General features: G+C 37.8%; 5 protein-coding genes, 4 long non-coding RNA genes and 1 pseudogene across 9 annotated transcripts; 4 read left to right on the forward strand and 6 right to left on the reverse strand.

Annotated features, from left to right (window-relative positions):
• Positions 1 to 469: 469 nt before the first annotated feature.
• LOC131018716 (uncharacterized) lies at positions 470 to 2,402 on the reverse strand. The gene is made up of 2 exons (XM_057947425.1): positions 1,936 to 2,402; positions 470 to 1,649 (listed from the first exon to the last, which is right to left on the reverse strand). Exons 1-2 carry the CDS (start codon positions 2,400 to 2,402, stop codon positions 470 to 472), a joined length of 1,647 nt encoding a protein of 548 aa, XP_057803408.1.
• Positions 2,403 to 25,904: 23,502 nt separating this feature from the next.
• LOC131018717 (uncharacterized) lies at positions 25,905 to 34,842 on the forward strand. The gene is made up of 5 exons (XM_057947426.1): positions 25,905 to 26,002; positions 26,091 to 26,095; positions 32,671 to 32,867; positions 33,045 to 34,381; positions 34,480 to 34,842. The coding sequence occupies exons 1-5, from the start codon at positions 25,905 to 25,907 to the stop codon at positions 34,814 to 34,816; spliced, it is 1,974 nt and encodes a 657-aa protein (XP_057803409.1). The 3' UTR covers positions 34,817 to 34,842.
• A 44-nt stretch (positions 34,843 to 34,886) lies between these two features.
• LOC131016487 (uncharacterized) lies at positions 34,887 to 39,612 on the reverse strand. The gene is made up of 6 exons (XM_057945191.1): positions 39,234 to 39,612; positions 37,314 to 38,150; positions 35,952 to 37,232; positions 35,773 to 35,880; positions 35,494 to 35,697; positions 34,887 to 35,411 (listed from the first exon to the last, which is right to left on the reverse strand). Exons 1-6 carry the CDS (start codon positions 39,249 to 39,251, stop codon positions 34,956 to 34,958), a joined length of 2,904 nt encoding a protein of 967 aa, XP_057801174.1. The 5' UTR covers positions 39,252 to 39,612; the 3' UTR covers positions 34,887 to 34,955.
• Positions 39,613 to 47,620: 8,008 nt separating this feature from the next.
• LOC131016488 (uncharacterized) lies at positions 47,621 to 49,798 on the forward strand. Its single transcript, XR_009099020.1, has 4 exons — positions 47,621 to 48,097; positions 48,961 to 49,029; positions 49,123 to 49,185; positions 49,401 to 49,798. It is a non-coding gene; the product is annotated as an uncharacterized LOC131016488 (long non-coding RNA).
• A 6,095-nt stretch (positions 49,799 to 55,893) lies between these two features.
• LOC131016489 (uncharacterized) lies at positions 55,894 to 57,964 on the reverse strand. Its single transcript, XR_009099021.1, has 2 exons — positions 57,656 to 57,964; positions 55,894 to 56,616 (listed from the first exon to the last, which is right to left on the reverse strand). It is a non-coding gene; the product is annotated as an uncharacterized LOC131016489 (long non-coding RNA).
• A 6,219-nt stretch (positions 57,965 to 64,183) lies between these two features.
• LOC131016490 (uncharacterized) lies at positions 64,184 to 66,609 on the forward strand. Its single transcript, XR_009099022.1, has 3 exons — positions 64,184 to 64,449; positions 66,009 to 66,072; positions 66,317 to 66,609. It is a non-coding gene; the product is annotated as an uncharacterized LOC131016490 (long non-coding RNA).
• Positions 66,610 to 94,383: 27,774 nt separating this feature from the next.
• LOC131016491 (uncharacterized) lies at positions 94,384 to 95,774 on the reverse strand. The gene has a single exon (XM_057945192.1). The coding sequence runs from the start codon at positions 95,749 to 95,751 to the stop codon at positions 94,807 to 94,809; it is 945 nt and encodes a 314-aa protein (XP_057801175.1). The 5' UTR covers positions 95,752 to 95,774; the 3' UTR covers positions 94,384 to 94,806.
• Positions 95,775 to 96,115: 341 nt separating this feature from the next.
• Positions 96,116 to 96,583, forward strand: LOC131016492 (uncharacterized). The gene is made up of 2 exons (XR_009099023.1): positions 96,116 to 96,225; positions 96,295 to 96,583. It is a non-coding gene; the product is annotated as an uncharacterized LOC131016492 (long non-coding RNA).
• A 40-nt stretch (positions 96,584 to 96,623) lies between these two features.
• Positions 96,624 to 97,354, reverse strand: LOC131018718 (multiple C2 domain and transmembrane region protein 6-like; annotated as a pseudogene).
• Positions 97,355 to 109,730: 12,376 nt separating this feature from the next.
• On the reverse strand, positions 109,731 to 113,600 carry LOC131016493 (receptor-like protein 7). Its single transcript, XM_057945194.1, has one exon. The coding sequence runs from the start codon at positions 113,282 to 113,284 to the stop codon at positions 109,898 to 109,900; it is 3,387 nt and encodes a 1,128-aa protein (XP_057801177.1). The 5' UTR covers positions 113,285 to 113,600; the 3' UTR covers positions 109,731 to 109,897.
• Positions 113,601 to 128,322: the final 14,722 nt, after the last annotated feature.

Raw genomic sequence — 128,322 nt, forward strand, 5'->3', positions numbered from 1 at the left:
TGTGCCCAAGGTTCTGAAACATATCCATCTCTTTAAAAGTCACTTTAACCATCCTGAGCAAGCGAAATTTGGAAAAAGTATGATTCTCAAACACACAATCATTACGTATAACCCAAATCATCCAAATAAACGTGATAATTCCAGCCTTCCAAAAAGAATTCACTTGTGAGCTATGTTTGAGATTCCAGGCGATGGCCAAAAAATTATGAATACCCGGTATGTGATCACTCTGACCAAAATTAAACCAATCTAAGAACTCAATCCAAGTCTCACGAACCAACATGCAGCTCCAAAAAATGTGATCAATGGATTCATTATTGCGGAAGCAGAAGGGGCAGTGATTAGGCTTAATTAGGTCGTGCTTAATTAAGCTGTCATAAGTAGGCAGGCGATTGTGCAGGACCCGCCACACAACCATCGATCTACGCATGGGAATAAATCTTTCCCATATCCAAGTACCCCAAATGACTTATGGAAATCGGTGACAGTTATTCGCAAAGGCAAGAGCAGAGGTAACTTGACCATGAACCGAATTCTTCCAAAACCTAGTGTCCGAATCCGTCCCAATTGGCAGAAGAAGAATATCGCAGACGACTTCAGGAAATTTGTTGACGAAATTCTGGGTGAAGTGCCAGACACCGTCATAAAAATAATCAGCCACAGTGAAATTGAGCGATTCCAGGAGGAGAAAAGGAACGGCGCACCTGTTAGCAAGTTTATAGCCAATCCAATCATCTTTCCAAAAATTGGTGCTTTCCCCATTTCCAATAAAGCTGTACGAGTCCTCCACAAGGGATAAAATCTCATCGTGAATTCCAAGCCAAATAGAGGAGCTGACATTTGGTCGAGCGTGAGAGAAATTATCCAGGTAACGCGCCTTGAGTAACGAGTAACCAAAATCCTTGCCCCGTATGATGTTCCACGCCATTTTCATAAGATAGCACTTATTCATCAAAGCAAAAGACTTTAAACCAAGCCCGCCTTCCTCTTTGATGGAACAAACTCTTTCCCAGTTAACAGGACAGCTGCCCCGTTTATTAACATCACCTGACCAAAGGAAGTTCCTGCAAAGCTTATCAAGATTGTGAATAAGCGATCTTGGCCATCTGTAAACAAGCATATAATGAGTTGCCGAGCTCTGAATAACAGATTTGATGAGGCACAACCTTCCAGCCATAGAAAGTTGCAAACCTTTCCATCTTGAAAATTTGGCCGCAATGCGATCATGAATCGCTCTTAAGTACGAAGCTTTGGTTCTACCAACAAAGATAGGAACCCCAAGATAGGTGAAAGGCATCGTGCCAACAGCAAAACCAAGTTGACGATTAATTTTCCTCTGAAGCCTTATATCCACTTTATTCGCATAGAAAACATGAGATTTGGCCAACGAAACTTGTTGCCCAGATATGGAACTATAGAAATCCAGGATTTTCTTCAGTGTCTTAGCGTTCTGCACAGAAGCCTTGCAGAAAACTAAAATGTCATCAACATAGAGCAGATGAGTGGGGAAGCTCTGCCGTCGATTGTATCTCATGGGATGCAAATGATCAGAAGAAACACAGTTGTGGAATAAAGCGCTGAGAACATCCTCTGCAATCCCAAATAATATGGGGGAGAGGAGATCACCCTGTCTGACTCCTCTCGAGCAACTGAAATACCCACAAAGTTTCCCATTTACAAGGATAGATAACTTTGCCGAGTGTAGGATCACTTCAATCCATCTAATGAATTTACTATCATAACCACCGACTCTCAAAACATCCAACAAAAAGTCCCAACGAAGAGTATCAAAAGGCTTTGGAGATATCAATTTTGCAAGTCATATTCCTTCCGCCATTGGAACGATTCATACAATTGACACCCTCCGAGCCGAGCATAATACAGTCATGGATAGCCCGGCCACTAATGAAACCAAACTGGTTCGGAGAAACACACTTTTCAGCAACGATATTGAGTCTCCTGGCAAGAATTTTGGAAATGATCTTGAAGAAAAAATTCGACAATATAATTGGACGGAGATCAGTTACCGAGGTCACGTCCTCTTTCTTTGGAATCATGATGAGAGTGTTAGAATTACAACCATTCGGCAGGTAAGAACGCGTGAAGAAAGTGCGAGCAGCTTTCCAGATGTCGACCTTAATAGTTTGCCAGCAAACGTGAAAAAATTTGCCAGTAAAGCCGTCAGGCCCTGCAGCGCTATTTGTATCAACGTCAAAAACAGCCGCAGTAATTTCCTCCTCGTCAGGAATTCTAACAAGCATCAAATTTTGATCATCAGAGACCATATGATCTATAACCGCCTCTATCGCCGTGATATCTCCCACATCAGAATCAGGCGCATTAAAGAGATTAGAGAAGAAATCCACAATGTGATCTTCAATCATCTGATGATCATAACTCATAGTGCCGTTGACCTGCAAATGCAAGATCTCCTACCGTCTCTGCTTGTACCGAAGCATGTTATGAAAGAAAGCAGTATTACGGTCTCCATCATGCAGCCATTTGACGCGACTCTTTTGTTGCAGGAGAGAATTTTTTCGAGAAAGATGCACATTAACCGTAGCTTGAGCAGCCACTTCTCTATTAAACAACTCCTCCGTATAACCATCTTGAGCAATTTGCTCTTGAATAAGCAGGAGTTCCTGCTGCGTTTCCATCACCAATCTATCCACATTGCCAAAGACCGTTCTATTCCAAGCCGTAATGTCTTTCCGAAGGCGCTTAAGCTTAGACATGACAGTATAAATGGGGCACGAAGCAGCTGTCGTCCCCGTCCAGGAGCTAGTTACCAGATCGCTGAACTCCGGATGCTCGGTCCACATGTTCAGAAATTTGAAAAACCGCCTTTGATTAGTGTTAGTTTGTTGGCACATCAGAGCAATCAGAGAATGATCCGACGTGATCCTGGGGAAGACATGAGTATGAACACTTTGCCAATGATCCGCAAAAGAAGCCGTATAAAAGGCCCGATCAAGGATCGACTCAACGTGCGACGGCATAAAACGTCTTCCAGACCAAGTGAATCTAAGACCCGTAGTTGGCGATTCCACAAGACCAGAGTAGTCAATGAAATCACAGAAGTCTTTGCAAGCCGCAGCAGCAGGCATGCAGGTACTTATACGTTCATGCGCCCCTTTAACAGCATTGAAGTCTCCAATGATGACATAATACTCATTCAAGTAGCCGAGAAGATCAATCCACATTTGACGTCTCATCTGATGAGAATTAGATCCGTGAATGAAAGCCACCCTGTAATCAAAACCCTGCCAAATGCAGTCGATGATAACAGTTTGATCAGAGGAAAAAATGATTTGAAAAGTGAGATTAGGATTTGCAAAAATCCAGATGTTAGAGCACATATCTGTTCTTTGATTTTGATGAATCGGAACCAAGTTGATGGCCCTCCAATACGGAACCGAAGCACGATTGAAAGCAGACTTAGGCAACCATCACCGGATTAAAGGAACAGCAGTGTTCCTTTAGGACTCGTTTGGTTTCGTCCGTTAGGCCACGGACATTCCAAGCGAGTATATTCATGGGAGAATTATTTGTGTTGGGTGGTACGACGAGCATCTCTCGCCTCCACCTCTTTCGCCCTGCTGCCAGCAGCTACATTATCCATGAATCGCCCACTTGAAGAAGTGGTTTTATCAATGGTGTAATCTCTTGGTTTGTGACCAGCTTCCACCGCAGCAGTCATTCTTTTGTTAATAAATTCCTCAGCTTTGTCATCCGGCGCCGCGCGTATATAATCCGATTTCCGGAGGCGCGATTTGATGTTGTCGTCATGAATGATCAAGTTCTTTCGGGCAGCAGACCCAGGCGGCCTTCCCCTCCGTTTAGCAGGTGCATCTTTTTGAGTAATGACTTCAACTACGCGCTGAGCTTGCGCCTGTTCTGTCACCTGTGGCTGTGGCGCCGGAACTTGAGTCTCCACTTCTTCTTGCTCTCTGTCTTGTTCCGCAACAGCCTCTATAGCAGCGACTTCAGCCTCTGTAGCAGCAACTTCAGCCTCGTCCGACGTTTTAAGAACCTCTTCCGGAAGGTCAGGGCCATAGAACTCCTCCTCACTTTCCACATCTTCTGCCATCGATCCTTCTTTATCAGGAAAAACATTCTGTTCCGTGGAGAAACATTCTGCCACCAATCCATCTTTATCAGAAGAAACCTTCTGTTCCGTGGAAGCTAGGGCCTCAAAAGTATTAGCCATGGCGCCATTATTCGTTTTTTGTCCCAAGCCCGAGGCTTCACCTTCATATCTCGGTTTCCAAGACTTTTTGTTCTTAACTGTAGTGAACCCATCTCCCACTGTCTCAGCATTATCCACTTGTTTCCCTTTAGCTTCTTCCGCGATCTTATTTTCTTGACGTGCTAAAAGTTTCTTACATTTTTCAACAGTGTGACCTGTGAGCCTGCATTGAGAACAATAGAGAGGGAGACGTTCATACACAAACTCCACATAGAAAGAAGCAATACCACAATCGATGGTAACCGATTCCTGTAGCGGAATCGCAAGATCTAATTCAACAAGGATACGAGCGAAACTCTCTTTTTCCCCATGTGCTAAAAGACTATCAATTCTGATCGGCGATCCAAGAGTTCTACCGATGGCTGAAATCACCTCTGCATGCCAATATTCCACCGGTAAATTATAGATTCTCACCCAGACTTGACAAAGCGAAGAAACTTCTTTGTAAGGGTCGAAGTTTCTAATCCATTCACGAATGCGGATTGAACCACGAGATAGATCCCAAACAGCATGACGCTTTGCCGCGACCTTGTCTTCCGTTGTAGAGAACTTTAGCGTGAAAAAGCCTTTCCCCATGGGAATTAGAGTCCACTGCCCCTTCACATTCCAAAGTAGTTGAAGCTCCTGTTTAAGATCCTCCGTAGATCTTGGTTTGTCTCCCTTTCGCAAAAGGAGGCGACCAATGACAACATGTTTGAAATTTTGAACTTGTTGTTCGTAAAAATCCATCGGAATAGTGATAGTATAAGTATCCCCCGTACGTTCTGGCTGGAACCGATTATACCTGTGAGCAATAATATCCGGTTTCCTGACATATTTTGGTGCCGTGACCGCCGCAAAAGAGGGTTTTGCAGCCGTCTCTCCCACTTCTTTTAGAGAAGTTTCGTTGCTAGGGTTTGATAGCCTGTTACCAGGTGCCGGAGGGCCCATGTTTGCTGTGGAACTGTTGTTTGGGACGCCATCATTCTCGAAGATTTGAAGGTTGTTGAGGGTAGGGTTTACCATGTGTGTTGCTATCGAGGGAGTGGTCTGTTGCACTATAGACTTAGGCGGGGCACTCATAGAGGTTGTGATCCGACGGCTGTTACCAGCCGGAGAACGGGTGGACGGCGGCGCAGACATCAGAAAGCTAGGGTTCAGACGTAACCCTAGCGAGAGACATAATGCTTCCTTCATACAATCACATTTGCTAAAATATAGTAAACTGCATTTTTCTTATGTTATTTATATTATTAATTCTATAATCAACAGTGGCTTTACTACATTTGCTAAAATATAGTAAAGCCACTGTTGATTATAGAATTAATAATATAAATAACATAAGAAAAATGCAGTTTATTACGTCATTATTTCAATATATTGACTCACATTATTCAATAAATTTATTTATTGACCAAAGTAATATTAGATAAATTAAATTAATTTTTAATAAAAATATAACTATTTATTTGGCCAACTAAATGTTAATTGACCAAATTAAATTGACGCTGCAAATATATAAAGGATGACATACAACACACAAGTATTTATATAGGCTTTAGTCAAGATAGAGTTTGATTAGAAATCAATGTGAGATAAGAGACATGCCTTGTAAAAAAAATGAGAATAAAGGAGTATAGAGATGTTTGAAAATAATATATGGTGCCTTGCTTTTTGTTCCAATCATTAATTAAATTGCATTACATAAACATATGACTTTCTATGATAAATTTGAGGAAAATAGTTATTGATATTAAATGTATAAAAAGTAACGGTTTATAATTGTATTTTGTTTATATTTTATTTGGATTTAAGAGGCATGAAATGAAGGATTTAAAAAATTAGAAATTTAAGCATTTTAGAGTGCCACATAGAATAAAGAATGGCTGTAAGAAAAATTAATAGATAAAAAAATAACACAAACAATTTATTAAATAAGTTAAATTGTCCATCTCAATAAAACTCAATTTAAGTTTCTCTTCTGCCACTATTCCAATCTCGACAATTGGAAGTGAAATCAACATTGAATTCTTCTTTATGAAATTGATTGTCTAGAATGTCATTTGATTCGTAAATATTCTATAAAATCATACTACATATTATGGAAATATGTGTACGTGATTTTTTTAATATTCTATTTTGTTATTGAATTAATTATGCTTGAATAATATGCATTTGAAACAATTTTAATTTTATATATAGAATATTTTGTTTTGAATATTTGTGTAGATGATTGAACTTATTTTACTATTTCTAGTGAATTAATTATGTGTTGTAAACATGTTGAATTCATACAACAATTATTAAAAAATATGTAGTTAAAATGAGGACTTCAATTCTATTTCTTTGTTGTCGTCGCATCTTCTTTAGGGATGTCAATTCACCGGGTTCGGGCCAGCCCTATCGGGTTCCGAGTTAATCGGGTGCGGGCTAATCGGGTTGGGGATTTTTTCGGGTTATAAATCTCCAACCCTAACCCTAAACGTTCGGGTTTCAGGCTAGCCCATCGAGCTAATCGGCTTAAAGGCGTAAAAATAAAATAATCATTTGTATTTTGTTATTTTTAATGATCTTTTATATAATGTATAAAATATAAATACAAATCAAAGATATAAATTTGATGAGGAGTGATATGTGCAGAGTAGAGAAAGGATACAAACCAGAGGAATCATCTTCATCAGATGTCACAGCCCGCAACCCTTAATGACAAATTTAGCCGGGATTATGACTTGGGATGAGAATTAATGAGTGGGAACGGATATGGACAATTACTTAACATTAAAGTATATGGAAATGTCACTCATAGATAAAATGCTAGGATCATATATGATCATTTGGATACTTATAAAACATACACATAAAGGAGAACCGATTAAGGTGGGTTACCCAATAACACGTGTCACAACTTCATAACATAGAGTTATTCTAATTAAAGTGTTTTGCAGCGGAAAACGTGTGAGATATACATATGAAGATGTATACTCAAGGTTACATTTCTTGAAATGTCAAAGGAACACCCGCTCAACATCATTCCATTCCATCAGCTGCTCAACCTGCACATTTAGAATTACATGCAGGGCTGAGTATAAAAATACTCAGTGGGCACATATGCCTACTATGAAATATAACATGCTTCGTAAAGATTTAAATTGTCATGCCATCATAAGCAGTACAGCAAGGGTTTTTCGCTAAAAAGGCCCAAGCTTACTAAATTCAGTTGTGATTCTTAAAGTTTGACTGCAGTCTAAGTTCTCTTGTAATCTATCATATCTGGAACTGTGTGCCGGAGAGGTGGCCACCTCTCACGGTCACTTGACCGGCCAACCCGCTAGATGACTCACGGTCACTGGTGTACACTAGCCCTGGCAGGATAGCTATCAACTGCTCAAGACCCGAATTCGATTGCATCATTGGCAAAGCCAAAGCAGATAGATATCATACTAAAATTTAAACATTTTATGGCAAGACAATACTTGAAATAACTTTAACTCAAAGATTTTGTCATGAAATAACTTGCTCAAAGGTAGCATTAAACTCGTTTGATAGATATATAAAACTAAAATTAACAGTTAAATCATCTCACGCATTCATTCGTATAAGAGGCCTACGACACGCAGGGGATCTCTATATACGTAGTAAAAGTAATGCCCACCTGATTGCAGTGTTTTGCTACTTAAGACAATGATTCTCTTTCCTTAGCGCGATAGGTTACTCAGACGCTTTTGTTTATTTGAACCTTTGATAACACGAAAACATGTGTTCGAGTGAATAATAGAAAAGATAACAACAAATGCAGTGAATCACTATTCACTCATTTCTCTAACTACCCATATTTCCTTAAACGACTATATCTAACTCATATACAATCGTTCTTCCTTTATCAAAATACTTCATGTACCTTTGAGGATGTAGGAAATTCCATTTTATATTATTCATTTATTTATCTATTATAAATAAAGAATAATTCTATAAACATAAAACGTTTTCCTTTTCCCCATTTAATAATGCCAATCACCAATATATATATACACACATCAATAGCTCATTTATAAACTAAAAGTGATATTTTATCAACAATAAAACTTTAAAATCCTTAATAGGAATTATTTTGAATCATTTCTATCTCAACAAAACTGTATAGATTCAACTTCAACTAATAAACTGCTTTTACTCCGAACTCGTATGGAGTCGAATTTTATATCAATAGAAACCTCTTTGAGTCTAGTTTAATTGAAAAAAAAGTGTGTTGAAAAACTCCAAGTAGTTTAAGAGATATAGCGATTTTCCCATCGCCTACCAGATTCGGCAGTTTCTGCCAACTGAAAGTCCAGATTTTTGAAAAAAATAGCAAACGTTACCGGAATAACCTCAAATTTTATATGCAGATATCTAACACATATATCTTCATACAATAAAAATTTGAGAGTTAAATATCAACATATGGTTACTGAAATAATTAACCTAATCATCTGCCTCACGACAGTTTCAGCAGATACTGGCAGTAGACTTCTCAAATTTTAAAAGGGTAGTAAACGAAGTTCAAATGACATGAAACTTTGTACAAATATTCACCACACTCCCATCTATACCCCAGAAATTTCCCATAATAATATAGAAACGGGAATGCATCGAAATAAGGGCGTCAACTTACCCTTGTCCAAGTGAGCACTAATGGAAGTTGTTCGTCGGGGGTTTTCTGGTCATCGTTCCGCTATGGTGTTTAGCCGCGAAGATCTACGACTTAGTCTTCCTCGTGCGAGGTAGATCAGGCTACACAACGGTGGTTTCTCGATCCTTTTTCGTCGTAAGGATAGTGAGAAACGAAAGCCGTAAGTTGGCCGGTGGCTAAGTCGGGAATTCGACGTTGGCCGCCGAAGGATATTGCAGTCTTTGATCAGGGAAAAACAGAGAAGGCTTCGGCCTTTCGATTGTTGGATTTGGTAGCCTGAAGATGGAGGAACGAGTACACGTTCTCGGTTCAGAGCCTAGTGGCCGGTCGGCGAATAAACAGCCCGGCGAAGGGAGCTCACTTGAGCTTAAGAAGTATGCAAAGTTGTGATTTGAAGCTTGTTGGCTTCACTTTCTCTGCACGGGTGTGGTTCTTGCTAGAGTGGAGTGAGCTGTGTGTTAACTGATATGCTATGTATTTATAAGTGGATTCCGTAGACAATGGAAATTATGAAGGTTGAAATTTGTGTAGGGAGTTGGAGAGGATTACTGTAGAATCTTTGAAGATTTTGGATTGCAGACGATGGAAATCTGCAGCTTTTGAAAATTGTGGATATTGGCGTGATTTTCTTCTGCCACCTTTGAAAACTTTGCTCTCGGCGTGATCATCTGCTCCTGAAATTGGGGCTTTTTGGATTGCATGGAAGATATTGCAACTTTGAAAAAATTGTTGCAGTAATGATACGTTGAAGGGGAAGGTGGAATAGTGTAGGAATAGTGTAGGAATTGATGTGTTGGATGAAAAATCGAGACATACGTGTAGTGCCGTGATCTAGTTTCTTCTAGTTCCTGTAATAATTCTCCAATTCTCGTTTAATAAATACTCGTCGTATTTATATAAATTAAATCCTTCACTTGGGATTTAATACGTGAAAGTCGGAATTAATTCGCGACTTAATACCTTAACACATATAACGCGAAATAATAAAATTATTATGTATATGATCTCAAATTATAATTCTAGCAATTTGATTTAAATAACACGATTTATGAAATCGGTTATAAATCTAAAATTTCTAATGCTATTGATTCAATCAACTGGTAATGCAAAGTTTCAAATGTGTAGCTAAACCAATAATTTAATTATTGGTTTGATTCATGATTGAATATTAAATCGCAGCTCTGTATCTCTTATACAGACTTTTGCTGAAATAATATTATCTGAATAAAATAGTCACAATAAATAATTAAAAGAATTTTATAACTAATGCACATGTTTAATCTAATGTGTATTTAAAAGAGCGGGGCATCACATACTACCCCCCTTAAAATAAATTTCGTCCCGAAATTTGCATACATGGTATTCTAGCTTGTGATACTAGTCATTCGTTTCATTCATCTCTTTTGTAGCCTTTTCCATCATGTGATGGTTCCACTACATGACGAGAACAATATTATTGCCTCGTAACACTTGAACCTTGCAATCTAGTCACTAAACTGATTTCTCTTCATAACTTAAGCCCTGAGCTTGGACTATCTCATCTTTCTTAATCACATACTTTCTTAACTGCGAGACGTAATATTCAGTGTATACATCCACAATCCTCCACTAACCATTAGTGCACTATTCCTGACTTTCGTGAATCCTTTCGTTTTTCTTATTCTTGAGGCGAGACACATTTTCTCACCAATATCCATTTTCATTTCGTGCTTTCATAATCCTTTCTTGCAATTCACACTTAACTATTGATGCAACTACACAGCTTGATATTGTCTCCGGATGGTGAACAATTACTAAACCGAATAAGGCAATCACCAATCAGTACTTCATATTTAGTGGTGAAACATCTTATCTTAATTTCCAATTGATAGTACCATCATAATTCTTCACTAATTCGAATCGTCTCTGTTGTCTTACATTGAAATCTCTTTGCTCAAAAAAGCACTTCAAATTCTTGTCAGCTATAAGGACCTTACACTTAACTCCGTAGAGATAGTATCTCCAAATTTCCAACACGTGCACAACCACAACGAGTTCTAAGTCATAAGTCAAGTAATTCAACTTTGGGGCTAATGAGACATAGTGCTCAAGTTCTCTGAAGTTTAAAACAAATACTTGCTTCCTTTGAACATTCCTATTGATGGAGCTTTTGATACTATAGCCGAAACAATCACCCTTCTAGTGTGAGGTTGTTGGCTCTGAGGCTGGGTTAGATCTTAAGTCTTATTCTAAAGTTCTTTTTCTATTCTCGAATTTTCTGTTGTTTTCTTCATTCCATTTTCTTTCCTTCACCACATCTTGAGGTGGTGTATATCCAGATTGTGTCGGAGTCTTCCCATTCTCCCTTGGTAGCAGTGATTCGATGGTGAGAGTCTTGCTCGTTGGTTGTTCCTACGTAATATTTCTTTGGCTTGGTAGGGGAATTGAATATCTCATGACGCCATTCGTTTGCGAACTCCTTCACGCGTTTCTCATAAGTGTCCACCATATTTGGAGCACGTCCTGACATTTTGTTGAAAACTCTATCATACTAGTTATCTGCCCTGGTTCTCCACTTGGGATTCCAGAAGTTGCTTTGTTTCTACCGACTATCGGTCAAAAGATAGGTTGATGCTTAGTGTATCTTTCTAACTGTGAGAATATCACCTTCTAGTACTTCGAGAACTGACAGCAAACTAAGTCATTCTAGTCATTACTGTGCTTATCGTGGTAAAATAAGATCTTATTGTGACAACTACATAGTGTGAGTCTATACATTGGGATGACGCCCTACTCAAGGTCAAAATCCTAATTGACAATCACCGAGATCTTAGTTATATGGGCTGACCAGACCCAGCACGATGAATCACTCAGTCAAATGGGAGCTTCGCCCCCAATCATGTCAACTTCTTATCTCTTATAAAGCTCTAAGTCAACTTCTAACTTAAAGCACTTACTAATAAGTACTTCATCATAAGTTACTGATACCATGAAAGTCCATTCTATGTTGTTCTAGCCAAGCTATCACGACTAACATCATAATCATAAGCAACATAAGTTCTTATGTGAAAAACTTAATCTCACCGCTATTGAAATAGCTCAAGTGAATCCTTAGTCTTAAAGCATTGCCTCTATGTTGTAACATCTCTATGTTAAACATTTCTATCTTACCAGTCTTTACTTAAATCGATCAAGCGGTGCTATCACGATTAACATTCTCAAAGCATTCTTGGGTGGTACTCAAACGGTTTGTAAGAGGACCCATCATTCTAATCGTATAGGCAGCTAGCCTAAAACGACAACATAAAGCTTTCTCATTCTTTCATACATACATACTTCTGTTTCTTTTGAAACCTTAACATATATGGACATTTAATGTCCCTTTCATGAAAACTTTGCTTATGCCGGAAAGATTCAAGGAATTTAACTCGACCATACATACATACATACATTGATTCGTTAAGGGCTCGGGTTGTCCCAAACACGAAATACATTCATTGAGTCGTTATGGGTTCGGGTAGTCCCAAACACGACAAAAAGCATTCACATAGCATCGTAAACATAAGGCGCACATTTTCTTGAAAAACTTTCATAACGTCTGAAATACATATATGTATATTTTTGAAACTATTATCGTACCTTTGTTGCGGCAGTGTGACTGCGAGCTGAGGGTTACTGACATTCTTAGAAGTCTAGAGATACTATTCTAGACTCGACATCAAAAACTTATGGTTATCAGAGACATGAAAGGAAACTTATGCTCTAGCTCATATTCTATCTCCTTACTTAACTCTATATAAACTCTCCACTCATCTCAAATCCTTAAGTTCAAGGATAGGTTTCAAGAAAATCATGGTTCTATGTCTCGATTTGTCTCTCATATAAGGCTCGTCTAATCTCATTCAAACACATAGACAACACAATCACCTAAGGCCCATAAGAAAACACAATCAAACATTATCAAAACATGCTCTGTTTTTACACTGACTCAACTTCAAAATCTAACCTGTTCTGACTCCGACACCTCCTGGACTCGAGACTCATACCAAAAGAAAGGTCTTCGAGTCTAGTTTCATATAATAAAAAAAAATAGAGCCAAAAACTCCAAGTATTGTAGGAAATATGACTGTTTTTACTACAGTCTACCATATTCGGCAGTTTTGAGCAATCGAAAACTTGGATTTTTGAAAATTAGTAAACGTTGTCAAACTGGGCTCAACTTTGGTGGATACCTAGCTAACACAATAAGGTTAATACCATAAAAATGTTGAAATCTAGATCACACAGGAAGCTACTGAAATGAATGACTCTTTCTCCTGTTCTCTGAAATTCTCGGTAGTAATGTGCAGTTTAGGTTTTGTATTTTATAAAAATAGTAAACGAAGTCCAAATGACTTGAAATTTTACCGGTATGCTTAAGACTCATGTAGGGATTTTCTATAAAATTTTCAAATCTATTAGACATCGAAAAACCATCGATCACAGTAGGTCAGTAGGCCTACGAAATTCACCAAAATCTCATCTCAAACTCTTAAATGCTCAACTCAACATCCCTTCAAAGAAAACCAATCAAAGCTCATTTTAAACACATATAGCACTTGAAAACATTCAAGCACATTATAATACTCATCATACTCAATCTTGACTCTCTTCTTACATCATAACCTCAAATCTCAAGTAAAACGTTTCAACGAACGCATCATTAAAATTCTCTTCTCATTTTCATGCTCAAATTTACTCAAATACTCAAACATGATCTCATTCATCATATAAATCATTATACACATATAGATTCCCTTTTATCATGTAAACTAAACTCTAATGAAACTTCATGTATCATCATAAAACTCTTAATAAAACATGACAAACTTTCACATAATGGTCATAAAGCAATTAGACCTCATTTTATCAATCATCGACTTCTCAAAATATGAAAACTCAAAAACTCATACAAACTAAACTAAGTCAAAAATTTTCTTAGCCAACAAAAGACTTACTCAAACATAATTATACACTAATATCATGCTCAAATACATATATCTTTAGCCAAAATCACTTAAATAACACATAGGCAAAAAGTCCTAATTTTTATTAAAGTAAACTCTTTGAAATTTAATAAACACACATGATACCTTAATCCATTCATAGATCTATCAATCTTAGCCAATTAATCTCACATATAACCCATCAATTTACAAATTAGAGCATAGATACACATATCCCTAATTTTATTAAACTAACTCATATCAAAATCATCAATTGACATCATATACTTAATTTACTCCATCAATCATCATCATATACATCTCATGGACTCATCTTCATCATCTATTAATCATCTTAACCATTGACTCAAAAGTTCCCAATTTTGGGTAAACTAAACTCCATCGAACTTTCACATCTCAAGGCATATACTTCACATATAACATCATACAATCTAGATCTATAAAAATAAGAATCACTTACCCAAGATTAAACAAAGATCAAAGTTTTCCTTTCTCACTCTTCAAACAAAACCCCACGGTCCTCTTGAAATCTTCAAGAATTGAAAGGTGTTTATGTTGATTTGGTGGAGGATTTGATCTTGAGGTGAACTTGGAAGCTTTGGTGATTCATCTATGGTGATCTTTTGGAGCAAAATCGGAAGAGAGGGAGAGAAATTGAGAGTGGCCGAATGGTGAAGAAAATGAGGGAAATGAAGTGAATTTGTCTTGCTTAGGAAGGATGATTGGAGACCAAATACTATTCACCATTTAATACTTGTCCCCCCCTAAACCTACACACTAATTCCCTTCCCTTCATCTTCATACCACACGTCCACTTCAAGTAAGGCTAAGGAAATTAATCACAATGAGACACAATTATATGAAGCCATAGTTTGGGTAGTATACTATATCGGTAGACTAACACTTCTTGGTCTTTATCAAACAAGGGGATCTTATTATGACAACTCACGAGTTGCAAGGCTCAAACTCAACACAACATCAAAGCAAGGTGTTGTAGAAATTGTTCAAGAGAATCAAAAGAATGACCATAGGGTATGAAATGATTAACTACTAGGTCGAACGAAATGACCTCGAGTAAGAACCCATCTGGCTTTTTAACCGAAAGTTGCAACACATGGGTTTTCAACCCAAAAGACGTCTACTGAGATTTGGATCATGTGGACTGGCCAGGTCCAACATCATCACCTCCCAGTCACACGGGAAACATCGTCCCGAATTTGGAGAGCCATGAACATACTATACATAACAAAACATAAGCTCATCATGACAACTAAACTTATCTTAAGGTTCCCTATCCTATTGATATCAAACCCCAAACCTCTCTTAAGACATATACACACAGACATACGTACACAGGCGAAACACACTATTCTTAAAATCTATCGTATAGCAAAAGTCGATTCGATGTTCCGTCGCACTTGAACATTCGAACGTAGAGACTATGGTTCAACCTTTGATGCAACGTTTACCTTGAATTCGTCGCGTATCGTCATTCTGTGCTTTTCCTTTACCTCGTACATATCTTTTCATTCCTCTTTGTAGTTCAAAAGAATCATTGTTTTCTTGAGGGAGCTGAAATGCTCTAAGTTCTCTTTCATTCTTCTACATCATCACCTTAAGAATCTAGATTGTAGAGATATCCTACTAACCTAGTAGTCTATGTTCTTTTTGAAATTGTGATCATGCAACTTATAGCAATCTATGTTCTCTGGGAAAACATATGTCAATTTTTCTATTATTCGTCTGATCATAACATCATAGATTGCGAAAATATGCCATGAAAGGCAAAGCATTCAACATATCATCATAGCATGCTCTTTACATAAACATATTCATAAAACATCTTAGAACAATAACATCTTTAAGACGTTGAACTACAGTTACCTTCTTTCCTTGATTGAGCACGATGCAATGGAGTGTTGAGCGGTACCGTATAAACCCATGTAAGTCTAAAGAATCAAACTAGACTCGACTCTTTTAGAATAAGGTTTCTAGGGCCAGAGCGAACGAACCGCTCTGATACCATTCTGTCACAGCCCGCAACCCTTAATGACAAATTTAGCCGGGATTATGACTTGGGATGAGAATTAATGAGTGGGAACGGATATGGACAATTACTTAACATTAAAGTATATGGAAATGTCACTCATAGATAAAATGCTAGGATCATATATGATCATTTGGATACTTATAAAACATACACATAAAGGAGAACCGATTAAGGTGGGTTACCCAATAACACGTGTCACAACTTCATAACATAGAGTTATTCTAATTAAAGTGTTTTGCAGCGGAAAACGTGTGAGATATACATATGAAGATGTATACTCAAGGTTACATTTCTTGAAATGTCAAAGGAACACCCGCTCAACATCATTCCATTCCATCAGCTGCTCAACCTGCACATTTAGAATTACATGCAGGGCTGAGTATAAAAATACTCAGTGGGCACATATGCCTACTATGAAATATAACATGCTTCGTAAAGATTTAAATTGTCATGCCATCATAAGCAGTACAGCAAGGGTTTTTCGCTAAAAAGGCCCAAGCTTACTAAATTCAGTTGTGATTCTTAAAGTTTGACTGCAGTCTAAGTTCTCTTGTAATCTATCATATCTGGAACTGTGTGCCGGAGAGGTGGCCACCTCTCACGGTCACTTGACCGGCCAACCCGCTAGATGACTCACGGTCACTGGTGTACACTAGCCCTGGCAGGATAGCTATCAACTGCTCAAGACCCGAATTCGATTGCATCATTGGCAAAGCCAAAGCAGATAGATATCATACTAAAATTTAAACATTTTATGGCAAGACAATACTTGAAATAACTTTAACTCAAAGATTTTGTTATGAAATAACTTGCTCAAAGGTAGCATTAAACTCGTTTGATAGATATATAAAACTAAAATTAACAGTTAAATCATCTCACGCATTCATTCGTATAAGAGGCCTACGACACGCAGGGGATCTCTATATACGTAGTAAAAGTAATGCCCACCTGATTGCAGTGTTTTGCTACTTAAGACAATGATTCTCTTTCCTTAGCGCGATAGGTTACTCAGACGCTTTTGTTTATTTGAACCTTTGATAACACGAAAACATGTGTTCGAGTGAATAATAGAAAAGATAACAACAAATGCAGTGAATCACTATTCACTCATTTCTCTAACTACCCATATTTCCTTAAACGACTATATCTAACTCATATACAATCGTTCTTCCTTTATCAAAATACTTCATGTACCTTTGAGGATGTAGGAAATTCCATTTTATATTATTAATTTATTTATCTATTATAAATAAAGAATAATTCTATAAACATAAAACGTTTTCCTTTTCCCCATTTAATAATGCCAATCACCAATATATATATATACACATCAATAGCTCATTTATAAACTAAAAGTGATATTTTATCAACAATAAAACTTTAAAATCCTTAATAGGAATTATTTTGAATCATTTCTATCTCAACAAAACTGTATAGATTCAACTTCAACTAATAAACTGCTTTTACTCCGAACTCGTATGGAGTCGAATTTTATATCAATAGAAACCTCTTTGAGTCTAGTTTAATTGAAAAAAAAGTGTGTTGAAAAACTCCAAGTAGTTTAAGAGATATAGCGATTTTCCCATCGCCTACCAGATTCGGCAGTTTCTGCCAACTGAAAGTCCAGATTTTTGAAAAAAATAGCAAACGTTACCGGAATAACCTCAAATTTTATATGCAGATATCTAACACATATATCTTCATACAATAAAAATTTGAGAGTTAAATATCAACATATGGTTACTGAAATAATTAACCTAATCATCTGCCTCACGACAGTTTCAGCAGATACTGGCAGTAGACTTCTCAAATTTTAAAAGGGTAGTAAACGAAGTTCAAATGACATGAAACTTTGTACAAATATTCACCACACTCCCATCTATACCCCAGAAATTTCCCATAATAATATAGAAACGGGAATGCATCGAAATAAGGGCGTCAACTTACCCTTGTCCAAGTGAGCACTAATGGAAGTTGTTCGTCGGGGGTTTTCTGGTCATCGTTCCGCTATGGTGTTTAGCCGCGAAGGTCTACGACTTAGTCTTCCTCGTGCGAGGTAGATCAGGCTACACAACGGTGGTTTCTCGATCCTTTTTCGTCGTAAGGATAGTGAGAAACGAAAGCCGTAAGTTGGCCGGTGGCTAAGTCGGGAATTCGACGTTGGCCGCCGAAGGATATTGCAGTCTTTGATCAGGGAAAAACAGAGAAGGCTTCGGCCTTTCGATTGTTGGATTTGGTAGCCTGAAGATGGAGGAACGAGTACACGTTCTCGGTTCAGAGCCTAGTGGCCGGTCGGCGAATAAACAGCCCGGCGAAGGGAGCTCACTTGAGCTTAAGAAGTATGCAAAGTTGTGATTTGAAGCTTGTTGGCTTCACTTTCTCTGCACGGGTGTGGTTCTTGCTAGAGTGGAGTGAGCTGTGTGTTAACTGATATGCTATGTATTTATAAGTGGATTCCGTAGACAATGGAAATTATGAAGGTTGAAATTTGTGTAGGGAGTTGGAGAGGATTACTGTAGAATCTTTGAAGATTTTGGATTGCAGACGATGGAAATCTGCAGCTTTTGAAAATTGTGGATATTGGCGTGATTTTCTTCTGCCACCTTTGAAAACTTTGCTCTCGGCGTGATCATCTGCTCCTGAAATTGGGGCTTTTTGGATTGCATGGAAGATATTGCAACTTTGAAAAAATTGTTGCAGTAATGATACGTTGAAGGGGAAGGTGGAATAGTGTAGGAATAGTGTAGGAATTGATGTGTTGGATGAAAAATCGAGACATACGTGTAGTGCCGTGATCTAGTTTCTTCTAGTTCCTGTAATAATTCTCCAATTCTCGTTTAATAAATACTCGTCGTATTTATATAAATTAAATCCTTCACTTGGGATTTAATACGTGAAAGTCGGAATTAATTCGCGACTTAATACCTTAACACATATAACGCGAAATAATAAAATTATTATGCATATGATCTCAAATTATAATTCTAGCAATTTGATTTAAATAACACGATTTATGAAATCGGTTATAAATCTAAAATTTCTAATGCTATTGATTCAATCAACTGGTAATGCAAAGTTTCAAATGTGTAGCTAAACCAATAATTTAATTATTGGTTTGATTCATGATTGAATATTAAATCGCAGCTCTGTATCTCTTATACAGACATTTGCTGAAATAATATTATCTGAATAAAATAGTCACAATAAATAATTAAAAGAATTTTATAACTAATGCACATGTTTAATCTAATATGTATTTAAAAGAGCGGGGCATCACATCAGAGGAATCATACGGGTCAGAAGAATCATTCTTACCAGAGGGATTTCATTCATCAGAGACAACTCATCATCGCCAGAGAAGTCACGCTCGTCAGAGAAGTCATCTTCGGCAGAGAGATCATCATCGTCAGAGAAGTCATCTTCGACAGAGAGATCATCATCGTCAGAGAAGTCATCCACGCCAGAGAGATCACCTCCATCAGTGGGATCGCCAGAAACACGGGAGACTTCCCGCGTAAAAGCAAAATTACTGTTCTACCCTCCGACCACGCAAGGAGCATGCGTGGGCACTGATTTTACCTTTTTACCCTCAATTGTAATCTATAAATAGACCTCAGCTCGTGTATTACAATTACGCTATCATACATTTTTGAATACAACAGACATTTTTCTCTCTCGTGTGAAGTTCTCCGATCAGCTACTTTACTCTTTCCGATCATCTCTACTAGGTATAGTTTACACTTTTCGTCTCATAGTTTAGGTGTTGGTTTCGTTAAACACCAAAATTATATAGCAAGCATTAAATGCAAAAATATGAGATATTGTAAAAAACATCAAGATTACATAACATATAAAATAAGTTGGTAACAATAAAATGTTCAATTTTGTTAAAGAAAAAATAATAAAATATCCAACAATAATTTGAACTCACAGAACCAAAGCATCTTAAAAATAAAGAAAAATGAAATGATGAAACTTTATAATATTTTATCATTTTTTTATTTTTATATCTAAATATTCTAAGTTAAGTACTCGGATTTCGGGCTAGTCCATCGGGTTAGTCGGGTCGACCCTATTGGGTGGCGGGCTATTCGGTTACGGGCTAATCGGGTTGTAACTTTTATCGGGTTGAAAATATTCAATCCTAACCCTCTCGGATGACAGGTTAATCGGGCCAGCCCACGAGTTTCGGGCTAGATTGACATTAGTAATCTTCTTCTTTCTTTTGAATCCCAACGTGTGTGCAAGATATTTTGATCAACCATTCTTCATGATTTTTGCTTTGTCCAATAACCAATATTGGGTATATTTACGTGTAGCTTGAATTTAAGTAATGTTATCTCAACTTGTGCCTCTCAGCTCTATAAATTTATGGTGTCAAAGATGTAGTCAAGTGTGGAAGTTTTTTATTATAGAAATTTGAAATATATAGGCACAAAGCAATATAAAAATGAAATGATAAATTATTGTCAATTTGTCATTAACCGTGATTAATATTATTAATTATATTTAATATTTAATTTAATGTCTTCAATTGTGCTATGATAAAGTTATTGTGTTGGATTGTATTGATTGATTGGTAACCGTTAAAAATGGCATATTGAATAGAAGGAAAATAAAATAGAAACTTTGAAATTTATGATTAAAAGGTATAAATTGGAAGATTTAGAAAATTAAAAATTAAAAATTCCAATAATTTCATATATGATTGAGGATAAATGTGGTGTCTCTAATGTGTATTGTTATATAAAAATAATAGATAGATAGAATGGAAATTGTGGTAATTGCAAATGATTGTTAAGAATAACAATAATATTATTATGATTATAAATATAATATGGAATTAAAAATAAATAAATGCAAAATGTAAAATTTAGAAAAAAAAAGAATAAACGAAAATGTATAATAAAGATATAGAGATGATTTGATTGAAAATTTGTCATTAATTGTGTAGTAAATGAAAGGTGCTTGCATTAGGGTGAATATTATGGTAAGACTATAAGTATTAGAAATATAAAATAGAATTAACAATGAATAAAATATGAAATTTAGAAAAAAAAAAAGAATGGAAGAATATGAGGATGCCACCTAAGAGAGAGAATTGTTGTAATGGCTTCAATATGTAATGCTATATATAATAGATAGATAGATAGATAGATTTCATACGTCTATGAGAAATAAAATGATAGTTGTTTCTCAAAAAAGATTCAGCATATTTGTCATTTGCAATTAATATACGTCTGTGAGATATAAAATGATAGTTGTTTCTCAAAAAACATTCAGCATATTTGTCTTTTGCAATTATTAAATGAAATGTTATTGAAATTTTAAATTTGTAACACTTAATTTAATTAATTACACAATGCGTATTATAATTCTCAACGTTCTCATAATTAATAAGAACTAGCATTTGCCCACCGTGCGATGCACGGCCATTATATTATATTAAAAAATAATACAAAAAATTAAAATGTACAAATACATAAATGTAAAATTATGAATGGTAAAAAATAATGCAATTTTAAAAATTTATATTAAAACGTCTAAATACACATAGTGGTTTTAAGAAAGCATAATTTTATAACATTTATTATTATTTTCATTATTTAATTAAATAGGGGCTAAAGAAAAATGAATTATGTATCAAATTATACTCCTACAAAAATTAAATCATAGAAGTAGGTAGTCTTGTTCAAAAGATAAAATAGATAGGAATTTACGTAGCCCGCACTCGTCATATCTAACCATTCCTTGCAATTGTAGTAAATTAATCAATTTATCTCCCCTATTTAAATGGATGGCAGAATTAAACTGTAATAATATTAAAAAAAGTAGTCAAGTTAAAATATGAAATAATTAACTTATTTAAATCTTTTAATCATAATTCAAAGTTGAAAAACTAATATTTAAGTATTCATTTTAATTAAGTGAGAAAATATCATCTATATTTTGTAACTTGATGATCGCTACTTTATTTTAATATCATGTTGAGAGCACTTCTTAAAATAAGAAATAAGAACTAAGGAAAATGTATGAATTTTATGTAGTTTACGTATGAATTCGCTGTATAAAGGTATGAATTGCGAAAAATAAATTTTTGTTACCTTTGAGATTCAAACTCAAGACCATTAATTCATCCAACAGAATGATGAATCAACTGTAGATCTTGATGATCTAAAGGCTGAAAATGATTCTTATTTTATATCTTAAAAAATGTATTTTATGTTTGGCTATTTTTTTTCTTTTCACAATTGTGAAAAAAAAATCAATAATGAATTTATAATTTAGATGTTAATATTTGTGGGCTTATATAACTTATTTTCAACTTTATGAATTATTATATATATTCCTTACCTAAAAAGAAATAAATTTAAATTTTCAACATTGTTAATTTGAGAGGATTGAGTCGCATTTCTTTGTCTTTGAAAATATAGCATAACGTTGAGCAAAATAATTGTTCAGAAGAGAAAAAATAGCAAAACATAAAACAATACTATATTTTCGCTTTTTTTAAATGGAACACAAAGCTTATGATGAATATAAATTTAAAATTATCTATTCACAATTTTTAAGATTTGTTGTGAGATGATAAAAAAGTAGTGGGACACAAACGGCAGTTTTTTTTTTATGTTCACATTATTGCTAAAATTCTTGCTCTTAAATTAACTTTTAATTACAAAATCGCCATTGAAATTGATTACAAATCAATTTGAAATCAATTTCTAATTGAAAACTGCTGTTTTAATATAGTATAGATATTTTGATTTGAACCCTTTCTTATACATATATAGAAATAGTTCAATATTTTCCAACACTCGCATGTGTCTCTTGTACTTGTAAGGTTGAAATTTAGGTCCAATGCATGTTAGCGCTACATCAGGGTCGATGACTGTCTCGTAACACAAATATGTGCTATGGAAGTCAATCTCCATTCAAGATTGTAATACGAGAATTTGCATGCATTAATTGTCTAAAATAATTGTAGGAAATTGGTTTTGTATTGATCAATGTTTGATTAATTTTCGAGTACCGAAAACATATAATTTAGCAGAATTAAATGGCACAGAATCGATTTACATTTCGAGTAGATGATCGTAGTATATTTATTTACTCAAAATCGATTTCCGGTGAGTGAGAAATAATTAATTAAAGTTGGGTACTTGAAATATGGAGTTACAACGTAACTGCCATCATTACTGCCGTTATTATTGGAGGGGAGGGAGTTACAACGTAACTGCCGTCATTATTGGACGGGAGGGAGTTACTTGATAACTGTCGTCATTATTAGACGGGAGGGAGTTACCATAACTCCCCAGCAGCACTTAAACTCCATCAATAGGAACTAATGTTGCAGGCTCCCCCATAAAGTGGATTGTGCCTATAAATAGGACAACCACTCCATGCATCCAACACACTTAGAATTTCTGCATACAAGCTCACTATGCACTCTCTGCATTCATATAGTCTAGAGCTCTGTCCTCGCCTTGTTTCAGTTCGCCGGAGCTCATTGGTCTGCGGTGCTGCTACCCACGAGACGAAGTCGTTTTATCTTTGGAAACGACACGCCATACCGTGAGCACTACCGAGGCGTATCTCGTCTTGCGGATAGAGGATCCTCCTCGACTCGGCTACATCTTTCTACGGGTTTTTCATTCTTGTAATTTCAATATAGTTTTAGTTCATTGTAATTTTGATCTTATACCTTTCTGTCGCATTGTAATACGCCCGCAAGCATTCGTATTTTCAACAATCGCAAGACGAGATAGCTTGCTAGAGGAGATCAGTTTGGACACCTAATTGAACTGAAAACTTTCGTGACTTGATAACCTTTGCTGGAGATGTAGAATGGACCTGCCAACTCCACCGGGGCTGCCAATGTCGTTGCTGCTGCCAACGCCGCCGCTGCTACTTCTGCCGCATATGCCAATGCGACCAACTCAACCGTAGCTGCTGCCACCAATGTTGCTGCCTCCACATTTTTTGGTGGACCCCTTGATGTGAAAAATCCTATTTCACATGGTCCCACTCCAACGCCTTTCCGGTTTGGTTATACCCAAACGAGCTTTGGAGGAGATGGAAGTTTCAGACATGGAACGGGAAGTGTTGGTCCAATACCATTTGGATCAACGTTTGGTTCCACTTCAAGTGGTTCCATTGGGTCCATGTATGGACACACCGTTGGAGCCTTCGGGTCCAACATGGCAGGCTATGGCCACATACCCATGTCGGTACCAATGCAGCCTCCAATGGCAATGACCAATGTCGACAAGCCACCGAAGTTTTGTGGCACAGATTTTAAAAGTTGGCGTCAAAAGATGTTCTTCTACCTCATGACGTTGGGGTACGCGGGATATTTGACGGACAACGAGCCGCCAACACCGGCGGAGAATGAGACGAACTTTACCGTTCGAGCGGCTTATGACGCGTGGCACAATGCCGATTTTCTTTGTAAAAATTTTCTTCTAGGTGGTTTAGGAGATAATTTGTACAAAGTTTATGTCGATGTAAAGACCTCCAAAGTGTTGTGGGAGGCATTAGATAGAAAGTACAAGCTCAATGATGCTAGTACTAAGAATACATGTGTAACTAGGTACATGGAGTACAAGATGGTGGACTCAAGATCCGTCATCGAGCAAGTGCAAGAATTCCAAATCATCTTGCACGATGTCCTTGCTGAAGGACATGTGGTATCCGATTCTATCACCGTGGTGGCGGTGATTGACAAGCTGCCCCCAAGTTGGAGGGAGTTCAAGACATACCTCAAGCACAAGCGAAAGGGGATGACGTTCGAGGACTTGATCGTCAAGCTCCGTATTGAGTCAAAGAAGAGGAGGTTAAACGACAAGGGGAATGACCAAGTTGAGGCCAAAGCAAACTTGTTGGAGCGAGACGGACCATCCAACTCCAACAAACGAGGGCATCCTAACTCTAAGGACAAAGGAAAGGGCAAAGCACCGACCCGCAAGTTCGATGGTGATTGCTACAATTGTGGCAAACCGGGCCACTTGGCGAAGGATTGCCGCAAGCCCAAAAAGAAGAAGGCGAAACAAGACGCCAACATCATCGAGAAGGATGTCGATGAATGGGATCAAGACGACTTGGCGGCTTAGAATAGTGTTTGAGTCCAAGTTGTAACCATTGTTTGGATAGCACCTTGGTAGAGCATAACCATTGGCCTTATCAAACTTAATAATAAATAAGAATGAGTTCATTTTCTTATTTAATTGAGTTCTTATTTGGTTGATTGTTGTTATTTATAGCGTTGTAGAATACGAATCTAAACGCTATAAAAAGATTAGTAAATATGGATTTACTAAAAGATGAACGAGTTTAACACTCAAAACAAATGTCCAGTTTGTGTTGAAGCAAAATGATCAAGTCTCCATTTCATTATGTTGAAAGGAGCACCAAACTTTTAGAATAATTCACATAAACGTATGTGATCTAAAGTTTGTGCAAACTAGAGGTGATAAAAAGTATTTATCATTTTTGTTGACGATTGCACAAGGTACTGCTACCCATGTTGATCAGTTTTGCGTTACCTCATAACATGTGGGGAAAGCTGTTCTGACAGCAACTGGGGAAGTTGTTTTGTCAGCAAATTATATCCTCAATAAAATTCCACTTAAGGGAAGGGACGTCATTCCCTATGAGCTATGGAAAATAATAAAGCATTTCATACAAATATATTAAAGTGTGGGGTGTTTTCACCCAAACAAGTGTATCCTTTTTGGATATGCACTCAATTGCAAATTGCAATGACACTTGAAGTTTGACAATGTCTACATCAACGACACTTGAAGCAATAACACTTAAAATCAACGAATGTGACAAATGTGTCTACATCAAAAGCGCAGATAACAGGTACATTATGGTCTGCATTTATGTAGATGATATGTTGATCATGGTAAGCAATAATCATATTATAAATGATACGAAAACATGCTAAAAAGAAACTTTGGCATGACAGACATGGGGTTAGCTGATGCAATCCTTGGAATGAAAATTCTCAGGACAGCTGATGGAATAACATTGATACAATCTCACTACATCGAGAAAGTGCTCAAAAGGTTCAATGCTTTTGATAAAGCACCCATAAAACACCATTGGAACTCAATGTTCACTTGAAAAAAGAATATGGGTGATCCTGTTGCACAGGAAGAGTATGCAAGAATCATTGGGTGTCTTATATATTACAAATTGCACTCGACCTGACCTTGCATGCCCAGTGAACAAATTAAGTCACTATACAAGTAATCCAAGTAAAGAACACTGGAACGCACTTGTGACAGTTTTGAGATACTTAAAGTATATTATAAACTTTGGAATACACTACACGAGATACCCCCGGTACTTGAAGGGTACTGTGATGCTAATTAGATATCGGACGCGAAAGACTCGTTATCAACGAGTGGTTACGTGTTCACTATAGGGGGAGGAGCTATCTCGTGGAGATTTACAAAACAGACATATATTTCTAAATCCATCATGGAATTAGAATTCATCGCTTTGGACAAAACAGGTACAGAAGCCAAATGGCTGCGGAACTTCCCAGAAGATATTCCATGTTGGTCTAAACTCGTGTCGCCAGTTATGATAAACTGCGATAGCCAAGCAGCTATTGGTAGGACAAAAAGTAGGTTATACAATGCTAAGTCTCGACACATACGTCGACGACATAATACCGTAAGATATTTGATCAAAAATGGAGTTATCTCGATTGACTACATAAGGTTAACGGATAATCTGGCCGATTCGCTCACTAAAGCTTTAAGTCGAGATCAAATGTATAAATTGCTAGAGGTAATGGGTGTAAAATCCACAAAATAAGGACAATTATAGTGGTAACCCAACCATGATGACTAAAGATCCCAAGAACTTGGTTCAATGGAAAAACTAAGCTATAAGAGTCCGAGTAGAACACTCGGCTACTTGCATTCCCTAGAAGAGCAACTGAGTGTTGAAACCTGCTTAGTGGTAAGGTTAAGTCTTTGACTTTTAATAATTTCTAAACACCTCTAGGAAGTTGAGTATAGCAGGATACTCAATAAAGAATCACCTATATAAGTGAGATGTGGGGGCCGTATCGACCTCACACTTATGAAATCCAAAGAGCTGTCCAGCGCCCGCAAAGGACAAAAATGTGAGAACGAAATGAGGTTGAGACGTTAGTGTGTTAATACTGTTGTCTCGGTATATATAAAGGAGAAATGGTTCAAAGATATTGAGTTCTACTAATTCACTAGTATAATCGATAGTATTAACTAAGGATGGTTCAAGGCTGCAAACCTCTTATTCTAATGCACTAAGATCTCTCGAGAACAGAGCTTGTGTCTATATATGCATTTTTGGCTATTTCCACTCATGTGGGGGATTGTAGGAAATTAGTTTTGTATTGACCAATGTTTGACTAATTTTTGAGTACCGAAAATATTTAATTTAGCAGAATTAAATAGCACAGGATCGATCTACATTTCGAGTAGATGATCATAGTATATTTATTTACTCAAAACCGATTTCCGGTGAGTGAGAAATAATTAATTAAAGTTGAGTACTTAAAATATGGAGTTACAACGTAACAGCCGTCATTACTGCCGTCATTATTGGACGGGAGGGAGTTACAATGTAACTGCCATCATTATTGGACGGGAGGGAGTTACTTGGTCACTGCCGTCATTATTAGACAGGAGGGAGTTACCGTAACTCGCCAGCAGCACTTAAACTCCATCAATAGGAATTAATGCTGCAGGCTCCCCCATAAAGTGGATTATGCCTATAAATAGGACAGCCACTCCATGCATCCAACACACTTAGAATTTCTGCATACAAGCTCACTCTGCACTCTCTGCATTCATATAGTCCAGAGCTCTGTCCTTGCATCGTTCCAGTTCGTCGGAGCTCGTTGGTTTGCGGTGTTGCTACGCACGAGACGAATCCATTTTATCTTTGGAGACGACACCATACCGTGAGCACTACCGAGGCGTATCTCGTCTTGCGGATAGAGGATCCTCCTCGACTCAACTACATCTTTCTACGGGTTTTTCATTCTTGTAATTTCATTATAGTTTTAGTTCATTGTAATTCTGATCTTCTACCTTTCTGTCGCATTGTAATACGCCCGCAAGCATTCGTATTTCCAACAATAATTCAGCTCCAATTCGATTCTATATACTAAAATAAAAACAATATTGTAATATGATCAAAGTATGAAGTTCAACTTAATAAAGAGAAGTTGAACTGAATTAGCATGCAAGTAAACAATGTTTTCAAACATAACTCTAAATTTAGCAAGAATATTGTAACCAAGTATGCGTAAAAATCATGTTTCTCAATTACAAACTGAATCAATAGAAGTTAAAAACAAAAAGGTGGTCTTTGGTACACCCGAGTTGACCCGTATCCTGATTTAAATCCATATTCTGACTCAAATCATATAAATGACACTATTCGGTTATATAAATGACACTGTCTGTAATTGACACTATTATATACAAATGACACTATAACATTATAAATAACACTGTGTATAATTGACACTATAACATTGTAAATGACACTATAATATTTTAAATAACACTATAAGATTCAAAATGACACTATAATATTTTAAAATGTTACAATGTCATTTATATAATTGAATAGTGTCATTTGTATAACTGAATAGTGTCATTTACACGATTTGAGTCAGGTGCGCGTTTGGATTAGCATGCGGGTTAGGATTTGGGTACGGGTCAATCCAGGTGTACGGTACACCCGGGTGTACAGGAGATTTTGTGAAAAACAAATATGTCTAATCTATATAATACATAAAAGAGGAGTTTTGCCCCTCCATTTTTTTTGATAAATTTACAATATTAAATAAAGAAATTAAAAGGCCGCTCCACGGGGGACTCTCCCTCCATTTTTTCTCTCTTCTCTCGTCAACTTTTTTACTACTCTTCTCTCTCTCTCTCTCTCTCACAATAATTTTATTTTATTTTAAATATCGTCAAATTTAATATATGAAAAAATATTCAATATGCATCTTAAATTTAAATTCGTAACAAGATCTTTAATATGGTATAACAATCATTAAAAATAAATTTAAAACGAACAAGTTATTAAAATTTTAAAATATTTTACTCTCTTTCTCTTTGTTAAAATTTTACAACCTTTTTATTTATGTCTATGTATGAAAATATTTATTTATTATTAAGTGGAATACTCTATATTAATAATGTGTATATTTATTTTCATTATCAAATAATTTAAAATTGTTTAATAATTATAATTATGATTATATTTTATACATGGTTGAAAATAACGTTTTTAAATTTTAGATTTTATGAGTAATTGATATTTTATTTTTAAATCATATTTTGCATTTATTTATATTTTGATTCAGGTTGATATTTATATTTATACATTTAAAATATCATTTAATTTCAATTTCGCCGTGCATCGCACGAATGAGTGTACCAATACATTGAAAAAATTTAATGCCCCAAATTACCAAAAAGTAAACCTGTGTAAAACGTAGAGTAATGTTGATAGGAATGTTATCAACGGAATGTTAATAACATTGAAACCAACATGCAGCGGAAATAAACAACACACAGATTAACTTTTTCACGGATTATATCACTATAATCCGCGAGTGCCTCAAGGCTAAATTCACTATGATCATCAACAATACAAAGTACAAATTCAGATATCTCTGGTAATCTATCTTTACACATTGGCTGCCTAAGATAAATCTACCTATCTAGAATCTGCACTAAAGTGTTGAATCAACACAGAAAACCAAAACAGTCGAATAACAAATGTTACTCGAACAAAGCAGTCTGCTACGCTCCAATGTCCTCGATCTTCAACCCTTACCCTTGACCTCCCGTCAATACAGAGTAAGCCTTTACAGATTAGCTGCCTAAGACTCCCCCATCAAAGCAAAGGTTTGAAAAACTGGTGTCATGTTTGCAGCAAGGCAAAGTGACGAGTTGGTTGTGAGTGAATGTTAGGTCGGTGAAAACGCACTTCCAAAACGTAATGATGAATGAGGCTTCTTGCTGCTTTTATAGACCTTCATTTCGTGGTTAGTTTCCTCCACTTCCCACTTCCAGAAGCTTCATATAACCGCTGCAATCCACCTCCGAAAACTGCTAGTCGACCAGTCTGGAATGTTGGTTGAAAGATCATGGTTCCTTAAAAATAGGAACTAACACCCCACTACTTTGGATCATGAATAACCGTCTTTCCACTTATTGAAAACGTGGTCAACAAGCTTAAAACCTTTATTCCACAACCAAAGAATAATAACACGTAAAAGGAAGGTAAAGATTAAATATATACAATTACCAATGGAGAGCCAAAGTATGGAGTCAAGACAGACTCCGGAATATTGGTTGCAACCCAGAAATGTTGACACCATGAATGTTATCAACATCCCACCCAACATTAAAAACACGTATGTTATCAACATTGGTCCCAACATTGTCGGAGTCAACATTGACTCTAAAATACATTATTAATTTACAATTATATATTATATCCGATATATGTCAACACTTCTTTAGACAAACCTACATGTATTGTATTTTTTTTTTCTCATTATTTATTACTAATATATATTCCCCATTCCACAAAAGTATGTTTAATTTGTTCGATATGAGTTTTAATAAATGTTAGATGAACGTGTTGTGAGTGAAGAAAATAGTCCACTTTTGTAAATTAAATGGAAAAATAATATTGAACTATATTGGTAAAATTATAAATATATTTTAAAGTAATGAATTGGCAGTATGGTCGTGTCCAAAAATAGGTTGTGTATATTCTTATGCTATGAATAAAAAAGAAAAATAAGAATACTCTTATGTAACATAGATAATAGAGGCAAAATTTAAAGTGCCCTTTCTCTTATGAATAATTTGAAAAATGCCCACCCTTATCATGCAAAGCACTACATGCCCTAAATAAGTGAAGAACCGAAAATGCCCTTTGAATGTGATGGATGTGCATTGTTTTCCGCAAAAGTACTTACACATCTATGACAAAAGTTGTTAAAGTGTAAGAAAAACATCAATTCATCAATTTAAACATTGAAATCGGTCAAATATGTGTTGGAACATGTGAAATACTGACAGAGAAGTTAATATTTATTTATTTTTGAATTAAAATCGAAGGTTTTACAAGTAAATCGTAGGCTAATTAATCAATGGAAAATAAATACTAAAAATTAACACAATCGATATTAGCACTCAAAACACACATTGGAAAAAAAAAACAAGCGTCCGACCGGGAAAAACAAGTGTCCGATCGGACACAAGTTTTCACCGGGCGGACACATATATGTTCCGGTCGGATAGTTGTTTTTTTGGTTCCTATGTGTGTTTTGAGTGCTAATATGGATTGTGTTAATTTTTTGTATTTATATTCCATCGATTAATTAGCCTTCAATTAAGGGACATAATTTTTTTTTTTTTAAATTGATGATAAACGACAAATATGATGTGAAATAGCTTTGTCAGTAAAGTATTCATGTCAAACACTCTAATTTCATTGAAATTCACCTGAAATGAAGGAATCTTTGTTTATATATGAGTGAATTCTCTCATTCTCTCATCCTCTCATCCGAACACTCAAAGTGAAAAAACACTCAAACTCATTAGAAATTCTAATATTTTCCAAGTGGTGAAGCTATTATTTGTGAATTCTCTCATCCGAACGTTTAAAGGTATGTCATTTTACGTTTGAAATGTAATTTAAGTTGGTTATTGTTTATTTTCAATGTTTTGTTTGATCCTATATGCTTATGTGAATTATTAGCATATTATAGCATACTATGATTTAAAGCCACGTTTGAAGGAAATACATGTGAATTAGAGCAAATTCTATCATGTTTTAAAGTATTAATTAGTAATTATTAGTTTCATTTTAGTTCTATACATATATATTGCTACATAACTCATGTTATTATGCTCGAAAATTATGTATCCGCCCGGACAAGTGTCCTTGAAAATGTGTCCGGCCGTGTGTAATTGTATATCATGTAATACACGGCCGGACACATTTCCTCGGCTACTTCCCCGGGCGGATAGATGTTTTTCGAGTGTATTAACATGTTATATGTTGTATTTTAACATTGTATTCCATTTACATCATATATTTATTTATTTATTATTTTTTCTGTAGATGAATGAATATGGGAGATACTTTGTGGTTAATTATGGAGGTGCCTTCAATGGTTATGAGTACATCGGCGGCTCTTCTAAGAATTTGCATATTTTCGGAGACACAATGGCCAGTACGGTGTACATGATAAATTACCTGATGATGGAGAATTCATTGAGCACTAATTACAGCTTGTATTATTTGACGAAGAGATTAAATGGCAGGGTATACAGTAAAAATATTCTTGCCGATGACAATGATTTGCTTCAGTTGCTGGCGTCGCAGCCACATTTTCCTGAGATTTATGTTGTTGAAGACGATTACAGTGGAGGAGTGTATGTTCCTTCGTTCGATCTCCCTCAATCTTCCGGGTATGGAGGTGAATCCAGTGCAACATTCGAAGGTGGGGACGGATTGGAAGCAATCCAAAGATATGCTTATTTAGACCTATCAGCCGGAGATTCACCGGCGCAACAAAGTGTTGAACCGTCGGTCACTTGGGGTAATGATCAGTCAACGGGTTGGCCTTCATGGGATGAGCCAAATTCGTACCAGTACGATCGCCTAATAACTGATCGTTGTTGGGGTCCAGCTGATGATCAATATACGTACGAGCCTCAGTTCGTGGAGGATGCTGGTAATGTAGATGAAGATTATGTTCCATCGTCTGAAGCCGAGACTGATACAAGCGCCTCTGAAGACTTGTCGGAGCCAGAGAACGTGAGAAGGGCGGGGATTGAATATGCAGGTTGGCAGAATTTGCAGATCGACGAGGATGATGACGAACAGGTTCCTGGAGCAGATGAACTAACTAATTGGTTAGTTCCGGTTATCCCGTTGGACGCCGCAGCGGCAGTTGTGGATATTGAAGATTATCAGCTATTGCCTCGGGAGTTGTCAAAGAATATGTATTTCAATAGCAAAGATGATCTGATCGTTACAATCGGTCTGTGGAACATGAAGCAGGGCAAGGAATTTTCTATCAGCAAATCAGACAGCAGACGAGTCTACGTCAAATGCAAGCATTCAGATACGTGCCCCTTCAAGCTCCATGCATCGTCACAAGATGGAGTCATTTGGGGAGTGTATAAGTTCACCAATGAGCACTCATGCGACGGTGAGCTAGGGCGCGTAGCGCGAATAAAGGCCCCCGCAAAAGTCGTCGCAGCATATTTAGCACAGAAGATACACGACGATTGCGAGATCTTGAAGCCGAAGGCCATCCAGCTGGAGCTGCGACGTGAGTTTAGCGTACAGATCAAGTACGATGTTGCATTGCGAGCCCGTAATCGAGCCACTGAGATGGTTTATGGTCGACATGATCAGTCCTTCGAGATGCTGCCCAAGTACTTATACATGTTGAGACAATCCAATCCCGGTTCGAGGGTGGAGTGGGAAGTTGACGATGATGGCCGATTCAAACACTTATTTGTTGCTCTTGCAGCTTCGGCTACCCCTTTCATGTTCAGCTTACGGCCAGTGATTGTCGTCGATGGCACACACTTGAAGGGCAAGAATAGGGGTATTTTGTTTGTTGCAGTGACGAAGGACGGCAACGAGAGTTTGTTCCCACTCGCGTATGGTGTTGGCCCGAAAGAAAACGATGAATCGTGGAGTTATTTCATGTCACGCATTCGACGTGTTTATGGCCAAGCCGATCCACTTTTGATTGTCTCTGATCAGCATATCTCCATTGCCAATGCTATCAGGAATGAGTTACCAAATGCAACCCACGGCCTATGCTACTACCATTTGCAAAATAACCTGAAGCATTACGGTAAGGCAGTGGTCGAGGTGTATCGACAAGCTGCATTTGCGTACGAGAAGTCCGACTTCAATAGGGCTATGAACGCCCTGAAGGTTATGAAGAGAGCCGCGTACGATAAACTAATGGGGATTGGGCCGGAGAAGTGGGCTCGTTCGATGTGTCCTATGCCTGTGCGACGCTACAGTTTTATGACATCAAATGCTGCTGAAGCTTTTAATTCCAGATTGTTGTGGGCAAGAAGACTTCCTATATGCTCGATGTTAGAGGCAATCAGAATTGTTATTGAGAAATGGTTCAGCGAGCGACTAAGGAGTGCACAACAAATCGAGCAAGGCTTGACTGTTGAGGCTGGTAAAAGGGTAGCTATTGAAGTCCAAAAAAGTCGTCGATACACTGCACAAAGGTTGAGTGGCATGAAGTATAAGGTGCAAACTGCTGACAGAAGCTTCAAGGTGGATCTAGAGAAGAAAAAATGCGAATGTCGAGTATTTCAGCTAGACCAACTGCCCTGTTCTCATTCAATCGCTGCAATAAGGTACGATCATGAAATGATTACTGTCGGGTTCATTGAAATGTAAATATGTTCTAATGTTCGTTATATTGATTACTATCGGAGTTTGTTTGTTTTTATAGTGAAGCCGGTGATACGATCGCGGAGTATGTAGACTCGTACTACACGAATGACTTTCTTATCGATACTTACACTCGCGAAGTTAATAATCTCCCGCCGAGACGCCAGTGGTTGGTTCCCGAGCACATCGCTGAGCAGGTTGTATTACCTCTGATTGTAAAAGGTCAAGCGGGGCGCCCAAAAGAAGGTAGACATCGAGGCGGTGGTGAAGGCACCAGCACACAAGCCGATGAGTCTTCTAGTATCAGGCGTCGTAAACCAAAGAAGTGCAGCATCTGCCATGAAGAAGGACACAGCAAGAGAACGTGCGCTGGCAGGGCGACTGAGCCCAGGGAGTAGTGGGATCCATTTGTGTGCTGTAACAGTTAATGATATTGATTGAATTATCTTAATATTCGATAAGCTGGAATGATTTACAGGAAATAATGCTCGTTGAATAACCAAATAGAAGCACACATTAATGTAACAATATACAAAACTATGCAAAACCAAGTCTAGTGATACGATGTGTCCTAGTTTCACACAACGAAAATATAGATCTAGCAATCTTGGCCCTGTATGCCGCCACGTTGTGGTTACCCCACTCAATGGATGGAGAGCCAGATATCAGTCGTTCTGCATACATGCAGACGAAAGGCCCGCAGCTGACAGAGTCCTGCTGGTGAAACTGAACCTCCGCCGGAGCAAACACCGCCGTCATAAGTGGGTACTTCTCCTTTGCCACTGTCGAATCAATGGATGTGTCGTCTAGCCACCTCGCCAACTGAAGGACAATTGGCAACAATCTCAGTAAAGGCAGTAGTTCACCAACTCGACCATCCTGCTGTCGAGGTGATAGCTTGTGGAATACTGGGTCATAGACCTCGCAAACCAATTCTCCTAACCGGATCCGACATAGGACAAAATGGCGGCCAATTATGACTGGCATGAGAACCTATGACAAACCACAATGAATTGATAAGAAACAACATATAAAGCACAAATGACTAATGACAAATAATTGTTTAACTGATTACCTGTGTGGCATCCATCCATCCTATATGACCAGGAGGAAGTTCTTGGCCCTTAACGGCTTTTCCACGTATTTGGCAGAGCCAGTCTATCCGGGGCTGCCAACCATCAGCTATTGCTCCATGCGTCAATATATGATACTCCTCTGGAGTAAACTCACTGGCTGCCCACTTCTCCAATAGAGCGTCCCACTCGCCCTGGAGGTATATCTACAGATCAATAGAAGTAATTAATAATTTATATTCGCACCAATGAAAACATACAAATAATGAAAGTTTACTTACAAACCAATCCGTGTCTAATATGATTGTGTTATTCATATCTACGTCATCCAGTAAATCTGCTGAAGCTCGAAGTCTATTTCTCAAGCTTAAGAAATACAAGTCAATATCCTGCAACAAAGTTAAAATCAATAAGTTAGTAGAAAGTAATTTAACAATGTTAAAATCAATAGATTATTTACCCCAGTTGTGAATTCCTGGCTGACATTATCCACCCGCGCGAAGTCGTCGTACTCCCGCAAACCACCACTTGCCTTGACATAAATCTCACGACCCCTACCCTCTCGACACCTAGCCATCCACTTCTCATAATGGTCACTGCAGACTTGTGTCACTGGACGTGGCATTTGGCTATTAACCCAAGGCGATCGCTGATAGTTAGACGGACGCCTCACCCTCTGACTGCGACGCGGGGGCTCTGCTGGCGGCTGCTCTGCCGGCGGCTGCTCTGCCTGTGGCTCAGGCTCTAGGTGCTGCAGCAGCAGTACCTGTGGCTGCTCTGCCTGTGGCTCAGGCTCCTCCGTCTGAGCCTGTCCTGCCGAACTGGACTGTCCCCACTCATGTGGTGCAATAGAAGTGAGCGGTTCAGCAAAGAATATCGGGGTCTCTGTTCTATACTGCGGCTTCAGGAATGGGGAAGACCAATGAGGGTAGACTTGGGTCGACCAGTCAAAAGTCTGCTCCGCCGGTGTGTAGTCGCCCTGAACAGACTGATTCATGGCCCGCCACTGCTCGTCGTAATCCTGGGTCTCTGGATGGCGTGGTTCCTCACCGCGGGGGTCGTCGTCGCAGGAACGTGAAATGCTTGGCCCTGAAGCGTCGGGCCCTGAAGCACTGGGTGGAGGAGACCGTGGCTGTGGAGGAGACCGTGGCTGTGGAGGATCAGGGGACCGTCGCTGGTCATCATCATCAGGGGAGTCGGGCACTCGGAAATGTTTGCTCTTCTTGCACCTATCCTTTTTACCCTTGCTCTTCAGTTTCTCCACGAATTTGCCGAAGGCCTTCTTAATCTCCTGACGGATCGTCTTCTTCACCCACTTACGATCCATCTCACCCTCGCTGGGACTGGATACAGTCCGAGATCCGCTCGACGATGAAGAAGTATGCGGCGCTGGGCGCTTGCCCGGATCTACTGAATGACGAGCCGGCTCGTGGGGTCGAGCATCCCTCACAGGGCGCGAGCCCGGATCTACTGAATGACGAGCCGGCTCGTGCTGTCGAGCATCCCTCACAGGGCCCCGGACACTGTGACTGCGAGTCGTACGAGGCTGTCTAGGTACATCCTCCTCGTCCCCGCGCTCCTCCACAACACGGGCTCCGGTGCCCTGTGGAAATTGGACACCCCGAGCTAATGGGTTGTCGGGGGGCCTGAAGCTCACCGAGAGTTCGCCCGGTGTCAGCGCTGATATGAAGTAGTGACTCGACAGATCGTCATCATCGGGGTCCAGGGGCATGACACCACCCTAGAAAGCAACAAAGATAATATATTAGAACATAAGTAAAACCAGTAACGGTGTGGAGGATAATCTTAAATAACTGATTACCTGTCCCTCGAATAGATCGCGCAGACCGTGAAGCTTCGGCTTACCCCTGAAAGTCCATCTCAAACACCGAGGGTGCGCTGTCGGATCACCGCTAGATGCTGCGACCATGTGTCCGAAGCCCGGGACGCGCTCCAATGCCCAGACATATAAAGCCCACGAAGGACCGTAGAAGTGATACTTCTCGCCCTTTCCTGTCTCTCTCGTATAATGGCATAACATCTTATACGAATACGCGCCCCAGGGGAATCTATCAAATGCAGCCAGATCATCCACCAACACCCAAAGCCACGGCTGTACCCGCGCATCCAACCCAAGAACAAGGGTGTGAGCCACACACACGAGGACAGCACGAAGGTACAGGCTCCCATCCTCATCATCCACTCGACGATCCAAATCGCACACGCGTTTGATGAGCGACTGTATGGTCATGCTTCGCGCACCGCAGAATCCTCGGTATGCCTCCACGCGACTACAGTCGTGCTGTAATGTCGCATCGAACCTCGATCCCCCGAAATTGAGCCCAGTCACTAATGCGTAGTCCGCAGGGGAAAATCTGACTCGTGCTCCGCACAGAAAGAAGCACATCTCATTTTCTTCTGACACAATCTGCCTCGATACAATCTGGTGTAATGCTTTATTGCTCTTCGCGCCGGGCCTCCAATCAGTGAAATGCCCAAAACATGATGCTCTAAATCTTCCCAATAAATCTGAATTGCACTGTTCGCCGACCACATTTAAAGTTTCAACCAGCTCCGGAAAATGTGAATCCCTATAGTAGGTGCTGATAGCAACCTCCGTCTGGTCTATAGTGTCGCGACGAAGATATGGGACATTCGCCTATTCATTTACAAAATGAATACCATATTAAATTCAGTAAAAAAATTAAAAAATAATACAAATAGGCATAATTAAATAACTACAATTTAATCAATACCAACCAATTTAATTAAACTGCAATTTAATACTAAATTCAGTAAAATTCAGTAATATTAAACTGCAATTAAATTCCGCAAAATATTAAAATTCAATAATTCAGTAAAATACTAAAATTCGAGAAAAATAGTCAAATTCAGTAAAATATTAAAATAGTAATTCAGTAAATTCAGTAATATTAAACTGCAATTAAATTCAGTAAAATTCAGCAATTTAATATTAAATTCAGTAAAATTAGTAATTCAGCAATTTAATATTAAATTCAGTAAAAATTCAGTAAAATATTAAACTGCAATTAATACCAAGCAATTTAATTAAATAAAGTAAAATATTAAAAAACGGCAATTTAATTAATACCAAAAAATAACAGTTTCATTAATTAATAATTCAACAATTATAATTAAATTAAATTCAGTAAAATAGTAATAATTAACGTAAACATACAGATACATGGAAAAAAGTATTTTATACCTAAATAACAACTATCCGGCCGGCGAAGTGTCCGGTAAAATGAATCCGGCCGGGTACATTTCAGATTGAAACTGTCCCGGCCGGACTCATTATTCCGGGCATAGTGCCGGCCGGGTAGTTGTTCTATCGGCATAAAATACTTTAATTTATCAAATCGCACAAAGCCCACATACACAATGCAATTATAATTACTTAAACAAATATTTCAGATTGAAACAAATTCAGTAATACCCAGCAAAACTCGCAATACTAATTACTTAACCAAATATAATTAAATTAAATTCAGTAAATTACTAACTGATTAATATAAACATACAACTAATTAAAATGGCATAATTTATGCTAAAACACGATCGGTCCGGCTGGTGAAGTGGCCGGATAAATCGATCCGGCCGTATGTTTCATTTAAATAATGTTCTCGGCCGGATCGATTTATCCGGCCACTTCACCGGCCGGACCGATCGTGTTTTAGCATACATTATTCTATTCAATTTCATGAAAATTAAAAATAAATACCTGTGAAGAAGATGCCATGGATGAGTCCGAGTGTGCTTCAATCTTTTGAACTCTCTGTGCTTCAATCTTTTGAACTCTCTCTCTCTCGGTGGGTAAAAGTGAAGAAGCCGATAGAGGTGTGTGGTGGAGTAAAAAACCCTAGTATTTTAAAGTAAGTAGGTAAAAGTGAAGAAGCCGATTGTATCGGCTTTATGTCTATCAAAAGGGAATCAAATTTTGAAGAAAGATATTTTTACCTTTATGTATCGGTAACATGCATGATTTTTTTGGGTAACAAGCATGCATTTATTTGGGACGGATATTGAGTATATTTTAAATTTAAAGATATCAATTGATTTACACGATATATATAGTGTTATATAGTACTATATATCAACATTCAAGAATAACACAATATATATATATAAATATATATATATATACAAATAATTTCAAAGAATATATGTATTGAAATTAAGATATTAAAGGGAAAAAAATAAAAAATTTAAGATAGATACGCATGGATATATATTATTAGCGTCTTGATTTTTTTTTTTTTTATGAAATTGAATAAAATAGAATATTTTATGCCTAAATATCATCGATCCGGCCGGTAATTGTCAAGGAACAATGTATCCGGCCGGGTCATTTGTAAATTGAAATGTACCCGGTCGGATACATTTCTCTGGCCATTTTACCGGCCGGATCGATGATATATCGACATAAAAGTTTGTATTCTATCTATTTATATCTTTATATTAATTTTTACTATTTTGCTGAATTTAATTTAATATATTGTTTAAGTGTTAATTAGTGTCCGGTCGATATATTTACAATTTAAAGATATGAACACTATATATATATATACAGTGACTTACAAAATCATTGCATGCACAGATTGAAATCATTTCGGTCATTATTGTAAAGAAATGCATTGAAACTCAAAAATGTGTAAGATTGTGTAAGAGAACCGAAATCATTACATTTGATGTTGACCTACTTAAGGGTTAATTAGTAATTTAGGGCATGGGTAGCTTTGCATGATAAGGGTGGGCATTTTTCAAAATATGAATAAGGAATGGGGCACTTTTGCCTATTAACACTAGATAATATATATATTTAAGCATTAGCTAGCGTACATCCATATGTATAATTTAGTTAAATTTTATTGTAATAAATATTTTCTTATTGTATTATTGCATATTTTAGGTGTGTTGACCTTAAGTTTCGTCGCCTATATTTTATTTTTCTTATTTTAAAAGTATTGTTTTAACGCTTCATCAAGAGTTTGTTAGTGTGTGGCTCAAAAAAAAAAAAAAAAAGAGTTTGTTTGTGTGCATTTATAGCTCCCGGCATCAGCATCCGCAGATTGCTTCCTATTACACAGTTAATGTCTGATGTCCCCACTACATAGGAGTATTACACTTCTACAAACGTTATTTTATGTAAATAAGTCAATTTCTCTAATATTTATGCATTCTGGAACAAACTTTACTAAAATCTTCCTTTAAACTTTGTCCGTCACCCATTTCGATTCTAAATTAGTATTGCCCATAATGAAACCATAGTTTTAATTATTAAATTTAATTTTCCAATTTTTGAATTATCAAATTATACCAACCCCTAAAAATTAGTATTTAATAGTAATTTGTAAGTTCCACACACACACATTCTGATTATTATAAAAATCACAATTTAAAATGAAAACTAATGACACTGCATTGACGTGCAAAGTTATTGCATTCGCCTTGAAATTTACTGCATTAGGAAAAAAATGGGAAAATAAATAAATAAAGTTTCACTCCCTTCAGGATTTGAACTCAAGTTTGCATTCATTCATCAATATGATGCATCCACCGTAAATTTTCTTGATCGAAGGGCTAAAACAGTTCTCCGTTCTCATTTTATTTAAAGGTTTTCATTTGAACTTTTCTCCATAAAAATAGCTCATAGAGTATAGAATAGGAATAAATTCATACAATTTATTTACTCATAATCTAACGGTTGAGATTTAATCTTAGAGAAATTGTATATAAATATACGAATTATATATATGTAGAACACATATGATTTGCTTTATAAATGTCTGAATTACGAAAAATAAAATTTTTACACTCTACATATGAGATTCGAACTCAGGACCGTGAATTCATCCAACAAAGTGATGAATCAACAAAATGGTTCATATTTTAGGTTCTATTGAGAATTTGATTTGTTGTGAGAAAATGAGAATAATGAACATAATTAGTATAACTGATGAACCAACGTATTTATTTAATATGTTTAAAATCTCGCCACCTCCAGGATTCAAATTCAAGATCAAAATGTTTGTTCATAAAAATCATTGACTAGTTTATCCAAATGAAATGATTTGTTCGCAACAGATGTATTCTCATTTCTCACATTACTTGTGAATTCTCAATTGATCCTTTCTCTATATGCATGTATATGCAATGCACACATATGTGTAGTAGTATGTGATACTCGTAAGTTAAATTTATCTCGACTGAAATTAATTAACTAGGATTAATATGAATATTTACATACATGCATATATATATATATATATATATATATATATATATATATATATATATATATATATATACCAAAAAACTGTAGTAGTATGTGAAACTCGTAAGTTAAATTTATCTTACACTCGACTGAAATTAATTAACTAGGATTAATATAAATATGTACATACATGCATATATATACCAAAAAACTCGACCCCACGTCAATTAAAGCCTATTGTAGTAGCTTCATAGCCATGAGCTTCATCTGTTTTCAATTCTGAAAAGCTTGTGAATTGGTTGTCAACTTATTTTTGCTCTTACACAAATGAAATTGATTTATAAATTCGCAACATCATACTACATCAGAAACAGTAGAGGCTGCAGTTAAATAATGTACCATATTCTTTTATTTTAGAGGAAATTATTTAGTCAGTGTATATCTCTTTTTTAAAGTTCGATATCTTAGGCTGTCAAATCATATTTCAATAACACAATTTTGGTTGCTCGAACAAACTCTAGAAATCAAGTGCTAACTACAATTAGCAAATAGATGCATGCGTATTATGTATGATTATTCAATTTTTCATATGGAATTAAATACTATGGTTAGAGTTTTTCCAATTTTTTAATTCGTAAATATGTCGTTTAACACATTTTTCACAATCACTAAGAAAATATCCAAACCGACTATTCAGCCCCAAAGAATTAATTTGTGAAATGTGAATGGTGAGTCTAAGTCAAATTGCAGAGTATATATATATGTGTCCTTATCGTCTTAGTTCATATTTAAAATATAGAGCTAGCCCATAATGTATTCATGTTATTAATAGTCGCTTAAATATATACGATTGGAAAATAGAAGAATTAAATATAATCTCAGGAATTCTAACATATATATATATATAATCTCAGAATAAAAAAATGGTTAGAAGATGAAAAAAAGGCACATGATGAGTAGAGCCGGGTTTCTCGTGTAGAGGTTGGGCGAGTTGGTGAAACACTAATTATTATTACTTGTTCAAATGCAATTTTGTTACCTGCTTTTAACTGTCTTCTCAATCACCATTCCTAACTCAGAAAATTACCATCAAATCATTCTCACACTCTTTCAATGTTCTTTTCTTTTTCTGCTCATATATGATGCATAATGATGTTGAAAATACAAGAGAGACAACGTAGAAAAATAGTTTGAAAGCAGATAAAATCGAAAATTTTCGATGATAAGGCTGGTAATTAACATTTGTTTAGTTTTCTGGCGAATTAATAAATGTGAGCTTTGAAACATTAATTTTTGGTATAAATATCACCCCATAGTTTTAAAATATCTTATTTAATGGAGTATAGTGGGGACACAATAAAATCTTAAAATTATCAATATATTGTGTGAATTTTGGTATAAAAGCTCGTTTCACCAAACCAATTCGAATGAAATAATTTTTCAAAATTTTAAATTTTAAAATAAAGAAAACACAACTATATCCCAGATTTTTTTTTCCTACTTAGCCGATGGAGTATGTCAAATTATGTTTCGAAACGTTTATGAGTACCTCTCAAAACAACGTTTTATGTAGGAGTTTTATCTATTTTTTAGATCGAGTTATCGTTGTCCTCTCATTTTATCAACTGTACGTTATATGAAATTTATTATGGTGATAATTTTTTCTGTGTCAGAAAAACATGATGGATATTTAGCTATTAGGCCTCCATTAATTTGTTTGATTAGACAGTTTAACTAAACATATATCAAAAGAAGATAAAACCATGACAAACAAACAGTTGTTTTTACAGAAATGAGGACACTGAAGATCGTTCTAATAAATTATTTCAATTTGTGTTAGTTGGCATTTATTGACCTCCTTTTTTAGTTAGCTATAAAATTATCGACTATTGTTACATTCATCCGATCCAATTTAGTATTAAGAATAATTTTTTAAATAAAAAAGATACGAGTTTTAATACAAAGTTATTGAATATATTGAAAAAAATAATTAGCATTGAGAATGTAAAAATATGAAAAATAAGAATAAATCAAGTATTATTAATGGTGGGATAATATCTCAAAATGGATAGAAAATTAATCGGGAGACGATCCCAAAAAAAAAAGATATAAAGTTATTTCAGTGACGGAGAAAGTATTTTATTCCCATCAGTGACACCAAGCCAACCAACATATTTTTTTTATTTTTTTTAATTATTTAGTATCTATAATATTTTATTGCTGTATTTATAAAATAAATTAAAATTTATTTAAAATATACTATATTTTTAATTTATAATCACACTAAAAGTAAACATTGTCATGCATTATAATTCAAACTTCACTCAATAAAAATGTAAATTACAAGAATCAAACGTATAACTAAAATTAAATAAATCAAACTACAAATTGAGTTAAAATTAATAATAAATTCAATATAATTTTAATATTTTTTCATAAAGAAAAAGTTTAATTTAATTTTATCTAAAAAATATGAAATATCATTCCTCACTTGACACATGGAAGCTTTCGATTAAAAGAAGGGCGACGACATCTAAGACAGATCAGAGGCCGGGTCATTGGAATGGCATGACTTTTGCAATTTCTTTTATTTATAATTCATTTGTCGTTTTCTTGGTGACTATGTGATAACCTAAGGGTAACTCCAATAATAAATCACAATTACACCTTTTAAAGTGTCACTGCACTGCCACATTATCTTTGAAAAATCACTATTGGGTCCCGGAGGGTCATTGAAATGGTGTATGGGGGGGAGGGAATATACTAGTGGGCTATTTTTATAAATGATCTTTTGCAAAATTGAAGTGAGTATTGTTGTTTATGATTTCGTAAGCTTATAATCCAGTTTGTATACTCTGGTGTCGTAAAGTTTACTCTGGTGAAGTTGCCAGAGCAGAGAGATCGCGCCGCTGCCTTCGCCAGAGGAATCGGTCTTCTGCCAGAGCAGAGAGATCATGCTGCTGGCAGAGCAGAGAGATCGCGCTACTGGCAGAGCAGAGAGATCGCGCTGCTGCCAGAGTCAGAGCCGAGGCATATCAGAGTCAGAGTTGCCAAGGCAGAGTCAACACTCCAGAGACAGAGTCAAAGTTTCCTTTGCAGAGCTAACTGTTTTGCATAACAGTTTCTTTGATGGTTGTTTACAGCTCGTTATTTTCAAAGCTTGCTATATAATGAGCAATTGGGTGTCTAATGTAAAAGTAACACCAGTCAACACTTGTAACATTCTGTAAAATTCTCAGTTCGCGAATCAATAAAAGAAGCTCCCTTTCTTGGTCCCGTGGATGTAGGGTTTCAGCCCGAACCACGTAAATCTTTTGTGTTCATCGCAATTTCTTCGTCAATTTACTTTACAAGTGGCGCCGTCTGTGGGAATCTTGATCCACAACCGACGCAGGAATGTCGATGCCACGAATTGAGACCGAGAAGTTTACGGGGAAAAATGATTTTGGATTATGGCGCATCAAGATGCGTGCATTGTTGACCCAGCAAGGTTTGGCGACAGCTCTGAAAGGGGATGATGAATCTTCTTCATCGGCGGTTACAAGGGATTCCGCGGCAGCTGTGGAGGCATAACTCAAGAAAGCAGAAATGCGTGAGAGGGCCCATAGCCTTATCATCCTATGCCTAGGTGATAAGGTTTTGAGGGAGGTAGCCAGGGAGAAATCTGCAGCGGCAGTGTGGGCAAAGTTGGAGGCGATTTACATGACAAAATTGCTTGCGAATCGGTTGTTCTTGAAGCAAAGGTTGTACTCCTACAGAATCTTGGATGGAAAACCGATTAATGATCAATTGGAGGTATTCAATAAGATCATTGATGATCTTGAAAATGTTGATGTGCGAATAGGAGATGAGGATCAGGCAATTATCCTACTCAATGCTCTCCCGAGTTCATATGATCAACTCAAGGATGCTATGTTGTATGGGAGAGAAAGTGACATCTCTGTGGAGGAGGTTCAGTCTGCTCTGAAATCTAAGGAACTGCAGAAGGCATCATCAACATCATCTCACAAGAAAGAGGCTGTTGGTGAGGGCTTGACTGTAAAACAGAAAGGGGATAAATCCAAGAAATCCAAGAAGGAATTCAAGAAAGGTAAACATGAGAAGGGAAACAAGAACTCTGATGATGATGTTCAAACTTGCTATCACTGCAAGAAGCCGGGCCATTGGAAGAGGGACTGCCACATTTGGAAGAAAAGCCAAAAGCAGTCCAACACTACCAAGAAGCAAGAGCCCAAGGAGCAAGAGCAGTGTGACACTGCAGAGGCTTTGAATGTGATGCAAGGTGATTTGGATGACCAATGGATATTGGATTCAGGATGCTCCTTCCACATGTGTCCAGTTAAAAGTTGGTTTATTGATTTACATTTTCAATCGGAAGGAACAGTAGTTCTTGGAAATAACCAGACCTGTGAAATCAAAGGAAAGGGGAGTATAAAGTTCAGACTGCATGATGGCACCATCAGGACTTTGATGGAGGTGAGGTACATCCCTAGTCTGAAAAGGAATCTGATATCCCTTGGATCTCTTGAAACGAAGGGGTATGAATGGAGATCTGTAAAGGGTAGAGTTGTTGTCACCAAAGACAACAAAGTCATTTTGAAGGGGATGAGGAGGAATGGTTTGTATTACTTAGAAGCCACAGCCATCACAGGGCAGTCTGACTCCATGAAGAAGGATGATTCAATCTTGTGGCATAAAAGATTGGCTCATGTTGGAGAGAAATGGCTCAATCAGTTGCTGAAACAGAACAAGATCAGCAACCCTATTCCATTCAAGGTGGACATGTGTGAGCAGTGCATCTTAAGCAAAAGCAAGAGACTCCCATTTGATACAGGTAAACATACATCTAAAGCTCCTCTGGATTATGTTTACTCTGATTTGTGGGGACCAACACAAACTGAAAGTCTTGGAAAATAAAGATATTACATGTCTATAATGGACGATTACTCTAGGAAGTTGTGGATTTTCATCTTGAAGGATAAAACTGAGGTACTAGAGAAATTCAAAGTGTGGTGTAATGAGGTGGAGACTGAAAAGGCAACCAAGGTGAAGTGCTTGAGGACTGATAATGGTTTGGAATTTGTGTCCAAGGAGTTCAATGATTTCTGCTCTGGAAGGGGAATCCAGAGACACAAGACAGTCCCAGGAACTCCACAACAGAATGGGGTTGTTGAGAGGATGAATAGGACCATTCTGGAAAGGATAAGGTGTATGTTGTTTGACTCAGGGCTGCCAAAGAAATTCTGGGCAGAGGCTGCTGTCACTGCAGCCTATTTGATCAACAAATCTCATTCATCCGCTGTTGAATTCAGAATTCCAGATGAGCTCTGGTATGGTTCTACATCCAACTATTCACATTTGAAAACCTTTGGGTGCAGAGCATACATACATGTTAGACAAGAGAAGCTTGAACTAAGGGCCTTAAAATGTGTGATGTTGGGCTACCCCAAGGGTGTGGAGGGGTACAAGTTGTGGTGCACTGAACCAGGAATGGGGAGAGTATACATCAGCAGAGATGTAGTATTTGATGAAGCTCTCATGCCTTATAAAGTAGGATCTAATCCAGAGAAAGAAAATGCAGATGATAAAATTCTGTTGGATGAATTGCTTGATAGGAACCATACTGATAATGAATCAGGTGGAGCAACTGAAGTCCCTCAACAAGCTGCAGATGATGAAGATGTTGGGAGCAGCTCTGACAATCTAAGCTCATATCAACTAGCAAGGGATCGAGCAAGGAGGCAGCCCAAGCCACCTCAGAGATATAACCAAGCTGAGATGGTATACTTTGCTCTGAGCATTGCAGAGGAGCTGGAGTATCAGGAGCCCAAATCCTATGCAGAGGTTATGAAGGGACCAGAGAGAGAACAATGGCTCCACTACTACAAATTTAGGCTATCTCTACACCCCTATAACTACGGTTTTATAGAAAAAACGTAGTGTATTCGTATAGACTACGCTTTTTTTGGTGAACCGTAGTGTATGAGCGCCATTTTTAAATTTTAGACTACACTGGAGAACAAAACGTAGTCCGATGTGTAGTCTATAGTAGTCTATTACTACGATTTCCATAAAACGTAGTGTATGAGCGTGACTTTGATGTTTATCTCTACACGTTATGAATTACCGTAGTGTATGAGCGTGTCTCCTCTTCTCTACTTATGGTGCCCCACCCTCGCAAACCCTACCACTACCACCAAAGGAAGACACAATATTATCACTACCGTGCCTCTCTCTCTCAACCAAACCAAGACCGTGAGACACCGCCGACGAGCAGGAGCAACTAGTTTCCTCGCCGCCGTGCCTCAATTCTCGCCGTTGTGCCTCCGTTCTTGCTGCCGTGCCTCCGTTCTTGTCGCCAAGGTTTAGAGGTGGGTTTTTCTTCTATTGTGGATGAAATTTGGTGAATATATACTAGGATCATATTGTTAGATTCTGTAAAATTTTCATTACAGTTCGATGACAGGAGGCCCATGAAATCGTCCCTCGAACTGATTATGTCGGACGTTTTCACTTATCTGAGCAGTAAATTTGTAAAAATCTGTAGTCATGGTAAATGGTGTCCGATTGAATTGAAATTTGGTGGTTATATACCAGGAACATACATATAGGTACTGCAAAATTTTCACTATGTTTTGATTATGGGAGGCCTATGAAATCGTTCATCAAACTGTTTCTTCTGGATAGTTAGTGAATCTGAGCAGTAAATTTGTAAAAATCTGTAGACATAGTAAATGGAGTCCGATTGAGTTGAAATTTGGTGGATATATTCTAGGAAAATACAAATAGGTACTGTAAAATTTTCATTCTGTTTTGATTATGGGAGGCCTATTAAATCGTCCACCAAACTGTTTCTTCTGGATAGTTAGTGAATCTGAGCAGTACATTTGTGAAAATCTGTAGACATAGTAAATGGAGTCCGATTGAGTTGAAATTTGGTGGATATATTCTAGGAACATACAGATAGGTACTGTAAAATTTTCATTCTGTTTTGATTATGGGAGGCCTATTAAATCGTCCACCAAACTGTTCCTTCTGGATAGTTAGTGAATCTGAGCAGTAAATTTGTAAAAATCTGTAGTTAATATTTTGCATTGAACATGTAGATCGCCATATTAACATAGATTAGTTCTCCAAATAATATTTATTAGGACTGGTGGTCTAGATATGTTCATGACAGAGAGAGAGTATAGAGTCTTAATTCACAACTTGATTTCAAACATGGATTTTTCAGGATGTGTTACATGAAAGAAATTATTGAAGAGCTTATGAAGAATGGTCGCTTTTGCCTATACATTCACATGTAAGTAATTTGTCTTAATTCTCAATTATACGTTTTTCATATAAAACAATAGTTTATCTTTTATAGTTTAACAATCAGAGTTATTCTAAATAGGATATTGATGAAGTTCGTGTTGAGTGGGTGAATCTCATTCTTAGTCACATATAAAAAGTAGAGGTAATATTCTACAACTTTGGTTTACTAATATGGATTTGTGTTATAGATATACTAGTATATGTTTATTTGGTCTATTGATTTTAATGAAAGAAATATACTTTTGAAATAATATATGTTGCAATTAGCTGGAATTTTGTTTGAAATGTAAGAAATGCTTTGTTGACATGATTGTTTTATATGTTTTCATGGCAAATCTTGTTTTAATTTTGTGCCAGGATATGCGGGAAATGAAGCAAAAACATGAGACTTTCGCTGAATTTTCCATGAAGATTCTTCAACAATAGACTACTAGATATTGTTTTGAAAAAAAAATATTGTACTCTTTGTTTTGTATATTTAATCTCTTGTCGTTGTTAGCTTCATTTCAGTGTACATTAACAGAATATGAAATATTGTGAAATTATATATGACAATTATAATTTTTTAGTGTATCAATATTTGTATTTCATTTTTTGTTAATTTTAAATAAAATAACAATAATTTTTAGTTGACGATAGCCAACCACTACGACAATAGGCGTAGAGTAAGATCACTAAAAGTGTAGTCTTTAAATACTATAGACTACCATTTCTAGTTGACAAACCGTAGTCTATTCTTCCAATACACTACAATTTCGAACAGAATTAACTACGGTTTCCACATGTAGTATATGATTACACATAGACTACGGTTTCCACACGTAGTATATGTGCGTCTAAAAATGTAGTCTATTCCCATAACTATAGACTACGGTTATGAAACCGTAGTCTATATTGATGGGAATAGACTACACCATCTATCACTACGGTTATTAAATCACATAGACTACGGTGTTAAACTGTAGTCTATGAGCTTTTTTGTAGTAGTGCTCTTAGCCATGAAGGAGGAGATGAACTCTCTTGAAAGGAATGGTACCTGGATACTGGTGTCAAAGCCAATGAACAAGAAATTAGTAAGCTGCAAATGGATCTTCAAGAAGAAGATTGAGGTTATTGGGAAGGAGCAGACCAGGTACAAAGCAAGATTGGTGGCAAGAGGTTTCACTCAAAAGGAGGGAATTGATTATAATGAAGTATTCTCACCTGTGGTTAAGCATACTTCCATCAGAGTTATGCTGTCAGTTGTAGCTCAGTTTGATATGGAGCTTGAGCAGATGGATGTTAAAACCGCATTTCTACATGGAGAGTTGGAGGAGAAGATACATATGGCCCAGCCAGAAGGGTTTGTACATCAAGAGACAAGCAACAAGGTGTCTTTACTTCAGAAAAGCTTATATGGTCTCAAACAGAGTTCAAGGCAATGGTACAAAAGGTTTGATGAGCATATGGAGTTGATGGGATTCACAAAATCTGCATATGATAGCTGCGTTTATTTGAAGAAAATGAATGAAGTTACTGTTGCATATTTGCTGCTATATGTAGATGACATGTTAATAGCTAGCAAAGATAAGGCTGAAATCAAGGTAATCAAAGATGGTTTGAATCAAGAATTTGAAATGAAAGATCTTGGTGCAGCTAAAAGGATTCTTGGGATGGATATCGTGAGAGATAGGAAGGCTGGAAAGCTATGGTTATGTCAAAAAGATTACATATTGAAGATGTTAAGGAAATTCAATATGCATGAATCAAAGGCTGTTACAGTGCCCCTAGCTGTTCATCTGCAACTCTCAGATAAACAAAAGCCAAAGAATGACGCAGAGAGACACCAAATGATAAATATACCTTACTCAAATTTAGTGGGAAGCTTGATGTACACAATGGTCTGCACTAGGCCAGACATTGCACAAGCTATAAGTGTTATGAGCAGGTATATGGTGGATCCTGGTAGGAAGCTCTCAAGAAGGTGCTGAGGTATCTAAAGGGCAGTGCAGACAGAGCTATTTTGTTCCAGAGGAAGGAAGACATCAGCAAACCTTTCTTGATGGGATACACTGACTCTGACTATGCTGCTAACACAGACAACAGGAGATCTCAGTCAGGTTACATTTTCACACTCTTTGGATCAGCTGTTAGTTGGAAATCTTCACTACAATCTGTAGTTGCATTATCAACCACTGAAGCAGAGTACATGGCTGCAACCGAAGCTGTCAAGGAAGCTGTGTGGCTCAAAGGATTAGTGCACGATTTTGGTATTGAGGAAAGTTCTGTAATTTTGAAGTGTGACAGTCAGAGTGCTTTGTATCTTATGAAACATCAAACTTTTCATGAGAGATCTAAGCATATAGATGTCAGAATGCATTTCATAAGAGATATAGTTGATCAAGGATTGGTGAAGATGGAGAAAGTTGGGACAGAGGAGAATGCAGCTGATGCGCTGACTAAGGCTTTGCCTACTGCTAAGTTTGAGCATTGTCTTAAGTTGATAAATCTGCTGATTTGAAGTTTGATACAGAATTAAAATGTTTCGGAGGAAGAACTGGAGCCTTTGTTATTGTTGTCGATTATTAGCTTAATAAATCAGGTGGAGATTTGTTGTCTATGATTTCGTAAGCTTATAATCCAGTTTGTATACTCTGGTGTCATAAAGTTTACTCTGGTGAAGTTGCCAGAGCAGAGAGATCGCGCCGCTGCCTTCGCCAGAGGAATCGGTCTTCTGCCAGAGCAGAGAGATCGCGCCGCTGCCTTCGCCAGAGGAATCGGTCTTCTGCCAGAGCAGAGAGATCACGCTGCTGGCAGAGCAGAGAGATCGCGCTGCTGCCAGAGTCAGAGCCGAGGCATATCGGAGTCAGAGTTGCCAAGGCAGAGTCAACACTCCAGAGACAGAGTTAAAGTTTCCTTTGCAGAGCTAACTGTTTTGCATAACGGTTTCTTTGATGGTTGTTTACAGCTCGTTATTTTCAAAGCTTGCTATATAATGAGCAATTGGGTGTCTAATGTAGAAGTAACATCAGTCAACACTTGTAACATTCTGTAAAATTCTCAGTTCGCGAATCAATAAAAGAAGCTCCCTTTCTTGGTCCCGTGGATGTAAGGTTTCGGCCCAAACCACGTAAATCTTTTGTGTTAATCGCAATTTCTTCGTCAATTTACTTTACAAGTATATCAACTGATACTGAAGGAGTTTAGACTGAAGTCAACAGTCAAAGAGATTTCAGTTAAGAAAAGGGGTTAGACTGATACTGAAATTGTTCAGTATTTGATTTCAGTCTGGCACGATGCGATAACTGATAATCCACATAAGGTTTCAGCCTATATTTTGAAATCAGATTAGTGTTATAAATCTTACTGACTATCTAAGGATTTGTCAATTAGACTGATAACACCAGCAGCAGAAAATTAAACTTTAAGAAATAACATTTGATAAACACTTTGTCAGTTTTTAGGTTTCTCTTTTTCAGTTAAATAAATCGCTTGTGCACAAGTAAGGTGTAATAAAACTGAAAGCAGTAAACAACAAGAGATTTTTACGTGGTTCAGACACAAGTTCCTACGTCCACGGCCAACTGATCAAACTGATAATACTCTGGACTTGTGCTTACGGGTGCACAACAAACCTTAAACTAAAACAACTAGGTTTCAATGCCAATTAATACACTGGATTGGACTTCTCGTCTCCTTCTCAGCTCGCAGTTGCAAAGAGTACAAACGTATTTCTTGCGGGGGTTAAGAACTCTTGAGTTCAGACAACGGTCTAGAACTCTCTCTCTCTCTCTCTCTCAAACTCTCTTTTGGCTATTTTAAAAAGGGTTCGAATATTAACTAGATTACAGAGAACAGACTCTCAGTAATCGGGACTTAGGCTAAGGGTTTACAATAAGATTGCCTAAGATTGTAAGAGAATTTAAGTAATCAGTGCCTGATTTGGCTTTGGATATTCTTTTCTTCAATTCAAACTTTGGATAACAGTGAATAGGCCGAGTCGCAAATTTGGCAGAGCTTCAGCTTGAGTGTTTGAATCGGTGAATTTTGAAAGTGATCATCGAGCTCTATTTATAGGCGAAATCTTGAATAGATCCGTTGGTGAGATGGTCTTCAAGATTTCGGCCGTTATGAGACAGATTTAAATCTTCGGCTGAGGCTTCAATCTTCAAGTTTCCTGATTAGTTGAGGATTTGGCGTCTCTAGCAGTAGGAGCATGGTGCTTCTGAAAAGTTAGCACGAAATGGGAAACTCTGTTCAGGCGAGGACGATCTTCATATCTTTGCATTTAATGCAGCTGTACTTTGTGTGAATACGTAACTTATTTTGAACTTAAGTTCAGTCCCAGGAAGAATGTCTACTGATACTTGATTTATGTATCAGTCCATTATTTCCACGTGGCCAGCACAAATATTCAGTCAAAACTGAATCTTCAGTGACAATTTCGTCCTTCAAAATACTTTAGTATTTTGTCTTCAGCCCTTTCAGTTTCGATCTTCAGTCAAGAGTCTTCATTCCTTCGATCTTTAGTCCAGCGATCTTCAGTCTTTAAATCTTCAGTCTAGCTAGTAAACTGAACTCTAACACTTGAGTTCAAAAAGTTCTAGTCTAATGAAGGAAAATCTAAGGGTTTTTGTATCATCGAAACTAGGACAAGGATATTTCATAAATTTTTCAATAATTTTTCCCTTTTTGATGATGCCAAAACCATACAATCAGTCCTAAGACAAGCGACGACTGAAAGCAAGATATTAAACTGGGTGAATACTATTCCCCCTTAACAATATAACCTATTATCTTACGAATTGGAAGAAAACTAATCAGTTAAAGAATAAGGAAGACAACAAAACTGAAAAACATATGCAATTAATCAGAGCCTAGACAAAAAGATATTGTCTTCAGGTTGAGGTCAAGAATCCGGTATTTTCATTACATAAGAACTGACAAGTTATCAGTTCTTGAATTTTAACAGTTACATAGCCAAAGCAGTAAGCAAAATAAATACAACTGAAAACAAAGCTAAGGCTTCTGAAGATAAATACCGAAAACTGCATTCTTGACATTTGCAAAGTTGTTGGGGTTCTTCTTCTCATCGATTCCCCAAATCTTGCAGACAGCAACAACCTCCCTCTTGATGGTCTCCCTGTTGACATGCCCTTTGGTTCTAGGAGGGTTTACGTACTACTTTAGGGGATAAGGAATCATGCTGATTCTTGCTTCTCTTTGTGCTGCTATCAGTCTCTTGATCATCTTCTCTCATACCAGTTGTTGAGGAAATATTTCCAAGTTGTCTTTGAATGTTTGCATCTTTCTTGAAATCACGAAAGACTATCCACTTCGTGTATATTTCCTTCAAACTCTCCCACCACTCATTCATATCCTCTGGTACCCAAGTTTCGTGACGATCAAACATCTGCGCATGGGATACCAGAAGTCCTTCTTCGATGAAGTTCTTCAGAAGTTGACGGTCTTTCAGTTGAAGAGTGGGAGAAAGAGCAGTAGCATGAGCTTCAGTTCTGGCTTCAGTTGGGTCTGAAAGCTTGAGTTGCTTTCTGGCCCGAGGCTCGTTGTCTCTATCTTTAGGATGAGACCTTTTCTTGTACTCATTTGAATGGGACTGGGCAACTGATTTTCCTTTCCTGCTCCGATTGATCCAACAGAACCTTCAGCAGCAGGAGGAGCTTGGATTGGATGCTTATATTCTTCCTCCTTTTGGCATCATCACCGGGGATGTAGCCTAACTTGTCTTGAAGGTCCTGAAGATCATCAAACATCTTTTGGACCACAGTTGGGTTGCTCTAGTCACGAACATCATGAAGTTCGGACTCCAGTTTATCCATTCGCTCGGTAATAGGCACGAGGGCTTCTCCGATGATCATCTGTACATCAGTAGCAGATAGGATCTCTTCATGGAGTTTATCCACTTCGTTGATTGCATCTAGGTGAAGATTCTTGACTCTGAGGTCTGCAAGCTCGAGCTGAGTATTGATAACGCCAACATCATTCTTCAGCATTGGAAGAGCGGCGACTGCAGGCATAGCCAGTTTGGCATGATCAAAGAAAGCATTCGATAGCATCTTGAGACGTTCATGAAGGGTCGCAATGTAGATTGTGTGCTCATCTTGGACATCATTGAGCATAGATTCAACTTCCTTCAGTTTGTGTAACGCCCCCATCCCTTGCGAATAGGAGATGCTACCAAAAATATTCATTTATTTCATTTCTCTAATATTAATTGAAGTATAGGCTATAAAGAAAAATAGAAAAAAATTTCCTTTTTTTTGATTATATAGTAATCTAATAAATATTACTATTAAAAGTAATAATACTTAACCAATGAGTTATTAAAATATACTATATGTGTAATAGAAAAATTATCAAAATTTTATTTCTCTTTTCCAATATAAAAAAATATGCAACAGAAGCTGTAAAACTACAATAATAATCCTGCCAAAATACTATATATATATATATATATATATATATATATAGGGAGTGGTTCAATTGAGAAGCTCAAATGTGTTGAGAAGTTGAGAAGCAATCTAATAGATGAATATGTCAGTACATTTTATTGAACATGGCAATTAGACCCCAGATCAATATATTCTTTGAACATACCAAATATAGCTGACGAACATACGAATATATTTAATTTGTTAAAAAATACGCCACCGCCAAGGATCGAACCCCAGATCAAACCCGCGTTCATAAAAACTAATTGACATGTTCATCTATTGGATTGCTTCTCAACTTCTCAACACATTTGAGCTTCTCAATAAAACCTAACCCTATATATATATATATATATATATATATATATATATATATTTCAAAGGCAACGGAAGCTGTAAGTTATATAAACGACATTCAATAATAACTTTATTTAAGCATCATATTTATATATATAAAAAGGTGGAGTACATACAAAATATAACCATAAAGTTTAATACTATAATTAACGTGTTCGAGGCACAGCTCGTAACTACACATACGGTAAACAAAATATATATATTCGGTCACAGCCGTCATCAAAATGCATGATCATAAACCAATATATATAAAGTCTCGACCCACCAAAATTGGAAAAGGCTAAGTTGGTTAGTAGCAAGATATATTTACCAAAAACAGCAACATATAATACTTCATCATATAATAGAACGGGAGAATGTGGAGCTCCATGTCTGCTGTCTTGCCGTCAACTCCTTAACCTGAAAAGAATCATAAATAATAGGGTATGAGTGTGCAAGCACACTCAGTGGGGTAAACACTGCAAGCAGTTATAACCAATTGTGTAATGAATCATAACATGTTGAACTCTTATAATTTTTCACTTAGCTGACATCTTGTGAGACTAGTCTCGGTCCCTTGTGGACCTGACCCCTTGTGGGCCGTTCAGCTCTTTGATCCCTTGTGGATCCGACCCCTTGTGGGTCCCATTAGTTCATATGAATGACGCACAACACAACAATGATTATAACCATGTAACAACTACGCTTACAGATAAAAGTAAACCCCACCTTAAGTGATTGAATTCAAACCTCTTCAAGCTTGCTTCGGTTGTCCTCCTCGAGCCTTGGATGCGCCACTCCTAGCACTTGAAACACTTTAAACTTAGTTTCATTACAAACACTTATTCTTGAATAAGCTCTCATTTCTTTATAAAATATTTTTAATCTCTCTTGAATATATATATATATATATATATATATATATATATATATATATATTCTTGAAAATTCTACAATACACTTGAAGCTGAAGACCATAATTGAAAATTTTATGAATCTACAAATTATAAATTCATAGTTTCAATTACTAGTATAAATTATACTAATCTAACTTCATTATAATCATATAATTTAATTATATAATATACTAAGTTTAGATCACCATAATCCTTATAATTTATTTCAATTCTTGGCTAATAATATTAAAAGCAAATGTCTTGATTATCTATTTATGTGTTCAAGGTGAAACAATCATCAAAAATCTAATTCAAATTCCCAAATAAGAATTAAAATAAGCATAACATATTAAAACTCATATTCAACACATATGGAACTACATCTCGACCGATGAGACCTTAGATCTCAAGAAGAAAACCTATGATTAGAACGTCTACGACATGAGCTACAAAACCTCTAAATTTATTCTCCCTCACAGCATCGATTTGACGCCGGAAGGTCGACTCAAACTCGCGCGGAAACCTTCGCGCACAGACCCGACGCCCTGACTTGATTGGCTCATAACTCCGTCGTCCGGTGTCGGATTGACAATCCGAAGGTACTGTTGGAAAGCCAACGACGATAGCTTTCTAATGGTACCTATATTGATGGGGTTTGATGAAAGAAAACAGATGAAAAACGGTCTGCAAGGTACGATCCTGCTGCTGTCAAAAACAGGGGAAAAATAAAACACAGCAAAACACATGCCGGCAGCCACCACGCCGCCGGAACTACTGTTCCGGTAATCCCTCCTCCTCACTCACACACAACAGACTCCATCCCACCAATATCTACTCAAGACCTTTAGCCATCGATTAAGAAGAACAAGAATGGAAGAGAAGTGCAAAACCCTTTCAAATTCAACAATCAAAATTGAAAAAAAACAAGAAATGGATTAGAAGAAATTACCTTAATTAGCTGCTGGAAATTAAATGAGAGAATGAGTGAAGAGTGGTGATATGCAAGGAATGAGAGAGAATGAGAGATTGGAGAGATATGAGTGTAGGAAAAATAAGACTCCTCTCTATATATATATATATACAAAACTAGCACTAGAAACATCTAGATAATTACATCTTTATTAATACTTTATACAAAATATCTTAGATATTTCTTATCAATAGCAATTCTAGAATATTCAAGTTTATTCATTAATATTATATTATTTATTACAAAAATCCTTAATATTTTAATATTAAATCAATTCTAGAATATTCCATTTACTTATTCTTTAAGATTTATTCATACGTAAATTTAAATTTTGCTAGGGGCGAATCCTCGCTCTAAGTCGGACAACCTGTACAACATTTTAAAAAAATCAAATCCGTTAGTTTTAATAACGTCATAAAATATTTAATTTAAACATAAACATCTCTAATATATTGTAATTAAATTATAAATAAATTAAAAAAGGTTCGGGGTATTACAGTTTGCGTACATACTTTTAGGCATAAATATCTCTGCATTCGAGTTGATGCTTGAGCTTCTCGATCTCCGTTTGCTGATTGGCTACTAGTAGAATAAGCATCTCATTTTGTTCTTCAAGGGTGCCTGGTAGCTCCAGAGAAACATCACCTTGAGTCTTTTGCTTCCATACTCGGAGGCATACTATAAAGGAGAAAGATATATAAATATTAGCCTCGGAGCTAGTCCTTGTTCATCACAACACACGAGTTCTTTCTCTCAACTCAATCTTGCATCGCGTATATAATATCACAGTTCTTGTCCAAACTGCTATTCGTATATCGTCATGCATCAAAACAATCGATATCAAGGCTCTAATAAGATATAAAGACTCTCATGTCATCAACATCTATATAAACAGAAAAATTGCCTCTCTCGAGGTCTTATAAAAAAGGTGGGGTGTATATACAACAAAACAATCCCATAATACTACAATGATGCTCTACCTATACTGGCATCATAAGTACTAGGCATCTATAGATATGTACTATCTACTAATACACACACTATACTATGCTTCTCTATCCATACACATCAGCTATGCATCTGTAACACCCCGTACTTTTTCTTTATTATTAATAGTGTTGAGACATTATTAAGAGTACTGAGATATCGACATACTAGATTTTGCTTATACTGGATGAGACAGAGTTTCTTGATAGACGAAGATGTGAGTATTTTAGAAGCTGATGATAGAACTAGTGAATGAATCGCTTTGTTAGAATGAGTTGGGACAGAGTTGTTTATTGAGTTGAGAAGAGATTTTATTTTGTTTCCTATTAAGGAAACATAGCTATCCTTGAGACCAATTGTCTTAGTAAGTCTCATAAGGACTCCCGGCTAGAATTAGAGTCGAGGTAAGTGAGCGAGAGACCCTATAGAGGCGAGTCGAACTCGAGAGACGATTAGATTGGCGATGAATTTGATTACTTTGATGTGACGATGTGTGAGATTATTTGATTGACGGATTATGTGACTTATTTGATATGTGTGCTTTGATGATTGAATAATTATGATTTTTCTTGAGATTGATAGCACACAAGATTTATTTTGAAATCTTTAATGAACGAGATCGATTTTATTTTCAATCCGTGAATAGTGACCTTACTATTGATATTAAAATTCTCTTAACAAAATTTCTAGATTTTTGTTTCTTTGAGATAAGTATGGATTTAATTATGGAAGATGACGTGCTATAATTAATTTGGCCACATGAATACTTAGTTTTGATTTAATTTGTCACACCCCAATTCTTGAATGAATAAACTATATCGAGGTGTGACTAAATCATAGAAATAAACAAGGGAAAAACCTTGTTGAACCCAAATAATAGGATAAAAAGACCGGGCAAGGCCCTCTTGAACGAAGAAAGACAGATATCAAAAGATACTAATCATTCAACAACATACTAAACCTTAGGATCACAAGTTTGGTTTCATACTTCTGATAACCAACATTTAATAACATGATACTAGAAGTTAAAGAGTCTAAGCTCGATAAGAAATATCATTTAGGATCTAACAGAGAAGTCTTAGGTTGGAGAAACAAAAGACAAATAAAAGCTAGTGCAACAGCGAAAGACAAAATACGGAGTTGAACCCTAGCCTCAGCTCTGCCCCGTCAGCACCGACCAATCAACCTGAAAAACATTTGAAAATATTTGGGCTAAGTAGTAGTGTACTTAGTGGGCTAGCATTTTCATAAACATTTCATAATTCATAAGAGAAGTTTATCCAATTATACTTGATATAACTTGGAAGGTTTTAAAGTGAAATAACTTCTAAGCATGTTAAAACATTTCATATATTTTCGCGCAATTCTCACACTCCCTTTCCGTTACTCGCTGCGATCTCGGACCTTTTAGCCACCGATGGATCCATTACTCCTGCTTACCCGGAACACATCCCGTCAAGCACCCTTATAACGCCTCATACATGATTAGTGCCCGAATGGAGATCAATCCACCGAGTAAGCTAATAGGTGTACACAATTCTCAAATAACGTGTTATGTCAAGAGAGAACCTCGATCGATTAACTTATGCGAGCATTAAACAGAGCAGAGTGCACAAAAATATTTTATCGGATAAACAATTTTCATTTCATTGAAACATTTAAGCCCAATAGCTAAATCATACATTTGTAAAATAAGCCCAACTGTATAGGCAATGCCTGTCATTTAATCTTAACTCTGAATCGGAATAGCAGCGCTAGTCCTCACGATCCACAAAGCCTACAAGAAATCTATAATCTTAATAGGTCTCTTGAATCTAATCTTAAGTCATGGTCAAATAATATCTAATCTTGATTCATCACGCCGGGTTTTCAAAATTTAATTAGAAATAGTGAAAATTAAATTCTTGAGTTAAGGACACCAACAACATTCTTGCTCGATTTTCTTTGATAAATGGATTTAAAATAAAGCCAATTTAATCATAAATACCTTTGTTTGTAAAGTTCATAATGCAAATTCATTTAATGCTTTAAATCATATAATAAATAATTACACTCAATACATATGGACATAATAATATTATTATGTAATTCATTCTTTAGTAATTAATAAATCAAACTAAATATAAGTCTAATTAATAAATTAATTAAAAACATTTCTTTAATTAAATAAAATTTAGCCCAACTTATTCAAATAAAAAGGCCCGATATATGAAGTTAAAAACGGCCCAAAAGATTTAATTATGCAGTCCCAATTCAATTAATAAAAACAGCCCAGTTGAAACAAGAGAAATCGGCCCAATTAAAATAAATAAAACCTGGCCCAGCCCAAACTCTAAACACAAAACCCTCATCTCTCTCTCTTCTTCCTCACAACTGTTTTCCCCTCTGTTGGGAACTTAAGGAAATATCCTATCCCTAGTTTTGATGATACCAAAATTCATAGTTTTCTTTGTAATGGACTAGAATCTTTTGAACTCAACTGTTAGAGTTTGCTTTCTAGTTTTTCTAGTGTTCTGAAGACTGAAAACTGAAGATCGGAGGATTAAAGACTGAAGACTGAAGAACCCAACTGATGATGCAATTTAAAGCAGAAGTCAAATACCGATGTTCGACTTAACTGGAGAATCAGTTATGGCTGATTCATCAAATACTGGCTACGTGGAATTAGCAGACTGATACTAATGTCAAGTATCAGTTGACATTCTTCCTCGGATTGAAACTCCAACGTTAAAAAGGAAGCCACGCACCTCCAAGTTCAGCCGCATTAAATGTAGAGATATTGAGGATCGTCATTTTCTCTGCAGAGCCCTCCTTTTTGGTGATTACTTTTCAGAGGGAGTCTACCTCCTGCATCTGAGAAGACCTTTCTCACCAAATCAAGGAACCTCGAAGATTGAAGCCTCAGCCAAGATTTGAATATCTCACAACAGATGAATTCTTGAAGACCATCTCCGCCAACGGATCTATCAAGACATCTCATATAAATAGCGCTCGAGGATCACTTCAATCTTAACCGATTCAAAAGCTCAAGCTGAAACGCTGCCAAAATTGCACCTAAGCCATTCCAAGTAATTCCACAATTTGAATCGAAGAAGAGAATCAACCAAGCCAAAATCAGATTACTGATTACTCACATTCTCTTAGAGCAATTAGGCATATATCTTGTTCATTCTAAGCCTAAGTTCAGATTACTGAATAGCTTGTTCTTCGTAATCAAGTTGGTACTTCGAACCTCATTTTCAACTAACCGAAAAAAGTGTTTGAGTAGTGTGGAGTTCAGACCAGTGTTCTGACTCCAAGAGATCTTAGTGCCCAGTGCGCACAAAGTGTGTTTGAGAAATCCAACCCAGTGTGTTGGTGCTGAAACGTGTCGTTTCAGTTCAAGGTTTGCTGTGCACCCGCAAGCACAAGCCCAGAGTATTTGTCAGTGTGATCTACTGACCGTGGACGTAGGAACTTGTTCCAATCCACATAAAAATCTTTTTGCCGTTTATCGCTTTCAGTTTTACATTCTTACTTGTACTCAATTGTCTTTAACTGAAAACTGATTAATTGCAAAGTGAAACATTTAACCTGACAATGTGTGTATAAAAAGATTTTTTTCAAAAGACAAAGTTTATCACTGCATGTACTATTAGTCTAACTGATAAATCTTCGGATAATCAGTAAGATTCATAACACTTCTCTGTTCAATCCAAGACTGAAGCTCATTGAGTGTATCAGTTAAATTCTTAACTGATATCTTTACTGAAGTGTTTCAGTATCAGTCTTCAATCTCTCTTTAACTGATTCATCTTTCCTACATTCCAGTATCAGTTAACTGCTGAAAGGTTGTATTGTGTTTGAATTTGAAAAACTATCTTTAGGTGTAATTCTCCCTTCCCATACACATATACTAGACCTTCCAGGACCCAACACCCTCACCTCTGTCGTCTCTCTCTCTCTCTCTCAATCACTCTCACACACAATCGCCTTCCTCTCTCTCCCTCACTAAACTCCGGCCGCCACGACTTTTATTCCAGCTAGAAGCCGCCGGCCGGGTCAGCTCTCGACCTCTCTCTCATTTCTGCCTCCCTTTTCCTCCCTATGCACACTCCAGCCGGATAGCAGCTCGAAGCCACCGCCGCCTGCCTCTGAAATACATCGCGAAACCCCAACACCGAACCCCTCTTCTCCAATTCCAGTGAGCAGCAGCAGCGGCTGCCATTGCCGTCCCAGCCACCTGTTCTCCCTCTTCCCCTTCATTCTCTCTCCACCACCTCATATCCCACACTTCAGACCTCTCAGACACTACTCCAGCGACAACCGCGCCTCCAACGACCCAACAACCGGATACACACACACAAATCGGGCTCGATGCAACAAGTTCAAAAACAAAGGATACATAAAAGCTTCAAGATTCTATTTTTACTCATGGGTTTATGTTTTTTCTTATTCGTATGTACTGATTTGTATAAACATAAATATAACATTATAGGAGTTTATGAAGTTGTTGCAATATGTCTCAGTGAGTAGCTACGATTGGTGTTTCCGATGAGCACAAGCTGAAAAGCATATACAGTTGGGGAAAAGAACTAATAGTTCAAAGTGAAGGCATGGCTTAAAAGATTGCAAAAAAAATAAGTAGAGGTCTGCAGATTAGGAGTATTCACCTTCAAGAGGTGAATTGTGATGTGCTCTTGTTCTGTAGAAAATATTTGCAGAAAAACAAAATGGTTAAAAAGTTGTTCTTGATGCTTTAAGAGAATTGAAGAGAGAAATGAGATCTTTACCGAAACTTGGTTGAGATTTGTTGTTGGAGTGAGGAGTTAGGCATATGAGAAAGGCATTTTAAAGGTAAAAGGATGAACAATAAAAGGCATGGAGTGAATAGTTTGAAGGAATGGGGTAAATAGAGTAGCTGAGGGATTGGTTGAGCTGCTTGAGCATGGCGTGATGCTGTACTTGCAGCAGCTACGAAGGGAGTGGAGTTGGATTGGGCTCTGATAAAAAAAAGGAAAATGACTTTTGGGCTTTGGTTATTAACAAGTAAGATTTAATAAAATAAGACCCAATATAAATCATCAAAGTCCAAAATATATAATAATCAAAGTCTAGTATAGACCTTAATTTAAATCGTATATAATTTAAATGCTAACATATAGAATTAATCTATATATTCACATAATCACTTTAAATAATATGCAATGCATAAAGATTTGAATAATTGAATTTTACAAAAGATTTTGTAAATCATTTTGTTGGCATTAAAAATAAATTCATTTTCATTTCTCCAGCATAAATAATTTATTCCAAGCTTAAAATAAATTCTAAACTTAATATAAATGGGCGGGGTACGTATTACATAATTAGTGAGTGTTTATACATGAATACCATTTCCTACACTTTCCTACACTCACATTTATTATTTTTTTTATTAGTTTAGCATGTGAATTTTAGCCAAGTGGCCTAGTAGTGTAGAGAGCATTTAATGTGCTTTAATGTGCATTAATTAAACATGTGGCTTAGAGAGCAAGTTGTGCGTCAAACAAAAACCAAAAAAATTTCTTTCTCTCCCCCTCACTCCCTAACTCACGCCCCTCCCCCTCTCTCATCTCTCTCTCTTTTCTTCCATGGAACTCCATTGATGAGACTTTCAAAGCTTCATATTTCATCTCTACACAAAAATCATCCATAGAAATCAACCCTACACCTCTATATCCTTGAATTTAAGAGTTATTTGAAAGATTTTCCAAGCTAGAGTTAAGAGTGAAGGATTTTCTTTTTCTCTCTCTCTAAATCTTTGAGTAAGTGTTCTAATTTCTTGGATCTAGACTCCATGGTGTGATATATCTGTGTATATGCATGATTAAAACAAGGAAAACACCCCCTCCCCTTTTCTATAATTCTCGAAAATTTGGGGCCCTAGCCCCCCAAAAAATTTTCTCTTTCTTTTCTTAAATTGGAGTGAGATTTATGCTATTTGAAGTGTATTAAGATGATTCCTATGTGTGTTGCAAAGCTTTGAGAAGAGTTATGAAATTTTACTTAAGTTAGTTTGCCTAAAATTGGGAATTTTTGAGTTTGTGGATTGAATGATGAATTGAGTGTTCATATGAGCTATAGAGACTACTAATTTGATGTTTGAAGGATTGAATTGATGATTGTGATGGATTGATGAGTGAGGATGTAAGTTAGTTTAATGAGAATTAGATATATGTGTGTCTATGCCTTGATATGCTAATTGATGGTTTATTCATATGATTGAATAGCTCAATTTGATATATCTAAGGTTTGATTAAAGATTTATGCATGTTTGTGAATTTTCCAAAAGTTTAGTTTAATAAAAATTTGGGCTTTTTAATCTATTTGTTGGTTTTCAAATTTGGCTATGAATAAATGTTATTAAGCATGCTAGGAATGATTATTAATGGTCAATTTGATTAATTGTTGATTATGTGTGAAATTGCTTGAGTTTAGTTTACTAGGATTTGGGTATTTATGATTTATGAGGTCAACGTTTGGATTAATGATGTCTATGCTCTAATTGGACTTTATAAAGAATTATAGCATGATTAGTTTGTGAAATATTGTTGAAATGTGAAAGCCCTCGAGTATAGTTTGCGTGCATAAGAAGAGTCTCGCATATGTGATGAGTTATGAGTTAGATGTGAACATATATGACTATGTGATGATTATTTGAGCTTGTATATGCGTTTTGAGACAAAACAAACCAACCCCTACACCTTTGGATGTTGACCGAAAATGATGGTCAAAGGGGAAGCCAACTTTGAAATTTTCTTGAGTCATATGATTTTATATTTGTGTTCTTGTGAATTATGCGAGCTTGATTTGAATTTTAGAGAATTGTTCGACGAAGGAGTCTCGAGTTTAGTTTGTCAAGAATGCTATAATTTGAGATTAGTTGTTTATGTGAATTTTTCTTGAATGACTGGTTTAAGAATGTTTTATACTATGTTACTAACTTTCTAAATTCAATTTTTGGGAATTTTTCCCCAACTAAAACTATGTTTCAAAGTTTACAAAAAGTTTTTAAGTAGGATTGCTATGATGTCAATAAACTTGATTAACTTCTCTATGTGCTAATGTGAGATTGTGTGCCTTATGTGTGTGCATGTATATATGTTTGATTATTAATATAGTTTAGTCCTATATGAGTGTTAAGTCAAGAATATGATTTTCGATTTCTTAAGTAGTATATACTTAGGAGATTAAGATAGTTGGAGTGAATCAAAGATGAGTGATGGGATAGCACTAAGATAAGAATGGAGTCTTTAGTAAGTAAGTTTCTAACTGATGTTTATTTTATCTCATGAACCTTCTACGTTGATGACGATATCTGAAGAAACGAGCGGAGGACGGAAGTAAGTCGCCTCGACTATTTTACGAGCTTGAGCTAAAGCCTTCAGGTGGGCTGATGTTGAGTTGTAGATGTGGTACATACATGATGAGTACTTTAATTGTGCAATCATTTATTTATGATGTTTATGATTAAAACGGCTTGCACAGGTTCTTTTAAGATGAATATCCTTGTGTTTTGCTTATGGCGGGCAAGTTCAATTTATAGCTCTAAGAGCAAGCTTTCTTTGTTTTTTGGCACATGTCCACTGAGTTTTCTGTACTCATGCCCCGCATGTATTTCTAAACGTGCAGGATAAGCGAGGAGGGATGATGGACTGGTGCTGGTGGGGACGTGTTTCGAATAACATTTTCTTTTACCGTATTTCTATTTTCTATGGTATTGCCATAATGTGGAGTCTTTTTGGTTTGAATAAAGAAATTTACTCTCGATTATATGTCTTCATACATATAATTTGTTTACCTTTTGCTGCGATACTCTGCATAGTATGAACCTTTGCTAATATTTAGCTATGTCTGCTTTGTAAATGTTGACGAGAATCCCGATACTTTTGCTGTTATAAAGCTTTTGTCGATTACGCCTTGAAGTGTTATTATGTTGCTCGAGTTTGCATGACTTGTTATTTGCTTCCGCTTGATGTTGAGTTTAGTATTTCCCTGCCTCTATTCTTTTCTTTTATTTAGTCTTATCGATACTCGCTCTACGCTATCACTGGCTAGACGTCGGGCTGCGACAGAGTGGTATCAGAGCAGGTTATCTGCTCTGAGTCTATTTCTTGATTAAGTTGAACCTTAGGTTGCATCTATCTTTAAATTGAGTACTAGTCTAAACTTGAATTCTTAGGCTAGTTTGAGAGTCAGTTCGAAACAAAACCCCAACGCTCCATTTCCCCTGGCTTATCGAGGTAAGAGTTTGTTGTTGATTTTTCTTTATTGCTTTCATGATGAGTGTTGAGTTTGATTCACTACTGAGTTATGTATTGTTTTGATGGCGGAACTGTCTGAGGTGATGGAATATGATATGAGCCACTGGTTGTGGATTATGAGGAGAAATGTTGAGGCTAGTATAGCCGTTGCACCACCGTATCAAACGAGGATGAGTATATTGTTGATTGAAAGTAAGTTCTATATCCACTTTTTGATAGACATGATGTTCTCTATTACAGGATGCAACGACGTTTAGGAGAGGCGATGCGTCGATGGTTTAGAGACACTGGACCATGAGAGTGTGACACGCTTGGAGAGTTTTTAGCACTCAACCACAGACGCTGGTTAGAGGCTAGTTCACACGGGATTGATAAGGCAGAGGCTATCACGCATCTGATTCCACAGCTACGTCCTGAGTGGCAGGACCGAGTGGCTTCACTAGTGCCACAGTACATCTTGAGGATCGATTTTGGTCATTTTGTGCTCGCAGATTTCCGTGGTTTCATAGCGACGCTTAGTCACCAGTACTTTGCTTTTGGCGAGCCACATTCACAACCGTGTGGAGTACCAGATGGACCAGCTCAGGGAAGAGGAGTTGATGCACCCCCACTTCCAGATGAGCCTTATCCGATTGCACCCCCACCCCACCCCCAGCTGATCCTCCACCGATTTCATCTGAGCTTGTTATATCGGATCCAGCTGCTTTCGAGACATACTCACCAGTGGTGGAGCATGATCCATTCTCGTTTCTGTCACTTATTCCATTTCCCAGTGCGGATCTACCGCCGTGAGATTTGACCCCTGTGACAGCACCTTTGCCACTGCCACCCCCAGAGTCAGCACCACCTATCGTATCTACCGAGCCTCAGATTCAACATATACCATTTGATCCCTATCCGAGAGTTTTTCCACTGCTCGAGCCTGGCACGTTGGCTTTTCAGTTGCACATGCATCCGATCCTTTACCCACCATCTCGAGACGCCCAAGAGGGAGGATCTCGACCAGCACGGCTTGATAGCGACGAGGAGGACCCGGATGAGGAGACTCCCGAGATGACGGTTGGCTATGAACGGACCCGGCCACTGCAGTGTCGGACTACTGCCGACGGAGTCGAGACATGGGTACCTATTCCCGAGGTGCCTGTTTTTGGACCGATAACGGATACTGATGTGGAGGTTAAGTCAGATGAAGACAACATTTATCATTAGATTGATGAATACAAGAGTGAGGATACAGAGCCAAGCAAGGACATATATGTTGATGATGCAGAGAGCAGGGTATCTGGAGATGATGTTGACGGGACGGGAGATGACAGACGATGATCATGTTTATGTTATAGATTCTAGTATATATATATAGTGATGTTGTCATAGCCCGACGTCTAGCCAGTGATGCTATAATTTGAGATTATTTGTCATCTATAAACATAAACATCATTGTCCTTCATCTTCCATCCCGTCAACATCATCTCCAGATACCCTGCTCTCCGCTTTATCAGTAGGTATATCCTCGCTCGGCTCTGTCTACTCACTCTCGTACTCATCAATCTAATGATAAACGCTGTCGTCGTCTGACTCATCTTCCACATCAATATCCGCCATTGGTCCAAAAACAGGCACCTCGGGAACATGTACCTATGTCTCAACTCCGTCAGTAGTAGTCCAACGCTGCAGTAGCCGGGTCCGTCCATAGTCGACCGTCATCTCGGGAGTCTCCTACTCCGGGTCCTCCTCGTTGCTATCAAGCCGTGCTGGTCGAGATCCTCCCGCTTGGGCGTCTCAAGATGGTGGGTAAAGGATCGGATGCATGTACAACTGAAAAGCCAACGTGCCTAGCTTGGGCAATAGAGGAACTCTCGGATAGGGATAAAATGGTATGTGCTGAATCTGAGGCTCGGTAGATACGATAGGTGGTGCTGACTCTGGGGGTGGCAGTGGCAAAGGTGTTGTCACAGGGGTCAAATCCCACGGTGGCAGATCCGCGTTGGGAAATAGAATAAGTGACAAAAACGAGAATGGATCATGCTCCATCGTTGGTGAGTATGTCTAGAAAGCAGCTAGATCCAAAATAACAGGCTCGGACGAAATCAGTGTAGGATCAGCTGGGGGTGGGGGTACAATCGGATAAGGCTCATCTGGAAGTGGGGGTGCATCAACTCCTCCTCCCTGAGCTGGTCCATCTAGTACTCCATACGGTGGTGAAGGTGGCTCGCCAAAAGCAAAGTACTAGTGACTAAGCGTCGCTATGAAACCACTAAGATCTCCGTATCTAACACCTCCTAACCAAGTAGTATTGATGTGTGTGTTTTAGTTATTTAGATTAGCGTTATTTTCCATGGTTTATATTCGATATTACCCAGGTTATGGTGCTTTTGACGTAGGAATTGTATGAAGTGAGGAATAAGGTTCGTGGATGCCAGGAGATGATGAAAGTCGAGAATTTTGGATGAAGTTAGATGATTTTGAAGAGAAGATTAGAGATTGGGCTTAGAGTTAATTATTCTAGATTTAATTAAAGCAAAATACTCTAATTTTGATTAATTTTGGGCTTATATTTTGTAAGGGCCGATCAGCCCATTTATTTTGGAGCTATTGGACGGCACTTTAAGGGTTTTAATCCCTTAGTTTGGTTAAATAGGTCAGCTGCACATATATTAGGACTCGGTACCCTCTCATGGGCTTCAAGCACCTCACGTGCACGGTGAATGTTGTCAGGTAGAATGTCAAATTCCTGTTAAGACTTCAACTCCCTAGCAACACAACACTCAACAAAACAGATCAAACGCACATGTAGGAGAAAGAAAATAACCGAGCAAAAATAAAATAAAATAAACACAAAAATTAAAGTAGCACAACCAAACGCCTAAAGCCTTCCCCGGCAACGGCGCCAAAATTTGACTCAACCAAAAACACCTAAGGGATTGACTCGCAATCGAACAAGGGTATCCTAGCATGATAAGTTGACCCAAGTCGTCTCTCAAGGAAGGCTAAGCAGGGCTTCAATCGTGCTACTCACAGAAAACGATAAATCCTAAACACTCTAATTAATAGTTGGGTCTGACACTCTCTCACTCTCTTATTCACTAAAACATAATTGAAATGAAGCATATAACGTTAACTAGACAATAAATAAATAGTAGATAAAGAACGTAGTGATAAAGCATATAAACTAGAATTGTAATCTAACACCTCTAAAAAGCGAATATGAAATCTTAAACATCGATCAACAATTCTCTACGCATGAGAAAAAAGACAAGCATCTAACCAAAGGAATACTAAGCAACAATTATCTAGGCAAGGGAAATAACAAGTACTTAAACATATGGAAAGCATTAATCATCATTAATCCTAAAGAACATGTAAACGAAAAGCAACATAGATTCAACAGAGAATTACACTAACAAATCAACCAACGATCTAACTATACTAACTAGGCGATAAGATTAATAAAGCATAAATCAATACTAAATATCATTATCAAAACATGTTCAATTATCTAGGAAAAGATCAACCAAGAAAGCTTGTAGAATTTGGTAAATCAATAGATAGAACTTACAATTGAGTAAAGGAAACGACGATCTAGCGTAATCTGAGAGTTTCTAATGTGTTTCTCCCTACCAAAACTGTAAGAAAATACAGTAAAAATGCAGCTGGGGGCTGGCTGGGTCGAGAATAGGAACTAAAACCCTAAAAAATAGATTTTAAACCCTAAAAAATGTAACTGCCAGATCGCGCAGTCGGCTATGGTCGCCCGGGCGGCGGCCGCCGCCTATACCCTTCGCAGAATGGGCACGGCGAGCGCCGCCTCCCGACGGGCGCCGGCCACTGCAATGCGTAGCGTTTTTGTTTTGGTCGGTTCTCCGTCGTTCAAGTCGGATTTTAGATCCGTTTTCACCTACGAACTCGTATCAAGACGAACTTCGATTCTTCTTTAGACCATTCAACTAAATTCTGACTTTATTTTTGTTCACATATCAATCAATTTGAGCATAAAATCGCGAGACAACAAAATTAGCACAAAAGCTCAAATCAATCAACTCTTGAGTGAAAGAGACCAAAATAAAAGTCAATATAACACGTAAACACCCAGAAATTCATCAGAAAATAGGGCTAAATAACCCCTCACACTTGATCCTTTGCTTGTCCTCAAGCAAAGTCACGACACCAAATGATAGTTCACAAGAAAACTTCCTCACCATTCACATCTTCAACCAATCTAAGTTTCTTAGCCATTTACATTCCTCACGAGATGTTCATTGTTAAGATTTTAAGAAGCAACAACCACATGATACAATTCAATCTGATCAGACCTGATTCTCCACTAGAGGTGAATGTCCTAAAGTGATTGCTTTTATAATCAAATCCCATTTTCCTCGAAGCTGATAAACGATCAAACCAAATCTAATTTTATACAACTTTCTTTTTCAAGGTGATGTTATTTCATTCTCAATAAATGGGCCAAATTTCGTGAGATCAACACTTTTGGGGGTAATCCAAAATGTTCTCACGTGGTTTCCCATGCTCATAACACTACCGTCAGAGGAGCAGAGACCCATAGCTATTGAAAACTTCACAACAAACCAACATTCAAACTTAAGGGATAAGATCGTAGGCTATCACAATGAAAATACTCCCTCTAGCATCTACCGGACAAATCACGTCAAGAATAGCTCATGAGGGTGTTGCATCCAAAACATTAAACAACTTACATCAAGCTAGGAATATGCATAACATGAGAGACAAAGATAACAACCAAACCAACACAGTTCATGAAATTTACTTGTGAACAAATCATCAAAGTGTGCATCATTACTTGAAGCCAAGCAACAATCAAGATAAAGGGAACCATTTGCCCCACACAAGCAAGCCCAAAAATCACAATAAAAAGGCACCCACAGGATCCACAAATACCAACAAACACCCCCCCATCCACACTTAAAATCTAGCACTGTCCTCAGTGCTTACAAAAAGAGGGGTGAAAGAGGATAACTTTCCTGAATACCGATCCAAGTGGCGAGCCCGTAGCATCCCACGGTGTCTGCCTATCTCTCATCCAAAAAAAAAAAAAACAAAACAAACAATCCCCAACGCACCAACCTGCACCAAACAACAGAAACACAAACCTAAACAAAACGAAAGAAAAATGAAAACAAGAGAAAGCAAGAAAACATGGGTTGCCTCCCATGCAGCGCTAGTTTTTAAGTCACTAGCCCGACTAAGAGGACCCCTTAATCAAAGAACGATTGAAGCGTCAGCTACTTAAGTGCTTGTGTAAACACATCATCTTTAATTACAGCTGTGGGCCCTCCTAATGAGCATACAACGCTCATTGCATCCAATGATTTCCTTACAACTCTTCTTCGGGAGCCAGATTGAAAACTCCCATTTTTCTTCTCCTCTAAAGACAGTACACACTGCAACCCTTGCACTACATCATCCTTGCATTGCAGCATGTCCAGAAATTCTTCTTCAATGACTGTCTCCTCTTGCAGGTTAGCTAGGAATTCTTGCACTATATCATCTTCGTGTGGCAGCTTGTCCAACGGCTCTTCTTCAATGACCACCTCATCTTGCAAGCTATCAAGAAACTCCTGCACAATGTCGTCCTCCTCCTGCATGTTGTCAAGAAATTCTTGCACAATACGATCCTCATCCGCAGCCTCAATGATCTCAACATAAGAGCAATTTATCAATGAAGGATTAGGAGTAGTGGATTTTTTTTATCAAAAACTGAAAATGTTACCGATCTACATGACCCTGCCATACTTAAAGTTCCCGATCCCACGTCAATGCGAGTGTGGGTGGTAGCCATAGAAGGCCGGCCAAGTAGAACGAGATGACCATTCTCTCCTCTAATTCATTTATCTGCATCAAGCATCACAAAATCCACCAGCACTCTAATTCCTCTCACCGTGACTTCGACATCCTCCACAAGTCCTCGTGGACTGCTGATAGAACTGTCACCTAGCTCTATTCTCATATCAGTGCACTTCAGCTTGTCTTTCTTCCTGCCAAGCTTCTCAAAAATGTCGAGTGGCATCAAGTTGACTGCCGCACCCAAATCTAGCATGCCCGAGACCTCCCCAACTCTACCCAAACCAATACCAAAAATGAAACTGCCAGGATCTCCTTGCTTCGGTAGTGGTTGGGTTAGATTAACAGTGACTAGTAGCAGACGCGAACTGGACGTCGGATAGCTTTTATTGCTTCAACGGTTTTGCTCCTCCATTTTCCTATGGTCCTTTAGGCATTTTCCTTGACTACCGCCACGACATGAGCTTGATGCGGCTGCTGATCCTGATTTGGAAACTTCCCAGTTGGCTGTTGTTGTTGCAGCTGATTCAAGGCCCTCGTTAGTTGCCTAACTGTAGTCTCGAGGCACTTGAAGGTAGTACTCTGAGCCTCCATCGCCTATTTGCTAGCTTGCATGAAAGCTTGCATCTGATCCTTAAATTAGGGGCCTGTAGGTTGGTGCTGCTGAGGTGGGGAGAACTGTTGCTGGGTCTGATAACCCATAGGCTGCTGGAATTGATAGAATTGAGAACTCTGCACGTGTCCTTGCATGTAACCCTGGAGTTGCCCACTCGAATACCCTTGTGCAGAAAAGACTTCCACTCCTCCTTCATAAGTACGCTCGTCCATCCTATGACACCCGTTGGCACCATGGCCATATTCGCCACAAATGCCACAACTCACGGCATTTGGCTTGTGGGTAGGAGGGGTTTTCACTTCGCTCATCTTCAGCTGTTGCAACTCTCTTCTCATGTTGACCAGCTGCTTCTGGAGCTCATAACTCGGTGCCACTGCACTTTAGCTCGTCTGCAGTCTTTCTAGCAATGTTCCCTCCTGCAGTGCTGTCCACCATGAATTGGACAGTCTGCACCAGCCCGTCATAGAAAAATTACATCAACATCACAGTGGTCAGTTGGTGCTGCGAGCACTGGCGGAGGAGTTCTTGAAATCTCTCCCAAGCCTCATGAAAAGGTTCGTCCGCTCCTTGGATGAAGTTCATGATTTGAGCTCTGATCTCCTGTGTCTTGTGATTCAGGTAGTACTTCAGCATAAACTTCTCACACGCCTCCCCCCAAGTGGTTATGGAGTTGGGCGGCAGAGATAGCAGCCACGTCCTCGGCCGATCCTTAAGTACATATGGGAGGCACTTAAGCTTCAGCTGCTCCTCTATGAGGTCTAACAGTGGGAAGGTTTGCACTTGGGTGCAGAAGTCTCTGATAAACTACTGGGCATCTTCATTCGGCAGCCCATAAAAGAGGGGAAACAGACTTGAATCATTGGGCTTCAGGTTGTAATTCCTGACTGCAGTGGGGAGCACAATAGCTGAGTTCGTGGCCTCTATGACAGGCCGAGCAAAATCCCCCATGTACTGCAAATTTCTTCCTGCCATCTTCTCAACTCCAACACTAGACAAAAGAGACTCGGTACCCTCTCATGGGTTTCAAGCACCTCACGTGCACGGTGAATGTTGTCAAGTAGAATGTCAAATTTCTGTTAAGACTCCAACTCCCTAGCAACACAACACTCAACAAAATAGATCAAACGCACCTGTAGGAGAAAGAAAATAACCGAGCAAAACTAAAAATAAAATAAACACGAAAATCAAAGTAGCACAACCAAACACCTAAAGCCTTCCCCGACAACGGTGCCAAAATTTGACTCGACCCAAAACACCTAAGGGATTGACTCGCAATCAAACAAGGGCATCCTAGCATGATAAGTTGACCTAAGTCGTCTCTCAAGGAAGGCTAAGCAGGGCTTCAATCGTGCTACTCACAGAAAATGATAAATCCCAAATACTCTAATCAATAGTTGGGTCTGACACTCTCTCGCTCTCTTGTTCATTAAAACGTAATTGAAATGAAGCTTATAACGTTAACTAGGCAATAAATAAATAGCAGATAAATAACGTAGTGATAAAGCATAAAAACTAGAATTGTAATCTAACACCTCTAAAAAGCGAATATGAAATCCTAAACATCGATCAACAATTCTCTAGGCATGAGAAAAAGGACAAGCATTTAACCAAACGAATACTAAGCAACAATTATCTAGGCAAGGAAAATAACAAGCATTAAAACCTATGGAAAGCATTAACCATCATTAATCCTAAAGAACATGTAAACGAAAAGCAACACAGATTCAACGGAGAATTACACTAACAAATCAACCAACGATCTAACTATACTAACTAGGCGATAAGATTAACCAAGCATAAATCAATACTAAATATCATTATCAAAACGTGTTCAGTTATCTAGGAAAAGAACAACCAAGAAAGCTTGTAGAATTTGGTAAATCAATACATAGAACTTACAATTGATTAAAGGAAACAACGATCTATCGTAATCCGAGAGTTTCTAATGTGTTTTTCCCTACCAAAACTCTAAGAAAATACAGTAAAAATACAGCTGGGGGCTGGCTGGGTCGAGAATGGGCGCTGAATCCCTAAAAAATGAGTTTTAAACCGTAAAAAAACGTAACTTCCAGATCGCGCAGGCGGCGCCACCGCCTATTCCCTTCGCAGAATGGGCACGGCGAGCGCCGCCTCCCAGCGAGCACCGGCCACTACAATGCGCAGAGTTTTTGATTTGGTCGGTTCTCCCTAGTTTCAAGTCGGATTTTAGATCTGTTTTCGCCTACGAACTCGTATCGTGATGAACTTCGATTCTTTTTCAGACCATTCAACTATATTCTGACTTTATTTTTGTCCACATATCAATCAATTTAAGCATAAAATCCTGAGACAACAAAATTAGCACAAAAGCTCAAATCAATCAACTCTTGAGTGAAAGAGACCAAAATAAAAGTCAATATAACACGTAAGCACCCAAAAATTCATCACAAAATAGGGCTAAACAATAGACGACGACCACCAAATTGGAGCTGTTGCCAGGGAGCAGTGTTAATTGAATTCTTTTTTCTTTTGGTGTTTTTTTTTTCTTTTTTTTATGAGCAGATCTTCCAAGCCGAATCTCCTCTATGATTTGAGATCGAGAAAACTGCGAAGAGATTGAGATAAGAGGCTAAGGTGAGAAAGCTGTTAGGTTTGCTGGATTCGCAACTCGATCTGTCTGCCCAAACGTAATATTTCGTCACGGCTTAACCTAGTGCTGCCACTGCTGACGAGGCTCTGTTTGCCCAAACGGACTCAGAAGCAGAGACAGAAAGTGAAGAGGACGTTGAGTCGATTTTCGACGCGAGTTCTAAAGGCGAAATTGCTGCTAACGATCTCAGGTTGTGTGACCTCTCCACTCACAAAGCTGATGACCCTCCTACTCTCATCCGAATGCCAGTGGCTGCTACTTCCATCGAGATTAAGCTTGGGTTGCTTAATGTTCTCTCTAAGTTCTATGGCAAGAAGGGAGAAGATCTATATAATTTCCTAAGCGAGTTTATCAAAATTTGCAAGGTACAGAAACGTCCCACTGCAATGACAGAGGAGCATTTCAGGTTGACAGTTTTTCCTTTCACCATGACAACTGAGGCGAATTTTTGGTTCGCGAGCCTTCCACCGAACTCTATCACTACATGGGCCGCGATGAAGAACCTCTTTTTGGAGCATTTTTTTTCCTCCCACCAAGACGAATGCGCTAAAGAAGGAAATTAGTGGAGTGAAGCAGGAGTATGATGAATCATTGAGCACGTATTGGACCAGGTTCAGGAGATTGGTGGACAGCTGTCCCAACCACAAATTTTCTAAGGGGGACTTTCTGCAATACTTCTATCCGGGGATGACAATAGACACTAAAAATATGGTGAATTCTTTTAGTGGAGGCAGGTTTTCTCAAAACACTGTGAGTGAAGCCAAAAAGTTGATCCAACACTTAGTGGAGACAACGAGAGAGTATGAGAAGCCACATATGCAATTTCTCAAGAAGGCGACACAAGCAAACTCCTATAATTTTGAAGACAATATCGAAGAGAGAATGGGGAGAATAGAGAGACTGCAAAATACCGTGGTGGAAAAAGTAGCAAGTGCTGGACAACCGACCGAAAAACCATGCGGAGCGTGTGGCAATTTTGGCCATACAAGTTTGAAATGTACCGGGGCTGACGAAGATTTTCAAGCTCAAGTGAATTCTTCTCATAACTTTTACAGCTGCACTGAGCCACTGTCCCCTTTGCCCAAACGGGACCCCTACTCGAACAACCACAATGCACCATGGAGAAATCATCTTAACTTTTGATGGAGGGACCCAGAGCAGAAGCAACCTCAACAAGTGCCTCCACATAATCATCTCTTCTTTGTTTGTGTTCTGCTCTACTCGGTCAGAGCTAGCTTCCGAGTGCCCCTCAGAATCAGAGTCAGAGTATAACACGTCTGCTCTGGTATGTGTGCGAGTGTTATCCAGCGGGGAAGTTAGTTTTCTTTTCAGACTACGGCGTCCCTGCATACACAACACTTAAAACACGGATTAAACGCACCGGGTGGGAGGAAAAGAAAAGTAAAAATAAAAACGTAAAGTAAAGAAACAAGAAAAACAGAAAGAAAAGTGACACAATTAAACGCCTAAAACCTTCCCCGGCAACGGCGCCAAAATTTGACTCAACCTAGAAACACCTCTAGTTTGACTTGCAATAGAACAAGGACATCCTAGTGATGGTAAGTTAACCCAATGTCGTCTCTCAAGGAAGATCTTTAAGGGCAATTAATTATGTCACAAGAAAGCTATAAACTAAGGATTGAAAGCTGTAAAATTATCTAAAGCTGGGAAAATAAACTTAACTAGAAACTTAAACTAAAGAATTATCTAGGCATGAAAAAGAATTATTAACTGTTGGGAACCTTGTGGAATATCCTAACCCTTGTTTTGATGATACCAAAATTCATAGGACTTATATGTAATAGACTAACGAAGACTGAAGACTGAAGACTGCAGATACCAACTGAAGTATCAGTTGAAGAATCAGTTGAAGACTGATTATTTAATGCGCGCAAAGGACTGATACTAAAGTCAAGTATCAGTTGAACATTCCTCCTAGGACTGATCTTCCAACGTTCAGAGGAAGCCACGTACGCACAAGTACAGCCGCATTAAATGCAGAGATCTCAGAATATCTTATCTCTGCAGAGGTCATTCCTATCTGGTGGTTACTTTTCAGAGATGTCACATCTCCTGTCCATCAAAGAGAGCCGTTTCCACACAGACAAGGAACCTCGAAGATTGAATCCTCAGCCCAAATTCGAATTGCTCTCCAACGGAAGAAATCTTGAGGACGATTTACGCCAACAGATCTATTCAAGATTTCTCCTACAAATAGCGCTCGAGGATCACTTCAACCTTCACCGATTCAACGACATAAGCTGAAGCTCTGCCAAAATTGCTACTCAGCCTAAAGCTTAACCGCCCCAAAGCTTGAATCGAAGAAGAGAATTCCAAAGCCAAAATCAGTCACTGCTGATTACATACATTCTCTTAGACCCTAGGCATATATCTGTTTACCCAGAAGCCAAAGGTCAAACTTGCTTCAAAGAACTTGTTCTTTGTAAGTATAGTTGGCACTCGTTCAAACCTCCTCCCCATAAGAGTGTTTGAGTGGTTCGGAGTTCAGGAAGGTACTCTGAACTCTGAGTGAAAAGTCTGAGCACGAGGTGTGCTTAGCAGGGAAATCCTACGCGAGGTGTGTGGGTGCTGAAGAAGGGTTTTCTTCAGTTTACGGTTGTGTGCACCAGGCAAGCACACGTGTACAGTTTGCAGTGCACCAGTGAAGCACTTGCGGAGTGGATTGTTGGTCTGATCAACCAACCGTGGATGTAGGAAAGGGTTTTTCCGAACCACGTAAAAGTCTCTGTGTTATTTACAGCTTTCAGTTTTACATTCTTAGTTGTGCTATTTCAATTGATAAAACTGAACACTGAATAACAGCAAAGAGAAACCTTAATCCAACAACCTGCTCCACCGAGGCTATTACGAAACTAAGTTTAATTTCCGCTGCGTATGATATCAATCTAACTGAACTATCCTCTGATAGTAAGGAAGAGTGATATCATCTCTATCTTTGCAAACACGACTGAAGCCCTTACTTGGATCAGTTAAGTTCCAGTAACTTAACTGATAACTCATTACTGAAGAGCTTTCAGTATCAGTCGTCAACCCTGTTGGTCAAAACTGATTTCAGTAAAACAGGAGTCCTTGTTTGCGTGCAAAGTTTCGTTTTGATCTTTGACTGAGATCCCTCTGATTGAGGTCAGTAGATTAAGTCAAAAATAGCCTATAGGTGTATTCCCCCCCTCCCCCATACACCTATTCGAGACCCTCAGGACCTAACAATTGGTATCAGAGCGGGTTGTTCGCAAGAACTATCTGCATCTGACTAGGTTCTATTTGAACTAGATCCTTTTTCTTAAAGGTCTCGAAAAAGTTTTACTCTTTCTTTTTGTGTTTGCTATTTGCTCTATCTGCTGTTATCTGTTCTCTCTTTTTTGATGGAGACTAACCACAGCAGATTATCTTCTCTACCTATGTTTAGTATTGAAAAATACGACATATGGAAGTTTCGGCTTGAAAGCTTCCTCACCGCCCAACATTGCCGAATGTGGGAAGTCATCACCAGCGGACCGATCACCATCACCGAAACTGTCAAAAGGGTTCCTAATGATCTCCATCAGGATCCTTACGATGAGGTCCAACCCAAGTCAAAGGCAGACTTCACCACAGAAGAAAGGAAGCAAGATGAGTTAGACAACCTCGTCAAAAGCATCATCTCCGGCACTGTTCCCGACAAGCATGTCATGAAGATCATCAAGTGCGGAACTGCAAAGGAGATGTGGGACATTCTGGAAAGAATGTGCGTAGGTTCCGAGGAAATCAAGGAGAATAAGCTATCGATAGCTTGCCAGAAGTTCGACTCCTTCCTCATGCTCAAGAATGAATCTGTCGAGGAAATGGAACAAAGATTCAATCTTATCTTGAATGAAGTTCAATCCATTTCCAAAGACAAATACACTCAACGAGAAATCAACCTGAAGATTCTTCGAGCACTGCCACGTGGAGAATGGCAGATCTACTCAGTCGCTCATCAACATAAGCCAGGATTCAGTCAGCTCCCGACAAACAAGCTTTTCTCCGATCTCATGGCAAATGAGTTCGACCTTCTGAGAAATCTTGGTAACAAGAAGGCTGGAGGATCAGACGAAGATGGTCCATCAACCTCAAGAGGAGTGGCACTGAAGGCCTCAACCAGAGAAGGCAAGAAGCAGATCAAGGAACCAACGGAACTCAACCCAGAGAACATCTTCAGTCAATATGCTTTGTTGACTGAAAGATTCAACAAGATGGAGTCCAAGTTCCGGAAGTACAGAAGGTTCCACAAGCAGCACTACAAAGGAAAAGAAAGAGAAGGCAACTCCAGACATTCCACAGATCGAAGCGGAGAAAGGAAGTCAGCCGCTTACGACATCAAAGATATGGAATGCTTTGGATGTAGAAAGAAAGGGCACTTTCGACATGAATGCCCTGATCTGACTCCAGCTGAGCGCAGAAAACTGAAAGCTAAGAAAGATCGTAGCTTTTCGAAGAAGAAAGCGATGGTTGCTGACGATGCTGACTCTTCCAAGGATACATCAGAATCATCCGACTTTGACAGTTCCAGCTCAGATGATGAGAGCCGAGCCCTGATGGCTAACGAATCAGAAAGCGTGGCTGACAACAGCTACGACAATGGAATGAATGGCTCAGAGGTAAACTCTCACTCAAAAACTCCTTTTTCTGATAACTTCCTGATGCTTTCAGGAGACCACTCAGAATCTGGAGATAGCTCATCCGATGAAACTGACGAGTTTGATCAGCTCATGACTGATCACTGTCAGCTGAGGAAAATGTTCGAAGATCTCCTCAAGCAGAATCAGAAAATGGACAAGGAGATCAATGATGAACGAGCTAAGAATCAGACAATCGTCTACTTTCCGGATGAAACTTGTCTTGATCAGCTAATCATGGAGAACAGCCGACTGGAAGAAGAGCTCAGAATCTCCAACTCAGAATGTGAAATAGCATCTCATGAGATCAAGAGGCTAAATCACAAGTTGGAAGAAACAGTCAAGAACTGCATGATGCAGTCTCCCATGATGAGCAACTTTCCATCGAAAAGACTGGTCAACAACATCGGAGGAAAGGTTGCAGCTGACAAAGGAAAGGATATCATGATCATCTCAAAGGACGATCCTTCTAAAATAATAACCTCAGAAGAATCAAGAGATCATGATATGGATGAAGTTCGCAAGCGCAGACTGATGGCTAGATCAAATGTTCCACCTCCACGAAGCTTCAGACGAGCTAAGGAGGCCCCCAACCAGATCATTCTACTGAGAAGACTGGAAAGTAGATTTCAGTCAAAGATCAGAGAAGGAACATCAGGAGCCAAGAAGAATCTTCCTCATCAATCCAGGGGGAAGAAAGGCCACATCAGTCAGAAACTGACATCTTCAGTTCAGTTTCAGAAGGAACAACATCCATGGAGACCAAGCAATGCTGAGTCAAGACGAACCGAGAGCCATCCACGACAACTAGCTACTGGACATCAGCCAAGTCTCCAAAAGTCTGCAAAGACTCAAGTATCTCAGGGAAGATACTTCGCCGAGCAACGAAGACCTCAACCACTCATCAGACAGAACTGCTACAAGAGTGAGGCCTTCAAAAGGATTTCTCAACAGAAGAATGCTCATGTGCCACCTGAAGCGCCAACGACGTCAATCAGACATTCAACAAAGCGCAAGAGATCAGCCAGACCAACTCTGAAGCAGATATGGGTTCCAAAGGGAACTCGAGCTAACATCGAAGGACCCAAAGCTTGATTGGGTGCCTGAAGCAACTCTTCCTTGCAGGTCAATGTCAGGAAACACAAAAAGAAGGAAGAGGCCAAAGCTTCGATCAGAACGTGGTATCTGGACAGTGGCTGTTCTAAGCACATGACGGGCTACAAAGAATATCTATCTCAGTATGTTGAGAAAGCTGGATCCAAAGTTGCATTCGGAGACAACTCAATCGGAGAAACAAAAGGCTACGGTGTGCTCAACATGGGTAACGCCAGTATCAGTAATGTTAGCTTTGTTTCTGGTATTAAACATAATCTGTTGTCTGTGAGTCAATTTTGTGACAGTGGTTTCACAGTGAAGATCAAGAAGGATGAATTCACTGTTAGAAACAATCAAAAGAAGGTGGTTCTGAAAGGATTCAGACAAGGGAGTCTCTACGTCGTTTCTTGGGAAGACAGCCCACCGGAAACGTGCCTCATCAGCAAGAGCAGCTCGGAGCTCAATTGGCTATGGCACAAGAGACTCAACCATCTCAACTTCAAGACGATCAACAAACTTGCTAAACATCAACTGGTAGAAGGCCTTCCTTCTATTGTGTTCCAGAAGAAGCAAGAATGTGAAGCATGCCTCAGAGGAAAGCAGACGCGGACATCATTCAAGTCAAAGTCAGGACACTCCTCTGAAAGGATTCTGCATCTACTTCACATGGATCTGTTTGGCCCGATCACTCCAAGAAGCTACAACGGTAGGAAGTACACCTTAGTAGTTGTGGATGATTATTCACGATATACTTGGGTTATCTTTCTCTTCAAGAAGAAAGAGACACTGGAGGAACTGCCAAAGCTGCTGAGAAGACTGAGCGTTGAAAATGAAGTCAACATCATCAGCATCAGATCAGATCGTGGGACTGAGTTCCTCAATACTGTCATTCGTAAGTATTGTGATGAACAAGGAATCAGTCATCAAACTTCTGCAGCAAGAACTCCACAGCAGAACGGAGTTGCAGAAAGAAGAAACCGGTCTCTAAAGGAAGCAGCAAGGACGATGCTAGCCGAGTCAAAACTCCCCTTGAAGTTTTGGGCCGAAGCAGTCAACAACGCATGCTACACGCAGAATCGCTCCTTCCTCACTCAGAGACATGAAAGAACTCCATACGAGTTATGGAAGGACAGAAAGCCATCGATTGCCTACTTTCATGCTTTCGGTTCTAAGTGTTTCATACACAACAATGATAAGAAGAGGTTGAACACTTTCGATAGCAAGGCTGATCCAGGAGTCTTCCTTGGATACTCTGGAACAGAACGTTCAAGCAAAGCCTATCGAGTGTTTAATACTCAAACTCTTTGTGTTGAAGAAACACCTTATGTGATCTTTGATGAGTCTACAGATGGTTTCAGGGAACAAGAAGCTGAAAAGTGTGTTCAAAACAATGAAGGTTCCAGAGCTGAAATCCACAACACCGAGCCCTCTACTGTCTTGATATGGGGACCAGGCAAAGATGAAGATACTGAGATGCTTCAGTATCAGAAGATCAACCGAAGGTCTGAAGTTCAGACTGGAGCGAATGCAGACGGCATCAGTCAAGGGGGAACTCCAGTTGCTGAAGTTAGAGTTGAACGCGCAGAAGCCGCCCCAGCTCAACTCACCCCTGCTCCAGAAGGTGCTCAACACCCCAGAACCATTCTGACCGAAGAAGCCCCACCTTTACCTGAAGAGATCAAGAAGTATCGAAGATGGTTTGAACTCCACTCAAAGGAGAACATCATTGGAGAACCATCAGATGGCGTCAAGACTCGGAGATCAATGTGCAACCTCGTCTTCGACATCAATCAGAACTGCATCAACGAAGATAAGAATTTCAGCTGTTTCTTATCAACTACAGAGCCCAATGATATTGAAGAAGCTCTGAAGTCTACTCAGTGGGTCATCGCAATGCTAGAAGAACTCAATGAATTCAACCGGAATTCAGTTTGGGAGCTTGTGGATCGACCAGACGATGCAAAGGTGATTGGCTTGAAATGGATTTTCAAGAACAAGGAAGACGAAGAAGGAAACGTTGTGAGAAACAAAGCAAGGCTAGTGGCTAAAGGATACAGTCAAGAAGAATGAATCGACTACGACGAGACGTTCGCCCCAGTTGTCAGATTGGAAGCAGTCAGACTCTTCTTAGCCTTCGCAGCTCACAAAGGTTTCAAGGTACACCAAATGGATGTCAAGTGTGCATTTCTCAATGGAGTGCTCACAGATGAAGTCTATGTAGAACAACCTCCAGGGTTTGAGGTTGCTGGACCAGAAAAGGTGTGCAAGCTGAAGAAAGCGCTCTATGGGTTGAAGCAAGCACCAAGAGCGTGGTATGATACTCTCTCGGAGTATCTGGTTGAACAAGGCTTCAAAAAGGGATCTGTGGACAGAACTCTGTTCACTCTCAAAGAAGGAGAAGATCTCTTGCTTGTTCAGATTTATGTCGATGACATAATCTTCGGATCCAAATCCGAACGCATGTGCAAGAAGTTTGCTGACATCATGACCAACAAATTTCAAATGTCCATGATGGGAGAAATGAATTTCTTTCTCGGATTGCAAGTTAAGCAGACCAACGAAGGAATACTGATCAGCCAGTCCAAGTATGCCAAGGAACTGATAGCTAAGTTCGGTATTCAGCACATGAAGTCAGTCAAGATCCCAATGAACACAAACTGGAAAGTTGATCCAGGTTCAGAAGGAAACTCTGTCTCTTCGAAGAAGTACAGAGAAATCATTGGATCTTTGCTGTATTTGACTGCGAGCAGACCAGAAATCGCATTTGCAGTCGGGGTATGTGCAAGATATCAATCAGATCCTAAGGAAGCTCATTTGGATGCAGCAAAGCGGATTCTGAGATATCTAAAAGGCACGCCCAATTTAGGATTGTGGTATCCAGCAGACGACGACATCAAGCTCACCGGATATTCAGATTCAAACTTCAACCTTCACCGATTCAACGACATAAGCTGAAGCTCTGCCAAAATTGCTACTCAGCCTAAAGCTTAACCGCCCCAAAGCTTGAATCGAAGAAGAGAACTCCAAAGCCAAAATCAGTCACTGCTGATTACATACATTCTCTTAGACCCTAGGCATATATCTGTTTACCCAGAAGCCAAAGGTCAAACTTGCTTCAAAGAACTTGTTCTTTGTAAGTATAGTTGGCACTCGTTCAAACCTCCTCCCCATAAGAGTGTTTGAGTGGTTCGGAGTTCAGGAAGGTACTCTGAACTCTGAGTGAAAAGTCTGAGCACGAGGTGTGCTTAGCAGGGAAATCCTACGCGAGGTGTGTGGGTGCTGAAGAAGGGTTTTCTTCAGTTTACGGTTGTGTGCACCAGGCAAGCACACGTGTACGGTTTGCAGTGCACCAGTGAAGCACTTGCGGAGTGGATTGTTGGTCTGATCAACCAACCGTGGATGTAGGAAAGGGTTTTTCCGAACCATGTAAAAGTCTCTGTGTTATTTACAGCTTTCAGTTTTACATTCTTACTTGTGCTATTTCAATTGATAAAACTGAACACTGAATAACAGCAAAGAGAAACCTTAATCCAACAACCTGCTCCACCGAGGCTATTACGAAACTAAGTTTAATTTCCGCTGCGTATGATATCAATCTAACTGAACTATCCTCTGATAGTAAGGAAGAGTGATATCATCTCTATCTTTGCAAACACGACTGAAGCCCTTACTTGGATCAGTTAAGTTCCAGTAACTTAACTGATAACTCATTACTGAAGAGCTTTCAGTATCAGTCATCAACCCTGTTGGTCAAAACTGATTTCAGTAAAACAGGAGTCCTTGTTTGCGTGCAAAGTTTCGTTTTGATCTCTGACTGAGATCCCTCTGATTGAGGTCAGTAGATTAAGTCAAAAATAGCCTATAGGTGTATTCCCCCCCCCCATACACCTATTCGAGACCCTCAGGACCTAACATTAACTAATGCTTGTAATTTAAACTTAAATAAAACTTAATCTTAAAATTATCTAGGCGTGAAACTATTAAACCCTAGGCAAGAATTAAACCAACTAAAGGTAAAGAATTAACTAGACAAATTGAATTTAAATAACTTTAATTAAAACTTCTAATCTAATCTAACTAGGCAGAAACCAAAGTGCATAATTTAAAGAAAGTATCATAAATACGCATAAGTAAATTTGCAGAATTTAAAGAAAGCATAAGCAAAAGCAAATAAATAAACTTGATTAAAGAAATACCATAAGTCGTCTCGAGAAGTAATCTGTCACGTAATTACAACTCTAAACGGAAAACTAATCTAAAACATGAATTAAAAAAACTATAAACTAAACTAACTAGAACAGAAATCGAAACTGGAACTATGAAAAACAATAAACCTAAGCTTTAACTAACTTGGCGGAAACTAAAGATTAGGGCAAAGGGTTTTATCTAACTACACGCCTGGAGGCAGAATGATTGATTTTACAATGAATAACTAAGCCCTATTTATAGACTTCAAATCCCTCTTGATCACCATGAAAGTTGCCTTTCAAAGTAGAACTCTAAAGGCAATAAAATCGTGCAAGATAAGGCAACTCCAGCTGGATGCGCGCCATGGAAAACACTCCTTCTTTGGCCAACAATCGCAGCTCTGGCGGGAATAACTCTGCTCTGGAAAGGTCGGCTCTGGTCTGCTACAGCGCTATCTTCGCAGCTCTGCTCTGACGAGCGTCTCTGCTCTGGCGCGTTTCTCTGCTCTGGCATAGGACTTCTCTGCTCTGGCAGCGGACTTCTCTAGGGAAGTTCAGCTCTTGTTGATTTCGGTTTTGACTCTGCAATTCAGCTCTGCTCTGCTCTACAAAGTGTGCCTAAAAATGCCATTCTTAACCCCAAAATTGCACTCTTCCATCTATAAAACCTAAATCTCCTACAAAGCATAAAACAACACATAAAATGCACCAATTTCCAGAAGATTATCTTTAAAATAAGCTCATACAAACCCTTAAAATTAGAACAATTAAGCATAAATCAACCCCCCCACACTTAGCCTTTTGCTTGTCCTCAAGCAAAATGAATATGAATCCTAGGAAGAAATTGGTTTCAACGATACTTATTTCCATCCAAACATTCAACAAAGTCAATTCAAAATTTTTACAATCGACAAACATCTCTCGATCATGCAATTAACTCAAAGTTTAAGAAGTAACAAAACAGTAATGCAAGTAATTCGATCAGATCCAATTCTCCGCTAGAAGTGAATTCCCTAATGTGATCGCCTTTATAATCAATATTGCCATTTTCACATTTTGTGTGCTTAAGATTTCGACAGTTGAGCCATAATTCATGAAATAAAAACCATTTTGATGTAATCCAAAGTCTTTTCACGTGGTTTCCCATGCTCATAGTTAGACTAGAGGAGCAGAGACTCAGAGCTGTCACATTTTAGAACAGGCCAGATGTTTCAGAGCTGGCAATTTTAGAGCTGATTTTCAGCGTTTTTCACAGATAAGATACGATCGTAGGCAATCACAATGACAACACTCCTTCTAGCATCTACCGGACAAATCACGTTTTACTTACTTACAATTGTGTTGCAACAAAACTCATAATTCATGGCACAAACAAGAAACATATATCAAGAGTAAAACAATATTCTCTTCCACAAATTCATAAAAATTAGCAAGATTCGAGACCAAAAACTAAGCATAGAAAGATTAATCTCGCCCAATTGAAAATATAAGCACAATAAAACACCCCCTCCCACACTTAAAGCATGCCATGTCCTCAGGGCACAAAAGAAATAAGACGAGTTAGAAAAACGTCCCTGATTATCGGCATTGAAAAGCTGAGCATCGTGAGAGGCGGCGAAAAGTGAGGTTTGTGGTCGATGCAGAAATTGCAGCACTGAAAAAAAATCATTAGCACCCAAAAATCAAAGTATCCGCACAAGCAACCAAAACTTAGGAAAACACAAAACAAAAACGGAAAACAAAGAACAAGAAAAACAAAAACAAAAACCAAACCACGGTGGGTTGCCTCCCACCAAGCGCTAGTTTTAGAGTCGCCAGCCCGACGTAGAGGATCCCTTAACCAAAATCGATATGAAACGTCAGCTGAATTAGTCCTCGTGCAAGCATATCATCTTCCAGTTCAGCTGTGGGTCCTCTTAATGAGCAAGCAGAGCTCATCGCTTTCATCATTCTCTCGAACCAAGAGCTATGTTGAGATCTCTTCTCTTTCTTCTCTTCCAAAGGTGGTGCACTCTGCACTCTTAGCACGGTATCATCCTTGCATGGCAGCACATCAGCTCGTTCTTCCTCAACGGTTGCATCCTCTTTCACGGTAGTTAGCACCTCATAAACAGCATTAACGTCGAGTGGAAGCTTAGTCAAAAACTGATCTTCAATGGCCTCCTCATCCTGCAAATTGTGAAGAAAATCCTGTATAATTATGTCCTCTTCCGAGCTGGTGCACATCAGTTTCTCCTCAGCATAATTCTGGCGCGTGCTGTTCATAGTTAGCGTACTGCTCAGAGCTGAGCTCGTCAGCGCTGGCGGTAAAATTTTTGCTCTGTCTTCCAGCGACAGAGCTGAAGTAGTCAGTGCTGGCGGAACGGGCATAGCTGGAGTAGTCAGCGCTGGCGGAATAGGCATGGCTGGAGTAGTCAGCGCTGGCGGAATGGGCATAACTGGCGGAAGAGTCAGGGCTGGAGCGCTTGGCAGAGCTGGCGAAAGACAGTTAGCTCTGAAAATTTTTACTTCTTCCTCATGGTCAGCAATCTCAACAAGAGAACAGATATGCATTGAGAAGTTAGAAATAATAGGCTTTTGATTAAAAACGGAGAATGTTACCGATCTACCAGACCCGGCCATGCTCAAAGTTCCAGAACCCACATCAATGCGCGTCTGGGTAGTAGCCATAAAAGGCCGACCAAGTAGAACAAGTTGCACATTCTTTCCTATAATGCCTTGCCCTGCCTCGAGCACAACAAAATCGGCTAGCACCGTGATTCCTCTCACCATGACTTCAACATCTTTTAAAATACCACGAGTGCTACAATTTGCCCCATCAGCTAGTTGAAGTCTTGTTTTCGTGCTTTTAAGCTCCTCTTCCTTCCTGCCCAATTTCTGAAAAATAGCATACGACATCAAATTGACTGCAGCACCCAAGTCTAACATGCTCGTGAATTCTCCAGCTCGACCCAAACCAATACCAATAATGAAACTCCCTGGATCTTCTTTCTTTGGCAATGGTTGGGTTGGATCAACAATTGATGGTGGCAGAGGCAGGCTGGGCTTCGGTGGTTGATATGGCGTACTTGATTTGTGAAGTTTCTGCACTGGCCTTATCAACTCTGGTGCTCTCCTCTGCTCTGGCTGCCAAGCCAGAGCTGGCTCTCTCCTCTGCTCTGGCTGCCAAGCCAGAGCTGGCTCTCTCCTCTGCTCTGGCTGTCAAGTCAGAGCTGGCAGCCTAGTCTGCTCTGGCATCCTCGCCAGAGCTAGCACTTGATGAGTTTGGCTCTGCTGCTGCTGTAGCTGGTCCAGCGCGCCCGACAGTTGCCCTACGGTAGTCTCAAGGTGTTTAATAGTGGCAGCCTGAGACTCCATACTTTGCTTGGTCATCTCAAAGTTTTGCTTACTAACCTCCATAAAAGCCTGCATAGTCTCCTCCAGGGACTGTTTTTGCAGAGGCATTGGCTCTTGTGGAGCATTCTGGAATTGTTGAGCAGGCTGAAAATTCCTTTGGTGTTGACCTCTCCATCCACCATTGCTTTGATTATAATTTATGCTCTGCGCAGGGACAGGTGCAGCTTTCGTATGGCTCATCTTGAGCTGCTGTACTTCGCGCATGATTGAGGCCAATTGTTTCTGCATCTCAAACTGGTTCGTCACAGCGCTGGCCTCAACTCTCTTTCCACGGACCAACTTTTGTTGAGAGCTCTCCGCTAAGGTTTTGAATATCTCATTCAGCTTTGCTGCAGTCTTCCGAGCTATGTTACCTCTTGCAGTGCTGTCCACCATGAATTGGGCAGTTTGCACTAACCCATCATAAAAGTATTGCATTAACATCACGTTCGTCAGTTGATGTTGCGGGCATTGACGGAGTAGTTCTTGAAATCTTTCCCAATCTTCGTGTAAAGGCTCGTCTGGTCCTTGGATGAAATCTACGATCTGCGCTCTGAGCTCCTGTGTCTTGTGGCTGGGATAGTACTTTAGCATGAATTTCTCACAAGCTTCTCCCCAAGTGGTGATAGAGTTGGGTGGCAGAGTTAGCATCCATGTTCTCGCCCGATCTTTAAGTGCATAGGGGAAGCACTTGAGCTTAAGTTGGTCCTCCGTGAGATTCAGCAATGGAATGGTTTGAACTTGTGTGCAAAAATCACGGATGAATTGTAGGGCATCTTCACTCGGCATCCCATGGAACAGAGGTAAAAGACTTGAATCATTCGGCTTTAGATTGTAATTTCTGACGGCGGTGGGAAGCACAATAGCCGATGTGTTGGTGTCTCCGATGACGGGCCGGGTGAAATCTCCCATATACTCCATGTTCTGAGCCATCTCTTCTTTGTTTGTGTTATGCTCTACTCGGTCAGAGCTGGCTTCCGAGTGCCCCTCAGAATCAGAGTCAGAGTATAACACGTCTGCTCTGGTATGTGTGCGAGTGTTATCCAGCGGGGAAGTTAGTTTTCTTTTCAGACTACGGCGTCCCTTCATACACAACACTTAACACACGGATTAAACGCACCGGGTGAGAGGAAAAGAAAAGTAAAAATAAAAACGTAAAGTAAAGAAACAAGAAAAACGGAAAGAAAAGTGACACAATTAAATGCATAAAACCTTCCCCGGCAACGGCGCCAAAATTTGACTCAACCTAGAAACACCTCTAGTTTGACTTGCAATAGAACAATGACATCCTAGTGATGGTAAGTTAACCCAATGTCGTCTCTCAAGGAAGATCTTTAAGGGCAATTAATTATGTCACAAGAAAGCTATAAACTAAGGATTGAAAGCTATAAAATTATCTAAAGCTGGGAAAATAAACTTAACTAGAAACTTAAACTAAAGAATTATCTAGGCATGAAAAAGAATTATTAACTAATGTTTGTAATTTAAACTTAAATAAAACTTAATCTTAAAATTATCTAGGCGTGAAACTATTAAACCCTAGGCAAGAATTAAACCAACTTAAGGTAAAGAATTAACTAGACAAATTGAATTTAAATAACTTTAATTAAAACTTCTAATCTAATCTAACTAGGCAGAAACCAAAGTGCATAATTTAAAGAAAGCATCATAAAAATGCATAAGTAAATTTGCAGAATTTAAAGAAAGCATAAGTAAAAGCAAATAAATAAACTTGATTAAAGAAATACCATAAGTCGTCTCGAGAAGTAATCTGTCACGTAATTACAACTCTAAACGGAAAACTAATCTAAAACATGAATTAAAAGAACTATAAACTAAACTAACTAGAACAGAAATCGAAACTAGAACTATGAAAAACAATAAACCTAAGCTTTAGCTAACTTGGCGGAAACTACAGATTAGGGCAAAGGATTTTATCTAACTACACGCCTGGAGGCAGACGGATTGATTTTACAATGAATAACTAGGCCCTATTTATAGACTTCAAATCCCTCTTGATCACCATGGAAGTTGCCTTTCAAAGTAGAACTCTAAAGGCAATAAAATCGTGCAAGATAAGGCAACTCCAGCTGGATGCGCGCCATGGAAAACACTCCTTCTTTGGCCAACAATCGCAGCTCTGGAGGGAATAACTCTGCTCTGGAAAGGTCGGCTCTGGTCCGCTACAGCGCTATCTTCGCAGCTCTGCTCTGACGAGCGTCTCTGCTCTGGCATAGGACTTCTCTGCTCTGGCAGCGGACTTCTCTAGGGAAGTTCAGCTCTTGTTGATTTCGGTTTTGACTCTGCAATTCAGCTCTGCTCTGCTCTACAAAGTGTGCCTAAAAACGTCATTCTTAACCCCAAAATCTCCAAAATTGCACTCTTCCATCTATAAAACCTAAATCTCCTGCACAACATAAAACAACACATAAAATGCACCAATTTCTAGAAGATTATCTTTAAAATAAGCTTATACAAACCCCTAAAATTAGAACAATTAAGCATAAATCAGTGAGCAGTCTAAGGTTCATAAACCTTTGAGTCTACATGATCCCGAGATCGGGATATCTGTTCCATTTCCTAGGAGGTTAGCAAAGAAGAAGTCGGAGGAAGAGCTCATTGATTTCATGAAGATATTTGGGAAGTTGGAGATTAATCTTCCATTCCTCCAAGCACTCAAACTCCCTCAGCTGAGCAAGTTTCTGAAGGACTTCATTGCTGGTAAGTTTAAGAAATCTGAAAAAATTGTGATAGGCGAGAACGTGTCAGCAGTGATACAAAAGAAGTTACCGCCCAAATGCAAAGATCCAGGTAAGTTTTCTCTGTCGTGTTTCATAGGTGACACGAAGATTGAGCATGCTATGTGTGATCTAGGAGCTTCTATTAATGTCATGCCTTTAGCTATTTATAATAGCCTAATTGGTGTGAAGTTGGTAGATACTAAGGTGGTGATTCAGTTGACTGATGGGTCATGTGTTCGTCCTGAGGGTCTTTTAGAGAGTGTTCTTGTGAAGGTGCATGATTTTGTTTATCCTGCTGACTTTTATGTGGTGAAAATGAGTGGTATGCAGTCGAAAGAGTCAGCCGGTGTTCTGTTAGGTCGTCCTTTCTTAAAGACCACTAGGGCAATTATTGATGTTTATAGTGGTACTATTTGTTTGGATTATCATGGAGAGAAGTTTACTTTCAACATTGATGATACCATGAAAAGTCCCCATGCTGTTAAAACTGCTTGTGCCACTAATGTTACTGACCCTTTTGTCCAAGAACATCTTGAGACTAAATTTGTGCAGGACAAGTTGGAACTAACCTTGACAAAAAGGGCAACTGGTTTTGATGCTCGTGGGATGAACAATGAAGAAGTCAAAGAATCTACCAAGTCTCTTCATGCTCACTCGAAATTAGCAGATTCTGAAAATACGTTTTGTTTGCCCAAACATGACACATCTCTTCATGCTCAATCGGAATTGACATGTTCTGGACATACAGTTTGTTTGCCCAGACGGAAGCCATGCGACAGAACTTTGCATTTTGATGTGGAACCACCCGACTTAGAAGATAAGTGCGAGGATGAGCTTCGTCTTGAAGCTGATAATGTTGCGATGTGGTACAAGGATCGAACAAAGATGTGGCATGACAAGAATCTCCGAGGAAAGTCATTTACAATCGGCCAAAAGGTGCTTTTGTTCCAATCGAAGCTGCGTTTAATGCCTGGGAAGTTGAAGAAGAAGTGGATTGGCCCCTTCGTGATACAATCTGTTCGCCCAAACGGAGCGTTTGAAATTCACAGTTTGGACACGGCGAAGAAGTTTATCGTCAACAGACATCAATTGAAGCCGTATTATGATGCATCTTCCTTAGTTCCAGCGGAAACTATTTCGCTGCTGCTTCCAACAAGTTTCTGACACTACAAGAATTAAGACCATAGACAACCCGAGATAGACAACACACATCGAAAAATGTCGTCTATATGTCAATAGACGACGTTTTGTATCTTGCGCGTTGTCTATAACTGAGAAAAAGACGACACGCGCACTAACCGCGTCATCTAATATTGACATAGACAACACGCATCGTAAACTCGTTGTCTATTAAAGGGCGCTCATAGACAACATGCGCAAGGAGCGTCGTCTATTTCTCAGCAGCAACAGGTTTTTTTTAGTTTTTGTTTTAGTTTAATTTCAAATTGTGAAGTAGTTTCAAGCTCTCATTGGACCATACTAATTCGCTGGAGATGTCTGAATTAAGACATCTCATCATATTAACTGCATATCTGGTAGCTGCTAAAATAGTAGAAAACAGGACAAATACACCAGATTTTTCTTTCTTTCTGGTTGTAAACATACAATTCTTTTCTTAGCTGTTTGTGAGTCTTGGTTTTGGGTGCCTGTGTTTGTGCAGATTTCCAATGAAATAATGAAGTTACTGGCAATCAACCATAGGGACTGAATGTCTGCTGAATTGAAGTTAACTTTGAATTTTCTTGATTGATATCTGGATCTATATTTTGAGTAATGCATTTATGTGGGCTGAGTTGAAGTTAACTTGATGTTTCTTGATTGATATCTGGATCTATATTGTGACTAATGCATTTTTTATTTAGTAAAGTTTATATTCATCTGATCAAGCAGGATGCTTCTGACTCACAATGGAGAAATTTCAGGCAGAACTTACCAAGATTTTGTAAACGTAATTAATAAGCACGTTAATGAAAATTTTCTCATTAATATTTATGTTAGGAGAAATACCTGTTTTCCAAGTTGAATCAGTTTCCATGTGACATTTAGAGAAAAAAAGAATTTTCCACAAATAGAGAAGATGGCTCTCGTAGAATTCACCGTAAATTTGATGAAAGGTTGATGAAAAAATATTGGATGACTCTGTTTACAGATTAGATTTTGTATAAAATAACTAAAGTGATATCAGCTCCTTGATAGGGATCTAGAGTAATTTCATTTTTACCTTGACGTGTTCCACTATTTTATTATTGCTTCACTTTGATCTATCTCACATATCATGCTAATTACAGTAATTCTTGTTCAGATCGCATGTGTCCTTTTCCCTCCCTTAGACTACCCACAGTCGTGACACTCACCCAACCCAACCTTACTCCACTTTTTAATAAAATATTCATTTCTCTCTCATCCACCTACACAACCCACAACCTAACACAATTTTTACTCCCAATGGTGACACCAACCCAACCTACATATTTTTTCTTTTCACTTTATTTTTAAATTATCTTAATATCTAAAATAAAATATAAATATAAATTAAATATTTATTTATTATATTTAATAAATAAAATAAATATTTTTTAAACAAAATTGTAATTATATTATAATTAAACATTGTCATATATTATAATTGATATTTAACTCAATCACAAAGGAAGATTACAAGAATTAAACATACAACTGAAATTAAATATAGCAAAGTACAATACGTGAAATTTAAAAATACAATTAGAAAATGCAAATTACATATTTAATTGCCAGTGCCAAATTTTTCCCATACATGCTCAATCAAATCACATTGAAGAGTCCTATGAGCTTCTCTATTGCGAAGTTGATCTCTATTAGTCATATAAGTAGACAAGCTCGCAATACGTTCAGTAGAATAGCGAAAATGTTCGCCATCTTCTGTTTGTACTCTTGTAGGTGTATCCATAAAAAATTCTGTTGGATCATAATAATTTTGGTAGGTATCTCGTTCATCCTCGACTATCATATTATGCATGATGATACAAGCCATCATAATTTTTCCCATCAAAACTTTATCCCAAACAAGACATGGGCGTCGTAAAAATGCAAATCGAGCTTGTAGGACTCCAAATGCTCGCTCAACATCTTTTCGGACAGACTCTTGGTGTTGAGCGAACAACTTGTGTTTGCGGATCTGTGGGGAAGTAATTGACTTGACAAATACAGCCCATGAAGGGTATATACCATCAGTTAAATAATATGCCATATCATAATGACGACCATTCACTACGTAATTAACCTTTGGTGCTCGACCTTCTAAGACATCATTAAAAACAGGAGATCGATGGAGTACATTAATATCATTACACGAACCTGGTGTTCCAAAGAACGCATGCCATATCCACAAGTCGTATGAGGCAACAGCTTCCAAAATGATCGTTGGTTTTCCACTTCTCCCAGTATATTGGCCGGCCCACGCATTAGGACAATTTTTCCACTCCCAATGCATGCAATCAATACTGCCAATCATGCCTGGAAAACCACGTTGTTCTCCAACATAGAGCAGCCTTGCCAAATCTTGTTCATTAGGCCTTCTGAGATACGTACCACCGAAGCAAGATATAACACCTTCCACAAAATGGACTAAAGCATCTCTTGTAGAAGATGAACTCATTCGCAGATACTCATCGACAACATCGGATGATGTCCCATACGCCAACACCCTCATGGCTCCAGTACATTTCTGCAATGATGAAAGATTGAGATGTATTTGTGTTTTATTGAGATGTGTTTAGGTGTAAAAATATAGTGAAGTTAGGCTCTATTTATAGAGCAAAAAATAAGAAAAATTTTAATATAATTTTAATATATTTTTTATAAAAAAAAACATTATAAAATTTTATTTATTCAAATATTTAATCAACCACTTAAAAATTGACAAGTGGCATAAAAAGGAGAAAAGTGGGAGGCGTGACACTGGGGCGGCAGATCCCCCAGGTCACCCATTTTGGATGACTTTTGATTTAATTTAATTACCCCATCTTTTTGTCGTTTCTGGTGACCCCCTCCTCGGGGTCACCGTTGGGGGTAGTCTTAGTGAAGCTTCGGAAAGAAGGCTTAGATGCTAATGAGAAGATCAAGAGATATATGTGTGTCTAGTTATTCATCTCAAGCAGTGAGACAAGCCCTTGTGAAATATCTTGTTGGTTTCAGAACATCTTTTAATTGCAACAAAAAGCTATTGTGTTTACTTGTTTCTGATTGATTTCAGATGGTGGATCTCGCTTGGCTTTGCAATCACCCAGGCTCTTATTCTCTCTTGTTATTCACTTCCCTATTCTATATATGCAGCTAGCCACAGGTAATCATGAGAGGAGACATCCGTTTCATGTTCTTAGTCTTAAGAGTTCTTCTTTTAGGAATTCTATTGAGTTTTTTAACTATAGTTTCTGTAATGTTGTATCTAGGATATAGAGATGTGAGATATCAGTTCTAGAAACTCAGGCATTGTAATTGTTTTCTAATTGGGAGATTTGAAGCGCAAATTTTGTTATTGATGATGTGTGCTGATTTGAGTAATGCTGCTTGCACCTTTCTCAATTTCTTTAAATAATATAGTATTGAATAACATTGAAAGGGAAAATTGTTACAGAATACACAAATTGGATATTGAAGAAATGCTGCTCTAGAAGGTGAGTTACTAAACTTAGCTTTTAGCTAGCTGCAGCTGATGATGAAGACTTTATTGAAACTTATTTACTCAATAAATTCTCTGCTTTAATCTGAATGCTTGATCTTGATCTCATAGAAGAGAGTCTGACCTTGCTGGTAATCTCTTGAAGAAATTGACAGGTACCGATGGCAGCTTGCTTCGAAACCGCGGGTGTCGAAGAATGTAAAGGCCAATGAGCACTGCCACAACTTGAAATGGAGTGACATACAGAAACACAGCCCAGATCAACGAGAAGATGATGAAGATGGCCGTCGCCCTCGGATCTCTCCACCCCAGTCGCCAGGTCTCCAATCACAGTCTGCACCCTTCCTGCCACGCTCTTTAACCTATCATATCTCATCCTCACAATATCAGATGGCCGGGATGTTGGGAATGTGTCGATCCAGCTCGTCTGGATGTGTGTTCTCGGCGAGCATCCATGTGTGGCGGAACCCTTGATCTCAGCCGGTAGTTCCACAGCCCGATCACGAATGGTTGGGAGGATCAGCTCCGGGTAGCAGACTAGTATCAGAAACAGCACGTGCACCAAGATGGTCGTCAATGGATTCTTCCAATAGCAGATGCCATCAAACCACCTGTAGACATATGAAATCCCAGAAAGGAGCGGAATGAATGATTACCTGTACATCAAACCACAGCTAGCTTTATATATTTGAAATTAATGAATGACATTTTTATTATTCGTGTCTATATTTTAAATTATTTATTATGAATTTTTAGATTTTAATAAAATATTTATTTGAAAAAATAGAAAATTTAAGTATAACTGCAGAATTAAAATAAAAAATTGAAAAATTCAATGAATAGACGCGCATGCGCATGTTGTCTATTAGCTGATAGACGACGGACGCAAGCGCGTTGTCTATGCGCTAATAGACAACGCGCATGTGGATGTCGTCTATTAGCTAATAGACGACGCGCATGCGCATGTTGTCTATTAGCTCCCCCAATAGACTACACCCACATAGATGACATGCGATTTTCAAATAGATGACACGCTTTGCATGTTGTCTATTAGCATTTTTCTTGTAGTGTGAGCATATTGGAGAGTCGAGCCGATGACATTAAAGAACGGCGCTTATCGGGAGGCAACCCGAATTTCTTTCCCTTCTCTCTCTTTTATCTTTTGGTTATTTAGTCTTATTTTGCTTTCATTTTAATTTTTGTCATATTTCTGTTTTTCTAAAAAAAAAATTAAAAAAATTAAGTCAAAATGGTGTTGGGCGATTTTTTAATTTTTTTTTTCTAAGTGTTGGAGTTGTTTTTCATAATTTCCTCATAGGGGCTAATTCGCAATTATTAACTTTTCGTATGGGGTTATTTTTGCAGGACTTGAAAAGAATGGGGGTCAAATTACAAATTCTCACACTAGGGTTTATTTTGACTTAAGTCCACTTATTCAGGAGTTGCGAAGGCGGCAAACACGGTGACTTCTCCCCTTTTGTGTTTTGTTTAGTGGTTTTCTTTGCTTAGTTTTGTGTTTTGTAGTTTGTCTTGTGTGATCCTTCTTTATGCTTTTCTGTGTTTGCTTGAGGGCAAGCAAAATTTAAGTGTGAGGGGGGAGATGTGTTTTTGCATGTTTTTGTTGAGTCTGATGTGAGTCTCGTTGTGTCGTTTTGTGTGTTTTTGGCCAAGTAATTGTTGAGTGCTAGTTGCTAAGCATACTGCCAAAGTGAGTTGTGTAATGAACTTGATAATTTGATGCTTGAGAATTGGGAGTTTGTGATTGAAGGAGCGTGTCTTTATTAGATGATATTTGGGATGACAAATAATGGCGACAAGTGAGTCAAAAACCACACATAAGTGAGAACTTGAGCCTAACAGAGTAGAGCACTCTCTACTATTTTCTTCTTGAGTGATTTGATATTCATGAGGTCGTGATATTTTGTGAGTCATATGTGATGCATGATAGAAGGCACTAGGGTAGCCCATTTGGCCTGCTTTTGATTTCCTACCTAATGAACCCCTTTGAAGCTTTGACCATATTTGTTATTATTTAGTCACTAAATAATTAGCCAAGGCCTGTTTTGGACTTTCTTTTAACCCAGTGATGCATATCTAATCTTGAACCTCATTCCATCAATTGTTCAATTGTGGTTTTGCCATTTACCATTTGCTAATCTGCTGTCTTGTGTAAAATGATAAGGATCTGTGATCTGTTTGGCCAAACAATGGCATTGATCATATCAGTCGTTGGGATGTGAGCAGTTTTGGGAGATGATATTATGGGGAATGTTTTGTAGATGGTTATCATATGTTGAGGAGTGAAATTGAACAAAAGGTTGCTGCTGTAAAAAACAAAAAAAAAAAACAAAAAACAAAAAAAATAGAGGTGCAACACTGAATTTGAGCATGATTAGTGTTATTGATGGAGTTTTTCCGCTAGTTTTGTGGTTGCTTTTCTTTATCTATGATCTTGAGAGTATGGATGACGGTTTAGATTAGATGTGCACACTTTGATTTTCATTGAATAAACCTAGGAACTCTTTTAGATCCTTCCAATCTTATGAATGGTCCCTAGCCCCATTACAACCAAATAACAAAGTCCTTTTTGAGTCACTACTTGACCACGACATATCAAGACCGAGTGGGTCCTCTTTCTTTTGTGTGAATTTCCAAAATCAAATTTGAGAGAATGAGTGATGCCGTGAGATGTGCTCGTTGTTGCTTAATTTGGACTGAATTGATAATGAAGACACATTTTTGACATTCCATTTTCTTGGTTCGAGAGTTGAGAGTTGATTGAGTTGCACGGTTCGATTTGGCAGTTTGTTGTGCTTCCTAATACTTTGATGATTGCTTGGCTAGTGTGTGAGTTTGTTCGTGTCTCATTTCTTATCTTCCATTTTCCGTTTCTCTTCCGTGTGTTTGATGCGTCCGTTTTCCTTTGGTTTTTCTTTTGAGTCTTTAGTGTCATGTCAGGGGGAGGTCATATCTAGATAGCTGTTTCCACTATTGAGTCTTTTCTTCACTTCATACTTGAGGGCAACTATGATTCAAGTGTGAGGGGATTTGATGTGTGTGTTTTAGTTATTTAGATTATAGTGTTATTTGCCATGGTTTATATTCGATATTACCCATGTTATGGTGCTTTTGACGTAGGAATTGTATGAAGTGAGGAATAAGATTCGTGGATGCCGGGAGATGATGAAAGTCGAGAATTTTGGATGAAGTTAGATGATTTTGAAGAGAAGATTAGAGATTGAGCTTAGAGTTAATTATTCTAGATTTAATAAAGCCTAATACTCTTATTTTGATTAATTTTGGGCTTATATTTTGTAAGGGCCGATCAGCCCATTTATTTTGGAGCTATTGGACGGCACTTTAAGGGTTTTAATCCCTTAGTTTGGTTAAATAGGTCAGCTGCACATATATTAGGAGATAAGTTAGGTTTTTTTTTTTTTTTAATTCTTAATCACCAAGTTACACACGTTTTCATTAGCTTAGAATTACTTTGGTTAATTGACTTTTGCAATACACAATTCCTTTAGCTTAGAAGTAATTAGTTTGCTTTTTGCTTTGGATTTTTGGGAGATCGGCGGCTGGAGCTTATTTGTGGCAAAAGACAATTGTTCAATTGTGGTTTTGTTTTACTATAATTCTCGTTATTTTCTTTACGTGCAAATTATTCGTTTATTTTGTGTTTGATTATTTCATGTTTGATTTAATTTATTTGATTGTTCTTAGTTTAATTATGAGTAGCTAATTTATTAATTCGACGAGAATAATGAAATACTGATTTAATATCTGTGAGACCTAATTGAGCACATAATTGATTCCTATTGATTCCGATTTATTCCTTGTGTTTAAAGACAATTCTGATTTTATTTAAGCCAGATCAACTTAGATTTAATTAGATTATAGTCAATTAGCACCTTCAATTCATAATTGTTGGAATATGTCTGATTAGTGATAAAACTACCGTGTTCGTAGTAGGAATAAATTAGTAGATTGATTATTACTAGTGTATCTAGGATAATAGGTCTAAATTGGGTTCCTTTCTCTTAATACTATTGGACTATTAAATTTAGGTCTGGCGTCTACAGCTAGGTTATATTTTAATAAGGGAAATAGGCAGGTCAGTGCGCATCACAGCTATCTATTGACATAGTAAGTAGGAATTGGGGTATGTCAGTGCGTATCACGGTGTCCTATAACTGGTTGGTTGATAGGGATTAATTAATTTTTGCGTCGATGATCAGAGATTGAATTGGTGTAGATTTATTCGAGCCGAGTTACCTTTTATTGATTATTTTCTAGAGTTATTTTAATTGATTTAATTTTCTTTCTTAGGTTAATTAATATTTTCTCAAATTTAAGGCGTGGTGGCTACACCAAATTAGGTCTTTAATTAGGGAATTGGATGATTTTACCTGCTCTCTGTGATTCGACCCTGCTTATCATTATACTCATTTAATTCTTGATAGTATTGCAGGAATTATTTGGTGGTATACGACGACCACCAAGTATCCATATACTGGAGCACTAGAGACGTCGCTCAATCTCGCCACTCGGGTGGTAGCTGTGGAATCAGATGTGTGATAGCCTATGCACCATCAATCCCGTATGAAGTAGTCTCTAGCCAACGTCTGTGGTAGAGTGCTAAAAACTCTCCAAGCATGTCACCCTCTCGTTGTCCAGTGTCTCTAAACCATCGACGCATCGCCTCTCCTAAACGTCGCTGCATCCTGTAATAGAGAACATCATGTCTATCAAAAAGTGGATATAAAACTTACTTGGTACATCTCAATCAACAACATACTCATCCTCATTTGATACGGTGGTGCAACGACTATACTAGCCACAACATCTCTCCTCATAATCCACAACCACTGGCTCATATCATATTCCATCACCTCAGACAGTTCCGCCATCAAAACAATACATAACTCATTAGTGAATCAAACTCAACACTCATCATGAAAGCAATAAAGAAACATCAACAAACTCTTACCTCGATAAGCCGGGGCAGATGGAGCGCCGGGGTTTTATTTCGAACTGACTCTCAAACTAGCCTAAGAATTCAAGTTTAGACTAGTACTCTATTTAAAGATAGATGCAACCAAAGGTTCAACTCAATCAAGAAATAGAATCAGAGCAGATAACCTGCTCTGATACCACTCTGTCGCAGCCCGACGTCTAGCCAGTGATAGCGTAGACCGGGTACCGATACGACTAAATAAAAGAAAGGAATAGAGGCAGGGAAATACTAAACTCAACATCAAGCGGAAGCAAATAACAAGTCATGTAAACTCGAGCAACATAATAACACTTCAAGGTGTAATCGACAAAAGCTTTATAACAGCAAAAGTATCGGGATTCTCGTCAACATTTACAAAGCAGGCATAGCTAAATATTCGCAAAGGTTCATACTATGCAGAGTATCGCAGCAAAATGTAAACAAATTATATGTATGAAGATATATAACCGAGAGTAAATTTCTTGATTCAAAACCAAAAAGACTCCACCTCATAGCAATACCATAGAAAATAGAAATACAGTAAAAGAAAACGTTATTCGAAACACGTCCCCACCAGCACAAGTCCATCCTCACTCCTCGCTTATCCTGCACGTTTAGAAATACATGCAGGGCATGAGTACAGAATACTCAGTGGACATGTGCCGAAAAACAAAGAAAGCTTGCTCTTAGAGCTATAAATTGAACTTGCCCGCCATAAGCAAAATACAGGGATTTTCATCTTAAAAGAACATGTGCAAGCATTTTTAATCATAAACATCATAAATAAACGATTGTGCAACCAAAATACTTATCACGTATGTACCACATCTACAACTCATCATCATCAAAGGTACTGAGAAGTAAGCCTCCCTCTCAAGTACCGTGATCGGCCTACCCGATAGACGGCTCACAATCACCTCTGTGCACAAAATCCCGCTTGTGGCAGGACCAAATTCGTCTCATCAGTAGAGGGTAACATACAAGCTCATCATCAAAATATGGCGAGTCAATTAGTTTCAAACATCATTTCATCTCAAAGCATTTATTAAACTCATAAACACCATCATCATTTCAATTTAGAAAACTCGTATAATAGGGATATTCAAAATAATGCCCACCTGAAGACTTTAACTCAAGCTCGTAAAACCTTCGAGGTGACTTACTTCCGTCCTCCGCTCGTGTCTTCAGATATCGTCATCAACGTAGACGGTACATGAGATAAAATAAACACCAGTTAGAAATATACTTACTAAAGACTCTATTCCTATCTTAGTGTTATCCCATCACTCATCTTCGATTCACTCCAACTATCTTAATCTCCTAAGTATATACTACTTAAGAAATCGAAAATCCTATTCTTGACTTAACACTCATATAGGACTAAACTATATTAACAATCAAATATATATACATGCACACACATAAGGCATACAATCTCACATTAGCACATAGAGAAGTTAATCAAGTTTATTGACATCATAGCAATCTTACTTAAAACTTTTTGTAAACTTTGAAACATAGTTTTAGTTGAGGAAAAATTCCCAAAAATTGAATTTAGAAAGCTAGTAACATAGTATAAAACATTCTTAAACCAATCATTCAAGAATAATTCACATAAACAAATAATCTCAAATTATAGCATTCTTGACAAACTAAACTCGAGACTCCTTCGTCGAACAATTCTAAAAAATTCAAATCAAGCTCACATAATTCACAAGAACACAAATATATAATCATATGACTCAAGAAAATTTTAAAAATTGGCTTCCCCTTTGGCCATCATTTTCGGTCAACATCTAAAGATGTATGGGTTGGTTTGTTTTGTCTCAAAACGCATATACAAGCTCAAATAATCATCACATAGTCATATATGTTCACATCTAAGGTGGTAACTGTAGCTTATCTCTTCCTTGGACCTCAAAGCGAACACACCTTAATGTATAACTTATTTACCTATTTTATCACATATGATACATTAAGGTGTGTCCATTTCTCCAATCACAATACAATGAATTATTCATTATATCTAAGATGCGATATTTTCTCCATTCATAATAAACTCAACCATTCTTATTAAAATCAGTGATATTTTCTCCCGTAACTATTTTTATGAGACGAAGGGAGTAATGAAAAAATAATTTTGCTATTGTTTATATAAAAAATACTCTATACGTCTCACTTATAATGACACAATAGAAATAAGCATGTAGATTAAGAATAATGTGTTAAGAGTGTAAAGTGAGTATGAACCACTTAATTATTTTATGTGTATAAAGTAGGTAGAGATGACATACTGATTCAAAGAAAATGACAATATAAATGAGACAAACGAAAAATGAAAATGTGTCATTATAAGTAAAATGGATGGAGTAGTTATTTTTACAATTTTATCCTTATTATTCTATTAATTTATAATTATGAAACTCCTTAATTATAAATTAACCATTTCTACATTTCACAATCATTAAATTTCTTAAGGGTTAATTGCCTCTAAATTCATAAACTATAGTCAATTTCCATTTTCCCCCCAATCTTTGAACTTTCTATTAAAATCCATCAACTACCGATTTTTCTCAATATTCCCATGATGACAATTTTCGACCAAATCCGATATCGGAATTATCCTATGTGGCGATATTCACTTAAAACGAGGCAAAACATGGCGTTGACGTGTGCAGTGTATGCCACATAACCCTATATGACATCATTTTGTCTTTGGAGTTTTAAAAGGCGGGGAGGAATCTAAAACCGTTTTTTTCAGTGTTTAGGCAATAGAGAATATGCAGCAGAGGAGATTCAAGCGTCATTTCTCTTCTATTTCTCTGGATGATCGGAGACGAAGGAAAAAGGTTGTGCAACGGTAGAACTTAGCGAATTAACCTAATAAGGATGCTCAAGTATAACCAAGTAACCTAATAAGGATGCTCAAGTACAACCATTATTATGAACCCTAACAAGAAAATTAATCTAATAACGCACAAGTACAACCAAAAGCAAATGATGCTCACGAAATCAAGCTAATAACTCACCTTGTGATGGTATCCACAACAATGGAAACGTCATAACAGATTGGTCGGCGTCTTCGACGTCAAAATCACGGCAGGCAATGAGCATTTACACATCTTTCTTGATTTATGTCCAAATCGTGTTTTGTGGCGGAGCTGCCGAACGAGCAATTTAAGTAAATGCCTAAGAAATTTTGTACAATTCTTGCAAGATTTCGCAGATTTCGTGGAGATTCATTAATTGAGGGTTTGAGCGAGAACCCTAATTTTATTTCAACGAGAATGCGCAAGAAACGACATCGTTTAGGTACAATACACAACTACGTCGTTTTATTAAGTATTGGTGTGTCCACGTCGGATAATTCCGATTCCACGTGTATACGGATTTGGCTAGAAATTTCCGTGATGAGAAAATTGGGAAAAAAACGATAGTTGGTGGATTTTAATAGGAAGTTCAAATATCGGGGAAAAAAATGGAAATTGACTATAGTTTATGAATTTAGAGGCAATTAACCCATTTCGTAATAGTAAATTAACCTTATTTTGCATATATTTCATTTGTCCACGAAAGATTTGCCACTTTTATTTATAGTAATAAGATCCACACAACTCCACTCATATTGAAAATGTGATGTTTATTTTACTAACAACTTCATTTATATTTTATTAAAATTTATATAGTCCATAATGTAACAAATTGTTTGTGAGTAGAGGCAATAATTTACAACTAAAATAATTCTTACTAGTCGGTAACCCGTCAAAAATCGACGGGAATAACTGAAAATATATAAATATTTGTAATTATTCAATACATTTTTTATTTGATGATTTTTTTTTCACTAAAATAAAGCATTAAATAAATTTGTTTTAAAGTAAAAGTTGTTAACTAAATATATTTTTACTAATATTTAGTCAAACAACTAGTACACTCGTCCGTGCGTTGCACGGTGGGCATTATTTTGAAAAAATATTTTAAGTAAAATAAACATAAATCTAATTTAATACCATGGGCGTTATTTTGAAAGAACATTTTAAGTAAAAGAAGCATAAATTCATCATAAGCATAAAATCTAATTTAGTATGCTCGTTTGTACGATGCATAACCAATATCAAAATTGAACGACATTTAATTTTAAATAAATAAATATACACATTAAAATATAATTTAGAAATAAGTAAATGCAAACATGAATCTCAATAAAAAAAATTAAAATTATCCACAATATAATCTCAATGAAAAACATGAATTTAAAAATATTTGAATTTTCAAATTAAAAAAATAATTAATTGATTTTAATTAATAATCTGAATTTCCTAGACTCCAACATTCTGCTCATAAACCTCAGCTTTAGCCTTTGCATAGGATCATCAGCAGCAGCATCTTTCTCGCCTTCTCGCTCGTCAGCCATCTTCTTTCTATGCAAATCTTAAGTTGTTCGTTGCTCTGCTTGAAGCCGCAACATTTCATGCTCTCTTGCTGCTACCTCTCGAACCAGGTGTCAACATCCCCCCAAATAGGTTTGGTCGCCAACCCTACTCTCCATCGTTGATTTTCTTGGGAAGCGCATAATTGACGGTGGGTATGCGGCTGTAGAATTAGACGTCGTCCATGTTGTCCATGGCGAAAGTGGCGTCTTCTCTCTCTAGAAAAGTGACGAAGCCAAAGGAGCGGTGCTTCTGCGTGGCCTGGTCCACGTCCAACGGCGACTTCACATCATTAATGTCTCCGAAAGAGATGAAGGCAGCGTGGAGTATTTGCTCGTTCACCTTGGCTAAACCGCTAACGTAGAGAGTATTCTTCTGCACTCCTTCGTTCATGGCAATTTTTTCATTTCTCCACGAATCGGATTAGTATGAATTGGCTAAATTGCCTTCGTTCATGGCAATTTGCTCGAATTATGTTTATAAGTTGCCAATTTTTTTGAAGTGGGTTAGTGGGACTGTTATGCATAAGTGAGAATACATGTATAATTATTGGTATCAATTTACATGGGTTAGTGGAAGTAAAAAGTTTTAAATTATTTTTTAATTATCTTTAATTTAAATTTGAATGTAGATAAAAAGTTAAACTCTATTTGGATTGAGGTATCCGAAAATATGGCATTAGTGTAGTTGAAAACAAAACTAATTTTTAAATTTTGGCGGTAAAAAGTAGCCGTTAAACTGCCTTTTTATATATTATATAGATATAGATTCTCTCAACTCAGAAACTAATTTTAGACACTTCCAGCAATCCAATCTGATTATGATGATTTTAGAAATTTTCGATGCTTAAAAGTCAACTTCTGTCTCCCCCTCCAAAAAAAAAAAAGCAAATTCCGAAGTCCCAAGCCGAAACATGATATTGTAAAAGATGAAATATATCCATCCTCATATAACATATTATTGTAATGCGATTATATATAAAAGAAAAGAAAAACCTAAGAAACCCTTGAAAGCACAAAAGAAGCAGACTAAGGGCCGAGCCTCATTAAAACCCTTTTACGGAAAACCTGGTAGGAAAAACTGTAGAAAGAAAAAAGAGTACTTGTCTAAAACGAAAACAAAAAGAAAAGGAAAGAGGAGCGGGAAGGTCAGTTCCAAGAACTCCGGCCTAACCATCGTCCCCAAACCGACCTGGCTTAACCATCCTTATATAACATATTTTACATATGAACATGAAAAAATATGATGGGATTTATTGCACCTTTCTTCCCTCCAAGCACAAGCAGCACACACATATCAAATCAACCTAACAAACGTGTGGCCGAGCATAAGGTGTTCCAAATATATGTCTATCCTGTACCACCATATCCATATAGAAAGAAAAATCCTCCCTTGCCTTTATCAACCGCCGTCATTATTGTTTCATAAACCATTCTTTGCTCATCTGTCAAAGAGGGATATAGCTTAGCGTGCTCTTCTTTCATTTCTTCTATGTTGTAAGACATTTCTTCCAATATCAGTAGATTTTCTGAATTAGATATGACAGTTTCGTTTGGTAACGGCATGCCAGGAAAATTGACTAAACTGGTGGAATTAGCTATAAGCAACCAATGCTAGATTTTTTAATTGGTCATCTGTAACTGCAAATCTATTTAATAAAAGTCATTAGAACAATATAATATATAAATCAAAATTATAAACCATAGATCATAGATACATTGGCACCACTTTCATGTCAAGTAAATATATGGGTCCAATAGTTAGTATTTAATGATATACAACCAAATATTAATAAGATCATATTATGTTTACTGTGAAATATTAATATTTTTCTCTATTAAAAAATAATTTTTTGTGATTATTCAATTTATTTTTTATTTCATAAATTTCTTTTCACTAAAGAGAGCATCTAATAAAATTGTGTTAAAGTAAAAGGATGTAATATTTATTTGAAATAGGCCTAAAATAAATATTTTATGAAATATATATATATATATATATATATATATATATATATTTACATGTAAATAACGATTTTGTTTAACAAAAGATTGATGTTAGCTGCAAAAATAATAAAAAATTATTATAATTATTTTTTGTTTGAATATAATATTTTACCTTTAATGAAATTATAATAATAAATAAAATTTAAAAATATATAATTATAAGGAACTGGAAGAAAAAAAATATAACAATAAATAAATTAAAAATTAAAAGATTCTAAACGTATGTTTAATTGGTATTACTAACTGAATTAATAGATTCTGTATTCATAATGTGTATAATTTGACTTTACGGTTGGGATATAATTAATGCATAAGAAATTATAGGTTCGAAATTAGATATATAAAAATTTGTTAATTAAAAATTTAGAAAAAATAAGAATGAATGAGAATTGCGGAAAATTAGAATAGAGTGATTCTATTACGCCACATAGGATAGAGTTTATTTTACTTTTATATAATATATATATATATATATATATATATATATATATATATATAGGGGCGCGCTCCAGTGAGACCCCCTATTTTTCGTATAACATGAGTACAATGAATAAGACATATAATACTAATGAACAAAACGCATATCTAATGAACAAGATATATATACTGATGAAAAATAAAATTTTAAAAATTCGTAATGAATAAGACATATATACTGATGAACAGGATCGTATATACTGATGAACAATGCAGTATATACTGATGAATAACAAAATTTAAAATATTCTGCTCCCTCCAGGATTCGAACCCTGCGAAAAAAAAAATCACCATCCAGATACAATATCAGCCATAGGATTGATAAAATAAACGCACCAGATCGTGCCCTAGATCTCATTAAAATTAGGGGGTCTCATTGGAGCGGCCCCCTATATATATATACAGGAGAGGGCTACTGTAAAAACACTTCTTAAAATATAAATATAAACGTTTTTTAATGTACGAATTTTATCCAACAGGGTTACGAATTCATCCAACATGGTTACGAATTGTGAAAAATAAATTTTTGCTACCTTTGAGATTCGAACCCAGGACCACGAATTCATCCAAAAGGGTTACGAATCAACCGTAGATCTTGATGATCTAAGGGCTGAAAATCATTTATATTTTATACACTTAAGAGTGTTTTTATTCTAGCCCTCCCCTATATATATATATATATATAGATTAGTACTTCATTACCCATCTAAACTGTTTACTTGCAAATTTTAAAGTGTGGTTAAATAAAAACGGGCATGTAATGTCTAATTTATCCAATGTATACCTATATCACACACACACACACACACACAGCAAAATCGAACAAAGGAAGAAAAACAGAAAAAATGAATAGTACGAAATTCCCTGCATATATGGAGTCCGACAACAAAATTCGACCTCGTGCTCTATTCAATCAGTTCTATCTGCTGGATAATGTCTCCGAGGTACAGTTCTGGACTTCCTTCTTCCAAATTTATGTTTATGTTCCTTTTTTATGCTATTTTGTGGCTGAACTTCAAATTCTTAATCATTTTCTCTTGTTTGGGTCATTTTGGAATTGAGCATACTATGTTCGATGAAATTACTCATTTGAGATAAAAATTAACAAAAGGTTTCTTTGTTCTGTATGACAAAGTAAGTAACAATTGCTTCTTACACAAATTCTCCAAAAAATCTTGTATCGTCAATTCCTTTGCCGGAAAATGCATGTAACCTATCTATGTATCTTTACAAAATGAAGAAACAAAAGAAGAGACGATTCAAAAGTTTCAGCGATATATGACTAGTAAACTAGATGATGATGACGATGTGGGCGTGGAAGAGATTCTGGGAGGCGAGAAATGGCATGTACATTTCGGATTATGCATGACTGTTTTGATTTGAATGTCTAGTTTCGTGCAAAAAATGCAGTACCTTCCGCTTTGTATTATTGTTCCTGTATCTTCATCATCATCGTCATCTTCATCATCCTCTGTCATCTCATCTTCATACTCCTTTATCGTCTCAACCTTGTCATCATACCTGACGTAACTGAATCCATATCTCGGATAGATAAGCTTCAGAAATTGATCAACTTGCTCTTCACACTTTTCCCTCCACTCCTTGCAGAATGCAAGAGGTGCGAGAATCAATGATACTCCAACTCCATATCCCAAGCCGGTGAAGATGAATTGCCAATTGAAATCCACACTATTCCATCTTCGTCTCAGCTTTTCCTTTGGATCGTCAGAGGAACAGTTTGTGTTCGAAGGGAATCCACATAACCCTGGGTTTCCAGCAAATGAATCCGCGGAGAAAGTTTGAAATTGGCTACCTCTTGGGATCATTCCATATAGCTGATTGTAGGATAAGTTCAAGAATGAAAGGAAGGTGAGACTTGTGAGCTCTTGTGGTATTATCCCTGTCAGCTGGTTCATTGAAAGGTCCAATGAACCAAGCTGTGTCAGCTTTCCAATTGTTCTTGGAATCACACCTGAGAAAGAATTGTGTGATAAGTTGAGGACATAAAGTGTACTCAGATCTCCAACTGTTCCAGGTATAGCTCCACTGAAATTGTTGCAAGAGAAATCAATAGCAGTGAAGACTGTCAAAATCTTGACCAGCTCCAGCTCTAGGCCTTTGATAGTGACTGTCACTGCATCCTGGTAGTATAAGCCTCTCAGAAACTCAAAGTGGATGTGGTCTTCCCTCGACTGTGTGCCATTGTCTAGCATCATTCCTCTCCAAGTTGCAATGCAACCTGGATGTATTTCTCCACTTAAGTTATTGAAAGCTAGGTCGATGATTTGAAGATTTGACCAGCTCCCATGGACCTCAGAACAACTGATGTCCCCATAAAACTTATTGCTGCGCAGAACAAGAACGCGCAAGCTGGAAGAATTTTTTAGCCTGCATGGGAATGTATCGTCAATCCCATTGTTTCCCACATTCAAGACTTCTAAAGATTTGCAGTTGGCCATGGACAGTGGGATTTTTCCTCCTAGGTTATTTTGACTGAGGTCCAAAGTTTTTAAACCACAGCTGGAAGAAAACAAATCTGGTATATCACCAACGAATTTATTTTTCCCCAGATTCAACACTGCAAGACTATAACTGTTTATGAGGCAATTTGGTATACTACCAGTCAAGTTGTTGTGAGAGAGATCAAGAACTTGAAGGTAGGTTGCATTGCAAAGAGATTGAGGAATTGGTCCACCAAGGTTATTGTTTGCTATAGAGAAGAACAGTGTGAACGAAACAGAGTAACCTATGTTAACTGGAATGGGTTGTTGAAAGTGATTGCTGGAGTAATCTACATAGACAGCTGACTGGGGGGGCATTGGAAACTCGCCTTGGAGACGGTTTGAATGCAAGTCTAGTACGCTAAGAAAAACAGACATGTTGAAGGGCTTTTGGAGACCAACAAGGAGATTAGAAGAAAGATTCAAATGGAGGAGTGATCCACCTCCAATAGTCCAAACCCAGCTAGGTATTTCTCCTGCAATATGGTTGTTTGAGAGGTCCAAAAATGTCAGTCTGGATTGGTTTCTCAGATCGGGAAAACTGTGCATGTTGCAGGAAGCTAGATTTAACCGGCTTAACTGGGGTAGCCTCGACAAACTTGAATTGCTTGTATCAACAGACAAGTTGTTGTGTCCAAGCTCCAGTCTTGTGAGGTTGGGAAACTTTTGAACCTTTTCCAGCTTTAAGGAGCCACTGAAGTTGTTTGAAGAAAGTGATAGAACACTCAAACCCTCAAGTTTGAAGAAAGACTCTGGAACAGACCCATTAAGCTGATTACTGCTCACATCTAGTGTATCCAAATTAGAGGGATTGGGAATGGGAAATTCATCAATCTGGCCACTAAATGTGTTGCTGGAAAGAAGAAGTCCCTGCAGTGAAGGGAGACCAAAAAGGGAAGGAGGAATGCTCCCATTCAATGAATTGAACCCTAAATTTAGGTATTCAAGATTGGAAAGCCCTTCAAAATGCTTGGAAGAAAGTGAACCTGTTAGAGAATTGCGACTGAGGTCTACATAGGTGAGTTTACTGGACATACTAAAAGGGGGTATTGAACCTTTGAAAGAGTTCAATGAGAAATCCATATAGACTAGCTCTGTTAGATTTGAGATGGTGGTTGGAATCATTCCGGTGAAGTTGCAACTAGAAAGGTCTATCCTAGACAACATTCTTAGATTGCCAATGGAATCGGGCAACCGACCTGAGAAAGCAGTGTAGCTAAGCACCATAGTCCTTATAGAACTGCCCAGGGGAAGCTGTGGAATGGAGCCACTGAGATGCTTATTGGCGGACAAATCAAGAATCTTTAGAGTGGAAACCTGAAAGATGGCATCTGGAAAGGTACCTTGCAGAAAGCAATTGCCCAAAGTCAAGGTTGTCAAATTTGAAAATTTTGCCATGAATTCCGGCACCATCGTCGACAGATTGTTCCCACCAAGATGGAGAATCGAGAGAGAATGAAGCCCTGCAAGCGAAGAATCCAGAGGGCCTGATAGACCACAGCTGCGCAAGCTCAACGTCGTTAAGTTGGGCAGAGAAGAAGACAATGCTTGGCTCCAGTCACTTCTTTGAGCAGAAATGTTGACATTATCAAGATAGAGTTGCCTCAGCCTTGGAAGATTCTCAACAAGCCTCTGCAGATTTGGATTCTCAAGTTTTAGAGACTTAGCTCCTCCAAACAAGGTGGAGAGATCAAGAATAACCAGACTTCTCAACGTTGAAATTTCGATCGGAACCTGTCCGCCAAAACCAGCATTTGACAAATTCAGGTTTGCCAAATTGGTCAAATTTTGAAGTCCCCTTGGAATCTGCGCGCTGTTGAAGAAGTTGAAAGCCAAATTTAGCTCCTCAAGATATTGAAGTCTGAAAAGAGCAGTCGAGTTGTCGATCCCTCCTGAAATCGTCTCGTTCTCGAGGTTCAAACTGATCACACGTCCTGCTCCATCACAACCGACTCCTTCCCATCTGCAGCAGTCATCACTTTGGTTCCATTTTACCAGCTTGGTAGAAGAAGTGGAATCAAACACAAGGGTGCTCTTCAGTTGCAGCAACGAAGATCTTTGGTCGTCGGTGCATTGGCCAGAAGCAAGAAGAGCAATCAAGATTTGGATCAGGGATAAGAAAAGAAGGCATGGAAGAAAGAGTTGAATTCTCATTGGTTTGAGTTGCAAGAAGCTCCCATAAACATGTCTAGTGATGAAGTTGTGTGGATATAATCCATGGACAACCCCTTTCGACAAATATCGAAGCAAAGAATTTTCGGTTATGGCGTCGCCGAGACTTGTTTGAGAGAGAAGCAAAGGAGAAAAGGAAGGGATGACAGGAAGGTATGAGGAAGAGATAGGATGGTCAGCGTGGGAGTTTCTTTGTTCTTTTCTAAAGGTAAAAAATGGTTAACTACGTGTTTTGTGTGTATTATATGTGTGATCGTATAGCTATTACTCAACGCGCTTAATGTCGGCCCCTCCATTAGTTAATTGGTTTGGTTTGACTTTAGAGTTTTCTTCCTATGTGATGTAGTACCAGAACCAAGACTTGGCCAACTTGGTTTGAATTGATGACTTTAACCAGTGGAATATAATATACGAGGAATGTTGTCATATATATTTCTAGCGTTGAATTATAATCCCTCCCTCTCAATTTAATACACCATAAGATTTGAGCATGAATGTTAAAAACAAACAATTTATAATTAAATAGGAGATATAAAGTAATTTTTTTTATTTATTTATTCAAAAAGTAAGAGAGAAAAATGAAAATATTTTTAAAAATGAAATAAGAGATAAATTACAATACCATTTAGTATAAATAATGAGTTGTGTTAAGATGTTTGTTATGTATTGATTTTTCAATTTAGGGAGTGACATATTAAAATAGGACGTGTAAATAAGAAAACATGACATATTGAATTAGGACTGATGAAGTATTAATTTTGTGAGGGGGCGTTTATATCAAGTGATATGATAAAATAATGAGTCATGCTGAGGTGTTTCTTATGTATTGATTTTTCATTTTAGAAAGTAACGTATTAAAGGTGGACGTCCAAATAAGAAAACATGATATAAGTGCTATGATAATATAATGAGTTACGTTGAGATGTATGTCATGTATTGACTATTCATTTTAAAAAGAAACGAATTGAAATAGGACGTCCAAATAAAAAAACATGACATATTGAATTAGGACTTATGGAGTATTAATATTGTGAGGGGTTTATATATATCAAGTGATATGATTTTTTTTAAAGATGAATAATGGCCTCGTCATTTTCCCTCTTGGTGAGTCGAACTCCCAACCTATTGATTGGAGGGGAAGCGTTTTACGGACTGAATTATGTTTTATTATCATTAAATGATATGATTGCGTATTTAAAAGTTAAAATGGTCAAATAAGTTTAAATTTAATTAATACATCAAAGTAATAAATGATAGATTAATTTGAATTATTTTTATCTATTCATTTTATCACTCAAAAGAAATGCCTCAAAAAATATTCAATTGTGCGTGAACACACTAATCCTTATAATAGTATGTCCGGAAATCATTGAAGAGGTGACCCTCTTTCATCATGTAAAAGAGGTATGGGGTTCAATTTCTAACGTCCACTTTTTTAGGAGGGGTTAAAAGAAATATGCTCTTAAAATATAAAATATGAATTATTTTCAGTTTTAAATCATTAAAATAATTTTTTCATCATTTTATTAGATGAATTTATGGACCGGAGTTCGAATTTCATAAGTAGCTAAAATTTTAATTTTTACAATTCAGATATTTATATAGTGAATTCATACGTCTTTTATAAAAAATTCATACATTTACATATGATTATTATATTATTAAATCTTAATCATTAGATTATTAGTATATCAATTATGTAAATATATTTCTATTTTATACGCTCATTTGATACATGGTATGGGATATGGTGTGATATATTTGAGTGAGATATCTTATATTATATGTCATATTAATATCATGTTTGATAAAAATGTATTAAAATATCTATAAAATATAATATGTTGTTTAGTACAATGTATTAAAATTATATAAAATTAATTAAGATTTGTATTACATATTCTACCTTTGTAGGCGGTATACAGAATCTCTGATCAAATCAGTATAATATTTTCGGATTTTTAATTTATAAAGGATCGTGTGTTTTGTATTACATTTTATCAAATAAATATTAAAATATATGAAACAATGTAGTCAAATGAGTATAATGAAGATTGAAAATCAATTTTTGGCCCATAATCTTAAAACATCAAAATATGGTTATTAATTAGGTGGTATGCCTAATTTGCCCTTTTTACTCGGCCGCTAGGGTGATTGCGCGACCGCTGGATGATTGCGCGGCCGGTGGAAGCTTATGGGTGAGTTGCGCGCTCGCAGGGAAAAGCCAGCGTCCGCTGCGCGTAGGGGTGTAATCGAACCGAGCCGAACCGAATAGTGGTGTGCTCAAGTTTGGTTTGTTTAGTATCGAATCGAATCTCGAACTTTACTTACCGAATACTTTGAGGCTCGCGAGCGGCTCACGAGCCTAATCGAGCCTATACGAACTTTCTAAATTTATATTTATATTCAAAATATTGATTATTTTATTTTACAAATAAATTATTTTATTTAAAATAATAAATATATTAATTATTTTCTTATGACAAATAAAATTAATTAGAGATTTAATACAATTATTATTAATTTAATTTAGTGGATAAATATAAGTTGTATATACTAATAATTTATATTTTTCAAGCTGAATCACTTGACGAACATGTACACGAGCTAACGAGCCGAATACTACTAAGCTCAAGTTTGGTTTGTTTATTTATCGAGCTTCTCTAAATGAACTTGAACGAGCTTTTTTCAAGCCGAGCTCCGAATAGTTCGCGAGCGGCTTGGTTTGTTTACACCCCTAGCTGCGCGTATGTCACTTATAGTACTATTAGTGCCATAAGTGCTAAAATGACCATTTTAAACACTTCCTCGTAGGGTTTAGATGTTCCATTTAAGGTTTAGATTATCTATTTAGGGTTTAGATGTTCGATTTAGGGTTTAAATTATCCATTTAGGGTTTATGATTTCTTGATTCTATTGATGTTGTTTCTGTTGCACGTATGACACTTATGGCACTATTAGTGTCATAAGTGCCAAAAGACTATTTTACTTGGTTTTATTTTGGATTTTCGATGGCACTTTTGGCATTATTAGTGCCATAAGTGCCAACGGAAATCCAAAATAAAACCAAAGTAAAATCTTGGCACTATTAGTGCCATAAGTGTCTAACCCGACCCGACACGCGACCTGCGTGCCTGATCCTACCTGGTCCGCCTCATTAAGGGTAAAAACGTCCAAATCAATAAAAATGATCAAATTTTATATTTTTTAATGTGTGACTATAAATTGTATTTTATGTTTCATTTTGGCTACTTCAAATTTTTACTCTAAATATATTATACACTATAATCATCCGTATTAAACGAGTCTCTACGAATTAATTTGTGTGTGTTTTGTGCGTGTGAAAGGGTGGCAACTGGCAATGGGTGAGTGGGGTTGGCTCATTTCCTTACGCTCTCACCCGTCAACCTCATTGACCAATCAATTTCTTGTTTTTCTTGTTTTTAGTTGTTTTTCTTTAATTCATTTATTTTTCTTATGAAAACTACGTAAATTTGTAGTTGTGAAACTTTTCACGGAGATATTAATTAAATCAAGAGAACACTTTTTGATTAATGAATTGATAAAAATATAGAAAATCTGACGATGACAGGCTTCGCGTTATGTTGGATGCTTACCATAAATTTGATGAATTACTTAACATAGAAGTTGACCTCATTATATAATATAATAATATATAAATCATAGTTCAGAGAGCAATTACATGTGCAGTCTTCACGTTTGGGAGCATGAGGAAACTTCATCGATCGACTTTTAATAAATAGTAGTATAAATTATTGCCTCAATTTATAACAATTTTTATTCGCGATTCATGTGTCTAATATTATGCTTTCTATAGTAATATCGTGTTTTGTTTTATTAGATTTAGACTAAATACATATTGATGACAACATATAGGCTATAACAAGTTTTAATTCATAATCTTCTTATATACACTAATTAACATTAAAAATAATTTGCGCTAAGCAATTCTTGTGCAATTAATTTGATCTCAATTTTGCTGGTGAGATTTTGAATTTATAATCTTTAAGCGAATAAGAAAATAATAGAGATAAATAGGAAAGAAAGAGTAAACAGAAAATGATAAAGAGTCAAAAATGGTGTTGGTAGCTCAACATTTTGGACTTTTAAGACCGTCTTTAGTGATTGTGAATTACTGCATCAAAAAAAGTGATAGTGATAGTGAATTACACCCACTCGTCTTTCCTACTCAACCTTCCCTACAAAAAGACGCATGATTACCGACAGTATTTTGCCGTCGGTAGTAAGGCACGGTCGCCAGTGAAAGTATTTACTGGCCGGCTAGTTAGCGACGGCGCTGTTGCCGTCGGTAATATTTTTTATTTTTTGTTGAATCAATTCGTAAAATCAAAGTAAAACAATGACACAGATTCTTTACGTGGTTCAGCCACGAAGGCCTACATCCACGGACAAGGAGATGAACACTTTCACTATCAAGAATCGGAAGAGTACAGAGAAGAAGCTTCAAGCTTCAATTTACAGCAGCTATACTTAGCACCTCTCCAAATCTTTCCACTCAACTCAATATCGTAAAAGTAAATCAGAAGAAGAAAATACACACTGCAAACTAAGGAATACAATAAGAGAATGCCTTTATACATCAATCTGATCTTCTGCAAATCCTCTCGCAAAACGGCCGCTGCTTCAGTTAGCTGAGAAATAACTAACTGTTATGCCTATTTGCTAGAGAGTCCTTCAACTTAATGAATATTGCAGAATAACCCCTGAAGCTTATAAAAGCACAAACCTACAAACTCCACCTTGCTGCATATAAGCTCATCTCCTCATCAAAACCAAAACAATTAACAAACTTTAACAAGATCCAGACAATACTTAAACTTAACTCTTGGCAAAGCCTTAGTAAGAGCATCTGCAGCATTGTCTTCGGTTCCCACCTTAGTAAACCTTATCAGACCTTTGTTAATAAGATCACGAACAAAATAGTACTTCACATCTATATGCTTTGACCTCTCATGAAATACTTGGTGTTTGGCTAGGTGAAGAGCACTTTGGTTGTCACCAAAAATCTCAACACTCTTTTGAAAAACTCCAAACTCTTCAAGAATACCTCTAAGCCAAACTGCTTCCTTCACAGCCTCTGTCATGGCCATAAATTCAGCCTCTGTAGTAGATATGGCTACTACGGATTGAAGTACTGATTTCCAGCTGATTGCAGTCCCATACAGAGTAAATATATATCCTATTTGGGATCTCCTGCAATCAATATTAGCAGCATAATCTGCATCAACATAACCTCTTAGAGGATCACCTTTAAAAATACCATTCTTCTCAAATAACAAACCACAATCAGCTGACCCTTTAATGTATCTGAGAACTCCTTTTAATCCTTCCCAATGCTCTCTTCCTGGATTGGACATGTATCTACTGAGGATACTTATAGCATAAGCAAGATCTGGTCTAGTACATATCATCATGTACATGACTGATCCAACTGCATTGGAGTATGGCACTGAAAACATCTGCTTCATTTCTTCATCAGTCTTAAGACATTGAGTAACAGAAAACTTGGCTTGTTGAGACAGTGGAATCACCAGACTTTTAGCTTCATGCATCATAAATTTTCTGATCACTTTAGTAGCATAATCACTCTGCAATAAGCAAAGTTTTCCCCTTTGTTGATCTCTGATAATATCCATACCAAGTATCCTTCTTGCTGCTCCCAATTCCTTCATTTCAAACACAGATTTCATCTGCTCCTTAAGCAATTGAATCTTAGCTTTACTCTTGCTAGCTATCAACATGTCATCCACATACAAAAGAAGATAAACTGATGGATATTTTCCTTCCTTTAGCATGTAAACACAATTATCATGTTGAGATCTCTTATAACCAGAACCAAGCATAAACTCATCAAATCTAATATACCATTGCCTTGAGCTTTGTTTGAGTCCATACAAAGATCTTTTGAGAAGGCAAACCTTTCCTTCCTGTCCTGGTGAAATAAAACCCTCAGGCTGCTCCATATATATAGTTTCTTCTAGATTTCCATTCAAGAAGGCAGTTTTCACATCGAGCTGCTCTAATATCATATCATCTTGAGTCACCAGAGATAGTAAAATCCTTATGGAGCAATGTTTCACTACTGGAGAGAATATTTCATTAAAGTCTATTCCCTCATTTTGAGCGAATCCTTTGGCTACTAATCTAGCCTTGAACCTGACTTGTTCCATTCCATTCACCATCTCTATCTTCTTTTTGAAGATCCACTTACATCCAACTGCCTTTTGATGAGATGGTCTGTCAACAAGTATCCATGTCTGGTTTTTCTTTAATGGATCCATTTCTTCTTGCATTGCTCTTAACCAATTGCTCCTGTCTTTACTTCTCATGGCTTCCTTATAGTTCTTGGGCTCCTGATACTCCAAATCTTCTGCTATGTTGAAAGCATATCCTATCATATCAGCATTTCCATAACGACTTGGAGGTTTTATTTCCCTTCTGACTCTATCCCTGGCCAACATGTAGTCTGAAAGTTCATCATGCTCCTCTATCAGTTGTTGATTCTCACTGTTTCCCTTTCAGATTCTTGGTCTGAAACTTCTTGCTCACTAGTTTGTTGATCTAGGGGCTCGACCTTGACCTGTATATCTCTTAAACTTTGAGCAGTAGAGATGTCTCTTTCATTGAGTATGGAAACCTTTTCTTTCTTAAAAGGCATAATGTCTTCTTTGAATATTACATCTATGCTCAATATAACCTTATTTTCTCCCTTCTCTGTGCACCATAATCTGTATCCCTTCACTCCAGTAGGGTATCCAAGCATGACACACCTTAAAGCTCTTGGTGCTAGTTTGTTCTGCTTTATGTGCACAAAAGCCTGACAACCAAATGGCTTTAAGCTTGAGTAGTCACTGACATGCCCTGTCCACAATTCCTCTGGGGTTTTGAACTTCAAAACTGAAGAAGGTGACCTATTGATCAGGTGGGCTGCTGTTAATGCAGCTTCTCCCCAGAATCTTTCTGGTAATCCTGAGCTTATCATCATACACCTCATCCTTTCCAATAAGGTCCTGTTCATCCTTTCCACCACTCCATTTTGTTGTGGATTGGCTGGAACGCTTTTATGCCTTTTGATTCCTTTCTTCTTACAGTACTTGTCAAACTCCTTTGATAAGAATTCTAGACCATTGTCTGTCCTCAAATATTTGAGAGAGACTCTCTTTTGATTCTCCACCTCAACGCACCATTCTTTGAAGCAATTGAAAGCGTCGGACTTTTGTTTCAAAAGATATATCCAGACCTTCCTGCTAAAGTCATCAACAATAGAGAGAAAATATCTTGCTCCTCCAAGAGTAGCAGTGTTAGCTGGACCCCATAAATCGGCATGAGCATAATCAAGAGGTGATTTACTTACATGCATACCCTTAGGATAAGGTAATTTAGTGCTTTTTCCTAGCATGCAAGGTTCACAGTGTTGCATTTTATCACAACTCGAACTAGGGATTATTTTCTGTTTTATAAGTTCCTTTAAGCCTTTTTCTCCAACATGGCCTAGTCTAGTATGCCATTTCATAAAATCATCAGCAATATTGGACTCACTCTCACCAATAACAACCTTAGCATCAAGATAGTACAAATTATGTTTTCTATATGCTTTCATAATCAGCTTTCCATCCTTTTTCACATGTAATTCTCCATTATTAGATTCCCAACTACATGCCTTCTTTTCTAACAAACCCAAAGAAATCAGATTTCTTTTAATATCAGGTATGAATCTTACTTCAGTAATCAGTTTAAAGGAACCATCATGCATCTTAAATCCAACTGATCCCATACCTTTCACATGGCAAATTTGGTTGTTGCCTAGCAGGACTGATCCTTGCTCATTTAGTTCCAGTTTGTTGAGCATGTGTTTGTTGGGACACATGTGGAATGTGCAAGTTGAGTCCATGATCCATTTGAATTGAGGGTCATCTTGAGAAACGTTCAAGGCTTCAGCATCTACTGTTTCTTGAACATTATCAGCATTGTTTTGAATTGCTCCTTTCTGTTCCTGTTGTTTCCTTTTCCAGATATAGCAGTTCTTCTTCAAGTGACCTGTTTTCTGACATTCAAAACATTTCTTTGCTTCTTTCCCAGATTCCTTTTTCCCTTCCTTTTTCTTCTTTGAATCATCAGTTGACTTCTTGCCTTTCCCTTTGTACTTCTTGATGTTTAAGCTTTCTGAATAAGCTTCTTGTTTCCCATCGTTTTGTTTTTGGAGTTCTTTAGCACGCAGAGCAGTTTGAACCTCTTCAAGAGAGATTGATCCTTCTCTCCCAAAGACTATGGCATCCTTCAAATGTTCATAGCTTCTAGGGAGTGCATTTAGCAAAAGGATTGCCTTATCTTCATCTGCCAGTTGTGCATCTATACTTTCCAGATCATCTATGGACTTTGTGAATTCTTCCATTTGATCTTCTATCGATTTTTCTTCAGAAAACTTGAGAGAGTACAGCTTCTGCTTCAGATATAGCCTGTTTGCGAGGGACTTGGTCATATATAATGACTCCAATTTTGACCAAAGTTGTGCAGTTGTTTTCTCCTTCGCTACTTCGCGAAGAACCTTATCTCCAAGACTGAGAATTATCAAGCTACGCGCCCTTTGATCTATCTCGCCCTTGCTCATCTTTGAGGCAGATGCATCATCATCTTTCTCCTTTTTCTGATCTCCATCAATAGCTTGTGCAAGTCCCTGCTGCACCAACATCGCGTGCATCTTAATCTTCCACAGCGAGAAATCGTTTTTCCCGGTAAATTTATCCATCTCAATCTTGGATGGATTCATCTCCTTCAAACAATCGAATCGGTTAGATCTATTTACCGATTGAAAAAATCTGACCAACTCAGCTTCAAGCGATGATCGTCGTGGGTTCGATTCCGACGGACGACGCCAATTGTTGAATCAATTCGTAAAATCAAAGTAAAACAATGACACAGATTCTTTACGTGGTTCAGCCACGAAGGCCTACATCCACGGACAAGGAGATGAACACTTTCACTATCAAGAATCGGAAGAGTACAGAGAAGAAGCTTCAAGCTTCAATTTACAGCAGCTATACTTAGCACCTCTCCAAATCTTTCCACTCAACTCAATATCGTAGAAGTAAATCAGAAGAAGAAAATACACACTGCAAACTAAGGAATACAATAAGAGAATGCCTTTATACATCAATCTGATCTTCTGCAAATCCTCTCGCAAAACGGCCGCTGCTTCAGTTAGCTGAGAAATAACTAACTATTATGCCTATTTGCTAGAGAGTCCTTCAACTTAATGAATATTGCAGAATAACCCCTGAAGCTTATAAAAGCACAAACCTATTAATTTATTTTATTTATTCTAGTTATTTATTTATATTTGTTTATTGTATTTCTATAATTTTTTTCCGTATTTATACTGTATTGCATAAGTTAGCCGAACTTCCGAGTCGATCACCCAACTTCCCAGTGGGTCACCCATCTTGCTTGTGCTCTGTGTCAAGCACGCTTAACTTTGAAATTCTTTTCGAGTAGTCACCAATACAGAACACTCGTATTATTGATATATCTATACCTATTAATTCATTTAAAGGCTATATACCCACTCATATATATATATTCATAATCTTAGAATATGTGGAGATAATACCTGAAAGATGTTGTTAATTACTGATCGAGTTCATTTTCGTCCTTATTTTTATCGTCGGTAAAATATTTAATTATTAATTAATTTTTTTTAAACATTAATACACCAAAAGTGTTTTAATTTGGTTATTGTAATGTGATTTGAATTTATTTATTTACGTTAAATGCAATCATCATCATCATTGCCATAAATATATAAAACATATATAGTTTTACTAAAACACTTTAAATATATAGTTCAATAAAACATAAATTTGAAAATAAAGTGCAAATGTAATTTTGTTTGAAAACATAAATATGAAAGTCTAGCATCATCATCATCAGGGAGAGACCTAAGCAGCATCATCATCATCAGGGGATGGAGCTCGCTGACCACCATACATCCTCATTAACTGCTCCATTTGGGCAAAGCGCTCCATGAGGGCTTGCCGTTCTGCTTGCTCTGCAGCCAATCGTGCCTCTATTACAACCTTTTCTGCAACCCGCTCTTGTTCTTGCTGCTGCAGGCGCTCCTCCAGCGTGGAGATCCGTGTCTCATAAAGCTGCTAATTCACTGCAGAAGTGCCTGTGCTGCAGATAGACCCCCTACTAGCCTGGCTCTACCCGGCACTCCCGACGCCATAGATCCGTGATCTGTCTGGCTGTACCACTTCCAAATACACATCATCTAGCCGGTGCTCTCATCCTGTGGCAGCAGCAAGTCGATGAACCTCGTGCTAATTCATACATAACAATGCATAATTGTTAGAAAATAAATACATTCACTAAATATTTGAATAAACTTAAACACTTACATCAATTCTTTCATCTCTCTCCGACGTATAACTTCCGTCGATGTACACGTGGAGGCGGAGGAAGGTGGCATAGTTCGGCGCATCCTGGGGGAAATCAGGCTTCAAGCTCTGTTCATGCATTTATATAAGATAAATAAGTTATATTAGTCAAGATATTATATATATATATACTTATATTTATATATATATATACATATACTTATGAACTTAATTATTTGTTAATTACTAACCATATGCTGCTGCAGGATACGTGTCGACTGAGACCCACCCACGTGCCTACTGATCCTTGTACCCTCCCCATCGGGCTCGGACATCCGGTTGGCACGTGCTCGTGTAGAAACAAGCCTGAACCTCGGGACTCTGCCAGTATAGCTGGAGTCCAGTCCAGAAATCGGGAGTCATCCAGGCGGGTCTAGACATCTCTCTCCCTGGCTGGGTACACACCCTGAGCTCTTTCTTGTAGTCGCTCATCATGTCGGAGTACATTTTGCGGGCGTTTCGCTCCCATATGGCCCTCACGTCATGCTCATCCCCGGTCTGTCAAGAAAACTCTTTCTGTTGAAAGAAAGAGAATTAATTTAATATCAAACATTTTAACATTTGTGTGGGTAGACATAATAGTAACCACTTCTTCTTGAAATGGTTGATCTAACGTTGATGTAGATGCTGCAATAGATACTTCAACATTTGATCTTGCGTTGACTTTGCATGCTGACCACCAATTTTTCTTTGATTGGTTCGTATTGGGATAGGGGCAGTAAAACATATGAACTGCCTGACTCGCCAAAATAAAGGGATCATACTTCTTATATCTTCTTGTGTGGTTCACTGAAACCAACTTGAAGTCTGTATCAATAGAAGTTCCTTGAGCCGACAAGTCAAATCATTCACATTTGAACAAGACTGTCTTCTTAATTAGATACCCTGGATACTCCAGCACGCAAACCTCTTGCAGACGCCCATAAAAGTCTAGCACATCTCTATCACTACCGTAGATCGAGCCTTTTATGCAAACGCCACTGTTCATAGTCGCACTCTCTCTATCATGATCAGTCGTGTGAAATCTATAGCCATTCACGAAATAGTCGGTGTATGTTTCAATCTCCCTTAATGGTCCAGCTGCAAGCGACTTAATACATATGTTCAACTCGTCGTTACAAGGACGACAAACCTGTTACACACAATAATTTAAGTTTGCAAGCCAATTTTAGAGTAAGTAAACGTATGTTTAACATAAATATATCGTCTCTTACGTAATGGTTAAACCACACAATAAACTCATTGTCAAACGCGACCTCGAACTCTGCATCGGTCATGTAAGGATTTGCATATCGCTTTTCCTCCTCGAAGATACTTGGATACAAAGAAAAAATTATATGTTACTATCTATGTATGATGAATACTTCTTATACATAAATTGAACGAGAATACTCACTTGCTATATGTCTCTGCAACCTCTGCACAATTGCTCAAAATATACAAGTGTGCAGCAATGTATTCGCGCTCATCCATGTATCTCTTTGTCCGTCGGCCAATTGAACGCCCAATTGGTTTGAATATGGCGAGACAAAGAGGATCATCATTTTCAGCAACATGCATACCAATATTGCGAGGCAAAGTTGTCCACTTTGTAGATATTTGATCTTCAAAGTAAAAAGAAGATAAGGTTGATACTTTTGCAAGTAAATATGCATTGGAGATGGACCCCTCAACCTTGGCTTTGTTTTTTATATGGTTTTTCAATGTCCTCAAATATCGTTCAAAATGATACATCCACCGATATTGCACTGGACCAGCCAATCGTCCCTCATCTGTCAAATGAACTGGTAGGTGCTCCATTGAATCAAATAAACTAGGAGGGAAGATACGCTCAAGTTTGCAAAGAGTAACAACTATCTTCTCACTAAGTATTCCCATATCATATATGGACACGTTGCGGGATGTTAATTCTCTGAAGAAGAAACTTAACTCTGTAATTGCCTCCCAAACACGTTATCAAACACATATTTCTCAATGTGCATGACATCCAGATTATGTCGAATCAAAAGATGTCTCCAATAGGATAGATCCCAAAATATGTTTTTCTTCTTCCACCCCACATGTTGATATTTTGCGAGTTGAGCGTTCCTGCCATCGAAGTCTTCGGTAACCTTCAAGAAGCCCAACCCTTCAATTTGATTCAAAATTTCTATTCCTAATCTTTGTTCTAGTGGGCCCACATTGCAGGTCTTATTCTTCAAGAATGAAGTTTTGTTTCTCCTAAACACATGGTTAGGAGGTAAGAACTTCCGATGATTATCAAACCACGATTGTTTTCCATTCCTCGGTAAAGTGAATGCTTCTGTATTCTCCATGCAGTGTGGACATGCCAATTTCCCAGCTGTACTCCACCCAGACAACATAGCGTAGGCTGAAAAATCACTGATAGTCCATATAAGAGCTGCCCGCATCTGAAAATTTTGCTTCAACGATATGTCGTAAGTGTTCACACCAACCTCCCACAGAGATTTCAACGCTTGTATCAGTGGCTGTAAGAAAACGTCCAACATCATCTTTGGGTTAGATGGCCCAGGCACGAGGACTGTGAGGAACATGAATTGTTCTTTCATGCACAACCACGGAGGCAAGTTATACGGCGTGACAATAACTGGTCAAGAAGAATATTGACGCCCTGATTGTGCAAATGGGGCACAACCATCTATAGAGAGTTCCAATCTCACATTTCTGATCTCCTCGGCGAATCCAGAAAAGACTGAATTCAAGTGTTTCCATGTCGGAGAGTCGGCTGGGTGGCGCATGATCCATCGTCTGTTGAGGTCGCATGCCAACGCATAATTTCAGCAGTTACGGGAGATGCAAACAATCTCTGCAATCGGGCGGCGTCAAGGGAAAATAGTGCATCTGTTTGGCGGGCACCTGTTTCTTTCGGCGGCTTCCATATGCACGCAAGTTTTCCTTATATCGTGATTGGTCACAGAACATACAACTATGTAGCTCACTAGTTTTCCCCCAATACAACATGCAGTTATTAACACAATAATCAATCTTCTCTACTGGTAAACCCAAACCGCGCATATTTCTTTTCGTACTATAGAAGTCTTCTGGACAGTTGTTACCCTGTGGTAAAGCAACTTTCATCATCGAAGACATCTGATTGTAAGTCCTCTCTGACATGTGGGTCCATCATGAATTGAGTCATCCAGCTTAATTGTGTGTACGTGTCACATCCTACGTACAATGGAGTATCCGCTGCATCCAACATGTTATAAATCTGCTGAGCGTCATTATTGGGCGGCTGCTCTAGATTTGGAGGATCTTGGTAATTACTAGGTCCAGCATGGTCATGCACCATCCTTTCGTAGTTATTGTATGATCCATCATCCTCATCCATTATAGCATGTTCTGTCGGCATATACAGCGGTGCTTCCCCGTGAGAAACCCAATTGTGTAATTCAGGACAAATCCACGCCTACTAAATGTTTTCTGACCGTAGGTACATCTAAATACGCTTGATTCTTGCACTTCTTACACGGGCACCTAATGTTACTAGGGCTGTAAATGAACAGAGCTACTCGCAAGCTATTCGAGATTTGGCTAAAAAAAAGCTCGTTTGGAGCTCGATTCGATAATAAACGAGCCGAGCTCAAGCCTAATTTCGAGCTCAAAATTTTTATCGAGCTGAGCTCGAGCCTGACAGTGCTCGGCTAGTTGAGCTCGCTGAACATGTTCGAATTCGATTGTTCGCGAACATGTTCGCGAGCCTGTTCACGAACCTTCAGTCGAGCCTTCCATCGAAGTTAGTACACGAGCCTTAAACGAGTCGAACTCGAGCTCGAACTCGTGTAACATATTAATTAAAAAGATTTTCTTAAATTTATAACAAATTCGAGCTTAAACACCATATATACGAATATCTAACGAGCGAACTCGAACCGAGCCCGAGCTTAGTAAGTGGATGACAAGCCGAGCTCGATCATCAAGATAAAAGTTCGAATCGATCTCGAGCCGAGCTCGAACACCCAAGATTTAAACGAGTCGAGCTCGAGCCTACTAGTATTCGGCTCGGCTCGGCTCGTTTACAGCCCTAAATGTTACCTTCTCCATCTGTGTACGCCGTTTGATTTCTCGTGAACTCAAGGAAAGTCTCAAGTCCCGTTTCAAATGCAGTACGATCATTGTATCTCGCATACATCCACAACGATACATCATCTTCTTGCAAATTCTAATTGAAAAAAAAAAAAAAAATATAAAATTACTTGAAATCTAACAAAATTTCGACAGCATAACCCCACTATCCTAACTACCAATTGCTCGACTCTACCAGCAGCTATAGTTAGGGGTGAGCATTCGGTTATATGGTTCGGTTTTTGCTAAAACCAAACCAAACCATATTTTAGTTCGGTTTTAAAAAAAACGAACCGAACTGAATTAATGAACAAACCGAACCGAATTAACCAAATTTTTTTTATAATTAAAACCAAACCGAACCGAAAAACCGAATTATCCGAAAGAAAGAAAAACCGAAAAACAAAAAAAAAAAGAAAAAAAAAAAAAACAGAAATTTCGGGAAAAAAAAAAAAA

Source organism: Salvia miltiorrhiza, chromosome 3 (genome assembly GCF_028751815.1).
Source record: "Salvia miltiorrhiza cultivar Shanhuang (shh) chromosome 3, IMPLAD_Smil_shh, whole genome shotgun sequence".
In the NCBI taxonomy this organism is placed as follows: Eukaryota; Viridiplantae; Streptophyta; class Magnoliopsida; order Lamiales; family Lamiaceae; genus Salvia; species Salvia miltiorrhiza.

Excerpts from the sequence above, each read along its gene's own strand:
- LOC131018716 (XM_057947425.1), bottom strand. The coding sequence starts at position 2,402 with ATGAGTTATGATCATCAGATGATTGAAGATCACATTGTGGATTTCTTC. Across the intron at positions 1,650-1,935 it reads CTCAATATCGTTGCTGAAAA|TTGCTCGAGAGGAGTCAGAC; the intron begins GTGTGTTTCTCC and ends TGGGTATTTCAG.
- LOC131018717 (XM_057947426.1), top strand. The coding sequence starts at position 25,905 with ATGGGGTTAGCTGATGCAATCCTTGGAATGAAAATTCTCAGGACAGCT. Across the intron at positions 32,868-33,044 it reads ACGAGGATGATGACGAACAG|GGCAAGGAATTTTCTATCAG; the intron begins GTTCCTGGAGCA and ends AACATGAAGCAG. Across the intron at positions 34,382-34,479 it reads CATTCAATCGCTGCAATAAG|TGAAGCCGGTGATACGATCG; the intron begins GTACGATCATGA and ends TTGTTTTTATAG.
- LOC131016487 (XM_057945191.1), bottom strand. Across the intron at positions 37,233-37,313 it reads GCGATCTATTCGAGGGACAG|GGTGGTGTCATGCCCCTGGA; the intron begins GTAATCAGTTAT and ends GTTGCTTTCTAG. Across the intron at positions 35,698-35,772 it reads TATTAGACACGGATTGGTTT|ATATACCTCCAGGGCGAGTG; the intron begins GTAAGTAAACTT and ends ATTGATCTGTAG.
- LOC131016491 (XM_057945192.1), bottom strand. The coding sequence starts at position 95,751 with ATGAGGGTGTTGGCGTATGGGACATCATCCGATGTTGTCGATGAGTAT.
- LOC131016493 (XM_057945194.1), bottom strand. The coding sequence starts at position 113,284 with ATGAGAATTCAACTCTTTCTTCCATGCCTTCTTTTCTTATCCCTGATC.